Source organism: Rhineura floridana, chromosome 5 (genome assembly GCF_030035675.1).
Source record: "Rhineura floridana isolate rRhiFlo1 chromosome 5, rRhiFlo1.hap2, whole genome shotgun sequence".
NCBI classification, from domain to species: Eukaryota; Metazoa; Chordata; class Lepidosauria; order Squamata; family Rhineuridae; genus Rhineura; species Rhineura floridana.
In genome coordinates, this window is record NC_084484.1 from 102,967,651 (window position 1) to 103,111,829 (window position 144,179).

Consider the following 144,179-nt stretch of genomic DNA (forward strand, 5'->3'; position numbering starts at 1 on the left):
GGGCACAGAGGATACGGATGTGGGACTGCTGCGATCGGTAAGCCCTGTCAGAATTCAGGTAAAGCCATTCCTTCCGCCACCCAATGTTGCCCAGTATCCTTTGTCATTGGAAGCAAGAGAAGGCATATGCCCCATAATTGAAGGTTTTATTGCAAAAGGAGTCATCCGGCCGCAGCGAACCCCCTGCAACACGCCTATTCTACCTATAAAGAAACCCCCAAAGAAACCCGGAGATCCAGTCTGGTGGAGATTTTGTCAGGGCGGTAAACAGGTATGTGATCCCTTTACACACTGTTGTTCCAGACCCAGTGACAATCATCAGTCAGATCCCATGGGACGCGAAGTGGTTTACCGTCATTGATTTAAAAAATGCCTTTTTCAGTATCCCTCTCCACCCAGATTCGCAGCATTTGTTCGGGTTCGAATGGGACCAGCGCTCTTTCGTTTGGACCCGAATTCCTCAGGGATACTGCAATAGTCCCGGGGTGTTTAGCCAGTGTCTACGGGACGACCTCGAGGGGTTCACCCCAAAAGGGGGTTCAGTTCTTGTTTTATACGTTGATGACATCTTGATTGCGAATGGACACCAGGGGGCGCTGCGAGAAGACGGTAAGGCTTTCCTGCTATACTTGCATTCAAGGGGTCACAAGATTGACCCGAAGAAAATTCAGTGGTTATCAGAGAAAGTCAAATACTTGGGGTTCATCCTAACGCCAGAAGGGCGACAAATGGATCCCGGGCGTGTTTCCACTATACAAAATTGTCCGCTTCCAAAGACAAAGAGACAGTTAAGAGGGTTTCTGGGACTGATTGGGTTTTGCAGACCGTGGCTGCCATCCTGTGGAGAATTGAGCAAACCGCTACACGCGCTCACTGCAAGTAAAGCTCCTGATCTGATACAATGGAGCCGGGACAATGAAAAGGCGTTTGAATTACTAAAACAAAGTGTGGCCACGTCTATGTCTCTGAAACCGCCGAATTACGGTAAACCTTTTCATTTGTTTGTCCATGAAAGATCGGGGGTAGCTAGCGGAGTTTTGACACAACTGTATGGTCCCAGTCACTTTCCAGTGGCGTTTTATTCACAGCAGAATGACAATGTGGCTCGCGGGACCCCCACATGCACACGCACGCTGACAGCGGCGGCTTTACTCTTGACCAAGGTAAAGGGACTGACCCTCGGTCATTCCACTACTGTCTGGACTTCGCATGCACTTTCAGCTTTATTGCGAAAAGGTACCACGCGAGTGTTTTCAGCGCAGAGACAGCAACAGCTGGAAGCAGAGCTGTTAGAGGATCCTAATGTGCGGTTTGAACGTTGCGGGCCGTTAAACCCAGCCACCCTCCTGCCTGAGTTGCCTCCGCCTTTCCCGGACCATGACTGCGTACAAGTTTTGCAATCCACCTTGCAGATCAGACCGGATCTGTCTGACGAACCGCTACCGGAATCAGATGTCATTCTCTTTACGGACGGCAGTTCTTATTACCAGGATGGGGTAAGATACACGGGGTTTGCAATAACAACTCAGTGGGAAGTAATAGAGGCAGCAGCGCTCCCAGGACGATGGGGAGCACAAGCAGCAGAGATCTACGCTCTAGCCAGAGCATGCCAGTTGTCGGCAGGTAAAAAGGTGACCATCTTCACAGACAGCAGGTATGCTTTTGGGGTCATACATTGTCATATTCATTTGTGGAAGTACAGGGGGTTTACAACTGCGGGGGGTAAACCGATCCAACATCTGGAGCTTGTACAAAAGTTGTTACAAACTATTCTTGAACCTTTACAGCTAGCAGTGGTGCATTGCAAAGCACACACCAAGGAGCAGGATCCTGTGACACTAGGAAATGCCCTGGAAGACCAAACCGCACGCCAAGCGGCATTGCTTCCTATAAGTATGCCAACTTTGGCGCTGGCAACCACTGCTTTTGTCCCGCCTGTATCTGTTTCAATACCCCCGCAGGAATTGAAGCGATGGACTGAGCTAGGAGCGATCCTGAAGCAGCAGTTATGGACTATGCCTGACGGTCGAGCATGCCTTCCCAGAGCTTTGTACCACACAGCAGCAAAATGGTTCCACGACCATGGGGGCCATTATGGTAAACATCCGCTAGTGGATTCGATAACGCGCTTCTGGTATGCTCCCGGAATTCAACCAGTATGTGGTGCAATAGTGAAAGCATGTCACATTTGCCAAGCAAACGGCCCAGCCTTACCAAATAGGGCCCCGCAAGGGGGTAGACCCGTACCGGCTGCACCATTCTTACACATTCAAATTGACTTTGTTGATCTCCCTAAAGCAGAAGGAAAGAAACACCTTTTAGTCATGGTATGTCCTTTAACAGCATGGATAGAGGCATTCCCTACCACAAATGCCACCGCCACAACGGTGGCCAAATTACTACTGAAAGAGATAATACCACGGTTCGGGGTTCCAGAGCTAATAGACTCAGACCGAGGAACACACTTCACAGGACAGATTTTGGCAAAAGTCGAAGAAGGTCTGGGAATCAAACATCTATTTCACACTGTTTATCATCCACAATCGTCCGGGGCGACGGAGAGACAGAACCGGGAAATTAAGACGGCATTGGCTAAGTATACTCAGGAAACAGGTTTAAGGTGGCCTCAGGTACTCCCTCTCGTTCTTTTCCATTTGCGTACCCGCCCCACCCGAGCCTTAGGGCTCTCGCCGTTTGAATTAATGTATGGCAGGCCTCCAACGAAAGGGGGGAGCTTGCCAAATGCGGATGTTTCACTATTGGGGGGGATCACATAACTGTATCCCAGTATCTTTCTCTGCAGAATAGACTCCGTGAATTGTGGAAAGCTGCCGGATCCACCAAGACGGTGCCCCTTGAGGACCAGGTGCATCCGTACTGTCCTGGGGACTTTGTGTGGGCAAAGAAATTTGTGAGGGGCGATTCACTGTGGCCAAGATACACAGGACCACATCAAGTCCTTTTAACCACACAAGCAGCCATCTTCCTGGAAGGACAGAAGTCGTGGATACATCATTCCCACGTAAAGCCTGCTGTGGTAGCGGCACCTCCACCTCCCCAGGTCCCCAAAATACGTTTGCAGAGGAACGAGGAAACTGGTCAGTGGCAGGCGGCTCAACTCCCTTTCCAGGACGCAGACATCGAGTAAACATCAACGCAGAAATGCCCCGACAAGAATGGAGGATGTCTGCCTATTTGTGGGTCGCGGGTGTTTTGATTCACCATGCCTGGCCCCTATGTTGCCCCCCAAATGTGAAAATATGCAGTGACAATGACTATTATTATCTGAAAGATTTCGGACGAACAATTCCGAAAACACAGGACTGTCCAGATCCCTTCCTGTACGATGTGGACCAGATAAAGGAAGGGATGGTGAAGGCTGACATTGCGGGACGTTTATGTCATAAAGCGGCTGTTGTATTGCAACATAATTACACAGGCAAATGGATAGTACATTGCATCCGTGTGGAAATTGAATGGCCCATCAGGCTGGCGCTTCGGTGTAGACAATATTGCCCTATGCCTAACTACGGTTGCCCCCCAAATATAGATGTAAAGTCCATAAGAGCAGAGTATAATATGCTTACTTTTCAGACACAAGATAATAGAATTACTTTTCAGCACCGGACAACAGAAAAACAGAAGTTTTGTGTGGGTATTGGTATACCATCTTGCTATGCGTGGCTGAATGATAAACTGAGCGCTCAGAAACCCTTACAGAAACAGGTAACACAGGCCACACATAAAATAAAGACATTAGGTGGGTTTAAACAAAGAAATACTAAAATAGGCGATGGGTGGGATGGAAACACGTTTGTTGCCTTAATGGAAGAGACAGCTCCTAAGAAAGGCACTTGTTATGTCTGTGCACACACACCATCGCACGGACAGGCTGGAGTCCCCTTAACTGGGGCCCCTTTGCCATTGAAAGAATATCTTTCTTTTGCTTCACATTCCAGCTCACAGGAACTAGAAGGGGGGCTGGTTCTAAGCAGGCCCATCGCCAGATCAGTCTGTGTAGGCAGCGGAAGCCAGCCAACAGGAGGGATGATGTGTGATGGCTTGATTTTCTCTACAAGCCAGGGCAATTGGACATTCCTAAATGGGACACATAGAGCAGAGGGGTTAACTTGGTTATCCATCTGGCAGCATTTGCTGCGGCTGACTTTTGCAGACCATCACCTAGTGCCTTTCCTTACGGACTTAGTGGATCACCTAACCCCAGCTGGACTCTGGTGGCTTTGTGGACACTCAGCGGTAAGGAAACTATCAGCATCAGGCTCTTGGACCTGTACGTTGGGAAGGGTGGTGCCGGGGCTTCGGGTTTCCCCCACTTTGCCCACCCTGCGTCGTCGTAACAAGAGAGGCACAGGGGAGGCGGTATTGAGAGGTTTTTTTCCAATGTATGGTGCGGCAAAAACATATCAGGAACTCATAGAACTTTCTCAAGCTTTTGAACGTTTCATGAACGATTCGGCTATTTCCTTTTCAGACCTCACAAATGAACAAGGACAAATTAGAACTGTAGTTTTGCAAAACCGGCTCGCCTTGGACTTTTTATTAAGCTCTCACGGGGGGGTCTGTTCGTTGATAGGGAGCGAATGTTGTACCCATATTACGGACAGCAAAGCTGACGTCATCAAACACATTAATGATATTGGTAACATTTATCATGAAGTAGAGCGCATTGGGAATTTTTCTTTGTTCTCTGGGTTTTCCGATTGGTTTTCAGCATGGCCAGATTGGCACAAGATTTTATTTTATATCGTTCTGGTAGTAGCCTTATTGATTTCGGTTTGCTGTTGCTTGCAATGTATTCCAAATTTGATGCAATTGGCCTCAGTCTGTTTAAGCAAGCTCATTCTGTCCTTTTCTCGAAAACCGCAACCAACTTACATGGAAATGGCTTTGAGACCGATTTGGCAACCCAAGCAAGGTAATACAGCTACCTGAGAGACTAGTTAGTCTCTCAGGGCTGAAAGGGGGGACTGTTAGGGTTAAATTGAAACCCCCAGTGCTTGTAAAACTATAGTTCACTTGTCCTATCAAAATCAGCTTGGGCTTATGGGAAATAGAACCAAAGTGGCCTTTATTTGGCTTTTGATATAAAATGTCGGTTTATTTCCTGGTGACCTGACCCTTACCTACATTCCAGTGGCTCGCATAATAAAAGCCGGTTTAAGCTGGAAACTTCCCTACTATGCATTTCTTGTATCACATCTATGCTCATAACCTTCAATTATTGTTGCAAATGTGCCTTGCATAGAAATGTCAAAAGCTGTTCCGATGTCCCACAAACCTTGAATTGTAAAACCCTTTGATATGTAAGCAAAGTAATATCATGTCTGTCTCCAGTTTAAAGGGGCGCCCGGTTGCAGCTGGGCCTCCCCTCAATAGTTGTCTTTGTCTGTTCCTGCATAGTGCTTATCTCAAGGACATGCGAAGTATGCAGACATAGAGTCTGAGAGATAGTCTTGATGTTTCCACTTTTGTCCTTCCCCCTGTACCCCTTTACCTCCTTACATATGCCCCAAAGCTATAACGTTTAGCAATTGCTTCTTTTGTATTTTATGACGTGAGCCCGATATTGTAAACTTCGGGGTAAGCCTATATAAACCCTTGAACACCAATAAACGAGGTTCCCATGCTGACCTGCTTCGGCTTGTAAGTATTGGGTCCCCTTTGCAAAGGTTTTTGTCTCGTGTTACTTGATCTCTGATAGTGGGTTCATTTGCACTCAACTCCGCACTCTTCCCGGGTGTAATAAGCGAGTTGGGGTTGACAGGGCGACTTGCGTGTTGGGTTTGGACCTAACATATGGTAACCCAATGTTTCCACTTTGGAAACCTTAGGCAATCATTAGAAAAATCATAATAAACAATAATAAACACACACCAGCAGGATGGGAGCCTTTACATTACCACTCTGCTCCTAAACCTAAGGAACTGTGGTAGACAGAGACAGTCTGTCTATTATTGAGGATCAGGATTTTCCATGACAAAAGTAGTAAGAAGCTCTCCATAAGTAGCAGAAAGTTAGATGGCATAATAAGACAAGATATCAGTAGCCTAGCCTCCCGGAAATTCCCACTACAAGCCTCTCTGAATGTAGCGGGAAAGGAGCTTCAGATTCTGCATATTTCTGTCAAGAGAAAAAAAATAAATAAAAGTAAACCAAACTTATCATAGAACTACTGAGTATGATGAAATTATTGTATATAAGAATGCCAGAAAATGTCTAGATTTGGTGTTCCGCACCGAGAGTATGAGCCCTCGTTGCACATCCTGCACACCTTATATGACCCCCAATGGCATTAACGGGGGGGGGGCTCTGTGTCAGGAACGAGGAACCTGTGGCTCTCCCGATGTTGTACGACTCCACCACCCATCATTCCTGGCCATTAGCCATGGGCGCTGAGGTCGAACAACATAGGGAAGGCCACATGGTTCACCATCCCTGCCGAGATGGGTCAAGACCTGGGACGACGGCGCCGGCGGCATGTATGGCTATATCTGAAGAAGCAAAGGGACCACTGACTTGGCCTCTGTGGCCTTTTGCTCCACCGGACGGCGAGAACCGCTTTCAGCGCTTTCCTCTGAAGTTTCCAAAGCAATCGAGAGCGAAGCGTCGGCCCCTCTTCCTACCAGGAACAGGAACCCACCTCGCTTGCAGTTTCCTGGGGAGAGAGCCGCGAGACGGACTGTTTCCGGCTGCGACAGGCAGCAACGAGGAAGGCTGGGCTTTCATCCCTCCGTCCCACTCGGCGACTGGTTGTGGTTGGTCATGGGCGCCAAGCGCAAAAGCTCGGCTTCGGCCAAGGGGCAGCAGCCGCCGCAGCCGCCGCTTAAGCGAGCCCGCAGCGGCGAGGTAGCGGAGCTCACCGGTACCCAGTTCAAGTCCATGGTGCGCGACCCCAGCACCGCCATGAAGGGTGAGAGTTGGAGAGAGGCAGCGGCGGGTCTGTTGCTGCTTCCACGTGGTCGCCAGGCTGGATTGCTTGTATCCCACCACTCTTTCCCCGCTTGCCAATCCCCTTCTTCCATCCATGGCCAAGTGCTGTGAACCTTTTTCTGCCTAAGCCGTTCATTGGCAGATCACTGGGCTCCGGAAACGATTTCCCCCCCTTTGTTGCTGGTTTACGTAGCTGAGTATTGCTTCGCTCTCCCATTTATTTATATTGCCGTTTCCCACGAGAATTGGGTGCTCTGAAGTGGACTTAAACCACTCGCGAGCAAGATACAAGTCGAAGAGATTTCCCCCCAACCCCGTCCGTCATTCAGAGCATGCCTGTCAAAGAACAGTGTTGTTATCTACGAAGGGCAGGTGGTATTCCAGATGCAGATTATTCTGCATTTATGCAATGATAGACCGCAATAATTCAAATGATTTCATTGTTGCCTAAGGGATTCCAGGTTAATTAAAAGCAACAAAGAGTTTTGTGGCACAAAGACTACACATTTATTACGGCATTAGTTTTTGTGAACTAGTTTTTGTGATTTAGAGTTTAAATGCATGAAGAATGAAGTGCTGTGACCCTTCACAATAGCACAGATTGGTGATATTAAGGTTAGTGATATTAAGATTGCTGCAGGAATTAACAGCAATAGTGGGACAGCTACCACAAGACTTTTGTTTTTATTTTTCTGCAACAGTCTAATGTTGCTAAACCTCTGCATATTGATAATTGCAGAGCACAAAAGAGGGGGCTGATTGTCTGTGTACTGCCCTAGAATTGCATGGCTGGAGGGGGCCAGAAAGTTATAAAGATCAGTCATGCCCCCAAGTAGGTAGGAAAGACTGTCCACATATTTAATGAATTAATTTTGTTTAGAACATTTAAAATGTTTAATTCTCCCAGATTTACAAAGGTTATAGGGGCTCCACTATTCTGTTGTGCCATTTGTTTGTCAGTCTCTGTTTGTGTTATGGTCACATCCCAGAGGTTGTATCGGTAAGGTACTAATGGCAGCAGTTTGGAGTACCAGAGTAGAGTTGTCTAATCTTTTTGCCCTGGAGGATGCATTCATCCTTTGCCAACTGTCTGGGGGATGCACGTCAGCAGTGAGCGTGGCCACCCCACACTCTCTCACATGAACGCGCATACAGGGCAGTCACACAACCTCCGACTCCTTAGGTAATCTGCGGAGATCAACTGAGGAGGGGGGTTATCACCAATTATCAATCTGATGACTGAGGACAGGGCAATTTGTATTGCAATTTGTATTTGAGGGTGCTAGTTTAGTATTGGCCACACTGCCTGGCAATAGCTCTCCAGGATTTCAGACAGGTGTTGAATCTAGATGCAGGGTCAATTCCCAGCTCAGCCACGGATAAACCAGAGGTGTTAATCAGTAGTTGAGTTTGCCAATCATAATTTGTTAACATGAAAAATGAAATGGACAATACTTTTAGAATGATGAAACAAGTCTTTGTTTTATTCCAGGTTTGGAAACATTCATATCCATAGCAAAATCGTTACCATCAGCAGAAAAGTATGATATTGTAGAGGGATACATAAAAGTTTCTGTTGAATGTGCAGAAATTTTAAAACTTATGGATGGTGAAAGGCGGCCTGAAACTGAGGTCAGTATTTCATTTGTTGAATTATTTTCTACAGTAGCATATGCACTGTCCATTTCTCCACAAAATAAGCCTATGAAGTAGTTCATTCATACTTCATCTTGCAGGACTTGTAGCCCTGTGCACTTGTTATGCACATTGTTGTTCCACTTTCTCTTATCTGTTGTGATCTTTGCCATTAGGGAAATGGCTTCTGAAGTGTTACAGGCACTTCTTGTTTATTTTCTGTGTTTCATTGGTGATTAGCATGCACACCCCTCTGTGCTTGTTCATTTTCTGAACTAGTGGTCCTCATCATCCCTGACTACTGGTGATGCTGGCTGAGGGTAATGGCAGTTGGACTCCAACAATATCTGGAGGACCACAAGTTTCTATCCCTGCACTACATGGTGAGAGGAGATATCATACTATTGGCACTGGATCTGGACTAGTATAGGAATACTATGCTAAGTATAAAGGGTTGAGTCCAGTCCCACTTCCATCTGCTGTGTTTAATGTACATGGCTATCAGGATGAGAGCCACCAGTGTGAGACAGCAGTGGGACACTTTCACATTTTGCTGAACTATCTTGTCTACCTGTCAGCAGTATATTTCTAAATACATGATCTCAAGGCTTACTTGCATCTTGCAACATATGGCTCTCCTTTACCTCTAAGGATGGATAAACCCCACTTTAGGGGCTTGATTCAGTCCCTATGTCAATTTTTCTTCCCCCCCCCCCAAATTCCACCAGTTGTGGTGGCAGTGGCAAAAATATTCTTTTTAAAAAATATAGACATGTTCCTGAGGTGAACAGAGGCTAGCACCCTGAAATACAAATTGCAGTACAAATTGCCCTGTCCTCAGTCATCAGATTGATAACTGGTGATAACCGCCTTCCTCAGTTGATCTCCGCAGATTACCTAAGGAGTCGGAGGTTGTGTGACTGCCCTGTATGCGCGTTCATGTGAGAGTGTGTGGGGTGGCCACGCTCACTGCTGACGTGCATCCCCCAGAGAGTTGGCAAGGATGAATGCATCCTCCAGGGCAAAAAGATTAGACAACTCTACTCTGGTACTCCAAGCTCTAGCCCTGTGGTGAGCTGCATTAGGACTTTATGTGGCTGCAGTTCGAAGTTCCATCCACAGCACAACGTGCTACAGGACTGGAGCTTTGCATTGGAAATTATAACTTAATGTTATAGAAGTCTCCTGGATGAAGATTTATTTATTTATTTATTTTATTTCATTTTTAAACCGCCCATAGCGAATAGCTCTCTGGGCGGTGTACAAAAGATTAAAAGTACAGAAATACAAAATATCACAATAAATAAACTGAAACAAAGAGATTTAAAATCTCAAAAGATCTTCTTTTGGCAAAGGTTGGGCCCATGAATCTTTCTTTCTTTCTTTCTTTCTTTCTTTCTTTCTTTCTTTCTTTCTTTCTTTCTTTCTTTCTTTCTTTCTTTCTTTCTTTCTTTCTTTCTTTCTTTCTTTCTTTCGAGTTTACTATTTTGGGAGGGGGTGGTGGATTTGAGCACTTGCTATATTTTTACATTTGGAAGCTTGTTACATGTAATACATCATTTAGGATGATGACTTCTCAATTCCCTCTAATAATATTTGCTGCTTATTCCATTTTTTCCTTAAAAACAAAGTATTATTGAGTGTTTAAATGTTGCAGATGCTGCTAATCTTTCAAGCTCTAGAAAGCATTTTGCTGCGAACAGCAAGTGACCTGTCCCACTTCTCTGTGGTGGGGATGAACATAGTAAAGAAGTTGATCAATAGCTACATGAGATTAATGTATGCTGCTCTGTATTCTGAAAGTCACAGGTAAGTTCACTGCAAACCAGAGATGCAGCCTACAGCTGTTAATTCAAAAAGAGTTTTGTTTGGAACTTGAATGAAACAAAAGTTTTCATTGATCAAAATCAGGGGTCTTTAATCCTGATAAAGGACCTTGGAACAGTATGAAAAGTGCTCTTTATACTTGATTTAGAATGATACTTTAATTTTCCATGACCTTCTTCTACTTACTTTTGCTTTGAGATTCAGTTAGCTATGTGACATTTATTTATTTTACACTTATACTCAACCAACATAGATTAAAAAATGTGGTGGCATATTTCTGACATGTAAGCTGTGATAGATACACAAAGCCCAGGCACAGATGGCCCAAGACATTTTTGTTTCCTTATTTACAAAATCCAGAGGGTACACTATTTGGATTATTATATTTTATTATGATAAAACTGGACTAACAAACATAGTTACTGAAAACTTGCTTGTCTTAAAATGGTATCCCAGAATCTTCTGCCGAGGAGGGCTGCCTCAGCATTGTATAATAATAATAACAATAATAATAATAATATAATGAAATAGAGGCTACAGCAATAGTTTTAATACAAAAAAAAAGGAAGGAGAGAACGTTTGAATGGGATGCTCGTAGATCAAGAAGAAAAATAAAAGTTCAAGCAATTGTTAAGTTTTCAAGCAAAGACTTCTGATTAGGATGTGCCTCAGCATTTGTAATGGTAGGGCCAGCCTTGGGACCAGAATTTAACAGGGTTTATCCTGGAAAGATTGTTTATAAAGACTTGGCCTGTATAATCTTCAGTCATGCTTTGTTTTAGCAAGTGATAAAACATACAAAAAAGGGGGTTGTATCCAAGAAAGCTATCTTGTTAGCACAAAGACTTCCACCTGTGCCTCCTGTCCACCCCACACCAAGATCCCACAATCTGCTCTGGAGAGTTGGGGAAAACCCCAGAACAGGTTGGGGGCGGGGGAGAGGACAGAAAGTCCCATAGTGCAGGCAGAAATCCTTCCACTAACCTTCCACAATCCTTCCTTTGTAGGATACGGCTCAGGAGTTTTTTTCATATAGTATTGCAAGACAGTTATATCCACGGCATAGGGCAAAAAAGTCCTAATCTGTTGTTAAATTGTTGCAGTTATCATCCCTCTTCCAGAGAGTTGCTTCATCTGTTCATATGGAACTGAACAAAGAGACCTGTTTGACTTTTTCAGCCTCTTGTCCATTTTACAAGCTGCTTTTTAACAAGCTACCTGTGATTTGAGGTTTAGTTTGGGAGAGTCAGGAGAGAGCTCTGTTGCACAGACATCTCTCTGCAAATCTCTGGTTCAGACTCTTGAAAGGCATACAAAAATAAAAGCCTGTACTTGCCTATAAGACAAATACTGTGTCAACCACTGCTGTTTTGCAAGTGTAGCTCCCTTCACACCTTTCTTTACAATATGCCATACTTAAGAACACAAGAAGAGCCTGCTGGATCAGGCCAGTGGCCCATCTAGTCCAGCATCCTGTACTCACAGTGGCCAACTAGATGCCCATGGGAAACCTGCAAGCAGGACCTGTGTGCAAAGAGTATTGTCCCCTCTGGCTTCCAGCAACTGGTTTTCAGAAGCATACTGCTTCGACTTTGGAGGCAGAGCACAGCCATCATGACTAGTAGCCATTGATAGCCTTATCCTCTATGAATTTGTCTAATTTTTTTTTAAAGCCATCCAAGTTGGTGGCCATCACTGCCTCCTGTGGGATTGAATTCCACAGTTTAACTGTGCACCGTGTGAAGAAATGGCTTCTTTTGTCTGTCCTGAATCTTCCAACATTCAGTTTCATTGAATGTCCACGAGTTTTAGTGTTATGAGAGAGGGAGAAAAGCTTTTCTCTGTCCATTTTTCCCATATCGTGCATAACTTTATACACTTAATAATAATAATAATTTAATTTGTGGGTCACCTATCTGGCCAATGGCCACTCTAGGCGACGTACAATTTAACAACAATACATTACATCATAATAAAATACATCATAAAATACAATATAACAATAAAACAATTCCAGTACAGAGTAGTAGGCTATTCGTTGTAAAAATTTAACCCTCCCCGGAAGACCCAAAGGCCTGTCTGAAGAGCCAGGTCTTCAAAGCTTGGCGGAATACATTCAGGGAAGGGGCATGCTGAAGGTCATACGGGAGGGAGTTCCAGAGAGTGGGGGCCGCCACTGAAAATGCCCTCTCTCTAGTCCCCACCAACCTAGCTGTTTTAGTTGGCGGGATTGAGAGAAGGTCCTGTGTGGCTGATCTTGTTGGGCGGCATGGTTGGTGGCGCTGGAGGCGCTCCATCAGGTAAACTGGGCCGAGATCGTATAGGGATTTAAAGGTTAATACCAACACCTTGAATTGGGCCTGGAAAATAACTGGAAGCCAGTGTAGGTCGAACAACACTGGAGTGATGTGTTCCCGGCGGCGACAGTTTGTAAGTAGTCGAGCCGCAGCATTTTGTATAAGTTGTAATTTCCGGACCGTTTTCAAGGGTAACCCCACATAGAGTGCATTACAGTAATCCAACCGAGAGATGACCAGGGCATGTACCACCAGTGGGAGCTGATGAGCAGGAAGGTAGGGCTGCAGTCTATGAATGAGGTGTAATTGATACCAAGCTGCCCGGCTCACTGCCGAAATCTGAGCCTCCATGGACAGCTTGGAATCAAGAACAACCCCAAGGCTGCGGCCCTGGTCCTTCAGGGGCAATTTCACCCCATCGAACACCAGGTCAACATCTCCCAACCTTCCCTTGTCTCCCACGAGTAGCACCTCAGTCTTATCAGGATTCAACTTCAGCCTGTTCCTTCCCATCCATCCACTCATGGATTCCAGGCACTTGGACATGGTCTCCACAGCTGACTCTGGTGAAGATTTAAATGAGAGATAGAGCTGAGTGTCATCCGCATATTGGTGACACTGCAGCCCAAATCTCCTGATGATTGTCCCCAGCGGCTTCATATAGATATTAAATAGCATGGGAGAGAGGATAGAGCCCTGTGGCACACCACAATTGAGAGGCCAAGGGTCTGAAACCTCCTCCCCCAATGCTACCTGTTGATGCCTGTCGGAAAGAAAGGAATGGAACCACCGTAATACAGTGCCTCCTATTCCCGATTCCTCCAGGCGATGTAAAAGGATACTGTGGTCGACAGTATCAAAAGCCGCTGAGAGATCGAGGAGGACAAGAAAGGTGAATTCTCCCCTATCTAATGCCCTCCTCATATCATCAACCAGAGCGACCAATGCTGTTTCAGTTCCATGTCCAGTCCTGAAACCCGATTGGTATGGATCCAAATAATCCGTTTCATCCAAGTGTGTCGACAACTGATTAGCCACCACTCGCTCAATGATCTTGCCCAGGAATGGTAGATTCGAAATTGGGCGAAAGTTATCTATCATGTCGCCTCTGATGCGCCTTTTCTCTAAACTAAAAAGCCACAAATGTTTATCATAGGGGAGTTGCTCTACCCCCTTGATCATTCTGGTCTTCTAATGCAAGTGCTTTTCATCATATGTGCAAACAGTATTTTGCCTGTTGCTCAGTAGTTTTTCCATTGTTTTTATTGCTAGCATATGCTCTCATTTGTCAAAAGTATAATGTTCAGCTTGCTGTGTGTTTTCTTGAAAACTTTCCCTAGTTCTAATTGGCTGAAAGCCTGATTACTTTGCAGAGTTCATGGTCTCTGGATGTGGTGCTTATTTAAGCTTATACTCTAATAGGATGCTTATTAATGATCACATTCTCTTTAGATTTATCATCACATTTTGTTGTTGTTGTTATGTGCCTTCAAGTCAGTTATGACTTATGGCGACCCTATGAATCAGCGACCTCCAATAGCATCTGTCCTGAACCACCCTGTCAAAATTTGGACAGATTCAGTCTCAGTAGCTTGTAGCAACTCTATTAGTATGCCAACTGTTCCTGGTGATTTGTTTCTTCCAAGTATTTTAAGAGCAGCTTTCACCTCACATTCTAAAATTTCTGGTTTTTCATCATGCGGTTCCTCCATGAATGAATCTGTCATCCTTGCATCTCTTTTATAGAGTTCTTCAGTGTATTGCTTCCATCTTCCTTTTATTTCATCTCGGTCAGTCAGTGTGTTCCCCTATTGATTATTCAACATCCCTACCCTTGGTTTAAATTTCCCTTTAATTTCTCTAATATTTTTGAATAGAGCTCTTGTTCTACCCTTTTTATTGTCCTCTTCTATTTCTATACAGTACCTATTGCAATAGTTCTCTTTGTCTCTATGTACTAGTCGCTGTATTGTTGGATTTAAGGTTCTAGCCCTGTTTTGTCTCCTTTCGCTTTTGCTTTCCTTCTCTCTTTAACCATTTTAAGAGTTTCTTCAGTCATCCATTGAGGTTTTTCTCTCTTTTTAAGGTATTGTCTTTTTGCATTCTTCCCTGATAATGTCTCTGACTTCACTCCATAGTTCTTCTGGTTCTCCGTCAACTAAGTTTAAAGACTCAGATCCGTTCCTTATTTGATCTTTGTATTCTTCTGGGGTGTTATTTAAATTGTACTTTGGCATTATGATTGCTTTGTTGTTCTTCTTTAGCTTTACTCTGATTTTCGATATTACCAGTTCATGATCTGTACTGCAGTCTGCTCCTGGTCATGTTTTCACGGGAAGTATGGAACTTCTCCATCTTCTGCTACCAATTATAGAATCAATTGATTCCTATATTGACCATTTGGTGATGTCCACGTGTACAGTCGTCTTTTTGGTTGCTCAAAAAATGGTAATGAGCTCTAAAATACAGAATTACTGTAAGGTGACATGCACCATGGGTGACATGGGTGGTCAGTCTGCACAACACTATGCTGTGCCAGTTCTTAGGTTCACTGTTAGTGAGATTCTCCACTTTGAGAATCTTTGTGCTTGATGAGCAGATCGTCAATAATATATTTTGTTAATTTTTTCAGGAATAAACAAATAGTTAAGTATACAATTCCCCTCCCTCCCTCCTTTCCTCCTTTCACAACTTAAGCATAACTTTCTTTTCAGATCATAAATTTTTTAAATAGAGTAAACTTGGCTCAAATTCTGTACTTATCAAAGGACTTTTGAGCTTCCTTTTTCCCATCTCTGGCTTTACTTAGGTGTGCTTTTTAGAAGCAGTATTGTCCTTTCATTCCTTCTTCATGCAAGCCCTCAATATATGAGATGGATGGAATATGTGCTGCATGGGAAATAAACTTGTTTATATTTAGACTGACTATGAAAGCTGCTGGGCATCTGCTACTCTTAGAGGATGTAGCTGAAAGCTGCGTATTTTTATTTCAAAGATGTCAGTTCTCACTTCTTAATTTTTCATTGGTTTGTTTGCCTATGTATTGTTTAAACACTGTTCCCTCTCCGTTATTTATACAGAATGTCTCGTCTGTGCCTCACCTTGCTATCTGCTATGGTGTCACAGGGGCCAGATGCTGCGAGGGATGTCTACAGCCACTTTGATTTCAATAATAAATTCCTTCCTAGCTTAGTGAAGAGGAGAGATTATAAGGTACGAGGGGGGAAATCTGCAGTGAGTGTAAAGCGATGGCTTAACCATATTTGTTTTTCTGTGCAAAGTTAAGCTGGATGTTTTTTTAAAAAAGTCTCTTCCTGTTTCTGTTTCTTTCTGTATCACATGGAGTGTCTCATAAATGTAGAATATTTTATTGCTTCAAACTGTCAGTGATCCACAGGGGAAACAAAGCACACGTTTCTTCAAGTCTTGATTTGCTTATGCTGATGGGGTTTTTGTCCTCACATGATAACTTTCCTACATCATTTTGTGTGTGGGGCAGCTTTCATATAAAATAGCATCCACATGAAAGTATCACCCAGTTGGGGCTGCCCAGTACATGAAAGTAGTTCCACTCTGACATAGTCTTCAAGATTCCCTCCCCCCACACTGTGAGGGCTATTTTACACAAATGTTCGTCCTATGTTCAGTGCATAAATAATGGCTGGCCCCTTGGGGATTGTGTTGCTTGTATGTTATGTAAACATGTGAGGAAATCACAACAGCAGAAGCCTTTATACGTATGCAGACCACTGTGGGAGCCGCTGCGGAGGCAGTGACATCACACTGGTAAAGACTGGTAAACACTGGTTGTATAAATCTATGGTGCGGCCGCATTTGGAATACTGTGTACAGTTCTGGTCGCCTCATCTCAAAAAGGATATTATAGATATTATAGAGTTGGAAAAGGTTGGAAAAGGTTCAGAAGAGGGCAACCAGAATGATCAAGGGGATGGAGCGACTCCCTTACGAGGAAAGGTTGCAGCATTTGGGGCTTTTTAGTTTAGAGAAAAGGCGGGTCAGAGGAGACATGATAGAAGTGTATAAAATTATGCATGGCATTGAGAAAGTGGATAGAGAAAAGTTCTTCTCCCTCTCTCATAACACTAGAACTCGTGGACATTCAAAGAAGCTGAATGTTGGAAGATTCAGGACAGACAAAAGGAAGTACTTCTTTACTCAGCGCATAGTTAAACTATGGAATTTGCTCCCACAAGATGCAGTAATGGCCACCAGCTTGGATGGCTTTAAAAGAAGATTAGACAAATTCATGGAGGACAGGGCTATCAATGGCTACTAGCCGTGATGGCTGTGCTCTGCCACCCTAGTCAGAGGCAGCATGCTTCTGAAAACCAGTTGCCGGAAGCCTCAGGAGGGGAGAGTGTTCTTGCACTCTGGTCCTGCTTGCGGGCTTCCCCCAGGCACCTGGTTGGCCACTGTGAGAACAGGATGTTGGACTAGATGGGCCACTGGCCTGATCCAGCAGGCTCTTCTTATGTTCTACTTCTCCTTTTCATCTTCTTCAGGTGAGGCTGTTAATGTACTAAACCGCTGCCTGGCCGCGATAATGGACTGGATGAGAGCTAATAAACTGAGACTCAATCCTGACAAGACTGAGATGCTGTTGGTGGAGGGGCCCTCTGCCCAGATGGTTGATGTCCGACCTACCCTGGATGGGGTTACACTCCCCCTAAAGGAGCAGGTCCGTAGTTTGGGGGTCTTATTAGATCCGCTCCTGTCACTGGAGGCGCAAGTAGCCTCGGTGGCACGGAATGCGTTCTACCAGCTTCGGCTGGTAGCCCAACTACGACCCTATCTGGACAGGGAGAACCTCGCCACAGTTATCCATGCTCTGGTAACCTCTAGATTGGACTACTGTAATGCACTCTACGTAGGGTTACCTTTGAAGACGGTTCGGAAACTTCAGCTGGTGCAGAATGCTGCGGCCAGAGTTCTTACCTGGTCTAAAAAATCCGACCATATAACACCTGTCCTGGCCCAGCTGCATTGGCTACCAATATGTTTCCGGGCCAGATTCAAAGTGTTGGTTCTTACCTATAAAGCCCTTAACGGCATCGGACTGCAATACCTGACGGAACGCCTCTCCCGCTATGTACCTACCCGGTCGCTGCGCTCGACATCGAAGGCCCTTCTCCGGATTCCAACGCATAGGGAGGCCCGGAGAGCAATAACTAGAGCTAGGGCCTTCTCAGTGGTGGCCCCCGAATTATGGAACGCCCTCCCTGACGAGATACGCCTGGCGCCTTCCTTGTTATCTTTTAGGCGCCAGGTAAAGACCTACCTCTTTGCCCAGGCATTTTAAATTTTAAATTCTAAATTTTAAATTGAATCTATTTTAATTTTAAATTTTTTCTTAATTTTGCTTTTAAATATGTTTTCATAGTGCATTGTACCCACACCTGTATTTTAATCTGTTTTTATCTTGTTGTACACCGCCCTGAGAGCTTGTCGCTAGAGGGCGGTCTAAAAGTGCAATAAATAATAAATAATAATAATTCTTAAGGTCTGAGTGTCTGATGGGTGATAAAATGGGAAATCCAGCATTCCTTATTAAATGCTGTCCTGGGCTCCTAGTGGGAGAAAGGGCGGGATATAAGACAAACAAATAAATAAATAATGTGATAAATATACAAATCGTTCTGCTAGTTAAGACTGAACTGTTTAAAATTAATGCCTCATGTTACAACTGTTTTCATGAGTTGGCATTTGGATTTAACTAATGCTGAATGTCTCTTGTTTAGGGCAAGCCTGATGTCCGTATGGCATACATCCAGTATGCTCTTTCTTTTTTGATTGCTGGTGACAACACAATCCTTGTCCACATTCTGGAGTTAAAAGGTATCTTACAAGTATTGCTTCTGCAGGGCCTTAATTGCTACCTCTATTTTTGTTTGCCACCCTGGTCTCCTACTGGGAGGAAGGACTAGATATAAATTTAATAAATAATAATAATAATAGTAAAGTGGGATGTTGGTGTCTGGATGTCATGGGTCCCTATGTTCATTAGACAGAAGCTTGAGGAACAAGCTATTCCTTTTCATTTGTTGGTATTTTGTCTTACACAGGGTATTTAGCTGCCAAGATACATAATGGGAGAACTTTGCAAAACCTCTGTTTCTTTTCATGTAATATTCATGGAGGGAGGTCAATTTAACAAATGTTGCTCATATTTTAGAGTGAGTGGCTAAATTGTTTAATGATGAAAGGATTCCATTGCTATTTTATTCTGGGAAGGAAAAGTTAAAGAGCTCTTTGTCAGTGTCTCTGTTTGGAGGAAGTGGAGTGTTTAGTTTGAGGACTATGCTGTGGGGCAGATTTTGCCCATCCGCTAAAATAATTGTCTACGCCTGCTGTAGATGTTTTATTATAAAATGAGTTTGTAGTGCCACATGTTCATTATTTATTCTGAGTCCACAAGTTCACCTTATTTATTTATTAAACTTCTATCCTGCCCTTCCTCCTACAGCAAGCCCAGGGCAGCAAACAAAGAACAAAACACTAAAAACATCTTAAAACACCTTTAAAACATTTTGAAAATAAATGATCTTATAAAGATCTTTTTTTGGAAAAAAAATCTTTTGAAACATCTTAAAAAGCAATTCCAAAACAGACACAGACTGGGATAAGGTCTCTACTTAAAAGGCTTGTTGAAAGAGAAAGATCACAGTAGGCACCAAAAAGATTACAGAGATGGTGCATGTCTAATATTTAAGGGGAGGGGATGCCAAAGTGTTGGTGCCACAACACTAAAGGTCCACTTCCCATGGTGTGCAGAATGGACCTCCTGATAACATGGTGTCTGCAGGAGGCCATCATCTACAGAGTGCAGTGATCGACTAGGTGTGTAAGGGGTAGACCAAAGCATATTCTTAAACAGCAGTGGCAGTGTAAAATTGATTTCGTTTTTAAAATGCTTTTCATTTTCCATTATGTTTTTAACATTTTAAAAATGGTTTATAGATTTCATTCCAGATATTTTTAGGACTGGATTAAAGGAAGATAGGATTTCTACTGTTAGCCTTCTGCTTTCCACATTGGCAACTAAGGTATACCCTTGAAGTGGTTTTATTCTTTATATCTTTTCTGAAAATAACTTTGATGTGGTTTTCCAAAGACTCCAAATACCAATTGCTTAATGTTTGGCTACAGTTTAGATTTTGTCAGCATTTCTGTTAGGGGCTTTTTGTTTGATCGTAAAATGTTCTTTAAGAGTTGTACCCTGTAATTTGCTTATACTGACTTGGTTTTGAAGGAACCAAGAAAATGATGCTGCCAATCAACAGTGAGGAGTTTTAAATCTCTTATACACATAGAAACATCCTGTAGAAATAACTGAATACTTATGGCTTCCTCTTAAAACTTCAATATTGAGGGGTGGGGGAGCTGTATTAGTTTGCTGAAGCATCTTGAAGACTAACATCATCAGGAGTTCATTGACTTGCTCACCTTCCAATTTATTTATTTATTTATTTATTTATTTATTTATTTCATTTTTAAACCGCCCATAGCGAGTGGCTCTCTGGGCGGTGTACAAAAGAGTGATATATACAATGTGATATATACAATCATCAGCCAGAAATGTTCTTCTGCAATCTTCGTAGGACAAACAGGTCCCTCTAAAAGTAAATAAGTGGACACAAATATGACATCAGAAAAGGCAGTATTTAGAAACAAATGCCTTTTAGGACATACTGTTTAATGACCTTAAACTGGCCATTCTTGAACAATGGAATGTCAAATGAAGACTAGCCTGAAACTGGTGAATTATAGATTTATCAAGAAATTGAGTTCTGTGAACTGTGGCCTGAGTTGAAATAACAGTTTTTTATCCCACTGTTAGTATTAATTAGTTTACCAATGTCCGCATATTTGTGTTATCATTAATACGTCTTTGTGAATGGTCAGTATAATCCTTTTCCATATATTTAAGCCTAAACATAATTAGCACAGTCTTCTTATTTTTGCATTTTGTTTTCATCAGACCTCTCTGTTTAATTTATTCTCTCTGTACACCTATATATGTTCCTGCCAACTCAGGATAACACTTCTTGCATTAGATGATATGGACTTTAGTCCTTGAAAGATTATGCTTTAGATTTGTAGTCATTAAAGTGTTGCTAGACAATTCAGTGTAGTCACCTGACTGGTGTGCCAGAGGAACCCCAAATTATGACATTAAAGTGACATTTTGCCAGTGTTAGCAGATACTAGTGTTAGCAGCCATAGCAAATATTTAAGATCAGTATGCTAATGTCACTGCAACACAATGAAAATGACCATTGTTGACACTTAAAGAAGGTGTGTATACTTACGGAAAACATGTCTTGCTATTAAGTTTCAGGGGGCGGGGGAATGGGTACTGAATAGCATGCCTCACTTCCATGATCCCAAAGAGCAGGGCTTGTTGGACCACAGGTAAAGCAGAATGCGTGTGTTTATGTGTTTTTTTCTGCAATTCTGTAGTTTTTAGCTTTTACATGGAACTATCCTTGAACTATCCACAAGTGAAAACACTTTGTTGCTGGACTGACTTAATGTATTTTACTAAAGTTTATTATAAGTATGAAGATATAACTCTTTTATTTTAGAGGACTGAACTAAGCCAACCAAGTATAGTCTGGAAGATGAACCAGTGGGATGATGGTGCCTTCTAATAGGAAGGCAGAGCCTAGTGACTGCAATGATTTTGCCAATCCCTTGAAGCTGTGTCACTTATGTTAGGAATTTTAAAGATTCACCTTTTCTTATAATTTATACAGAGAAGTAGCCTCTTTGGAGCATTAAGTAATTCATCTTATTTTTGTTCATGTTTTTCAGTGCATAAATGTTATGATACATTCAGGGGTCATCTCTTTTGTGATGGTTTGGGTAGCCTTTTGCTACTGTAGCCCCAAAGTATAACTTTTGGCTTTTGAGATGCTCTATTCTGCTTTGTTAGCTAAAAAGGGGGAAAGGATGATTTTTTCTGCTTTACAGTTGAAATTTGAGGATGTGTGTTGCATTGTTTCTAGGTGGTTCACAATAAATATATCAGCAAGACCCAGAAAGTGCGTTTTTTTACGGCAGCAGTGTTGAACCACATTGCTTCACTCTACCGCTGGAATGGAATCACTGATGTCAGCACAGAAGATGTCCTGGTATAGCAATTTCTTTCCATCTTTTTCTATATTCCTCTTTTATTTAACTCCAGTGGAAACAGTTCTGCCTTTATATTACCCCAAGAAAGAAAAGAAGTTTGTGTCTGGCCCATATAGTAAGAGGAAATGCTTTTGCCTAGAATATGGAATAGTTGTAATCAGTGCCGTTTGTGGGGAAGTGGCTGTGGAGTCTGGGGGCTCCAATGTCTGTGGGGTAGTGACTCCTCTCTGGGTTTTAGTTTGAACTTTCAAGGAACTGTCCAATGAGGACAGCTCCTTGAAAGTTCATACTAAAACCCAGAGTATATTCACTGCCCCACTGACATTGGAGCAACCAGCCTCCACTGGAAATGCTGTCGAGTTTTGTCCAGTGTAAACAGGTATCAATTGTAAAGCATGAATAATATACACCAGCTTGCTCAAGATGTTTTTGGGCTCCCAATTCCCATTGTACCTGACCATTGACCATGATGGCTGGGGCTGATGGGAGTTGAAGTCCAACAGATAAATAAATAAATAATAAACATCTTGAGGGCATCAGGTTGGGGTAGGTTGGCATACACAGTTGCAAATCCAAAGGGAAGTGAGGAAGAGAAGCCTCAGCTGAATTTAATAGGGAACATCCTCAGCTTTACCGTGTTTTCATCACTCACTCTTTTCTTGTCTGAGAATGGGCCAGGTGGAGAAAGGTCTTGGGACTCCATATTTCATGTCATACACATCAAGGCCCTCCTCTGACCCCCCTCAAATTTTATTTTCTAATTAGGGGGAATATTTAGCAAAGGCCTCCATATTGATCTGTGTTATCTCCCTTAGGAACATAGGATGCTGCCTTATACTAGGTCAGACTATTAGACCTACTTGCCCAGTATTTTATACTCCAGAGGTGGGGGACTGGATCTGGCCAAGGAGGAGATTCTTACTTCCCATCCATGGGCCAGGTTTGATAGGTGGATGGAGCCACCTACCTATCAATCACTTGACATCACAATGACATCAGGTGACCCAGTCCCACATGAGCAAAGTAACAGTGCTTTGCAAGCGCCATTGATCAGCTGATTGACAGTGCTTGCAAAGGAGAGGGCAGATCAAGCACATATTTGCTTGCCCTGCACTTGATGTCATATATGATGTAGGGCAGGTGGGCATGGCTTGACCAAAACAGCCTGGCAGGCCAAATGGGGAAGCCTGGAGGGCCTAGTTAGCTTGTGGACCAGAGGATTCCTACTGCTGGTCTACTCTGACAGCAACTCTCCAGGTTCTCAGGAGGAGGTCTTTCCCATCATTTGCTGTCTGATCCTGGATATGGCAGCTATTTAACTTGGAACTTCTGCATTGAAAACATGTGCTCTACCACTGAGCTATGGTCCCTCCCATCTGAGTGTATCATATAAACAGACACTAGTAAACCTTAATTTCTGTGTTCTGTCTAGGCTACCCAGGATCCTGGAGAGGCAGGAAAGAATCTAGTGAGGAAATTGGTTCATAATTTTTTACTGGATCTCTGTTGTTCTCTGAAACATGGCATTAACTTTTATGATCCAAGCCTTGGCACATCTGGCAGGTAAAGTATTCAAGGTGCCCCAGTTGTTAAAAAAATAGTCCTTTGAACTCCTCTGTTTAAATCAAAGCAGAGATTCCCATCGTTTTATCAAGTGCACAAAAATTGCTTTGATTTCATGTGTAGGCCACAGGCATTGCCCACTGTGGACGCTGAAGGAATGAAGAAAGATGGAATTGGAAGGGACTGCCAGGAAACTTCCAGGAACCCAAGAATGCTGCCAAGCCCGTCCTATCAAGGGTGGGAGTAGATGTGGGTGTAGGACTATGGCCAGTCCTGAGCCACGATTCTGGATGAGGCAGAAATAGGGAAGTGTTATGTCATCTCCACCCCTTTATATGAAGGCCACAGGGTGGAGCCACAACACTCAATAGCTTCCAGAAGACAAGGCAAAGCTGAACAAAATATGTCAAATTATTTAGCACAAATCTTAAACGGAGCTGGAGAGAAGGTAATCAGATTTCTCTGTGGTAGTGGTAGTTATATGATAGCCATCTTAGGTGAAAGTTCTATGACATGTTTTCCTTTGCTTAATGATTTTTCTATATGTACAAGAAGTAGCTGTCTGGGAGAATGGCTTACTTGTCATAAGCTTCTTACTTCAGTCTTGAAACCCCTATGGCTGCAGAGAGAAGCTTTTATATAAGGGGCTAGTGAGGTAAAAAAGGTGGTGGTTATGTTGTTATATGCCTTCAAGTCAATTACGACTTATGGCGACCCTATGAATCAGCGACCTCTAATAGCATCTGTTATAAACCACCCTCTTCAGATCTTGTAAGTTCATCTGTGGCTTCCTTTATGGAATCAATCCATCTCTTGTTTGGTCTTCCTCTTTTTCTACACCTGTTTTCCCCAGCATTATTGTCTTTTCTAATGAATCATGTCTTCTCATTATGTGTCCAAAGTATGATAACCTCAGTTTCATTATTTTAGCTTCTAGTGATAGTTCTGGTTTAATTTGTTCTATCACCCAATTATTTGGCTTTTTTGTGTCCATGTTATGCACAAAGCTCTCCTCCAACACCACATTTCAAATGAGTTGATTTTTCTCTTATCCAATTTTTTCACTGTCCAACTTTCACATCCATACATAGAGATCGGGAATGCCATGGTCTGAATGATCCTGACTTTAGTGTTCAGTGCTACATCTTTGCATTTGAGGACCTTTTCTAGTTCTCTCATAGCTGCCCTCCCCAGTCCTAGCCTTCTTCTGATTTCTTGACTATTGTCTCCATTTTGGTTTATGACTATGCCAAGGTATTGATAATCCTTGACAAGTTCAATGTCCTTGTCAACTTTAAAGTTACATAAATCTTCTGTTGTCATTACTTTAGTCTTCTTGACATTCAGCTGTAGTCCTGCTTTTGTGCTTTCTTCATCAGCATTCATTTCAAACCATCACTGGTTTCTGCTAGCACTATGGCATCGTCTGCTTATCTTAAATTATTGATATTTCTCTCTCTAATTTTCACACCTCCTTCATTTTGGTAAACAAAATTAATCCTAAATGTATTGTCTTTTGATTGCAAAGTTCATAGAATTTCTTGACTTTTAAGAAATTAAAACTGACTTACTATGCATAACAGGTTCTTGCAATATCTTGGCTATCATCCCCCCCCCCTTCAAATTCTCACGATGCTGTTTCTTGCAAATGAAACTGAAACAATAATGTGTCAATTATTTGTAATCTCAAGTGCCGAAATTAGATTTAAAGTTCTATGATTTCAGTAGCTTACAAAATTGTTTTAGGTCCTCTCTATCAAAAGTAAACTGAGCAGAATTTAGAGCCTTGTTTGTAATGCTGGCCTACATACAAAGAATCACATCACTAATCATAAAGCCAAGGGAGTTTTGGATTTTTGTTTGTCAAACAACAGCTTCCTCTGCTCCACGGCAAACAATTTTGAAACTTAGGAAAATTTGAAAACCAGTTTGTGATTTAGATGGGGGTCTGACTTTAAGAGGGAAAAGTCAAATTCCACTAGGCATGCTCAGTTCCCTTGTACATGCCTATAGTAGCTTTTTGGATCCTGGCCACTGTTAGTTTCAGTTATGAGCTGACATGCTACCATAGTGATTGTTTTTTCAAAATCTGTCTTTATTAGAGGAGGGAATTTGGTGCTTCTCCGTTTTCTTCTGAGTCTAAAGACTGCTATAGAAGATGAGATGGTTGCTGATCTTGTGGTGAACATTTTCAAAGTGTGCCCAGATTTACTGAACAGATACTTTAAGGAGTCCCAGTATTCTTTTGTTCCCAGACTGAAATCAACTTGGCTAGACAATATGAAATTGCTGAGGAAGGTAAGAATGCTATGAAAAGTATACCTTTTGTACATGAAAATAACCCTTACTAACACTTCTGCTGTGTTCGGATTACAGTAAACCTCCTTATTTGCCTCTTATAGTTATATTTGGTGAGGAGTATTAAAGAGGCTTATTTGATTGCAGGCTTGTTCAAACAGTACTTAACTGTGGAGAAATCCCAACCCAGTAAGACTATTGGTTTGTGTTGCTCTACTCCCCACCTTCTCACCATGTGAGTAAATCATCTCTGACCCAGACTTACTACTGAGGGTATCCAGGGGGAAGGGACGTGGCTCAGTGGTAGAGCATCTACCCCAAGTTTAATCCCCAGCATCTCCAGGTACGGCTGAGAGAGACCTCAGTCTGAATCCTGGTAAGCCACTGTCAGTCAGTCAATAGTGACCTAGATGGACCAGTGCTCTGACTTTGTATAAGTCAGCTTCGTGTTCCTGTGGGTTTCCTCTGCCCTCCAGATCCATCCCTGAAAAGAATGCAAGGGGTTTGTTGTAGCATCTGGGAGATATTGTAGTCAAATAGTACAAATGATCAGATATATTTTTTTAACAGGTGCATGGTAGAGAGAGCCTGAGACTCTTACTAGGTTGTGGTTTTGCCTTGGCTAGTAACATCTGAACAGGTCCTATGTTTGAGAATGTTTTTGTGCAGGGATTAATCACATCTGCCCATCAACTGTTTGCCATTTTGTGCCATGTGTATAGAATACAGTAGAGGGAGCTATTGGTATGTAATCTGTACCAATTATGCAAATTCATATCTGCAGATTGTGTCCAACTAAATCCTACTCAGACTAGACCTATTAAAATTAATAGACATGCCTACATTAGCTCTATTCTTTTCAATGGGTCTACTCTTCATTTGATGCAACCCTGAATCAATTATGCACATTAATATTGGGATACATTACTGCATATACTGCAGTAGGAAAGATGTAGTAATTGATCCCAGTATTAATCTGCATAATGTTAATGTTTTGAATAGTTTGTTCTGCTTCGGCTAGTCATGGAAGAGGAAAGAACCTGCACAAGCAAGCTCTGCCTCTAATCACTGGCAACTCTGGCAATACTAGCCCCACCTATCTCACATCTACGACTTTGCCAGTCATTGCCTTCACGCCTTCAAAACTTTTCTAAACCAGAATGGTTAGAAGCTTAGATTCTTAGGATACTGAACTTTGGACCTAGTACCATATTCGGTGCTTCTGCAATCCTTCTCTGGCATGTAAACAGTTCTGACAGTAAACAGGAACCATGATGATAATATGTGGGCTGCTAAGTTTGTTCTTGTACATTTTCTGGGCATAATTGCTGTTATCTGTTCTGAGTCCTTTAGAAAGGGTACATCAAAACAGGTGATTAAATAGCAACCAATATATTATCATCTTTCCCTGTGTTTACTGAATTCTCTACCAGGGTCTCCCTTTATAGGTTGCTAAAAAGACATTGTAGGCCTTCAGGCTAAAGATCATTTAGCTAGTATAAGTTGATTTAGCTCTAGGTATTGCTAGTTATTTGTAGGTACTGTGGTGGGTCTTTCAAACTTCTTGCTCTAAAGTGCATTAGAGTGTGATTAATTTCTAGTACATCACCTTTCAAAATGTAAACAATTTTTTTTTAAAGCAGTATGACATAAAATATTGTATTAACTAAGAGAATGATATCAACTTTGGAGAAATTAGATGGCAATAGTTTAATTATGATTTGATTATAAAGCTTATGAATAGCTTTTCTGTTAATTAAAATACTCTGTGATATCCTGTTCAATTGTCCTACAGAAAGTATTAACATGCTGTGAAAGCCAACTAAATGTTTGCGAGTAGGGTGTGTGTGTGTGTGTGTGTGTGTGTGTGTGTGTGTGAGAGAGAGAGAGAGAGAGAGAGAGAGAGAGAGAGAGAGAGAGAATGAATCCTGTGTTCATTTTTACTTTGTATGTGTGACTATGTGGAGGTGTAAAGTGAACAACAAGACAATTTGCCAAAAATATCTCTCTATCTGAAAAGGTAGTATAAATAATAAGCTGATTTCAAACAAATAAGATTCTCCACTCACCCATCTCTTCAAAATAATTAATTTGTGGTAGTCACAAAAGAGCATTTGTTTTCCCCATCTGTTTTTCCTTGGTTTAAAACATTTCAGCAATCTATACACTATATTCAGAAGAGGAGTTGTATGAATAATAGGCAGACACACTGTTTGTACCAAGGTGTTTGTTTATGCAAATTTACATGCTGCTATTCTTGCCCAAAACAGCCACCAAACTGGCTTGTCAACAACACAGTCCCACAGCTTGGGACCACAACACCTGATGGAACATCTCTCCCAACACGAACCTACCCGTACACTACACTCAACATCACAGGTCCTCCTCCGGGTGCCTACCCCGAGGGAAGCTTAGAGGATGGCAACAAGGGAGAGGGCTTTCTCAGTGGTGGCCCCCAAATTATGGAATGATCTTGTTATCTTTTTGGCACCAGGTCAAGACTTTCCTCTTCTCCCAGGCATTTTAACAGCATTTGAATAACGTGTTTTTAACTTGCTTATCGGTTTTAATGGTTTAAATTTGAATACTTGTTTTTAATGTTTTTAATTGTTGTAAACCGCCCAGAGAGCTTCAGCTATGGGGCAATATATAAATGCAATAAATACATAAAATAAATAAATAAAATTTAAAAAATCACAAAATATCAACATGCCAAATAGCAAAAACATCAGAGAGCTAATGTCAGCAGTGTGTGCTGGTAGTAATTTTTTCCTGAAGTTTCACATTGCAATGGAAATAGAACTTATGGGTGCTCTGCAGAATATGCTACTATCTGGGCAGCCTAGTCCTGGTTGTTGTTTTTTTTAATAATCAGGCAGACGTTAGGACCACATCAGTTATACTCTCCCCTAAGGAACCAGGGCAGATATGTTACTGTATGCGTACTGGCACTAGGAAGGTGCAGTATGGCTTTTCCTTGCTCCTCCAATGTTTTCTCTGCCATTCTTGTGCCACGTGGAGATGCTTTTCCCAGGGCAAGAATGCCAATGGCTGCTGTTCTGGCACACAGGCCTGAGTTGGTTTCCAGTGCCAGGTCAAGGGAAAAGAAGGTCCCCTAGGGACCAAGCGTTTGACATTGTAGACGACTGTTTTTTCAGCACCATAATTGGTTTTAGGGTCATATTGGTGCCTTCCTCATTACAATAAAATTGGCAAATTTCCTATTTTAATGCCATCCACTGTCAGTCTTTAACTTCCAAGGACTGTATCCTGTGGTTCCTTCACTATGAGAAGGCTCTTTGATCCAGTAGAGCCCTCCATTGATGGAACACGGATCAAGGCAGTCTTTGATGACAACTGCTCTCTTCCGGCAGCCTATCTCAAAATCTGCTCTGGAGGATTGAAGGATCCTTTGGAATATAAGAATATAAAGTCCATCTAGTCCAGTATCCTGTTCTCGCAGAGGTCAACTAGATGCCTGTGGGATGCCCACAAGCAGGACATGAGTGCAACATCACTCTCCCCGCTCCTGATTCCCAGAAACTGGTATTCAGAGGCATACTGCCTCATGTTACTGGAGATGGTACACAGCCATCATGATTTGTTTAATCGTCTTTTAAAGTGTGGGAGGGGGCTGCAGGTTCACCTCAATCTCTGTTCTGCTGATGGATAGCTCTGCTGGATCAAAGGAACAGCAGATGGACACCAATTGGGTACAACTCTGAATATTCTTCTCTTAATGTGGAACTGGGCATTTAGAACCAGGGCTGTGGAGTCGGAGTCATGGAGTCGGAGTCAGGAGCAATTTTGGGTGGAGTTGGAGTTGGAGTCAGTAGAAATGTTCCGACTCCTTCATAAATGGCAAATGTATATTAACTAGTAATAACAAATTTACTGTAGTAAAATGGTAGCACAAGGCATTTCATCACTACCATGTGAATCCAGAGCTTGGAAAAGTTACTTTTTTAAACTACAACTCCCATCAGCCCCAGGGATTGGGCTCGTGGGAGATGTAGTTCAAAAAAGTAACTTTTCCAAGCTCTGGATTCACATGGTGGTGATTAAATGCCTTGTGCTACCATTTTACTACAGTAAATTTGTTATTACTAGTTAATATACATTTGCCATTTATGAAAGAAGTCGGAGTCGGACAGTAGAAAAGTAGAGGAGTCGGAGTTGAAGGTCTGGCATACCGACTCCACAGCCCTGTTTAGAACTGTTTTGTCAGATAACAACCTTTGTATGGGTTCAGTTGGATTGGCTTTACAGGCCATGGTCTTATTAATACCGGCTTAACAATATGTGTTTTTTCAAAAATTTCAGATCTATGAGGCTCAGCCAGAGATTTCTACTGCTTTTAAAACCACAGAATTTATTCCTTTTCCAAGATTGCTTTCAATGGTCATGGTGACAACCATTCCAGCAGTGTGTAATAAAGCCATGTTCACCCAAGGATTAAATGTAAGAAATTGTCTTCATCATCTGAGAGGGGAGGCTTTTGGTTCCACTAAGCAACTTTGCTGGCATTGTACTTTTTAAAGCTTATCTTCCACTGAAGGTTCTGATAGTTACAGGAATTCATTACCTGCATTTCGTGTTATGGAAATGAGGTTGTGCAAACCTCGGGCTTGTGTCCTTCCCCCCCCCCCTCTGGTGGGGCTGTGAGGATGATATTGTTAGATTTTGCCTTGGTTTTTCACTTACTACAGCTTTGCATTGCATCTGAACTCAGACAAACTATAGTTAGTCTTGCCATGTTTTGGTAAACCATAGTTAACTTCAGTCTGTGGTTTATGAAGCTGAGTTGTTATAAGCAAGTGATAGTTAAGACTAACTACAGTTTAGAGTTCAGACCTAATGCTAAACTCTGGTTATTCAAAAATGAAATCGGAAACTTCTGATCTCCTACTGGTCATTCAAGATTAGGGAGGAGCATGTAAACCTGATGCTTGTACAGATTCATTCTCATAATACTAAACCTTGGCTTGCCTGTAAACTCAGCCATACCGTAAATAAAAATGTTATTTCACGCAGGAAAATAGCATTTCCTTGTTTGTTTAAGAACAAGCGGTTTCATTTAGCAGTATGATCAACTGCCGAAGACATGGATTTTGTTTCTACCTCTCCCTTTGAGTAGCTGTCTGCTGTTGAGGTAATGGCTGGGTTCCTTGCAGGGCTGCTCTTAAGTTCTAACTGTGGAGAGGAACTGAATATTTGCCAGACCTTGGTCCAAACACTAGCCCATCTGTTTCAGTACTTATTTAGCTTCTGCACATAAGAGCTTCTTTCCAGTAGCACGAGTAATTGGGACAAAGCCCATTGTACTGCAGAGGACAGTTGTGGTAGTGTGGCTAGAGTTGGATTTAGACTGATGCATCCCAATGTCAGATTCCTATTTAGTCACCAAGCTCAGTCAGTGGCATAGTTAAGTAACTTTAGATGCTAGACTTAATGGTCACTTTCCTGGGCTGCCTCTGGCTGTAATTCTGTGCACACTTACTTGTGTGTAAATCCCACTGAATGCAGTGGGACTTCTAAGCAAACATGCATAAAGTTGTGCTCTGTTGGGCTCTTTCTCCCTCTCCTCAAGAGTAGTAAGCCTGACTTAACAGAAACTCTGTAATGATCAGTCTGGAGCTGTGTGGATTAAACCAATGGTAGAAAAATGTGTCTTCTTGCTGCTGGCAGTGGAGGGGACTATTTGCCTCAGACTCCACTCATGAGAAAGTCAGTTCAGGCATCTCCCGTGATGCCACTAGTGGGAGGTCAGTGCTGTGGCACACAGTTCCTGGGAAGATGAGGTAGAAGCACAATAACAGTTTATTTCTCTTTTCTTCTAGATAGCCAATAAAACTGTAAAACATACAATCTTTTCACTTATGTCAACTATTTTGAAAAGAGCACTGAAAAACATTGAGTATTGTCTAAATGAGAAAATATGGGAGAAGTCAGAAATCTATACACCATCTATGATACAGGAATTCATCCAGCAATACAGGGAAGCACTTAGCAAGGTAAAAAGTAATAATACTGAGTGGTGTAGAATTGCAGTTTTGTGTAGCAAAAAAATGCTTCAACACAATGAAGATTTCTTCCTTTTCTGTAGCCTGACAGCTAAGGAAATAAATATCCAGATATATTTACATTAATAGCTTAAAAACTGTGTTACAAATGTTTTAAATTTATTAAATGTTTTTGTTGAAATCATTTCCGTGTTGGGTACTAGTTATTATTTTTAAGTTGCGGTTCTCACAATACCAGGGTATGTTCAACTAATAAAGCCTATTAGCAGAGAAGCAAAAATAGACTTTCCATAAATGCAAAGTTCAGAATGTGGAAGCCTGATTGGGAAGGATACAAGGTTAGGGGAATGGCATTTTCCTGATATTTCAATAGGTATTGAATATAAGATCAGCCACACAGGACCTTCTCTCAATCCCGCCAACTAAAACAGCTAGGTTGGCGGGGACAAGAGAGAGGGCATTTTCAGTGGCGGCCCCCACTCTCTGGAACTCCCTCCCATATGACCTTCGACATGCCCCTTCCCTGAATGTATTCCGCCAAGCTTTGAAGACCTGGCTCTTCAGACAGGCCTTTGGGTCTTCCGGGGAGGGTTAAATTTTTACGACGAATAGCCTACTACTCTGTACTGGAATTGTTTTATTGTTTTATTGTTATATTGTATTTTATGATGTATTTTATTATGATGTAATGTATTGTTGTTAAATTGTACGTCGCCTAGAGTGGCCATTGGCCAGATAGGCGACCCACAAATTAAATTATTATTATTATTATTATTATAAGGGGCAACAGTTATAGACCAAAAGCCATATTGTACAGATAGAGGTAAGGTAATAGTTTTCTATTTGTTAGAACTGGAGCCTTTCATAGATTGTATTCAGACATAATGCTAAACTGAGAACAAGTTGAGCCTCCTACTGGGCTTGCATGCTTTCCTTTAGTCTTCTGATGCAGATTAACTGCAGTTTAGTATGTTATCTGCACCCTAAATTGTCACTAACCTTTACTGTTGCTTGGCTTGTTTACACTAACCACAGTTAAAATTAATCACAGTTGTTCTGGGTTTGGAGACAATACAAACTGTGGTTAATCAAAACCAGAAGCAAATACTTCCAAATTCCTTCTTGTGATCATGCCAGAGTGTGGGAGAAAATGTAGAACCCCAAGGGGAGGCTAGGGTCATTGTTGTGATGGTTTCAGTTGTAGTTCAGAGTTAAGTCTGAACCATCCCATAGCGCAGGGGTACCCAACATGGTGCCCTCTGAATGTTGTTGGACCACAACTCCCATCAGCCCTAGCCAGCATGGCCAATGGTGTTGATGATGGGAGTTGTCCTCTAGACATTATTGAATTACACCACATAGGCAACCCCCACCATAAAATTTAGTCTGTGAAAGCAGACTCAGAAAAAAATATATTTTGGGGAACCTTTGAACTAAGCAAACTCTCTCTGCTTTGAAAAGAATTCATATACATCCTAAGAATTATATGTATGTACTGGGAACTGTTGTGTAATTAGTATTAAAAACTGTAAGCCAATATATTTAAACCTAGTTCTGACCAGCTAAGGTGAATGTTCATATATGGGATTAATTAGAGTAGCACAAAGGTTAATTTAATGGCTGGTAACCTTTTATATGAATTTGTATAGGATGTTCTGCCTTTCCTCTTATACTCCTGCTTTGTAAGCAAATCTTCATACATATGTTCTAGTCCTAGACAATTGTATAACAGTATTTAGTAGCTGATTCTAGCCTTCTTTTTAAAAAAATCTAGCTCTTACCAGATATGACTAGTATAGTAGCAGTCTGGCAGTCACTTCTAAAGCAAGAGAAGGAAGAAGATGGAGAGAAAAGGAGTGGTCCAGATGCTGCTTCTATTGTGGATGAAATAACAGAGGGGAAAGAAACAAATGGAGAGCATGGTAGGAAAGCCTTAGTCATTTTACCAATGTGCATGTGAACAGCCACTAATAATGATTCATATCTGATGAGTCACAGTGGCTCTGTTCCTTTTTTTGACATACTCTGTTAATGACCTAGGAGTGACACTTTTAGTGACATCTAATGAAATTCTAGAAACTGAGCTCCTGTTTTCAAGAAATGTCTTGAGTTACCCTATGATAATCAAAGTCCAGCCTATGCATATTCTGCAAGTAGTGTGCAAGTACCAAATTTGATTGGATGAAGAATTCAGCGTTGTCATTTCTCCTGAAAGGATTTTCAAAGCTCAGTTACAGTCCTATCCTAAGCTTCAGCTCTTGCTGCACAAAGGCTTGCAACAGGCAAGTGGGATTGCCTAGCAGTGCCCCATTTTCGCCACCACCACTACCACTCTCCATTCTGTCCCTTTTTCCTGTCACAGAAGGGGTAAGAATACTTTGAAGACTCTTAAGATAGGCGAAGAAACAGCCCTGCCACCTTCATTTCCCTTCTCATCTGCCCTACCCACACATTCCATGCATTAGTACCTCACTGTGTAGGGTTTTTGTCCCCTTTACTAACACAGCGATGCTCATGGGGGTTGCTGTCCCTGTACAAGGAACCGAGTCAGTTCCAAGCCCCAAAACAAGGGGGCCAGGATTAAGCTGCTGAATCTATAAACTGAATGCCATGATTTTGGTTTAACTTGGTTACTTTTTGAATTACCCTTGGTCCTGACTGCAATTTCAGACTGTATTATGTCTTCAATAAGAATAATAATATTCTAAAATCTGTTATATATTTTACTCTCCAGGCTCAGATGATGCAGAGACCACTCTTCTGAAAGCTGTCTTACTTCACGTGATATGCCTTTATCAGCAAGCCGTTCCTCACTTAGTAACACAGAGCAACTTTGACTTTAGCAAATTAATAAAAGGTAACTTAAGTGTCCTTAAAATTATGAGATAAGGTACACATTAAAACTCATTCGTGTTGAAGAGGGGTTGTTCCGGCATATCGAAAGTCCCAGGTTCAGTTAGTGCAATCTCCATCTAGAAGGATTAGCAGGATGTGAAAGACTTTATGCCTGAAACCTTGGAGAGCCCCTGCCAGTCAGTGTAGACGACCGTACTGCGCAAGATGGACAAATCTGGTCCAAAGGGTACTCCAATCCACTAGAGCACATCTTGAGCCTGCCCGGAGAGCTACAGGGGAGCAGAGAAGAGAGGGATGTTCCATTATACAAGCAGAATGACAACACTGGATACAATCCCCTGCCTTTGGAATGTTCTCCCCAGAAAGGCTCACCTGATAACATTTTGGTGTTAGACCTTTGTATTTTCCCAGGGTTGTAATTCCTTATTTCGTGTTGCAGTGCTTAAACCTCTTTTAAACTCCTTGATGTTCCTGAGTTTGTTTTATGCTCTGTATTTTATTGATTTGTTTGAATTTATGGAACGTGCCCTGGAAATATAATGCATATGGAATAAAATAACAGAGCAATCCAAGTCATGGGAAGCTGGCGGGAGGGGGGCTGGCAGAGGAGGAACTGGCGGAAAGCTCTGTGTGTGCCACCAGGCCGGCTGAACACTGCTTCAGTCAGGAACAGCAAGCACAAATGGAAAAACAAAAGCCAGCTCCGACGAATACCCCAATCAGTAAGAAAGCACTGTCTGTTAAACACCATTGTAATTATTTTCCTATACTTACCTTTTCGTTGGCGGAAATATTGCCCGGATAGGGACCCACAGGAGTGCCCCAAATGCAATTAAGATGTTGCGTAAGCCCCCCCCAGCCCCTCCTCCTCCCTGCTCACAGAACACCCATTTTTGGGGGCATCCACTGGCTCTCTGCCGGGCTGGCCATACCCAGCAGATCCCTGGCTGTGCTGGTAGGGTCCTGGTGGTGCTGCAGCTCTGCCGGGACAAGGGGTCTCTGCCGGTGGAGCCCAGTAATGCCAGGAGCCTGCTGGCTCAGCCAGGGGTCCACCACATCCGACTACCCCCCAACCTGGCACAAATACATGTTGGATTGCATCATATAATAATCAAAGTAATTTTCCAACCACAGGTATTATTACTGAAAAAGGACTGTGCCAGGAGATCCCTCCTGTTCTACAATATCACATACTCAAGGTGGCTCTGGAGTTGCCTGCAAATAAGTTTTCCTGGTTCAAAATACAGGTGGGAGTATGAGGGTTGTTTTTGTCTTACATTTTAAGACTAGCTATGTGCTTTCCTCTTTTGTTTCCTAATCCTTGCCTTATCTTTAAGGCAGTTCCACATGCTATTTTGGCTGGAGACTTGTGTGTTGTGAGCAGTTATATTCACATCACATCAAAATAGTGGATGTTGGTCCCAGAGACAGGAGTAAAACTCTGTGCATGCCATAGAGGCAGGAATGGGGAACTTGTGGCTCTCCCGATATTGTTGGATTACAACTCCTGACATGCCTGACCACTGACCATGCTGGTGGGAGTAATGGGAGTTGGAGTCCAGCAACATATGGAGGGCACAGATTCCCTGTCCCTGCTGTAGGGGACAGCAAGGCTAAACTAATTCAAATGCCATGAGCTGTCCCTGGCAGGGGCGGCCAGGTTGGGCCCTGGCCGGGCCCTGGCCGAGAGTCCTTAGGGTGGGTGGGTAGCACTCCCATGATCCATGGCAGTGTTGGCTGCCGCCCCTGCCACAGATTGCGGAGAGGGAGCTCCCAGACACCCCCCCTACTGCTGCGCAGGCCCCACCAACCTCTCCCTTGACGTAAATGCTGGTTGGCGGTGGAAGTTTCCCTAAGGGGCCGATTCCCCTTCTGCCATCTTGGTTGATGGCAGGGATGCGTGTGTGATGCATGTGTGCCATCAACCAAGATGATGGCAGAAGCATCAGTCCCTTAGGGAAACTTCGGCTGCCATCTTCGTTGATGGCAGGCTTGCGCTTGCAGCGCAACCAGCATTTATGTCAAGAGAGAGGTAGGTGGGGCCTGCGTGGCAGAAGGGGGGGTGTCTGAGAGCTCCCTCTCCGTGATCTGTGCTAGAGGCAGGAGCCAACACTGCTGCAGATCGTGGAAGGTAGGTAGGTAGGTGTGGTGTGCATGCGGGTGCTGGGGCCCAGGGCAGACTGGGGCCCAAGGGCCCCGGCATGCCTGACACCAGCTCTGGTCCCTGGCTCTTCAAACAGAAGCTTATACAATTTTCATCCTCTGGCACCATTCTGTTTTGTGTACAGATATTTTCTGAAGGGCTTCTTCCTGATTTTACTGCAGAAGAGGTGGTGGTCTTATCTTCTGAACATTGGCATTTAGAAGTAGTGACTTTGTGGATTTGCAAATGATAGGAAAAATTTATTTGCTAGATTTATATCCCGCCCTTCCTCCCAGGAGGAGCCCAATTGTCCCCATGTATGTGCCCACAGCCTCTCTTTCCATTTTAACAGGGAGTATGCTCATTTTTCCTCTTAGGTACCCATGTAAAGTGCACATGCGCTAAATGAAAGAGTATATTGTGAAATGTATTGGGACATTGATACCACTTTGCCCTTCAGTAGGTATGCCAAACCAACTTGGTTTGGAGGCTGAAAAATTTAGTGAGTGGACTGTTCTCTTAACTGCATGAGGTTCTGAATGAAGACAGGAGCATTGACAGCAGGCCAGGTGACTATTCAAAGTGAAATTACAAAATTCATGTTTGGTTATTAGCACCAGCCAAAATGTCACAAAGTGGCAAGCAAGCTTTTCGGTTTTCAAGAACTCTTCATCAGGCTGGTTGTTGAACAAAGAAGAAAGAGAAAGCTGGCTTTAAGCTGAAGACACAAAAATCTTGTTTAACCATATAATGTAAGTAAAGATTGCAGACTTAGTAGCATGAGGTTCTTGTAGGTGCTATACTGCTTTCAAAACTATTATATTTTCAAAAATGGGGGCTTAGCCATTACTTGCATCCTTATCCCGGCAATCCTAGGTACAACTTGAAACCTGCATAACACCTAGGAGAGCAGTCTCCACCTACTTCTTAAGACAACTGCCATGTTTGCACATAACAATAAGGCAGACTTTCTGGCTTATTGTGGTTTATCAGGAAAGAGAAACTTGCGGGTACACAGTGCCTGATCACTCCAACTTTGCTGCTCCCTGGTGCAAGCTGGATAAACAAACCATGAAACCTTGGCTTCTCTTTACATCCAAACCAGGGATTGTGGTCTGTTGCTGCCTAACAAGTCACAAGCAACTGCCATGGCTTCAGCTGAGCTAGTTAGGGCACAGCAAACTTTCCTGGTTTAGACGTACTGAGAAGTCAGGACTTTCTTGCATCAGGGAAGAAGTGTAGCAATTGGGCAGTGTGCACTTGTTCCTGATTGACCACAATCAGCCAGAAAGTCTGGCTTATCATCACATGTGAACGTGACTAAACTTCTTTAAAAAATAAATTAATTTGTTTATTCAGTAGAGCTTCCAGGGTACACAAAAACAAATGCAGAATATGTGACTTTAATATCAAGACAGCTTTCTCCCTCCCCACTTAACATCAGGTTTAAACATCCAGCCTGATGGAAGAGTTCTGAAGAACGTGAAAACTTGGTCCCTATTTCGTGACATTTTTGTTGTTTCTATAAAAATATTGCTTAACTGCAAATTTTGGAATTTTTCTTATGGACCTACAAGATTTTCTTTGCTTTTATGTTTGGACTAAGTAGGGGTGTGAAAATGTTGAATTGTCATACACTTCCAAATTAGTTTTTTATCTTGTGCCTCAAGCTCTGTGTAGATTATCAGTTACAGGGCTTTCAGCATCAATATCTGTGGCGGGACTCAAAACAGTTTCATGAAATGTAACCAGAAAAATGTGTTTTTCTAGGATGAAGCTGAGAAGGTTTGTGGTGAAAGATCAGTATTTTATTTACTGATGAAAATGTTTGTAACAAGCAACCATTCGCAGCTCAAATCCTCAACAAAGAAATTGATTATTAAGGTGAGCTTTTTCATCTAGTTTTCAAAATATTTTTATCCCACGGAAAAGTTGTTAATGTTGAAGACGCTTTAGAAAGTTGGATTTAGGAGTTAGTAATATGAATGAACGCTGTATTTATATCCTGTTCTGTTCCAAACAATGTACCACTTGCAGTCTGCTTGCCATATTCCCAAGAATGGGTTCAGTTGTTTAGTGTTTTCTTGATGCTTTCTTCAGATTCTGTATTATCATGGTACTGGATTTGGTTATAGGTTGTGAATACTGATGTGCTGTTCTTAGAAGACACAATATACACTGCATATGGAAATCAGGTTTTGCTTCAATTGTTTTTGAGTGGACTGATACTCAATGAAATCTACTATACGGGTAGAGGTTCAGAATTTATGTGGGTGACTGCAAGGCCAATTCTACTTCCTTAACACTTTTGAATTACTCAGGAACAATAAGAGAAAACACACTTGCTTGTTATGCAGCTCCTCCATGTGGTTCCCCTAGTTTGCTTCCCATCCTACTTTTTATTGCAACAGAGGGATGATGGTGATTACTATAAAGCCTAATGCAGAAGATGGGTGGAAATTAAAATAGGTAAGGCAACCCAAGGTTTATCATCTGTTTCACAATTGAAGGTAGAGGGCAGGACTAAATTCAACCCCTCGCTCCACCTTCTGAACAGCTGATTGATGGGCTCCTACTGGGAGAAAGAGCGGGATATAAATCTAATAAAATAAATAAATAAATAATGTGATTGCAGCTTATTTAGGGCTACACTTGCATAGTCCCGGCTACTGAACGAGCTGCAACAAAGAAAGTAGAGAAACTGTTTGCAAATGCGATTCCCCATAAAACTAGGGATTTGTGTGTGAGAGAAGTATGTTTTGTATGCGTGTGGTCTCTAACTGAGTTGGGGCGTGTAACATTGCTTCCGTATCTATTTTCCCCACAATTCATTTGTTGTTTATAATAGTATCAGTGGATGGCATTGGAATGGAAGCCTCTTTCAAGATGGGCCTTAAAGGAAAATGGCAAGCAGGGAGCAACACAGTAGGCTTATGTTCTTTTGAGTAACTTGCATTTCCGTTAAATGTAATATGTGGTAAAAACTACCCTGCTATCTGCTGCTGTTCTTACTTTAAACCAAACTGCCAAAATGAGAGCTGGCATACAAAAATAGCAGCTGAAAGCTTGGTATAATAATGTTTTTTTAAACAGGTTCTACATGACAGTGGAGTATTTGAGTACACCTGGAAGGAACTTGAACTGTGGCTTGAACATTTGGATAACACAGCAGAAGTCAAAAAGGAAGCAGTGATTCAGTTTTTGGAAAGGGTAATCAATGTGCAAATTAGCCAGATTAATAATGCTAAGAATAGCATAAGTGGAGACTTGTTACCTTTTGTTGTTTTAAAGAGCAAAACATTTCAAAAAATCATGAATGAATTCTGAGAACTCATATCTGCTCAACACGGAAGGGGGAACAAAGGAAATGAGTTATAGAAAAAGGCTTTTGTTAGAGATCTCCACTACAGTGGGTGGTGTTGACAAAAGATTGTTTTTCACCATGAGCTTTATGGAAGCAGTCAGTAAGCTTAGCATACGGGAAAAACATGGCCTGGTCTTAGAAAGATTACTTTATAGGCACCTCAATGCTTAAAAAAATAAGCATCATAATATTTATTTCTAGGAAGACATTAGTCTTTTCTGTACAGAATCGGAATGAATATCAATGATCCAAAGATAACATTGCCATCTTCAATGACACCCCAAAATATTTAAGAATACACTATTTTAGGAGGAGTGGGAATAAAAAATATGTGTTCAGTTGTTTTCATTCATGTTTTGTGTATGTTTTAATGAGATCTGTTACCAAAATACATGGGTTTGTTTATTTTCCTAATGAAAAAAGTATCTTTTTTTGAGCCATTGCAACAGAAAATGAAACATTTTAAAGTAAATTGTGGACATTAGGCTGTAGGGCACTCCATTGTCTCTTTGGCTGACACCTGTGACATTTTTTGTGGAAGTGTGTCTTGGCATATAAAATGCATATTAACTGCAGGATTGCTCAAATGTATTTTTCAGGGATATATTTGAATTTATGCAAGGTTCTGCACCAAATCCCATAGGCTGCCATGGAATATTGCAGTGGGAGGAATACTTGAATGACAGGGAGTCCATATATGATGTATTTTATATTTTTTGCTATGACAGCTCCTGGATCCTCAAGGGATCCAGTGGTAGCTTCTTGACCAACTGGAGGATTGTACCCTTATGTTCATTCTCTGAACTGAAAGAGTTATTTGGCTGGTTTGGTCATAACATTCAACCAAAGTTTAGCATTACGAAAATGAACTGCAATAAGCCTTGGCTTGTATGCTCCTGTTCCACCCCCACCGCCAGCATGGCTTTGAGGAGTTCAGAAACTTTTGCTTCTATTTTGGATTTGTTGTAACTTGCTGTATCATCTAAACACATACAAACCGTGGGTAATTTATGTTCAGTTTAAGCAAGCCAACTTCAAGCCATTAAACTATGGTTTGTTTCAACTAACTGGTTTGTTTCCACTAAGCATAGTTAAGATTAACCACAGTGCAATATTCAAACACACTAAACTGCAGTTAATGTAAAACAGAGGTGGGAACTTTCACTCTCTTAGTGCTCATGGATAGTGGGAGAGCAAAGGACTGGGGGAGGAGAGGCTTGTTCTCCTGATGTTTGGCAGCCTATGTCAATTTAAAATTATTTTCTGTGTTCAGCATGGAAAACTAACATGCTGTTTGGTAGCTCTTAGCTTAATGTTATAAAAAAGCTCTGTGATCAATACCTGCAGTGGGATGGTTAAGAAACAGAACTTGCATGAATAGAACTTACTAGACTTGTGTACTTCACACATCATTTGTATATTTTCTCTCAAGTACAGATGTTTGCAGACTGTACTCACTTACTTAAGGAAATTACTCCACCACAAAAGGCATGGGTTTAATTAATGTACCTTTTTATGAGATTATCAATGCGCTTGGCACATGAAATATAGTGCCTTGCAGAAATATTCAGACCCCTGACCAATGCTCTCATATTACTGAATTACAAATGGTACATTGTAATTTCATTCTGTATGATATTTTATTTTGAAACACTGAAACTCAAAATCAATTATTGTAAGGTGACATTGGTTTTATGTTGGGAAATGTTTGTAAGAAACATACAAAATTGAAACATGTTGCTTGCATAAGTATTCAACCCTTGTGCTTGGAAGCTCCCAGTTTACACAGATGACACAGTTACCTTACCATTGGCCTCCACCTGTGAACCATTAAAGTTGCTGCCACATTCTCAGGATAAAAACCCCATTGTTGAAGGATCACTGGTGAGGCTGTGGATCGGAAGGAAAATGCAGACCAAAGAGCATTCTACAGAAGTGAGAGATCATGTAATACAAATGCATAGATTAGGAAAAGGGTACAAAATAATATCCAAGTGTTTGGATATCCCAGTGAACACAGTTGGATCAATAATTAGGAAGTGGAAGCTGCATCACACCACTCAGGCATTGCCAAGAAAAGGCCATCCCTCAAAACTCAGCCCTCAAACAAGAAGGAGACTTGTGAAAGAAGCCACCAACAATCACTTTGAAGGAGCTACAGAGTTCACTGGCTGGGAGTGGAGTAATGGTGCACCAGTCAACCATATCAAGAGCTCTGCATAACACTGGCCTGTATGGGAGGGTGGCATGAAAGAAGGCGCTACTCAAAAAGTACCATCTGAAAGCACATCTGGAGTTTGCTAGAAAGCATGAGAGTGCCACATCTGCAGTGTGGGAAAAGGCTTTGTGATCAGATGAGACCAAGACAGAGCTTTTTGGCCAAAACTCAAAACGCTATGTATGGCTCAAACCTAACCAAAGCGCTATGTATGGCTCAAACCTAACTCTGCCCATGCCTCAAGACACACCATCCCTACAGTGAAGTATGGTGGTGGGAGCATCATGCTGTGGGGATACTTCTCTTCAGCAGGGACTGGGCATCTTGTTAGAATCGAAGGAAGAATGGATGGAGCAAACTACAGGGAAATACTGCAAGAGAATCTGATTCAGTCCACTAAAAAACTGAAGCTTGGGAGGAAGTTTACTTTTCAGCAGGACAATGATCCCAAGCACAAGGCCAAAGCAACACTGGAGTGGCTCAAGAACAAAAAGGTGAGTGTTCTACAGTGGCCCAGTCAAAGTGCTGATCTCAATCCCATTGAGAATCTGTGGCATTCTTTGAAAATCATGGTCCACAAGCGACATCCAACCAACCGAAATGACCTGGAGCAAATCTGCCAGGAAGAATGGGCCAAAATTCCTCCAACACTGTGTGCACACCTGGTACATACCTACCCCAAAAGACTTAAAGCTGTTATTGCAGTGAAAGGTGGCTCTACCAATGTGTGGGGGTTGAATACTTATGCAAGCAACATGTTTCCATTTTTTATGTTTCTTACAAACAGTTCCCAACATAAAACCAATGTCACCTTACAATAATTGATTTTGAGCTTCAGTGTTTCAAAATAAAATATACAGAACGAAATTACAATGTACCATTTGTAATTCAGTAATATGAGAGCATTGGTCAGGGGTCTGACTGCAGTAAACCCTTGCACTCACTCCCAATATTTATTTATATGTTAGGACACATTTCCACACATTGGAAATTAGTTTCAGTCATGTACCTTATCAGGTGAATCGAGGATCGGGGACCTGTGGCCTTCCAGTTGCCATTGGATTCTCAGATCCCATCAGCCCTAGCCAGCATGGCCAATTGTCAGGAATGATGGGAATTGCAATCAAGTACCTAGAGAGCTACAGATACTCCATCCCTGGCATGAACAGAAGGGAGTATGGTGGGACAATTTGAGGGTGAGCCCCATGACAAATATGTGAGATCGATGTTTTATATGCTAATATACATTTCTACACAAAATAATGTGTAGGTATGCTGCAAGGTAATATCAAATATATTTTTGGGGTGTTCTACTGCCTAAATGCCCACAAGATGCTTCATAAGACTCTTGTTTTTGTATAGATAAATGAGTGGCTGTCTGTTGCAATGATGGAAAAATAGAAGCCTTTTCAGGTAGGCAATACCATTAAAGATTTTTGAACTATATATTGTTACAAAAATCGCTATGGATAAAGAAAAGAAAGGTCTTGCTATTTCCCCCCTCTCTTCATGAATTTCCACAATTTTTAAATTATCATGTGTGCTGCAGTCCTGTGTAGTTACATATGCCCAAATCAATGGGATTTGCAGATATGGATTTTGTCTCTTGACTATAGAAGGGGGAAAGAAAGAAAGAAAAGAAATAGGTAGAAGGTGGGGAATAACCCATGCACATGCTGAGCTTTAGCCTTCTCATGCCAAAGAGGCATGTGATGCTGTTCTGTTTTAAAACTGCCATGTGTTTTTAGTAATAAAGATTGCTATGAGAGAAAAACAATGAAACAAAACTGGTTGCATGTGCTGCTATTTTGTTCTGCTGTTGTTGTTATGTGCCTTCAGGTTGATTATGACTTATGATGACCCTATGAATCAGCAACCTGCAATAGCATCTGTTATAAACCACCCTGTTCAGATCTTGTAAGTTCAGGTCTTTGGCTTCCTTTGTGGAATCAACCCATCTCTTGTTTGGCCTTCCTCTTTTTTTCCTGTTCTCTTCTGTTTTTTCCAGTATGATTGTCTTTTCTAGTGAATCATGTCTTCTCATGATGTGTCCAAAGTATGATAACCTCAGTTTCATCATTTTAGCTTCTAGTGATAGTTCTGGTTTAATTTGTTCTAACACCCACTTAGGGTCGCCATAAGTTGAAATCGACTTGAAGGCACATAACAACAACAACATGCAATTATTTGTCTTTTGTTCTGCTACATGGACATATTATGCAGCTCTTATGCCAGGGCTGGGGAACCTTTGGCCTTCTAGAGGTTGCTGTGCTGGCTAGGGATGGTGGGAACTGGAGTCTAACAACATCTGGAGGGCCATGGGTTCCCCAGCCCTGCCTTATGTTGCTCTGGGCTCCTGGGATGAAGGGCAGGATATAAAATAAATAAATAAATAAATGCCTACAGTTAATTGCACTGCTCTCTTATCTTTATGTTTTAAGCATTTCTGACGAAAGCTCATTTTCCTTTGCAGATCTTGGTAAAACTAGTGACCAACCCTTATCCGTACACAGATAAGGCAGCAGACCTTGTCCAGGAAGCCAGCATCCTTCAGGTTAACTTGTTTAAACAAGATGTTGATAATGTCAGCATACCCATCTCTCACATTGACGGTATGGTCACTTTGGGAGTCGTTACGCAAATCTCCACCATTGTTCTTAAGAATTTCCTGGAACCAGCATTTCAGAAAATAGGCAGAAATTATTAACTCCATGAAGTTTAAACCATTAAAAATGCAATCCTGTCCATGCATTGTTAGAAGTAAGATTCATTGCATTTAATGGGAGTTACTCCCAAGTGAGTGGATATAGTATTGCAGCCTTAGTCGCCTTCTCAAGCTGTACAGCATTTGCTGAAACAGATCTGCAGTGTTTCTAAGTGGAAAAGGAGTTTTGTGTCACAGCTTGCCTTTGGTATCCTAGGCTAGTCCAGGGAGTTTATTGGATTTGAGTTTGCTTCCAAAGAACAGGGCTGGGATTGGGTTTCCGTATTCCAGTTGATTAAGAAGCACAGAGGCCCCTCCCTTCCTCTGTTACTGTTCATGCCCAGTCAAGAGCCAGGATGCTGCTGCTTGTACTTTCAGACCAATTAATGGTTCTATTGAAGTTAGCCTTTAAGGCTTATGTATATATTTCAATGAGGCCAGACACTGGTACTCTTTATTTAATTATTGATTAAATTTTTATCCCACCCTTTCTTCCAAAGGCGCCCAGGGCAGCAAACAAGGAACTCAAAAGTATTGTCAGCCACATTGGCTATAGTTTGGCAGAAGGTTTGGCCGTTGTTGCTACCATTTGCCATTTCAGGCATTCCACCAAATCATAGTGTGCTTTTTTTTAATGTATAGTTTATTAGGGTTTTCAGATTATTACTATAAAACAGTATGATCCTTTATTCCCTCCTCACTCACTCCCAGGTCCCTACCTCCCTTTGCTCTCATGCCCCTTTTTTTGGGTAGGTGGGGTTTACAACATTTTCATTTCTGATGCTCAGTTGTTTGCCGTGTTATGCAGTGTTCAGGTTCATATGGTCAGAGTGTCAATGTTCTGCTGGGGTTCCAGTTCCACTGTGGTTTTAGATATTGGTTTGCTGACTGATCACAATCCATGGTCCACACCAAGTTTGGGTACTTAACCATGATGTAGGCATGATGCCCAAATGAAGCCACTGAGTCTTCCCATCACTTGCTAACTCCATTCATTTATAAATAATGGACCACCTTCACATAATTCCTGCAAGAAACATGAAATTTTAATAGACCCCAAATTTGGCTTTCTTGAGTTTCTAGGCCTATGTGCACGCGTGCGTACACAGACACCTGACATGGCAGATTTATCAGGATGAACCAAAAAGCTCAAGGGTTATACACACCATATTATTATAAAATCTTGCAAGTAGAATTTATTGTTTTATGTTAAGATCTTTGCATGATTGTCTTGAATGTGCATGTATGTTAAGGATGATATGTACAGATTTAACTATTTCTAGTGAATCTTTTATATAATGTTAATACTTTAGATCCTTCTGCTTCTCTTGACTGCTGGCTCATTGGTTTGAATTCTAGAAACAACTATCTTCCTAAACGAAGCTTTCCCCCCCTTTTCAAACTAGATGTTCTGGATATGATTGATGTCCTTGTGGAAGGCAATGAAGACTTAAATGAAGAAATTGGATCTACTTTAAATGAAGACATGGTTGCCAGCACTTTTCCATTCAGTGCTGTCATCCCAGCTTCTTTAGAAGCCAGGAATAAGTTGCTACTCGAGGATAATGAAAACACAAGAGGTATTTCCTTCCTATATTTCTTTTATGTGTTTTAATTTTAATAATAACTGCAAAGCTTCCATCCAAGTTCCACTTGGAAATACTAATTTTAGCTGCCATGGGAAAGGTTGTTAGGCAACAAGTTTAGTGAAGGGTAAGGCTGTCAGTGGCTACTAGTCATGATGGCTATGCTCTCCCTCCACAGTTGGAGGCAGTATGCTTCTGAATACCAGTTGCTGGAAACTGCAGGAGGGGAAAGTGCATGCATCCTCCTCAAAAAGTATGTGCTTTTTAAAATGTACATATCAAGTTTATAAATATTTCAGTGTGTTAACCAATAGATGTTTTAAAGTGTTTCTAGCGTTTCTGTTTGCTGCTCTGGGCTCCTGCTGGGAGGAAGGGCGGGATATAAATCAAATAATAAATAAAATAAATAAATAGGTTACATATTATAGGACTGAAGTTTCCTGTTGGTAGAGGTCATTTCCACCTCAAAGCCCCTGGATATACAGCTTGCAGAACAAGTGAAAGAGACAGTTTAAGGGTAATTCACCTGACAGGGGGCAAGTTGACAATTCACACAGGCTAATTCTCAAAAATGGAATGCAATTCATTAATTTTGGGGAATTTAGTCTTATAGACTAATTGGACCATGCTGGATCTAAATATTGCTGTTCCCAAGCTGCTTTCTCAACCAGAAGCCCAGAATTCAAGATGGTGCCTAACCTGGTGCCTTGACCGACTGCTTCTTGTTGCTATGGCTGTATAGACCATTGGTCCACCTAGCTCAGTGTTGGAACAACCACCTTGCATGAGGCATGGGGGGGGAGCTCCCCATCCAGTCACCCCCCACCTCCCCTGCCCCAGTACCACCATTAAGATTCAGCTACTTTTTGAAGCCTAAATGCAGTGCTTCGGGGGTGCCCCCATTGTAATTAGGTTTGGAATAAGCCTCCTGTTGGTTCCAGTAGGAAGCTTTTTGCAGACTGTGTGCTGCACGTGCGTGTACTGCATGAGCAAGGGTGGGGAGGCTTTGCCCTTCAGAAATGCAGCACTTGGGCCAAAAAAGACTCCCCACCACAGGATTACAAAATGGCAGTAACTTGTCAGGGTTTCAGATAGGAGCCCTACCTGGAGATATCAGGGATTGAACTGGGACCTTTTGCAAAACTTGTGCACTACCATTGACCTGTGGACCTTCTTCGTCTTTCATCGGTTCAGCTTTCCTGTTCATTAGCTCAGCCATTTTCTGTCTGCCCATAAAGTGTTGCTTGTTGATTTCACCCTACTATTAGAGTCTAAAAATTAAGATACAATCATTCTTCAGGCAAAGTTAGTGAGCGGATGTCTTTACATTTGGAGTGAAGTATTTCAGTTTTGCTTAGTTTAATTATCTCTGTTTCTCAAGGGCTCCCAATGCATTAAATTAGGTTGAAATTAATGGTATGTCAGCCCAGTTCTATCTAGACCCAACTCTTTGGGAAAAGAAGGAACCAGGAAAGAAAATTGGAAATGGGCTCAGTTTTCGAATTTGCCCAGTACAACAGATGGTTTCTATAGGTGATGAATTGCCAGGTTCTCAGGACTTGCACCTCTTGACATTGTAAGTGGTATCAAGATGTACATAAACCAACTCTTAAGTCTTCACAAGATCCAAACATTTTGCTTTTTATCTAGCAGAGTGGTAAGTGGCGGTAACGCAGCCGAAAGCTCTGCTCACGGCTGGAGTTCGATTCCAGCAGAAGGAGGAAGTTGAATCTCCGGTAAAAGGGGTTGAGGTCCACTCAGCCTTCCATCCATCCGTGGTCGGTAAAATGAGTACCTGGCATATGCTGGGGGGTAAAGAAAGGCCGGGGAAGGAACTGGCAATCCCACCCCATATATACAGTCTGCCTAGTAAATGTCGCAAGACGTCACCCTAAGAGTCGGAAACGACTCGCACTGTCAGTGCGGGGACACCTTTACCTTTTTTAGCTTGTGTGTTGCAAATAATGCTATAATGCTTGAAGCAATGTGGAGTATAGCTCTTCTGCTGGATGAGTTTTGGATGGCTTCCAGTCACTTATCTCACCTTTTCAAGATAATATATAGTTTCCATTAGTTCTTGAATTGCTCAGAAATCTGGGTGGTCAGAGCCGCAGAAGCTGTTTTGACATTTGACAGAGGTTGTCTGCTCAGTTCAGTTAAATATGCCTGATTGGCTGTTCCTTTTGTGTCCAAGTCACACAACAGCACATTTAGGATTATTAGGAAGTCTGTACTCCTTTCACCAGTGAAGAGATTTGATACAGCTGTGAATATTGGCCTTGAATATTTCAAGTTAAGAAGCCATAAGATCCAGTCTGTTTTTTCTTTTGTGTTTGTTTTTACAGGTGAAATCATAGTGGAGTATCTCATCACTGTTTTCACTGACGTCTTGCATTCTCAAAGAGACCCCCTAGCCCTTTCTTTGCTGTTTCAGCTCTATGATAAAGAACTCCACACTGTTTCTCCTCAGCTTTGTCAGTTCAACTGCTATTACAGTCTTTGGATTCCAGAGCAAGCTAAGGAAGCTTTGGTAAGCAAGCCAAAAAGTGGTATAATTTGAGGCAAAAGCGGACAGATTAAACTCTTACCTTTGTACAATAAGGGTATATTCCAGCTGCATTTTACAGCTCCTGTAAATGAGGCTCCGTAAATGTAGACTCATTTCTAGTTTTCAAAAGCATATTTATACCCTGTTTTCCTATTAAAAGATTACTCAAAATGGCTTACAATTTTAAAAAGCCACAGCAATACAACATAAGAGCACCAACACTACATATTCAGTATGATGATATCAAGAATAGAAATGATTATGCAACAAAAGGCAGCAAGATAAAATAACGCCACAAACCTCAATAGTACAATATGTCATGCCTTTAAAAAAATAAAAGCTTAAAAATAAATGTTTTTGCTTTCTGACAAAAAAGAGAAAGATTGGGGGCTTGGTGGATCTCCAGTGGGAGAGAATTCCATAATTGTGATATCATCACTGAGAAGCCCCTGAGTTGCCTGGGTGAGTCCAAACAAAAGCGCATGGAGGGTGGGGGTCAATAGAAGCCAGGATTGGATGCTGATAGAATGATTTCATCCATGGTACCTGTTGGTCCTCATTAGTTGCACCACTCAGGCAAAGTCTAAATCACAGTTTGTAATGGTGTTTCTCTCTTCTCCCCCCCTCCCCCACATTTTCCTATTCCATGAAATATATTTTAAACAGTTCCAGCAAGGCAGAAGTATCTGTGTAGATGAGTGCCTGCTACCGGATTCCTCATTTTCTTCTTTGCTGAAGAATGCATATCAGAAAGGTGTTGCCGTTCTGTTGGAAGAGAGTTTTAAAGAGAAGCTCAGTGAGGCTATTTCCCAGCTCCAGCCTCAGCAGCTCCTGTTAGCTTCAAAGCACATCCTGCTGTACCTAAGAACAACAGTAGAGAATTTCAGCAGTGTAAGACATTTTGTTCTCTGTCCTTCATCCTGTTCTAAGCAGCCTTTATTAGTTATAATCCCTTTCTCTAGTATTTTATTCCCATTTCACACATTACATGGCAGGAAATGTGTACTTGGCCACCACAGGGACATGTAGCTGAGAAGTATATCAAGTCCTGGCTCTTAATATACACTGCCAGAAACAAACCTTTTGCTGTACAGAAATGTCACAGTTTTAAGAGCATATGCAAAATATTTTGCTTGTATGACAAATGAATCTTGCTTGTCTTTGTTTTTTTTAAACAAGCATTTAATGTTGCCCCACGAGGCCACATCAAGATGTAGTTTCTTTGCTCAGTCCTTTCCCCCAAGTTTTTCTTATCCTGAAATGTGTCTGATTTTCCAGCAGTTTGGCACAAATTTGTCTCTCTCCCTTCTCACCCTCTTTGTGGACCTGCTGAAGAGCTTGCTGCACAAAGGTGATGCCCTGGAATTGTGTAGTCAGCAGGAACAGAAAAATGCCCAAAGTGAATCTGATCTTTTTGTGGATGCAGAGTCTCTGATGGCAGCAGAGACTGGAAACGACAAGGTAATAACTTCCGTGTGGTGCTGTTCATAAATGTCATCCTAGTTAATTGGCCTATTGAAGGGGAAGATCTTTCAGCAGTTACACGTAACTGTTTACAGGCACAGGCAATCGTTATGGGACACATTTTTCTGGTTAAATTACATCAACTAAATGAAAAGCCATGCAAGGACAAAAATGACTTGATTCTCATGGTGCTTAGGTATATCTTAAAAGATAAAATCCTTTAGGATAGTAAGGCAGTTTTCTTAATTGTGCACCCTCACTTCCATCCAGTGACCTTTTCTTCAGGGTGTGGTTCAGTCCATTCCATGTCATAACTTCCTTGACCCTTAAAGTAACAATAGCAGCTCTCTTAGGAAACAATCCAAATTCCCCTCCTCACCCAGCCTAATGGGGCTTTATGGAGCGGCAGAGCAACCATTGAATTGGCAACCCTGCTGCTTCCAGCAGCTGGAGCAGAAAATGAGAGGACAGACAGATCGCTTTGCCGGCCTTGAGCTGACGCAGCTATCTAGCCTGGATTGGGCCTACTGATATTGCACCAGTGAGGCCAGCTCAGAATCCCGCAGGTTCTGGGCTGGCTCAGCCCTGCTCCTTCCCTTCCCCCAGAAAGGCACATTTTAGTGCTTTCTGCTGGCTACTGCCACCAGGTATCCCTTGGGCCAATCCATCATCACCCAGCTCAGTGCAAAGGGGTTTTTGATTGCTCTGTTAAACAACAAATCCCAGACTGTAACTGATTAAAGAGAAGGTAAGTGTCATGGCCCCGTCAGAGGACTCCTCAGATGAGGACGACTCGGGAGTAACAGCAGCAGACCCAGGAGCAGCAGGAGACACGGAGGAGCCTCCTGAGAATCCAGCTCCTTCTCCCCCTCAGCTGCAGAGCACCCCAGATACAGCAGAGGCCCTGCAGCCAGACACAGACAGTGAACAGGATACTCCCCCCTCACCTGCAGAACGTAGACAGCAGAAGGTCAGGCAGAAGAGAGGCAGGCCTGTCTCCTTAAGGCCCAAACGCTGATGGCTCACACCTGCTGTCAAACCTGCTCCTTATAAGGCACCCCTTGCCTTCAGCTTGTTGCTGACTGCAACATCAGGCGTGGCTCGTGTATACCTAGTTTCCCTGCAGCATCTCTTGGACTGACTCCTTGGCAATTGATCCCGGACCTCTACTGACCTCGCTTCTGGACTTCGGACTTGGAAAGTAAGCTTCAGACAGGCCTGGCCCTTATCAGGTTCCCTCCTTGTTTGCCTGGCAGATTTACAACCAGACTGCCGGCTGAGGACTTTCCTCCCCTGCTAATGACCCAGGCATTTCCAGCCCCACCGGCACTGCTGTCTCAGTGCAGAGCTAACAGTAAGCTAGACTGATTGGCAAAAGCTTCAGGAGAGGGGGAAAAGGAAGTATTTCTTCACACAGTGCACAACTAATTTATGGAATCTGGAACTGATTACCACAGTGTGTGGTGATGGCCATTAGCGTAGATGGTCATTAGCATAGACAAATCTTTGGAGGAAAAGTCTCAATGACTACTAGCTGACATAGCTATACGCAGCCTACAGATGCAGTATGCCTCTAAACACCATTTTCTGAGAAGTACAATGGGGGAGGGCCGTTGTCTTCATGCCCTGCTTTGAGGGCTTCCCAAGGGCATTTAGTTCGCTACTGTGGGTCTAATCCTGAAAGACTCTTCTTATGTCAGCTGAGTGATGTCTTTACTTGTAACTAATTCCATTGCAGATACTGGAAGAATTGCTTTCTTTGGTCTTCAAACACCCGACATTGGAGAATTGGTTCCTGGCTGTAGAACAATGTTCTCTCCCCACTCACAATTTAAGCCCAGTTAAAGTGAAGATACTCTCTGCTCACCTAAATCATGGCATTCTTCAGTTGTTGAAGATGGGCTGCCCACTGTTGCAACTCAGGAGCCAACTAGATATGCTCTCTAGATATTTTGAAGCGGTCACTAAAACTGTCTTGGAAGAACTGCGTGCTGGGAGGAAAGAAGGCTACAGGATAAATCTCAAAAGGTCGCAGCAGGTGGAGGCGTTGCAAGAACTGCATACGTACATGGATACACAACAACTAAAAGAAGTCACTTTGGCTATGCTGCAGCTTCCCAAGATAAAGCTGGCCACCGAGGCATCTGAAAGTGTTTCTGAAAAAAAAACATGCTTGAGCACTTATGGAGAGACTTTGATGCTGCTTCTCACAGACAGCTACCAAAGACGATCCCTGAAGGAAGACCTCTTCCTTTCAAGAGAGCACATTCAAGGGATAGGAACTCTTTTGTCCACAGCAGTCACAAAAGAGTTGGAAAAGGTCTTTGTGCATGCCTTACAGAAAGAGCCTGTCTTTGCCCAGGCAGTTGGAGTCGATGTGCAGCTTTCCTGCCTTAAGCATTCAACAGAAACATCCCTTGCCATTGTAGCTTTGTTAATTCAGTATAGTCGGACTCACTTGCTGCAGTTTGAGCTATGGTGTCTGAAGTGTGGTACTGGCAAGTTTCTGAAAAAGAACGTTGGACTTTTTCTGCCACTCATCAATGTGTACTTGGACTGTCGAGAGCAGCACAGTTTTACCCGCCTGTCAAAAGGTAACGAAGGCCAACTTAATAGGTTGCATGTAACACCCTTGATTGGTTTTTTTTATTTATTTGTTTGTTTATTTGTTTATTTATTTATTTAGGTATTGTAACTATTTTGGGCCATCAGATAAAGAGTATATGCTGTTCATTTCACAAAGTAAACTTGCAAATTCCAGTGGTCCAAGCCCTAAATAATGTTTAACAAGTGGACCAGCTAATTCAGCTACTTCAGATGTTAACTTTCCCCAACTTTATTACCAAATAACTTATTTTTTCCCCCGTCTTGGCTTGTTTCCATGCCCCTCTATTATAAAATTATGTAATGCAGGTTATGCAAGAAACTTTTAATCTGGACCTGGTTTTGGAGGAATCTTGTGTGAATCTTTGTATGATTACCTTTTCCCAAGAGATTATACAGCCACGAGAGTGCCTGTATACTATAGCCAGCGTGGATTTTTCACATTCCGCAATGTTACATTGAAAATACCCCCATGCCATTCTGATGCTTCTCATAAGCTCATTTCAAAACAAAACTTACAAAACTTATAGTCCTGAACTCAGAAACGCTTGCTTAACAACTCTCTAAATTTTCATGGCAATACACAAAACAGTCAGAGAGAATAGAGAGTTGAAAGTGTAAAAAGAGAGAAAAAAACCACAGAGCCCTTTTGGACTTTTTTCTCTGAGAATTCTCAATCTGTTGAAATTCATTAAAAATCAGCCATGTTCACAGAGTACCTGTAATCCTAATACCAACCTTGCCCCATACTCTGACCTTCATCTTCTCCATTTAAAAGTTTAAAAAATGCCTGGGTGATTTTTAATTAATTTAATAAAGTTTGGCTGGGACCCTATGATAACATCAGGCACGCTCAGTAAGAACAAACTGTCAGAGTTCTAAAAGCCAGACTCACAGCTGCTGGGCTTGCCTAATCAGGGGGCCACACCCACACCAGACTTTGATTTCACTTGAGACAGTCATGGTATCCCTCAGAGAATCCTGGGAAGTGTAGTTTGTGAAGGGTGTTGAGAGGAGACTCCTGTTCCACTGAGAGAGCTTCAGTGGCCAGACTGGTTTAACAGTCAGCCACTCTGATTGAAGTCTGCGAGGGGAACAGGGCGTCTCCTAGCAACTCTCAGCGCCCTTCACTAACTACACTTCCCAGGATTCTTTGAGAGAAGCCATGACTGTCCAAAATGAAATAAAGGCCTGGTGTGGATGTGGCCAGGGGCAGCTTTGGTTTAAATTTGGGTGGGAGGCTACATGTGCCTGCTGTAGAATAAAAAGGTGGGGGAAAGGCTGAAAAACAGTGATACTGTTCGCAATGTTTTCCTTTTGGAAAGGAAAGAGGCTTCCCCTCTGCCCACCCAATCTCTTCCGCTCCCCTCCCTGCCCCCCCGCCCCCCCCAGTCAGTATTCGACTACGATCTGGGAGATCAGGATCCGAATCCCCACACAGCCATGAAGCACACTTGGGCCAGTCACTGCCTCTCAGCCTCAGAGGAAGGCAATGGTAAAACATAAGTCAACATAAGTCAGGATTGACTTGAAGGCAGTCCATTTCCATTTTCAAACATGATTGCACAGAAATAAATTCCATTGAACTCAAAAAGTATGCAAATGATCAAACTCACCCTGCCTTCTCCTCCATCCTATCCCTCTTGCCCCTTCCCTCCCCCTTTCTTTGCCCCTCCCTACCCATTCCCTTCCAATCACCTCCTCCCCCTCCCCTTCCTCATCACCATGGTCAGTTTTACCTATCTTAAGCATAATTGCACGGATGTAAATGCCATTGGACTCTATAAGCATACAAATGATCAAACCTGCCCCCCTTCCTTTGTCCCCCTCCAATATGCTCCTTCCCCCTCCTCTTCCCCCATGGTAACTTTTTCCTATCGTAACCATGATTGAGTAGGAATAAATCCCATTGAACTCAATAAGCATGCAAATGATCAGACCTGCTTTTCCCCTCCTTCCCCTCTCTCCCTTCCTTCTCCCCTCCCCTCTTCCTTCTTTCTCCTCCCCTGCCCACTCCAACCCTCCCTCCCTCCACCCCCCCGGTCATTTTTACCTATCCTAAGCATGATTGCATGGGAGTAAATCACACTGAATTCAATAAACATGCAAATGATCAAACCTGTCCTTCTCCTCCCCTCCCTATCCTGCCTGCTCCCACCCCAGTCCTCCCCTCTGCCTTTCCTCCCTTCCCTCCTCCTCTTCCTCCTCTCCCCATCACCTGTGGTCAGTTTCACCTATCCTAAGCATGACTGCAGTGGAGTAAATCCCACTGAACTCATTAAGCATGCGAATGATCAATCCATTCTCAGTAAACTTGGACAGGATCCCATTTCTTACCTCCCGGATTAAAAAGCAGGGAAATTCACTAATAGGCAAAAAACCTTGTAGTTTAAGAATGTACCTATAGCCCACAGATATTTCGGCCAAACTTTAAAAAGCAGGGAAATTGGGCAGCTATAGTGAATGCACCAGGGGAGCAGGAGACCTGACCTTCTTTCTGAGATATTGGACTGCCCTACCAGTTTGTCAAAATGCAAACACAATTTGGGTTGGTCTTTCACAGTCCAATCTACTTGCTGTGTAGCTTGGAAGAATTTGGCAACATGTGCCTCTGAGCATATGGTGAGTGGTGGCAACACCTGCAACCTGCCCAAATAATAGAAAGAAGACATGTGCTGTGCTGATCTTGTTTTAGCCGGGAGGAAGCAACATTATTAAGACAGCTGATATGGTCACGTTAAATATGTCTGATTCCCTTTGCAATTTTAGTGAAGTTTCCTATAGGAAATCATTTTCTTTTGTTTCTGTGAATATGTGAAGTACAGCAACACTTTGAAAAATTTACACTAAAAAAACTCCAAACGTAATTGTGGAATAATGGCACTGACTTCTGCAGAATAGTCTCCAGTGGACCCCAGGAGTGTCTCAGTTTGCACAAGATAAGACAGTGGGAGGTGAAATATATTCTAGCAAAATTCTAGGTGTGCTCTATGTTTTTAATTGACTGTGCCCACCTTGCCTTAAATAAAGTGGTTTAAACATAGCAGGCTGAAAACATGCATCCTCTTTTTTCCAACAGCTAGAGTCATTGCAGAAGTAGCAACATATTGTAATCAGTCTGATTTTACATCAAACTGCAGTTGCAGATTCAACTTTTAATGTACCCAAAATAGAAATAGAACATAACCTCCAATTTGAAACACAAAAGGTTGTCTCACCATCATATGACATTGACCAATAAAAAGGCTTTGAAATTAATAAAAATAAATTTGACACGGATTTCTAGGATGAATAATAAGGGAAATAAAATTTTCTCGTTTAGATTCCCTTTAGAAACATTAGTAACACAGGAAAGAAGCAAAGTAAGAAGAACACCAACAAACATACAAAAATATAATTCTCTATCTTTGGAGGTGGCAGGTGTTGCCACCACTCACCATATGCTCAGAGGCACATGTTACCAAATTCTTCCAAGCTACACAGTAAGTGGATTGGACTGTGAAAGACCAACCCAAATTGTGTTTGCATTTTGACAAATTTGTAGGGCAGTCAGAGAGGAGGTCAGGTCTCTGCTCTCCTGGTGCATTCACTATAGCTGTGCAATTTCCCTGCTTTTTAAAGTTTGATAGAAATATCTGTGACCTATAGGTACGTTCTTAAACCACAAGGTTTTTTGCCTATTAATGTGTAGTTAACCAGAGGCTGTGATGTCTCTCATGACTGCTCTGAGTAGATATTTTGTATGTCATCCCACGGACTTTAGGCTTTTGCAGTAACCTCTAGTACACTCTTTAGAAATGTTGCTATGGCCATCCCTGTGACTTGTGTTGTTCTTTCCTACAGTCTCTTCAGCTGTTATGTCTGTCTTGAGGGAAGCTTTGTGGCCAGAACTGCTGAATGTTCTTTTGAATACTGGTTCATCACAGCCATTAACTGAGGAGTGTCAAGTTCTTTCCAAGTTACTGCAGCCTTCAGAAACTGAGATATTCATTAATTTAACAGAAACATTACTGGTAACTCTTAAGACAGCAGGAAATCATGAACAGTAAGCCTACTTAATTTCTACTTAGTTCTGCATTTTGACCAATAGAATTACCCACTGAACAGTGGTAGTTACAATAAACACAATCAAGGATATGATCTCCATTCCCAGGTGCATGCTGTCAATGCGGGGTAGTATTTTAATACTTCTGATCTATAGAAATCATTTACAGTATATCATCTTTTGCTGAGCAGCATCAAGGGAGTTAAATAACAGTTTGACTAACAATGTTGAGGATATGTTGAGCAACTTTGTATACCCTTCAGGTTCTTGTTTGGATTACCAGAGATGAGATGCAGACGTGAGGTTTGCTTACAAAGAGTTAAAATTTATTGAGTTCACTTACAAAGCATACAGCCAAGTATCCCCAATAAAAGTGGATCAGCCACACAGCTCTGCAGTAGCTGGTGTCAGACTGAACACTCATACTGGGCACAAGAGACACTTTTATAGCATAAAAGTTGCATACAAACAGATATGATTACATACATGAGTGATGACTTTAAGGCATCAAAACATTACATCATGGCACCTGCTACATATAATTGGCTATTCTGACCTTTAACAGGACACCTTCAAAAGCAGACTAATTGCTAGAAAGCTATATTATCTTAAGATAGATAGCTAAAATATTCTGTCATCCTTCCTTGGCAAACTATGTGCCTGCCTTATCTTTATCTCTATCTTTGCTAACAAGCAACTGATAACACACCTATACTATTTCACCATTGACCGTCCCTTGACCCATCCACCTGCTTAGGAATATGACATATTCCTAAGCAAGTTACATCATACAACATAACAACAACTGATAGGCACAACCTCTAATTGCCTAACGGGGCTTTAACTACTCCTACATCTATATCATCTTGGTTAACAAGGTACCTTCCCAGCATCACTCTTGGCAGGATATCACACCAAACGCTCATTAGGAACCCCAGATTAGACTCCAGGTGGCTCTGAGCTAATTCTCTAAGATGCTTAAGAATGCTGGGGCCTTAAAGGGGATACAAACCTTTAGGCTAACAACAAATTTACTGGCTATATTGGCTTAAAGCTATACTTTATATATTTTGCTGACACAGGGTATACAAACTTAATACTCAGAATGTTAACAAAAATGTGGTCAGTTTCAGCACTGGAACTTGGCTAGATCAGAATGCTTGTTGCTATCCTCTCAAAGTCTGTTCTGTGTTGGTTATCAGAGTGAAAGGGTTGATTCAAGTATGATGCCATCCCCCGGCATGCTCCCCAAGTTGCCAGTTCCATCCATCATGACTTCTTTAGCAGTAAACCGTAGTTTACCATAAGATCTGAAGTGTGCATATCATCCAAGTCATGGTTTCAACTCAGTTTGCAATCCTGATGTGTAGACAAAATATGGGTTTGTGCAAACTGTCATTTGCCTGATTCAGATGTAGTGAGTGGCAAACTATTATTTGCTGCTGAATCTGAACCGAAGGAGGAAACCAGAACCAGACAGCACAAAGCTTCTCTGTGTACCATCAAACTAGGTTTGGCATTTTGTGTGAACTGGGCCAAAGTTGCCTGGGCCAAAGAAATGAAGCTTTGTTTGTATCAGACTAGTGACTGAAATTATATCACAAGGAGATAAACCAACAAAACCATGTGTGGTGGTCACGACTCACTTCTCAATTGCTCTTCTGATCTGCAGATCATTCCAACCCATTGTGCCCAGTGCTAATAACCTAGTGAAACATCCATAAGACTTATGCAACCCTCTTTGGTGTCTAACAAATAAGACTGCACACTAGACCAAATAGTGCCCATGTATTTTCAATAGGGGGAGTATCCTTGTGGCTCTTGGAGAGTGTAAGACACTGCTTAGTTCCTCTCCTGAATTGGCTGACATTCCACCTCTCGAAAAAAACTAATAAATGTTTCCTTTCCTTGAAGTTCAAAGTTAAGGTTGGGGGGAATTGGTTGAAATGAACACAAAAGCTACAACTTTATTGCTCTTTTCAAACCTGTCCAGGTGGGCCATTGCTGATGCTATATCAAGAGTCCTGGAGAACTCTGCAGAGAAGCTGCATTCATGGAGGAAACGTCTGCTAGCTGTCTGCATAAAATGGTTAATCCTTACATACAGCACTAGCAAAGAACAAGAAACTCACTCAGAAATTGAAAGTGCCATGCTGTCAAGGCTAGAGAAATTATTGGTGAGAATGAGGGTGTTCCTTCTGTTTGTTTTACATTATTCTAAACAGAGTGGTACCAAGCACAACAGCTGAGGAACAATAAGTCCACCAGAGGGTGCATGTGTACAAGTAGTTGCACATGAATATGCAAACATCTTTAGAAAATTACTGTCTGCTTTACCTTCCTTCTCAGTTTCCAGCTTCAGCTGATTCACCATATATGACCCTTCCTGATAAAATCAAGACCTTGCCACAATCATTCATTCCCTAGAGATCTCCAGATTAGATTACCACAATGTGCTGTACGTGGGGCTGCTATTGAACTGTGTTCAGAAGATGCATGTAGCACTGTAAATGGCACATCATGTCTCTATGAGAGTTAGCTTGCCAAGCCAGTTGTGCATTTGTGCAATACATTTTACTTTACAGATTTTTTTTTCTTTTACTCTATATAACTTGCCGTCATATATCATAGCTGCAAAATTCCAGATAGGGAAGCGGGGATACTGAGATTCTCAAAGTTTTATTCTGCCACCGCTGTCCCTACATCCCTGTATGCATATGGTTAAGTATTGATTTGCTGTTTCCTACCTACCTAGAACTCAGTAACTGAAGTGGTTCCAGAAGACTGGCACAGTTTTGTGAAGATGGGGCTCAAGTAAGCATGTTTATGCATTTGGTGCTGTTACAAAGAATTGCGTGTTAGGGCACAGCCCTGCAAAGTAAATGACCCCTACTTGTGCAGAAGTAGCTTGCATTGTTACACATTTTCCCGGCTTTCTAAGTAGTTTGGTATGCATTTGGAATCACTTTTGCAACGGTTACCTGTGCGAGGGTGAGGACCCGTATGAATACGGATGGCTAAGCTATTACCCTGAGCATTGAAATGCTCAGGTAGTTATTGCTGTAGAACATGGGTTCTCAACAAGGGGGGAATTCCCCCCCGGGGGGGAATTTTAGGGTTCCGGGGGGGGAATTGGGACCACTATTCAGCAAAGTGTGATGTCCTGTAGATTATGTACAATCTGTAAAATTGTAGTTTGTTTTTAATTTAATCTGCGACATTCAATAAAGAATATCACAGATTAAAATCGATTCTTGAACATGCAGCATTATTTTCATTTGCAAAATTAAATTATTATTTAAAGACCAGAAAGTGCTCCAAGAAATTCTGTTATAATATAAACTCAGAATTTTTTCTCTCACAAGAAACACCACCGTCACTCGCGAAACGTCAACACGCTATGAGGAACTATCTTGGGAAGGGGGGAATTATATTCTGAACAATGGTGAAAGGGGGGAATGGAGCAAAAAAGGTTGAGAACCACTGCTGTAGAATTTATAGATTGAGAACCACAGTTGAAATGGAACAATATGAACAAAATAGACTATTAAAATGCCTCCCCCGTCCATTCATGGGAGCATATAATTTGTGACATAGTGCAGAACCTTTCAGCTTTATATTTTGTGTAGCCTTTATGGCATGGGTGGGAAATCTCAAGCCTGGGGATCGAATGCGCCCCCCCCCCGATCTCTCTACCCGGCTCTTAGGACTCTCTTCAGGCCATACCCTGTTTTCTTAAGGCCACACCCATCAGTGACCCTGCTCCACACCCTCCTCAAGTGCTTTTGCCTGGATAGAGGGGGGTGTAGAATGGCTAAAATGTAGCCTATTGTACAAAAGTAATTGTTGCATCCCTTGCTCCACCCACTTTTTGCCTCTGATCCTGCCTGCCACTGCCACGTGCCCCCCCCCCGAGATCTTCAGTACCCTGCACAGCTCCTTAGAGATAGGCAAGAGAAGACTGTAATTTCAATTACACATACTTTGGCTTAGTTACTATAAGGTAATGGCTTATCCCTCTTCTGTGGCTTAGATATTAGCACTCCCCAATATGCATGCTGTTCCTGACCTTCTTTTGGGTGGTTTTTGCCAAATAAGATCCCTGAATTTTGCAAGCCTAGGTGTTAGAAAGAAGGTGAATTATGTCAAGTAAGTAAATTTTGGTAAATTTTACTGCTTAATGTGATAGCATGATTTGGATTTCCTGGTGCAGGATCCACCCCATCCTAGTCATTCTTAAGTATTTTGCAGATAATGGCTGTGTTTTAGATGTCATACTAAACCAGCAGGGAATCTCCAGCCCAGAGGTTTCATTAGTCCTGGCACAGGCCTCAGTTTCACCTGCAATGCCATTCCCTGCTAACCACACCCACCTGACCCACACCTGATATCATATGTCAGATACAAAGGACAAACTGGAAGCTTAAAGTGAGCTTCCAATTGTTGCTTTGCAAGTGGGGCTCAGCTGCACTAAGAAGTTCCCTGTCCTCAACTCCTTAGTGCAGCCCAAGGCGGCTTGCTTTCTCCTAAATCACTTGCTTCAAATGGAGCATTTTCCCCTCTGCAGACATAGGTAGAAGGAAAAATGTTTCATTTGGAGCAAGTGGTTTGAATCCAAGCAGGACTTCAAAGGGCATCCCTGTAACCACCAATCAGCAGATCAACAATTACAACAAGGCTCTTTGAAGGCATGTTCCCAGTTCCAATCAGCTGATTGGCACTGATAGCCAATTTAAGTTAGTCTTAAGTTAATATCTGTTTTACCAAGTGTTATCATCTAAAGTACTCCTCAAACAGTACAACTAGATAGTTCACAGACCAAACCAATATCTGGGATATAATTCTTTCTTTCATTAACTTTGCAAGATGAGTGCATGATTTTTATCTTAACATTGTTTTAAATCTCTGTCATGTAGGTACCGTTATAAAGACCAGAATTTTCTGAAGACTCTGAATACAACTATATATTTGCTGTACCAGAGGGAAACCTCTGTTAGCCAGAGATTATTTAAGCTGCCAGTGCTGTATATGATGATCACGCAGCACTCTTTATTTTTGTCAACAATGCTGAGGTCACAAGAAGACAATGACATGAATGTTCATGCAAGAGGTATCTCTCTTTTGTTTCCTTTTTTACCTGTATATAACCAAGTGACTTTCAAATGTTGCTTTTCATCCATCCAGTTCCTAGCCCACCTAGACGTTTTCAGAGCTGCTATATCTAGGACATTCTTTTTTTAGTATTTAAACTTCCAAAATTTACCAACTCTTCTCCATTACCATTACATTCCATATTGGGAGAAATAACTTTTTCAGCTCAACTACAGTCCCTTAGTACAGATTTGTGTTTGCATTGCACTTATTATAAATGAACTGGGATGTGTTCGTTAAGAAATACTATTTGGTTCTATATTTCTGCTTTGTAATTCAGCAAACCTGCAAATAACCCACTTGTTTTGAATGACCTGTTCTTAAGGGGGTAAGAAGAATGCTAGTTAAAATCCTCAGAATTTCAGCTTTCTCCTTTCTTGTTAGGAAGTGACTAGCTGTTACAATAGAATTTATTCCAGATGCAGAGTAATGCAAATTGGAAGGAACTGGGCTATGTGGTATAGTTTGAGAACCTGTAAAAAGGGACCCTGTAAAAGCATACCAAAGAGTTGTTTAATTACCCCCAAGAATCTTTAGTTAGCACAAGGCCAGAGCTTCCCATGTTAGACTGGATGAGGGAGTAGAGGTGAAAGGAAGGACAGTCCAGTCAATTTCTGCCCAAAACTTAAACAGAAAGTGTGGTAAGTATGAGCAGTCAGGGCTGTGTGAGGTGGTGCTGCAGAACTGCCCCCCCCAACACCAACATCGCTGTTGCTTAACTGGACTGTGGAGGGGCAAAGCAGTGAAAAGGTCATGACTGTGCGGATGCACCATTGGAGATGATCTGGCACTCCTGCTGGTGCACCCATGCTGCCATGTCCCTGCCCTGCACCGTCTAGGTAAGCAGCAGGGACACTGGTGTTAGGAGGAAACCACTTCCACACTACACTAGCCGCTCCTGGTAATAAGAGGATATGTATCAAGGCCCTTTTCCATATTAGAACACAAGTTTTCTGAATTGAAAATAGCCTTCTTTAGAAAGAACTCTGTGAAAGAGAGGTTATGAAATGAAAGGTTAATCATAATGTGTTTTCCATTTTGTGGCCCCCAGTCACTGTCCACTGGGAAGTTCTTTTGCATAGCTGAAATGACTGGGAGTTGCGTGAAAACAGAGGAGCACTCTCATGATGCTCCATGCATCTTAGCAGGTCTTGCCCTGGAGAACTTCCTAGTGGTGTGCACCTAGCATCACTGTTGCAAGGAAGTCCTGGAGCAACCATAGTATTGTCAAATTGCTTGGCAATATGTTGCTTGGATGAGGGAGAAAAATGTTTTTCCTTTTTTGCTTCAGAGGCATTAGTGGACATCCTGTTGACTCTAGTGAAATGCTGCCCTGAGGTTTGTGAGAGTAACCATTTTGCTGTGTTGCTTGGAGCTTATGGTGCAACACTGAGTGTTTCTGGTAAGTACATTGGCTCTTGAAAGAGATGTACATCCCATAAAGTTTTGTTTTTAATGGGACAATTTTAAAATGCAGCGATCAAACTATTATGTGTGTCATATGTATGTCAGACAATTTAGCTGCAGTTTCTGGATGGAAGAAGCTGTATTTTAGGACACAGGGGTAATGTCAAGAATTAGCAGGAGTGGTAGTTGAAAAGGAACTATGTTTGGAGGCCCAAAGACTTGTAGGTGTAGGGGTTGTGGCTGGATTAGATAAAGGAAGAACAGAACAGTAGCCTGGGGAACGCTGGGTAGGGTGCTGTGTGTCTTGTACAAAGACTTCAATATGTGGCTGTGGACTGCCATCACTGGAAAGTATTGTGTTCAGAGTGATGTAAGGTGATATTAAAAAAACCTCTAAGTTGCAAATGCTCACTCAGTGTTGCAGAGATCACCCAAAGGCTTAGGAATTTTGGTCCCACCATATTTTTAATGTATAGAGAGTCATATTTCTCTCTCTCTCTTTTACTTTTTAGACCAGAAGATACTGCTGCTGCTTAAACTGTATGAAAAGAATGGTCTAAGCCTTGTAAACTTCAGGTTAGTTGATTGCCAACTTGATCAGTGTGTCGGTTAGAGAGCATGTACAGGGTGTGTCAGTCTTGCCCCACTGTGGATTATCTGCCTTGGGTATTTGTGCCCTGCATCCAGTAAGCTTTTACACAAGGGGCACTTTGAGTAGAATTTAATAAGCCTTTGAAGAGGAATAGGCATTCCTTAAAACTAAGTGGTTGGGATGGAAATGGAATCTGACAAACTGAGATTCTGAAGTTGCCTCACCTGAACCCTTTCAGAATATGCACGTTGACGGATTCCTTCGACTCACTCTGAATCATTTATAGGATACTCCAAAGGTCTGCCTCTTTGTTCACATCATGCTATGCATAATTGTTAAAAGGTACTTTTCAGCTCAGTTGAGTGGCTAGCTAGCAGACAGTGCTTCTGCTGCTACACACATTAAGGGTAGCAATCAATGCCCCTTGGGAGCAATGGTACTTGATGACATGCCGCTGCTCTCAGGAAAATTTGTCTGGAAAAAAGGCTAAAAAATGTCTTTAAAATTATGTACAGTGTGAACACAGAGGAAGCCCTCAAACCACCTCTTAAGTAATACATACAATTAAAAAGCCCCGCCTCCCCTCGTCCATTCCATTCCATTTTTCTGTGCAGATTTTTCATTTTTAAAAACCTCCACTGGAATGGGATGAACTTTACTTCGTCTCCATGCAGAATCAGGATAGAACAGACGGGATGATGTATGAGTCCCCAACTAATGGAGACTCATTGCAAAGAGCAGCGTTTTGATCCTTCCCCGTTGCCTCCCATATATCCCTGCAGTAATCCAATACAAGGCAAAACTTGCTCATGTATCCTATAAGAATCCTACATTGCATTACAGCCAAGACACATCAGTAATTTACTCTTGCATTAGAAAGATGCAAGCTATGAACCTACCCGAACCCTTAGATCTTCTTCTTAAGCCCTTCCCCGGTTCTCCCCTCTGTGGCAGGCTTTGGAGAGTGGTGACAAGGGAGAGGGCCTTCTCAGTTGTGGTTCCCCACCTATGGAATGCGCTCCCCAAAGAGGTCCGCCTGGCGCCTTTGTTGACATCATTTTAGTGCCAAGTAAAGGCTTCCCTTCCCCCCCCCAAGCTTTTGATAGATAAGGATGATAGTGTTTGTTGTTAGTGTGCTGCCAAAGCTTCTATGGCTGTACAGGGGGGATTATTGCTGTTTTATCGTATGATACATTTATTTGTGTTTTTAACAGTATTGTAAGTCTCTTGGAGACGTTTGGGTAACTAGCAATTAACAAATCTAATAAATACTAAATAATAACAATAACGGTATTACATCTGTACCCTAGGAGTATGGGAGACAGAGTAAAGACTGAGTCCTTAGTTCCTCTGAATATGCCCCTGCTGCTCTTACTGTGCTTATGGCCACCGGCTAAAAGCAAACTGAATTCCCTGGTGCAAATAGCAGTGCAGGTTCTCTGGGCTGCCATCTCCCAGCAGCTTGGGCAATCAATGGTGATTGGGACCTCCACTTGTCTCCCATGCAGCTGCAAGGATAGATTCGCTGGTATGATTGCTTGTTTTGGCTCCTGGGAAATGGCAGCTTGCTGCTTTCTCCCAGCTGTGAATACAAGCAGTATTTCCCCCCAGTATTTTCTTCCCTCTGGGAGCAGGCAAAGTCAGGAAAGTGGTCCACCTCCCTGAGATTTGTTCCAGCTGCTTCAGTGATGGAGCACTCCTCTCCCAATGGGAGGAAGGGCTAGAGCCAATGCTTCTCATCTCTCCTGGTCACAAGGCAGCTAAGAATGTTAGTGTTCCCCTTGAATATCTAGGTTACCTTGCAGCGAGGGCAGGTAGCAGCAACGGCTGGGATGAATTGCTGGGACATACTCCCGCTCTCAGCAAAACAGTGCAAGAAGCCCTCTCTTCCTCAGGATGAGTGACCAGGCAGAAACTTGTTTTCCCTTGCCTCTCCATCCTTCAGATAAGCAACTTCATCAATATAAATGAGTTCTAAGAAATATCTTTTTTTAAAAAGAATTTGCATTTGTTGAATGGTGTGGTTGTGGTGGTTACTGAAAACAGCTGTGTTGTTCGTACACCTCATCAGAATTTTGTGTTGGAGGTCTTTCTCTAAGTTAAAGCTGGATAAAAAAGGAACATGGCAGAGTGACTGTTGCTTCATAGTTTAATTTTCTTTCAAAGTGCTTTGGAAGAAAAAACAAGGTTGCCAAGGAAACACATCCTAGCTTTGATTTCTCTGGTAATAAATAAAGAAGTGAAGGGAAAAGGGAAACATTGTTCTTCCATTTATAAGTCAAATTGGTTTCTGTAATTTCTGCCTATTCTTCATATATGAAATTGGCAAACACACAACTTCCTCTTGATATGCTTCCAGAATACTGCTTTGGGGTCCAGCTGCTGTGGAGCATCACAAGACATGCACAAGTTTGGGAAGGTCACTGTGGCAGCAGCCAAGCATGGAAGAAATTCTGTGTCTGCTAGACCGAGAAATGATGATGAGGACCATTCTCCATTTCCCACAGCATCAGCATCTTCTGCCCCCAGAGGTGCCTTGGCCTGACTATCAGATACCTGCCCTTTTTGATATACAATGAACTCCTTTTAGTCTTAAGTCATTCGTCTTAAAAGTGGCATTGTCTTCACTATGACAGTAATGGTATCTGGCTGATTATATCAGAGAAGCTTCTTCTGTATTTTTTTTATGTAATGGCTTCATATTCTGCTTAAAATTGCAAAACAGCAACCCTCTCAATTCAGAGAGGCTTCAAGTGAGTTATCAAATTATCATTTGGTATCCAGGAATTAACCACCAAATCCTTGTGCCAAGATGACTGCCTGATTGTACTGCCTATTGAGGAAGCATTTAAACATTTTCCTTACAAAAAAAGAAAGGGACCATCAGGCTGCAGTTGTATACACCCCTGCCTGGAACTGAAGTCAGTGGGGCTCACTTCTGAGTATGCACAGCAGTCATTCAGGCCAGGGAAAGCTGTAAACAACAACACAGTAGCAGCAGTAACATACCCGTTACAGCCATCACCCAACTTTATAATGCTTTACAGTGCTTATATCATGAATGTTGTGAGAAGGCTATCACAGCAACTAAAATTCGACATGTTATTTAAAATTCGATCATACTTTATGTTCTGTGTTTTTTAGGAAGGACAGATGCTCCTAAGCACAGACCAAAGTGAAGTGGCTCTTCAAGATCTCTATGACCCCCGTTTTCTCCTTCAGCTCTTCAGTGAATTGTTGAGACCAGGTATATGAAAGAGTTTGTGTTGTATTTTTGGAAGCATTCAGTATGAATCTGTAGACGTAGACCTGAAAAGACCTGCTTGAAATGTCTGGAGCAGGGAAGTTACACTAAACCTGTATCAAAGTGTTGCATTCAACATTCTTTAAACTGGATCTTTTTAAAACAGATTTATTTGGATTTTTCCTTATATGTTTGCTTCTGACCTGTCTAATACCAGGGGCAAGTAGTATGTCTGCCCAAATCCCTATTTTGATCCTGCGTATTGGGGTTGTTACAGGCCTCTCTAAGTTGAGTTGACAGTTTTAGTTGTTATTTCTTACTTTTTCCTCCACATTTATCATGTGTGGGATCACTGTGTTTTGGGACTGAAATCAGCAGTTATTTCTGACAGAATTATGTTCTCCATGAACTGCAAGCATTGCAGATAAAATGTGAAGAGCCCATCTTCTCCGGGGCTGTGTTGTACCACTGAGTAACTTGTTAGAATATTCTTATTATTTACTAAATGTATATCCTGTTCTTCCCAGTAGGAGCCCAGGGCAGCAAGAATAAAAGACACAACCCAAGTTTTTACTTTTCTGTATTAGATTTTAGAAAAAAAAAAGTTCCAAAATTCAAAGTTGGGTAATACCTTTTACTAGCAAACCAAAATGTCACAAAACTGTGAGCAAACCTCTTGAGTTCTCCAGAACTTTTAATCAGGTTAGGTGTTATGTAAAGCAAACTAGGAGGGGAGGGGAGGAGGGAACACAACAATGTTGTAGCCATAAGATCTGCTCCTAGACTCAGTACCAAGATGAAGCAACAGCAGACTTGATTAGATTAGTCTCTGCTTGATGCTCTGCAGGTTTGAGGTTCCTAGGATTGTGGGACAAAAAAAGCAATGGGTGATCTCTATTTTTGAGAATGTAAAGTAAGCTATTAATATTTGCCTGCAGTTTTAAGCAAAACACTCAAGTTTCTTGTTTAGAAGAGAGCACAAATAAAGAGAGCTGACAGGGTTATAATAGCAAAGCTTATATATAACATCAAACCAATTTTATTAGTTATTTTGTTTGTTTCTCTTCCTCATCCTGTTCCTGCTTTATGTAACATCCAGACCGATTAAGAGGGACTTCAAAGTGTGCTCAGTATTCTGTGACACTTTGGTTGGTCCTGACAAAGGTAATTCCCAATCGTGGATTTTCGGATATTTCTTGTGGACCAATACTGCTTCCTTTGCTTTTTATTTGTGTTCTTGGTTTAGACTGAGGCCTGTATAATTGGATGCAATTTCTTTATGCTCATTGGTTGAACTACACAAAGGATATTATATCTGTCTTGTCTGTGTATAAAATGCTTGAAAATGTTTTATCATGAGCAAGTTTTTCAGCTACCCTTTCCTGTTGTTCTCTGGGTAGACACTACATCATGGCATCTGGTTTGTATTTGCCACAGTAGCAGTGACATCTTCTAAAACAGATGGCTAGTTGATCATGTAATTGCTTTGAAAGCAAAGTAGTGTAATGAGCAGAGATCAATCATAAAATTGACCAAAAAAGTTGCTCTTTTATATTTTGAATTATATATGTATTTTTAAAAAACTAACACCACCACTACCATGGAATTGTATGGCGCAACCATAGAAAACCACTTACCAAGGGGAATAAGTTGATTATGAGCAGGGAGCATGAGGGTGGCAGAAGGATTTCTGAGATGGGTGAAGAACATCATCTGAAGCTGCACTCACATGTGAAGGGTGTGTGTGTGTTTTTCCCCTGGCCAGTATCTCCTGCCCTAGTACTATAATCCATTAGTCTGTTTTGCAGGAATTTTAGATAGCTAGACTTGTTAATCTTAAGAGTAATATTAGTTGCCACTGGATTGATTATGTAAAAGCAGCGAGAGAGGGCATAGAGGGAAATGGGAGTGACTGGGAAGGTACATGTAGATATGTCACATGAGCTGTATTTTGAGAAAGATACACAGGAGGCAGGATGGCCAAATCCAAATTTGAAAGAAAAGAGATTGCGTAGTCACTACAGCATTGTAGGGTGTCCGGTAGAAGGAGAAAGTAGCTTTTTAAAATAAGGTGAAGCAGATCTTGGTTTTAGTCTTGGGTGGGGAAAGACAATCTTTCATGTTTGGAATGCCAACCTCTTCCCCTTCCTCCAACCACCACCCCTGTCCACCTCCTCTTATTTTCCTTTCCTTGTGGCAGGCGGTCGGGTAGCGGTGTCATTGCCATCGTCTCTCTTAGCTTGGAGGCTTTGTGTTACCAAAAATAAGCTCTTGTCTGATCAGTAGCACCAGGGCATTCTGTGGGTGTGAAAGTATTAACTTAGGACATGGGAACTTTCAACTGAAGACTGTCCATCCTACAGTGGGCAAAACCAGCTATTTTCCATATCATTCTTGTCTTTCTCAGTAACACCATCCGAACTAGAGATCTTGCTTTGGTTCCAATTTGTTTCTTTTGCTGACTGTCCATCCATGTCAGTTCTTCAAGACTTTCTCCCACTTACTGCATGCCACAATCCTTTTTGTCCTTCAAAGAATCTTTTAAGAACCTGGTGCCTCCATGGAATCTTTTGACTGCAGTTCACTCTGAACATGCTCTGTAGAACAATCAGAAACACGCTGGGCTATTTCAGCAGGTGGTCTGAAGGGCCTTTGTTACATTTTTGCTTCCTTCATGCATTTCTAACAGCACCCTGTGAATAAATGTTCCATAATTACTTCTCACTGGGCGTAAAACCCCAAATGAAACACAGAAAGGAAAACTGTAACACTGGCAATATCTAGAACTGATAATTATCTCAGCAGCTATTTCCCCCAGATCTTTCCAAGGTTTTGTAAACAAACTGTATGTCCAACATAAATTAAGCATACTGTTTTGCATGCCAACTGTAGATTTCATTTTGCAAGGTCAGGTCCTGTGTAAATAATTTCCTTCCGTGACCTATACTCAGATCTCCAAATTAAACTCCCCCCCCCCCGTAAATTTAGGCCTTACACATAAAATGCAGAACAATATTGCTTATCCTTTTTTATTAAGGGGAGGGGGTTGTTAATGGAGGGGGGATTAAGTTGCAGCTGCTCTGCCTTCTGACATGACACTCAAAATCAGTAGCTTGGAGGAGAACCACTGCTCCACAAATATGCATGAACTGATGGAACAGGAATACAAATCCTTTTTAACAAACTATTCAATATCACATGGTGCAAACAGAAGTGTGGTTAACAGTAATTAATCTATTTTAACTGACCTTGAATGTGCACCTTGGCATAGCTGAACAGAGAGGGAGGGAAGGGTACAAATGGATGTTGCGTGGGTGGTGCCAGAATGGAAATCAGAGTGCAAGCTAGTTGGTGTCTTTCTGTTTGGAGAAGTTACCTGCTTAAGCAGAGGCAATTCCATGAGAGTCTGTCTTGAATTATTCTTTATCACAGAATAAAAGAGGACAATTTTCTGATCAGGCATTCATTCTGTTAGAGATTGCTCTTTTAACATGCGTACTTATAATTTATTCTTCCTAAAATTGTCTTTTTAAAGGTTTTTTGAGAGTTTTCTTTTACAAACATCTTAAAACTGTCCCCACTCCTTTTTCTGTAGAATGTGTTGTAGCATGTCGTAAGTTGGTTGAAGTCAATGCCTTGGGCCTGGCAGTGGCTGCCCTTAGCAGCTATGACAGTAACATGCGAGCAGCAGCATATTATGTCCTGAGCTCTTTTCGGTCTCATCTGGAAGGGGCTCGATTTAGAGAACAGAAGCAGGTAAGAATGAGTTAACTTTAGCAGTCCTTGAAAACGTGTCTGGCTAAGACTAAACTTGCTCTGTAAGCATCTCATAGGATAAATGTCTTGCTAATTTTTCACCATTAAAGATGTCAGTGTGCTTCTAATTTTCAAGGTACTGTGTAATTCCCCCCCCCAACTTTCCAGTTTATTTATTTATTTATTTATTTATTGTATTTATATACCACCCCATAGCCGAAGCTCTCTCGGCGGTTTGCAGTTTATATATAGGATTCAACACATGAGTGAAGTACAGAACTTAATATTTCTTATATGATTTTTATAGTATTTGTACTAGTAATAATTTCTTATGTCATTCTACCGCATCCATTCTGTATTATTAGGGTATGAATATTATTAGGGTATGAATTCTAGTTTGAATTCATGGGTTTGAATTACAATTTCTAGAATATGATTTGCATATATTTGTCTGCAATTCCTATGAAGAAAATGCTGTTGTGTGTTCATGTACAGATGAATGTTGTGGGTGCCATTGAGCTGATGCTGAGGGGGTAATACAACATGTTTCCTAATTGTTTCTCTCCTTTTCTCTTGTGTTTCAGTTGCTTTACCTTATGGATGTTGTGCAAAATGGAATCAGACAACCAAATCTCAGATTTACTTTCCCTTTGGCACTCTATATCTCTAGAGTAGCCCACCAAATGCTGAAGCCAGGTATTCTAGAAAAAGCTGTTTCTTCATAAGATAACAAATTATATTTCTGTTAAATGTTTTGGTTGAATTGGTTTTGGGCCGAACAAGGGTGGCTTTGAAACAAATGGTTATTTCTAGTCTAGATATTCCTGTGATCATCTGCTTACATGCTTGCGCGTGTGAGAGAGTGAGAGAGTCTTTATTATTTTAATGAAAATTAGATTTAATCGAGAGAGTAAAATGAGAGTTGATCCCTGCAGTGTCAGATTTACCATGCAGTAACATAGCCTGTTTTATAAAATTAGAGTATAAAATAAATGTATTTCTTGACTGTTTTTAATTATGGGAATTATGAAGCTTTTCCATGCTACATTAGCCATTCTGTTTATTTTACAGAGGAGCACATGTACACAAAGCTGAACAAGTTCCTTCTATCTCACCAATATTTGGATTTGAAGAAAGTGCCAGGATTTTTTCAGCTTTTCTATAGTTTTGATTTAGAGGTAATGGAAATCTGTGTTGTATAAACTGTTATTTCTAAATAGCACAGTTGTTTGTCTAGGATTCTGTGTATACAAAATATAGAATCTGATACCTGTCGAGTGAGTCTGAGGATCTCAACTTTCTTTTTTTGTTCTAACCAAAGCCCTGAGTTTAATTCTCAGTTGAATGCAGGACTTTTAAGTTGAATGCAGGACCCAGGATCTTCACTTCTAAACACTGAGCATAGCAAAAGATTCCAGGCCCATTGTTCAGACATGGAGATTTATGTCCACATGGCTGTCACCTCTTTCTATTGTGCTGTCCCATTCAGGCTGGCCACTCACTTTTTTTCCCCTGCCATTCACTACACCTGTTGCTTTCAAAAGAAATTCCAAGTTTGCATCATTTTTCTGCATTCAGTATGTGACTTGTTGTGAATCACATGTTGAATGAAGAAAAATGGTGCAAATTGTCTAATTCATTTAAAATAAGAAATGTGCATAATATTGAGTCACCAAGTACCAGCATATTGGGGGGGGGTGTATCAGTTTGACAGCTGGTATAGCATAGTGGGGAGAAGAGCCTGGCTGGGAGACCAGAGTCTGTGAGTTCAAATCCCCACTCATGACTCCAGGGTATAAGTTATTTAGTTAGTTATTCTTTATTTATATCCCACCATCCTTCCAATACTGGAACTCGCAGTGGCTTCCAGATAAAAGCACATATAATTAAAACATACAGAATCTACATTAAAATGAAATTAAACTACATCCAATATTAAAACCAATCATATTGCTAGATAAAAAGGAATCAAAACCAATTTAAAAATAGTAAAATTTGGCATTAGTAGTGCAGTTCCCAGCATAAAGGGCCAGCTAAAGATCACCCCCACAGTGAGTGGCTCAGGTTACGTGCCCTGCCACTTGTGCAGCCATGGGCAAGCTGCATAGTCCCAAGGAGCCCAGTTGCCCCCCAGCTGGCAGTTGCGGACAAGGAAGGGGCTGGCTTCTGCAGCTGTGGCAAGCTGAGCAAGCCCTAGCCAGCTGGGCAGGACTAGCCTCAGAGGGAGGCAATGGTAAACCCCATTTGAATACCACTTACCATGAAAACCCTATTCATAGGGTAGCCATAAGTCGGGATCTACTTGAAGGCAGTCCATTTCCATGTCTCAGTTTACAGGATCAGTTTTTTTTTCCTTTTTCTGAAACAGTTCGGTTGGAGACATCTCATTTGTACAACCATCTAACATCTACATGAAACTGCTGGGAGCGGTTGTCTGGGGGTTTGGGGTTCGGTGCCATCAATTTGCTGATGACACCCAACTCTATTTCTCCTTCCCACCTACTTCCAAGGAAGCTGTCTCGGTTTTAAACCAGTGCCTGGCATCAGTGGTGGACTGGATGGGGGCGAACAAATTGAAGCTTAATCCAGATAAGACAGAGGTGCTCCTGGTCAGTCGTAGGGCAAATCAGGGAATAGGGATACAGCCGGTGCTGGATGGGGTTACACTCCTCCTGAAGACACAGGTTCGCAGTTTGGGTGTGCTCCTGGACTCAGCTTTAAACCTGTACTCCCTGGTTTCTGTGGTGGCCAGGAGCGCTTTTGCACAGTTGAGACTGGTGCGCCAACTGCTCCCGTTCCTTGAACCGTCAGACTTGGCCATGGTGACACATGCCTTAGTTACATCCCGCTTATATTACTGTAACGCACTCTACGTGGGGCTGTCTCTGAAGACTGTTCGGAAACTCCAGCTGGTTCAACGTGCTGCTGCCAGATTGTTAACTGGGGCGGGTTACAGGGACCATACTACCCCCCTGTTAAAAAAGCTCCACTGGCTGCCAGTCTGTTTCCGAACACAATTCAAAGTGCTGGTGATGACCTATAAAGCCCTATACGGCTTAGGTCCAGGCTATTTATCAGACCGTATCTCCCTGTATGAACCTGCCCGGGCCCTGAGATCTTCAGGAGAGGCCCTTCTCTCAGTACCCACCTCCTCTCAAGTACAATTGGTGGGGATGCGGGATAGGGCCTTCTCGGTGGCGGCTCCTAGGCTGTGGAATGCTCTTCCTAGGGATATAAGAATGACCCCCTCCCTGCAGTCCTTCCAGCATCAAGCAAAGACTTTCCTATTCCAACAAGCTTTTGGTAGTGATGGTTGCTAAAGTTGGGACTGCTGGGAACTGCACTACTAATGCCGAATTTTACTATTTTTAAATTGGTTTTGATTCCTTTTTATCTAGCAGTATGATTGGTTTTAATATTGGATGTAGTTTAATTTCATTTTAATGTAGATTCTGTATGTTTTAATTATATGTGCTTTTATCTGGAAGCCGCCGCAAGTTCCAGTATTGGAAGGATGGCGGGATATAAATAAAGAACAACTAACTAACTAACCATGGCGAAGAAATACAGTGGAATATAAGTTGTAATATAATTTGTGCTCCTTGTTTTCCAGCACAAAATGGAGCGTCAGTGGATTCTAACAATTATTGGGGAAGGACTGAGAGATAAACATTGCTATGAATTATATGATTATCAGAGAATTTTCCATGTCATCCTCTCTTTCTTCCATAGTCCACTGTGTGATGAAGCCTCCAAGGTAAAATATAACTGAAATAGATAAGATACTCCAAAAAGCTTTTTGCTGAAAGCAGGATATATGATGACTTTTTTTCATAACTACTCTTATTCAGTCCTGTATTAAAATGAAACAATCTAATTAAGTATTTAATGTGACAGCTATTGTAATGTCTGTGGCTATCATGAAAGTTTGTATAGTGTACACTGGTACAGTAGGGCCCCACTCATACAGCAGGTTACGTTCCAGACCCTTGCCGAAAAGCAAAAACCACTGGAAAGTGGAGCCCTACTATATTCCAGCCGCTGATTGCTGCCAGTTAGAACGCGGTGGCTGGAGCTCCTCACGCTACAGCTGATCGCCCTGCTGACACTGCTGTATTAGTGGAATGCCGAAAAGCAGGGCCCTACTGTATTTACCTTTCCTTACCACTAGTTGTAAAATCTGACAGGAGGATATTTGGACATGATCCATGGTAATATTATAAAGATGCAGTCCCTGTTCACTTACTTGAGAATAGGCTTCATTGGACACAATAGAACTTCTGAGTGAACTTGCATATGAAAGATATGTTGACTAAATATAATTCATCCAGTGTTTCTTTTCATTATTTGCTAGTTGGATTTTATCAAAGTTGGTAGTTTCCTAGGAATGGAAAACTTGGGGCTTCAAACAAAAACTGAAAATAAATACTATGTCCTAGTGCTAAGCAGTGTGTTTTTAAAAAAGAAAATAAAAAAGGTTTGTTAAATTGTTAAAAACACTGGAATCTAGGATACTAGGATACTCTTACATAAACAAGTGAAAGTATGCCTAGAATTTTGGTCTGCATTATGATACAGGGTTGCTATACATATTGCATAAAGTTGAAGGAAAGCTTTTGAAGGCAATGTTCTGATAGTATTTTAATTTGCAGTAATTAAAAATAATGTATAGAACAGGATCAGAGCAATGGTGGAGAGGTTGTAAATCAAAAGGTACCTTTTTCACATGTATTAGGAAAGTCTGGTTGTCCAACAGTTTGTGGCTGAGATCTGAAGGATAATTGATAGGTTTTAAGATATAGAATGTAATGTAATCTGTCAGATTTGTTTCTTCAGGGGATAATCCAAGGAAGAACTGCAAAACAGATTTAGTCCCGAATGTAATAATAACCACCTAAATGACAATAACACACTATCTGAAAATCTGTATTAGTGGAAAATTTGCTGTACAAAATCTGGAACATTCTAATTATGGCAACAAACCCTCCATTATGTAGCTTTAAGAAATGAATGTAAGAAAGAAAATTTCTTTATGATGAATTAGACTGTTCCTTTCTTTCCAGAGTGAACTACTTAACTCTAATTATGATGCCAACCTGATATTATCATTATAAATAGGAAATTTATACTTACTGCAACCAATTGTAAAATGTTAAGTAAAAAAGTAAAAAATGTTAAGTAAAAAAGCTTGCCACATATTGTAACTTGTGTAGCCTACATGAAAATGTGAAGAATACATGCTGGCATACCTTATTGAAGGGGCAGGGTTTTGCTAGAAATAGGAGACAGGATTTAACTCCTGCAAAATCTGTGCAGAATGCATGGCAGGGAAGCTCCAGGTATATATCAAAACATACCACTAACCAATAGGAGCAGGTGGACACGTTTTGTCCCCATCCGACCTCCAGGTGTAGCGCATGCTCAGCTGTGTATGGTCCAGCATGCAAAGACCTGGGTGTCAAGAAATACAAACCATTGCATACAGGTTGGTTAGGGTCCAGGTGGATCAGACCCTGCTAATTGCCCTACCCAGGAGGCCACTGTTTGGACTATCACCTGGCTTCTGTCTGTTTCCTCATCTGGTACTCAGTCTGATGAATGTTAAACTAGAGACTGAGACACCATCTTTTCCCCTCTATAGGCTGTGATGTCAGAGGCACATGTGCCAACTTCATTTCTCAGAGCAGGCACATAGGGCTGGATTCTGCCCACACTTCTGAGATTATTAGAAGATACTGTAAATTTCAAAGTGGTAGCCACGTTAGGTGTTTTCACTGCCAAAGACTGTTCATTTTTTAAGCGCCATAAAACTTGTATCATGTATGCAGATAATTAGATGTAATTGTTTTTCTATTGCTTCATTTCCAAAGGCTTAAAATTGCAGTTGTGAAGAGTATTAAGGACATCTTATGTAATGGTATGTTTCGTTTTGTCTTTCAGCATCAGATTCTGGAAATACTTCAAAATGCTGCATATATCACCAAAGCTGCCTATCAGCTAATAAGAGATCATAGCCTTTTAACTTGGGTATTATCTGTACTAGAGAAAAGGTACATAGAAGAGTACTTATGACTCACTGCTAAATAAATTCTGTTTTACACATACAAAATGAGGATATATGTGAGAGAGCAAGAGGTTAGCATAAGTATCTTTGCTCATAGATGTCACAGTTTGCAATTAAGGCTGCAATTCTAAACACAATTCCAGGCGAGTCAACTCCACTTACTTCTTGGTCTAGACTCCTGACGGCATTGCTCTCAGCTTCTTTGACACTCTCAGACCTCCTCACCACGTTAAGGTGTGCATCCTAGAGGAGGACTTAAACCATAAGGCTCCTTATTAAACTGGTATAGATTAAATGAAGTAGGATCCAATTGTTGGCTTGCTGTGGCCTACTCTAAAAAGCTATTGAACAAAGCTTCTGATTCCACACTATTTGCCAATACGTCAAAAAATTATGATTTGGTTTGATATGGGAAATGTAAATTCCCTAAATGCATGGTTAAAGTCTACCCAAGGTTTCAATCCAACAGTGACTCTTACACTGTAGGTTACCTACAAATAAATACATCAGTAGGAACTTACACTGCAGATTCAGAGTGATGGGTTTCTCTCTTCTATTCTAACTTCTTCCTCAAAAGATACAGATGAAAGACAGTTTTAAGGAAAATGTTTTGTGTGGGCAGGCTTATAAGACTGGCAGGGAATGAATGAGACAGATTATTTTTTTTAATATTGTATTGGAGCACTGTTGTAACTTTCTTTGCTGTAAAATAAATGTTTAAATGAGTTTGTCCCACTTTTTATTTATTTTATATTCTAGGTTTCTAGAAACCAAGATGCTAAATCATGTGATCTCCTTAGTCCATACTCTTTGGGTAACCAATTTAGGAGATAAGCAAAAGTCACCTGGAACATCTGATAAGAAGCTGCTAGAGAATCAAAAATTCCTTCCTCTCCAGCTTGTCAGTGAATTTCTCCACATTTTGTTAATGCTTCTTAAACATGTTCAGTAGGTATTTTCTTCTATGTTTTCAAAAGCATCCCGTAATTGTATTACTATTTGGAATTAAGTTTCATTAAGTGTCTTCATGGTACCACTTTGCTACCATCCACAATGAAAAATAATCATTTTTGAAATTAGTTTATCTTATCTACAGAGTTCTGAAATGCATTGGTTGGCACAAAGTCAGTTAGTAATGTCTTAGCGGCCCACTGATAATTCTGCCCAGTGGGAGCCTGCCTTCAATATACAGTGCATTCACTTCTTTATTTATTTGAATTTCGATTCCACTTTTATAAAAACATAATCAAGTCTGTGAGCAGTGGCCACGGAGAAGCACTGCTAAAGTCTGTTTAGCATTTACTGGTCTATGCCTTCTTGAAATAATTGAGTATGGTATGTATCATCTACTGCAGTTCTTCAGAACCTTAGTTCTCAGTGAATGTTGGCAGTTATTAATCCTTGGAGTCATTCTCAGCCTTAGCAAGATGTTATGTTGTCTTTTCACTGGCCACGTTTCTATTTAGCCTGACTCTGCCATTGTGTACTGTTTATTATCTGAGTTGTCTCAGTTGTCTATATAACCTAATCACCAATAAAACAAATGTAGCTTTTTTTGTTTTCTGCATCCCAGCATGTCTAGGAAAGTCATACACTGAAAACCGTGTACATCAAGCACTTGGGTATCCCTGAATGAAAAATGTACCTGTACTGCAGGAGAAAACAGTAAATTCAAAAGCCATTAAACTGAGCTGGCTATTTGCACACAACTAGCCCATGAATCGTTCTCTTAGAGAGTGTAAATCCTACAGTTTCCTGGTTTGCATACAACTTTAAGGCATCGTTTATTATTTAACGCACACAAGCCTGTTGCTCCTCCACCATGCCTAACTGTATCACATAGAAGAAGAAACAAATCAGAGTCTGGCTTCTGGGGTGTGTGAACCTGGGCTCATAGTTTGTTTCCTCCAAACACCCCCCAAATGATAAGCACAGAACAAACCTTGGCTTCAACTGGTGTGTTCAAAGAGAAACAAATTAAGGGCCGTTTATGCACATCATGACAAGCCAGACTCTGGCTTGTATCTTTTCCTAAGCGGCACAGCTCAGAATGGAGAAGCAAAGTACTTGTGCACATTAAGTCGTAGTTTACTTTAAACTACAGTTCAATGTTGCATGTAAATCACACCAAAGTATGCAGTTTGATAACAAATGTAGCCTTCATATTTCACTGCAAGTCTTTTTGTTGCAATTTATGTCCCTTTGTTTCTTCTTTTGTTTTAGACATAAATTAATCATCACTTCCTTCCAAACAAAAGTTGTTTGCTTTTAAACTCACAGTTTGCTTTAAGTTTAGTCATTATTTGGGTTGAGCAATGTTAGATCATATAAATGTTTTATTTTAACTTTCCATCTCCTGCCAAATAGGACCAACTCAGATTCTGCTAAATTGATACAGTTTTTCAGCACATTAAGTTCAGTATTGGAATACCGTTTTGTGGTTATTGAGGCCTTCAGAGAAATGGACAGATTCACTGTGAATGAACATGTCCTTTCAAACAAAGATGTTCTGCTGCTCTTGCACAAGTGGAGCATACTTAGCAAAGATGTGGAACTTCAAAATGATCTTCAGATATTCGCTCAACACTACCAAGCTAAAGAATTGCTCAGTAAGTTCTAAATGCACTGTTCATTTAAAGAAGGTCAGCTGCTTTCAACAAAATTCTGAAAATACATTTAAGAGTATAACTACTAGTAGTATTTCAGTTTGTTGGTCACCTTATAGAGGGCTGACTTTAGGCGCTTTACAGCCAGTGTAAAGCATAACAACCCCAAATAATTAAACATCATAACACTATCATAACAATGTATCATAACAATACAAAAACTAGTCTCAAAAAACAATTCAAAGGTTTCACCAGCAGCTGAAAAACACCACCACGTGAGCCAACTTAGATACAGCAACCAGTTTATAATATTCCATCAAATGCAGGGAAGAAGAGGAAGCCCTTTCCTGATGCTGAAAAGTCACTAATATTGGCACCATGCAGGACTCTTTTTAGGAGCAAAATTCCTAAAGAATCAAAATTGAAAGGGAAATAAAAATAGTTAAAATATATCTGTACTTCAGTTACAAAATCGGGCATGATCCAGGAAACAGGATTTTGCATGTCGCTGGTAGAGATTTTCCTACTGAAATAAATGGAAGTGCTTAAATGACACGCCCATTATCACTTCCATGCTAACATTGCCACCACCTTCCATCGGAGCTAGATTAAGGCACTTGCAAGCTTGGACACATTTAGTTCCCATATTGTTTGAATGTTCAGAATTCATCGAGGTAGAAAAAAAATATTTAAAGTTCAAAATTGGCATCCTGCCTTTATAAATAACCACCATATCAATATTCCATCTACCTGTTGAGGCACCTTGGAATGTTGAATCCAGTAGCATAACTGGGGAAATGGTCAGCCTCCAGTTCCTCTCTAACTGCAGTTTCAGAATTTGAAAAACTCCTTTGCACTGTGTTTTTTATCCCAGTGGTAAATGGAGTCTTTAACTAACCACCTTCCCCCTGCCTGAACTTTGGGATGGGTGAGAGAGATGGATGATTGAGGATGAACTGTGGGGGAGCAGACACAATTTTAGAGTTTGTGTGATTCTACTTATAAATCAGCACTGAATTAGGTAGATCAAAGAGAGTTCTCATTTCTAATAAGTGTAGGAAATTGCTTTTGTTAATGTAGATGTAAAAGGAAGGTAGGGTGTATAATATTTGATTTGAGTAAATATGTTTGGCTACACTTCATGTAAAATCTATGAAGTCACAACGATTTCAAGATATGCTTGTTCATGTCTGGATTTTCACTGACTGAGTTATTTATCCTGTTGGGATTTGGTTGAATGTTAAACCTATTAACTTTTATAATTTACTAAGGGCTTTGCCCCTGCACTCTTTGAGTACCAACCCACCATCATCACCATCACTCTCAGCGCCCCAACACCATTCTGTTTGTCAATCTCCCATTCCCCTGGCACCCCACTCCCCTTGCAATGCCCCCAGTGCCTCCAGGCATTGGCGTGCCTTGGCTGCCATGGGTCTACTTGTGCTCCTCGGCCACTTCCCTCTCCTGTTCCACTGCTGCCACTGCCCCACACTATTGCTCCATTGCTGGACAAATGTCGCCATCACACAGTGCACCTAGGTCACTTACTGCCCGCCCACCCACCCAGGCTGCCGCTGCCCACTTAAACTGCTTACCAGCCACCTGCCTTCTTGTTTGCCCAGTCACCCAGGCTGCTGCTGCCTTGTCTGCTTGCCAAGGCGGGCAGTGGTGGGTGGAGCTAGCAGCGTGTAGACGGGGGTGGGGGAGAAAAGTGTTCACACTGTATGATGCATGAGGTATGATGCTTACATTTCTTACATTTTAATTATGTGTATAGATAGGCACAACTTACCAGGAGGTTCTATCTATCCTTCCCTGTCTTACTGCCAGCTTTTTAATAATTATAGAATTGATTCCTTCATTACCGTTCTCCCTTGATAAGAAGGGTGGAAGTGGAATGGTACAGAATGTCTTCACAATGGGAGAGGTTCAGACAGGTGCAAAGCATTGATTATGCAGAGATGCGAAAAGATCAAACTGCACCTACCCAAACCTCACAGGTACTGTTGTGAAGGCATCTTCTACTAGCTTCCACTCCTACCACCTGGAGACATCTGAACACCCTTTTTAATGGTAAGACCAATGGTTCCTTCTCAAAAAGAACAATTTCCCGTTTCCTTGTTTGAATTATTAATTCCTTTGTTTGCTTTCTTCTACTACAGAAAAAATTAAAGACAAAAACAAACCACAGGTACCTTTTCGAACATCATCCCGACTTGTTCAGAAAAAAAATGAGATTGAAACAGAGGCAGAAACGGCCTCTGAGTGGGGGAAAAAATATTTAGAAGAATGCAGATCTGTTCTGAGATCTGTACTAGTCTACTGGGAGCCTGTATTTTTAGATATGCCAGCAAAGCATCCAAAAGAGCACAGTGGAGATGGCAATCCTGGCCTTACATGTAAGATCGCTTACTTTGTATTCAGATGGCTAGTGAAGTCCCTTGTTGACAGCAGCTTCAACATACAAAGTGTACTTTTGACTTTCAAATGGTGTAAAAAGAGTGTTTTGCAAAACAGTGCTGTGGTAGACGAGATTCTTAAAAATGGAACACTGAAAAGCAGTATATTTCAGCTTTACAGCGGTGTCTATAATGCCTATGAAGAGAATGCCATAGAACTGAGTGATCTCTCTTTGCTTAATGAAATCATGCTTCTCCTACTGGATTCCCAGAACTTGACAAAAAACCCTTTTCATGAGATTGTGAAAAGGTTCTGCCTGTCTGCAGTAACAGAGGAAGACACAATGAAGAAAGGTAATTCCTTTATTTTCAGTAAGGAACTTGAGGGAAAACTATGCATACATTTTTGTTTCTCCCCCACAAAACTTATTGAAATTTGCCCTTTGCTATATAATACCGTATTTAGACTTACAGAAGATTTTAAGAGATTAACTACTAATGTAGAATATGATCTTTTAATGACATTAAAAATTGATTTGAGAAATTAAACAATCCTGAGTCTGCTCAATATAGTTAGGGACAAAACAATGCTTAACAATTACTAATGCATGAGCTTCTGGTACAGCTATTTTTCTGTTTTAATTTAAGTCAATACATTGTAACTATCCTGGGCATCTAACAAAGCTGTTTTCTTTGACTTGAAGGAGGAACATGGGTTCCCTTAATAAATATCAGAAGTTCAGTTTCAAAAAAAGGTATTAGAAACTCTGCTATGTAAATATGCAGAATGAAGGAAGGATATATATCAACTTTTAAAAACAGAACTTGTTTGATCCTATTATTTTCTTATTTCCTAGCAGGCATATTCCTCACTTCTGTTTATATTGGAGACATCTGGCTGGGAGCAAAGCAACCAGACACATTTATAACTCATGTTAAACTGATATATGGGACCACAAATAGTAAACAAAATGGTGATGAACGACAAACATGGGAACTTAAAGAAGGTATAGCTTCTCTCTGCAAAGACATTTACTCATTCTTAGTTTTTCACCCTGCCTTTCAATCCTAAATGCCAAGTATGTGTTGAATTTTTTTTTGGGGGGGGGAACTATTCCATTCAAAACTGTAGAGACCATTGTTTTAGTACTTGTAACTTGTTTGTGCATATGTAACATGAAAGTTATGGTGTAATTTTTTTAAAAAAAAGGCTGGATTTCAAATAAATATATTTTTCCAGCAGTTATCAAAGTTGGTTTTTAAGGCTATTTTTTATGTATTATGTTTTAAAGGGTCTAGCAATGAAAAAGCAAAAAAATGGTTTGAAGCTAGTACAGTTGGCTTGAAGTTAAATCATTTTGCACTAAAACAAAGAGAATACATGGAGTAATTGAGTTATACAATACGTCTTGTTCTCCAGATTAAGAGTGGAGGTGTTTTAACTTCCTTGAAGTCAGTGAAATGTTATCATTAATGTTCACAAAGTTTCTTAGTATGGCTTTAAAGCCACAACAAACCTCTGCTCAGGCATTGTGGAGGTGAAAGGGGCTGAGCTATTTGGCAGCACTTGCTCATTTTGATGGAGTTTAGACAGAAGCTTCTAGTGGAAGCAGAAGGGCTGTGGCTCGGTAGAACATACGTTTTGTAAACAGAAGGTCCCAGGTTCAATCCGTGGTGTCTCCAGGTAGGGCTGGGACAGACTCCTGCCTAAAATCCTGGAGAGCTGCTGCCAGTCAGCGTAGGTAATACTAAGCTAGATGGACCAACAGTCTGACTCTCTATAAGGCAGTTTCCTATGTTCCTAGGGATGCTGTTACAGACTGCTCTAGGAAAACGTTATGTCTGAGACATAGTTGAGTGCAAGCACAAAAAACAATATACAAATAGAATAATACCTTCACTTATGTTAAATCTTGTTTTGATTAATAGCTTTAAGAATGTAACATCGATCTCACATGGATTTCTATTATATAATTCTAATAAAATATATATGAATAATATAAACTAGCCAATGTCTAAAACAGTTTTTCTTGAATGATACAGCTGCATTTAGAGTTTTACGGGTAGAGTACTACAACTGTACTTTGAACATTTTGTTTATTGTCAGATTGCTAGTCCGTTTCAGAGGACTAACAATCTAAGAGCTGTATTGTTGGAAAAATATTAAAACAGTGTACGGAAAAACCAATATTATATATGAGTGAGGCTCTTAGCATCAGCTTCTGCATAAAGTAAGTGGAGTCATGAATTGCCTCGGATGGGTGTGAGCATTCAGCTGTTGAAGCAGAACATTATTTTAATATAAGGAATTGTGTTTTGAAAATAAATTCAGGCACACAACACCATGAACTGTTACTGGTCTGATCTGCCACATTCTTACATTATGCAAAAAACTACAGTAAACCATCTCTTGTTAAGTTTTTTCACTACTTACAAAACTGCTCACCTATAATGGATTAAAGAAGCCTGATTGCACACACATTTTTAACTTTATGTTTCTGATTTAATCCTGACATTAATACCAACTTTTGCTAGATATTACAGCTGAGATAATTGATTGTGTTAATAACCTGCTTAATTTTATCAAATGTTCTAAAGTGGTTACTTGTTCTTGAGGAGGTTACATCTAGACCTATCTCATGGTTATATATTTCTCTGTATGACTTCATCTTCAGATGGGCTGCATATTTCAATTGAAATTAAAGTTGCAACAGTCTTGTTTAGATCAGAACACTGTTTGAATCGTCCCCTCTAATTTCTTCTACTTGGTTATCTACAGCCGTTGGTCTAGCATGATTAGTTATATGTTTTTGATGAATAATAGTTTTTGAATAATTCCATGAAAACGTTTTCTGTGGTCCTCCATTCCTGTGAATAAAGTTGCCAAATTATACAGTATCAGTATTGTCTTCCCAGAAAACACTACTTATCAGTTATGAAAGTAGAAGATCAATAAGAACACAAGAAGAGCCTGCTGGATCAGGCCAATGGCCTATCTAGTCCAACATCTTCTTCTCACAGTGGCCAACCAGATTCCTATGGGAAGCCTGAAAGCAGAACCTGAGCACAGCAGTACTTTCCCCACTTGTTATTCCCAGCACCTGGTTTTCAGAGGTATTCTGCTTCCTGCAGTGGAGGCAGAACGTAGCCACCGTGGCTAGAAGCCACTGATAGCCTTATCCTCAATGGTTTTTTCTAATCTTTTCAAGCCTTCCAAGTTGGTGACCATCATTACCTCTTGTGGGAGTGAATTTCATAGTTTAACTATGCACTATGTCAATTACTTTCTTTTGCCTGTCCTGAATCTTCCAGCATTCAGTTTCATGGATGTCCATGAGTTCTAGTGTTATGAGTGAGGAAGAAAAACTTTTCTCTGCACACTTTCTCCATGCCATATATAATTTTATACACTTCTATTATGTCACCTCTGACTCACATTTTCTCTAAACTAAAAAGCTCCAAATGCTGCAACTTTTCCTCATAGGGGAGTTGCTCCATCTCCTTGATCATTCTGGTTGCCCTTTTCTGAACCTTTCCAACTACACAATAACCTTTTTGAGATGAGGTGACCAGAACTGTACACAGTATTCCAAATGCAGCCACACCGTAGATTTATACAACAGCATTGTGATATTGGCAGTTTTATTTTTGATACCTTTCCTAATGATCCCTACCATGGAATTTGCCTTTTGCAGAGCTGTCACACACTAGGTTCCCATACTTCACTCTATGTGCGGTGAGGGACCTAGAGATCAAGTTCCATCAGGAAAGTTTGAAGGAAGTGGGTCTGGAGATGAGATGAGAGGCACCTTCAGATATTTGAAGGGCTGTCACATAGATGAACTAGTGGGTTCAAGTTCATAACAACAAAAGAAGAACCTGCTGGTTCTGGCCAGTGGCCCATCTGGTCTACCATCCTGTTCTCACAGTGGCCAACCAGATGTCCATGGGAAGTGCACAAGCAGGACCTGAGTGCAAGAGCACTCTCCCCTCCTGCAGTTTCTAGCAACTGGTATTCGGAAGCATATGGTCTGACAATGGAGGCAGAGTATAACCATCATGCCTAGTAGCCATTGATAGCCTTCATGGTTCTCTCTAAACCTGTTTTAAAGCCATCCATGTTGGTGGCCATCACTGCCTCTTGGGGAAGCAAATTCCCTAGTTTAACTATGCAATATGTGAAGAAGTACTTTCTTTTTGTCTGTCCTGAATCCTCCAACATTTAGCTTCATTGGATGTCCACAGGTTCCAGTGTTATGAGATAGGGAGAAAAACTTTCTCCACGCGATGCATAATTTTATACATCTCTATCATGTTTCCTCTTACTCACCTTTTATTTATACTAAAAAGTCCCCAATGTTACAACCTTTTCTATAATTACTCCATCCTCTTGTTAATGCTGGTTGCCCTTTTCTGAACCTTTTCCAGCTCTATAATATCCTTTTTATGGTGAGGTGACCAGAAATGTACACAGTATTCCAAGTGTGGTTGCACCATAGATTTGTATAGTTTTATGATACTGGCAATTTTATTCTCAGTTCCTTTCCTAATTATCCCTCCCACAGATTGTGCCTTTTTCACAGTGGCTGTATGCTGGCTTGACATATTCACTGAACTATCCACTATGACCCCAAAAGGTTGTGGGGTTGGATCCAGAGTTGTGTGGAGAGGAATTCTGTAAACTAGATACTCCCTTGGGCAGAAGGGGGATAGTTTTTATCCAATTATGCTCCTCCATCTGCTCTGAAGAGTTAGGAGCCCTCTGGAACAGTGTGGGAAGTCATGCTGGGGCTGCAAGGCGGAGTAGGAATCTGAAAATTGTTTCCCCTCACCTTCTTCCCATGGGAGTGCAGTTTGCAGAGGAGTCGTCTCCATTGGAACCAGCTCATAAGAACATAATTAGAGCCTGCTGGATCAGGCCAGTGTCCCATTTAGTCCAGCATCCTCACAGTGTCCAGCCAGATGCCTGTGGGAAGGGGGCAAGCAGTACCAGAGTGCAAGATCACTCACCCCAGAGAATGGGGAAGAGAATGGAAGAGCCCTTCCATTTGTGGAACAGCAGGTCTGGATCTAACAGTTTGTTTTTTTCAGTACAGATCCTTCCCTATAATATTCACCAGCAAAAAACTGTTCTGCATTTTTGGGTGGGGTGGCAACCCAGATCAACTTCTCAGAAACATTCCTCACAAGACAAATTGTTATAGAAAGTGTTCTTATTACTAGGAATTTTGAGAAATGCTGGTCTAAACTTTGATGTAAAAAGCACTACACTTTTACATTTTGAATAATGTAATCCTTAACAAAAGTTTACTATGTACCTGGGCTTTGTTCAATATCTCAAAATAGTATCTCAATCTGCTCATGGTTATTGTCTCATAGAAAACTTTGTATATATGTTCTAATTATCCTCTCATGCTGCAGCATTCAGGAGGGTTCAGTATACTCTGCCTCCCTTGCTTATAATCTAAAGGCTGACCCTTGAAAAATTAGATCACTCAAAAACAAACTGAATAGGTGGAAGAGAAAATAGATCCAAGCCATCACCCTACGTGTTTTTTTGCACATATATTTCCCTTCTTTAAAAGCAGAGGGCCAATGGAAAAGATATTAATCTAGGATGCTTACTTGACATCCAAATTCAATCTTTAATAGGGGCATATAACCTTACACTTTCTTTCATCTGCAGAAGAAAAAACATCTTACTTACTTCATGGGTGTAGAACCAGACCGAGATATGTAGAACAAAATAAGGAAGAGAAATGCCACAAAAGAAGCAAGTCCAATCCAAAAGGCTATGACAATTGAATCTGTGGAAAGAAATACAAAGAAATAATAATACCTGGCAGATCCTAAAATCATTTAATATATCTTTTCTTAATATGAAATGTTACATCCACTCAGGGAAAGCTCCCGTTTTCAGTGATTGGGAATACAGAGCCGTAGTAAGGGCACCCTCTTGAAACTCCTAACATTAAAGATGAATACCAAAATATTATTTTAATTAGTATAACATTTACAATACATAGCTCAGATTAAGTTTAACAGTAAGAGAGATAGCTGTCGTTTAGTAAAATGTTTAAAACATATTAATGTATTCCAGTAGATAGTGATTTTGTAACAAAACCAGAAACAATAAAAAATATGACTTTTTGAAGACAGTAAAATATATTTTGCATCCAATCATAATGCATGTATAATTGATAAAAGAGTTGTACTGAACTAGGTGGGACTTCTGAGTAGACAACCTGCATAGGACTGGTACTGAATTTGGTGCTGTCAACAAATTATTGTGATGAAATAGCCAGAAACCCCAATCTAAAGGCACAATTTGCATGCTGAAAAAAATGTCCACATGTGGATATTTATTTATTCATTGAACTTATATCCCGCCCTTCCCCAAAAAGGAGCCCAGAGTGGCAAACACAAACGAGACAATTTAACAAAAAGAAAAACATACTCAAAGCAGTTTAAAACATTTTTAAAAATGATTTTTAAACAAAATCTAAACCACATTAAAATATAGTAAAACATTTTAAAACATTCTGAAACACAGCTTAAATACACAGATGGTAGTACTACAAAAACATTTGACTTTTGAAAGGATTACAGTTTTACATTTGTTGGCTTTTCTTCAGTCCTTCACATATAAAGAGAACAGCAATACTTACATCTGTTTGCCTTCAGGTTTTTTGCATCAACTGGAAGTGGATCTATATAATCCAGGTAATATTCCCAACCCCAAGTATAATCAGATGAATGTGTCTTGTTAGCCATTTCAGTAGTACTTCCTGGGCAGCTCTAACTCCAGCCCACAATTATAAACTGTACTTGAATGTCCTATAAAGACATTGTGTAATTTATGCTTAGATACCAGAACTATTCAGCAGAAATGAAGGTCAGTGTATGATGACAGTTGCTAAGTGCCAGAATGAAGTCCATTTCCATTTTTCATTCTCTTCACTGAATGTTTCAATCCCAGAGCGGGGAATAATATACCTATACAAAATTTATAGAATTCATAAAAATACATAAAAAAATTAATGAACAACTCTTTGGAAAACAAACTAAACTAAACTGGAGTGAGGACAACCATTAGAATTTCCTATTTAAGCAAACACCTGGGTAAAGAAAACAGGACATCCAACCAACTAAACAAACCAATGTTGAGTTTACCAATACTTACTACTCCATCTCTTGCCTGGGACAGTCCACTCACTTCCCTTCAACAGACTCATTCTGCAGGCTGCAGCTTTATAAGCAACTTAACACCTTTCGCCCTCACTCTCCAGCCCACCCAGGCTCTCACCCTGAATGGCATTAATCACTGCCGACAAGCATCTACAACAAAAACGTCCCAACCCCTATTCCACAATATCAACAGAATAAAAACACCAAAGAGAAAGAGGGTGGCACCCTTGCGCTTGGAGACACCAAAGTAGCAATAGCAAATGTGTTTTAACAACACTGGAACCAGTACATTTTAGGAGACTTTCCAGTGGAATGATGCCATTGTTGTACGTGATGTGCTTAGTACTATCAGCTCTGTTCAAGCAGATGTTTGAAGCAAAACAGTTTGATAAGAGAGGGAGGTGTGTAAATTGGCACTATAATGAATAACTTCGGCTCTCAAGGATGGTGGTGGTTATGGAGCTACTGATTGCCAAAGAAATTGTGAGATATTTTCCCCCCATAAAATCTTTCATACCCTCTTCTCTGTTAGATATTAGGAAAGAATATATATATTGTGCATTTGTATTTATTTGCCAACATTCTTTCCTAAAAAGCAAAAGGCAGCTGTGTTGGTCCATAAGAAAAAAAAACCCTCCAAAATCCAGTTGGGCGATGTGCTTCTTAGGACCAACAAGAATGTAACAAAATAGAGGCAAGATTTTGCGTTCTTTTAAAAGCTTTGCATCTAGCCTCATATTTGTACTTTGTTGCTTTTCATTTTTCCTCACTCCCAGCTCCTGCTTTATGTAACGGCTTTCCTGATGAAAACTTCTAAAGAACTCAAAAGCTTGCCACTATTTTATGACATTTTGGTTGGTATGAGGGCATTTTTTAAGTAATTGTTACTGGGTATCCATTTTTTTCATTCATACGGCTTCCCTCTCCAAGTACAAGCCTTGACATTTGGACTGAGGCAAAAGTAATTTAAGCTTAACAACAGGGAGTGAATACAGCCTTGCAAATGCTAAAGAAACTAGGCTAGCAAAATTCTTACCAGCCTGCCCACCCCACCAGAAAATACATGAACTGAAAACCAAAATCATTACCATCTCTCTAAAACTCTAATTTCAAAACTTAGAAAAATTAGTTACAAATACAACTGTTCTGGTATTACAAAAATATATTTGGGGGTTATTTTTGTTTTGCAGTAATGTAAAGAAGGTATTTAAAAACTGCATAGTGTACAATAACTAAAAAAACTGAATCCTCACATGCTAGAACTTTAAGATCACAGAAGAATTGTTCTGGCATTAGACAAGACTTGAAAATAAAATAATTGATATTTCATTTTTTATGTGTCCACTGGTGTCCAATGGCTAGGACTGGGTGTCCATTTGGATGCACAACTATTACTTTGAAAATGCCTTGCTTGATCCTTACAAAGGTATTGCCCAACTGTGGATTTTGGAGTTTTTAATCTTTCATAAATTTACCTTGTAGTTCTTTCAGAACTCGCTAGCATGTAACCTGATTCTAAGCAGGTTCAGTCAGAAGCAAATCCCATTGCACTAGACAGAAAGCGGCCATGGGGCAAAAAGCCTCATAGACAGGGTTACAAAATTGCCCAGTGAGCCTGGTTTTACTGAGATTCTAGCCATGCTAACCAGTGCCTGCTTAGCCCATTAGGTGGCCTGGATTCCCAGCTTTCATTTTAAAAAAGCAAGTATCTAGCCCTTGTAGATCCAGAGATACACAGCAAAATGCCCATTTTGTGAGAAACCTGCCTATTCTCGCCTTCCATTGTTCTTAGCCAATGAGGGTCACCACAGCTGTCCTGGGAAAATCAAGAATTTTAGTCTGCCTGCCTGCTACATATGCAGAATCTAACAGTTTAGAAAACTGCACATGCACACTTGATCAACACATGCAGCTCCATCCCTTATCCATAGAGTTTCTGGTTGAGTCAGGAAGGAGAAGCAGCCTTCATCTCAGTTGCCTCTGTCTCAGGGTATGTGTCTTAAATGGTGAATGCAATGGGTGAATGCCTGCCATCATGGAAGATGGAATAAAGGTGTATGAATCCACCAAATGCTCCCTCCCCTGAATAAATACAAGATATAAAAGCGCAAACGTCTATGTAGAAAAGGCTGCAGGTATTAGTATTTGCATTTTTCCGCCCTGCCCCACCCTGTTAAATGGTGCTTATATATATTCAATGTAATGGGGTGTGTAACCTTTCCCTGCTTAAGAAAAATAGGAATGGCTTCCCCCCCCCCATACCAATAGGAATGGAACAGCTGGCTTAATACTAGCACAGCTTGCCAGGTCTCTGCAATTCACTACATTTTTTTATTTTATTTTTTTAAAAAGGTTCCAGCACTCAAACCTCCATCAAGTTCCAGCCTTTATCATAGAAGGCTGTGTTTTCCCTCTCTGGTAGTTGAGAATCAGTATACTAAAGACACTTCTCACATGTTCAGACACTATTCTCTTTAGATAAGATGATTGACTGAATTGATAATATTGAAATCTTTATTTGCATAACAAGTTGTCGTGGTGTGCTCATTTCACATTTCCTAACCGTTGGTACCAGGCCACCTCTGGGTCACAATATTGCTTTTAACTGATGCTTTGCTGGCTTTTTGTTTTATGCAGGATTTCTGTACTGCTGCATTGATTTCTTTTGTGTTTGTTTCTATTGTGTGTTTTATTATGTTTTATATTGTCTATTTTTATTGCTTTTATTATGTTTATAAGCTGCCCTGAGCTCTGTTTTTAACAGTGCAAGGACAGGATATAAATCTTCTTAATAAATAAATATTCCACAGTGATGGAAATTAGAGTCTAGGCTTTTAAGGCTGAAAATGTTGTGGGGTTTTTTAAGTGCTCACATCCTCCTCCACGTTTTGGTGGTAATTGCTAGACACAAAAACAAAACAACTGGACAATGCAATCATTACTATACTTAATTAACAAATTAGTCTGCCCTGATTTGTGGAAGTGGAATGTGGCAAAACTACTCATAGAAGATCCAGAGCTCAGCTGTTTCCCAAGCGTTGCTGTGGTGAACCTGCCTGACCCATGCTCTTCGGAATCACTGAGAGCTACAGCGCACGCGCACAGAATCTCTTGCGCGCCGCGGTCACCTCTACCCCTTCCCCTTGCAAAGGAGAAAGAGAGACTCTGTTTGTGTGCTAGAGCGTCACAGAGTCGCATTTATTATTTCCGGTATGGGCGCGGAGGGAAGGGGCGCGGCGCGGGCGGCTTGAAAAAGAATGGCGGCGCTCCCCGTAGAAGACAGCTCATTGTCCGGGGTGGTGTCTCCTGGCAGTCCGGGGCTCGGAGACCAGGAAAACCTGGCGTCGGAGGAGCTGCCCATGGTGTTTTTGTGTGCTGGGTGTAAACGTCCTGTAGGAGACACGCTCAGCTGGGAGACCAACGACGAAGACACCAACTGCATCCTGCTAAAGAGTGAGCGAAAAGGCGCCCGCCCGTAACTACCTTGAAACACTGTGCTCGCCCTCTCCACGCTTCTTTTTCTGGCGCGCTCTGTTGTGCTTCCTTCCTCTGTGTGTGTGCCCGTGTGTGTGTAAATATTGTGAGTTTCCAGTCGCTCGTTCTTCTGTCGCCCCGTAGTAACTAGCACTAAGTGCATTGTATTTTTTTTTTGGTATTGCACTTCTTGTGCTATACGGGACTTTGTTTATAAATTCATAGGCAACCCTATGACTGAAGTTACCTGGGCGACTTACTGCGAATTAAAATCAATAAAGTTGCAATAAAATACAGTGCAGTCCTGTACATGTCTATGTAGAAAGAAAACCCATTATTGTCAGCGGTGCTTACTCCCAGGTAAACGTGTATAAGATTGCAGCCTAAGGTAGTTCAAGGTCCTCACTACTAGTGGTTATGATGTATACAATGCTTTTAATTTGAAAAGCAGCTTGCAATCTGTTGAAAATGTCATCTTGGAGGAGGTCACTCTTATATCTTTAAGGCATCATGTCTAGATTACATAGGCATACTGTGAGTATTTCTGGCCAGAAGTCTGTGCCAAGCCACTACAATGCCTTCCAATTCTGTGTTGGCACTTAATAGCATAATGGGGCTTGGAGTATTTATGGTTTTTACCTATTTTGTGGCATTAAATTTGCCACCTTGCTAATGATGATAACTTTTCTACTTTCCTTATATCTTTTCAATTTCAGGTGTTACACTCAATGTTTCAGTGGACAAGGAGCAAAAACTTTCAAGCCGAGCAGGTGAATATGGCTGGTAAGTATTGTTATTATTATTATCTTTATTTATACCCCGCCCTTTTTCCAAACAGGAACTCAAGGCGGCTTCCAGATAAAAAGTACACATAATTAAGAACATACAAAAATCTGCCTTAAAATATAATTAAAGTATTGAAATATTAAAACCATTTAACAGCATTTAAAATACTGCAGACTCAGTTTAAATAGGCATGCAGATAAAACAATGACAGTGCAGTAGTGAAAATCCCAAAGTGAAAGCTAGATCCATCTCAGAGAAGAGCTTCATGTTGGGGGGGGGGGGTTGAAAGTTGAAACAAAGGTTTGATTTAAAAATAACCACATGGGCTAATGGGAACCATGTTTGGACTCCTGTTTAGTAGCCAGGGGAGTAGGACGCCACTGTAGAGCATTAAAAAAAGTTTTTTTAAAAGAAGTCTGTTTTAAATCTACTACTGAGTCTTTGGAAAAGGCTGGGATATATATCTTAATGTCTGGGTATTTTCATTATTTTAGTTACAATTCTGAGGAAGTGTGTGTGCATACATAATAAAAACTCATAGTTTTTTATTATGTTAAATAGTCTTTAGTGCTTTCAAAAACTTTGTAAAGAAATATACACTATTGTGTTGTCATATCTTAAAACATTTACAAGTGTTCCAAGAAAATTAATTTCCATGTAGAAATTTGAATCTGTTTGAATACAACATTTAAACTACATTGTTTGTGCTTATTGGTATTTTCAAATACTTTGGGTTATGGGGGGAATAGTTTATGACATTTATACAGCTGCAAAATTAATGTAGGATAGATATCACGTAAACTTATTAAATCAGATGCTGGTATAGGGTAGCTAATCTTTTTAGGCTGAGGGCCCTTTGATTCATGGGCAGCCCTCTGGGGACTGCATGTCTGTGGGTATGGACAAAGTGAGAACTGCAGTTCTCAAGGCTGACTTCCAAATTACAAGCCAATATACCTGTTTATCTCAGTATCCCACTGATGGGAGCAGTTTATATATATATATATATATATATATATATATATATATATATATATATATATATATATATATATATATATATATATATATATATATTATATATATATATATACACCCTAAATGGACAAATCTTGAGGGGGTCACAAGAAACCTTTTGGTATCATGGCATCACATCAGGAGGCCCATGGGAGCAGTCAATAATTTTTTAGAAAATCTTTAACATTTTCATTAAAAAAATACAAATGGGGGCATGCTCTTACAGGCCACAGAAAACCTTTGCAGGGACAGATAACGGCCATAGGTTACCTTATGTAGGGCACTGGTGTTTTTTTTTTTCAAAAAACCACCTTCTATATACACATGAGTCATGCATGGGAGGGCTCTGGATTACCAGGAATAGCTGGGCATGTTGTAGTGAATCTGATAAGGTTAGAGTGGAGGGAAATAAATGAGAAGCAACTCTGTTCTCCATTTGTAATAAGAGGTGATTTGTATCTGCAGTCACTAAGAATAAAATTTGGTTCAAATTTGCTGCCCATCACTCTGAAAATCCCCCTTGTTTCAGTGTGGTTACATGAATGTGGTACATGGAAATTTGCAACCTTTTGCCGTGTCATTGTTGTCATGTGCCTTCAAGTTAATTACGACTTACGGCAACCCTATGAATCAGCAACCTCCAACAGCATCTGTCATGAACCACCCTGTTCAGATCTTGTAAGTTGAGGTCTGTGGCTTCCTTTATGGAATCAATCCATCTCTTGTTTAGCCTTCCTTTTATTCTACTTCCTTCCATTTTTCTAGTGAATCATGTTTTCTCATTATGTGTCCAAAGTATGATAATGCCAGTTTCATCACTTTAGCTTCTAGTGATAGTTCTGGTTTAATTTGTTCTAACACCCAATTATTTGTCTTTTTCGTGTCCATCATATGCACATAGCTCTCCTCTAACACCCCATTTCAAATGAGTTGATTTTTCTCTTAATCTGCTTTTTCACTATCCATCTTTCACATCCATACATAGAGATCGGGAATACCATGGTCTTAATGATCCTGACTTTGGTGTTCAGTGATAAATCTTTGCATTTGAGCACCTTTTTTAGTTCTCTCATAGCTGCCCTCCCTAGTCGTCTTCTGATTTCTTGACTATTGTCTCCCTTTTGGTTAATGACTGTGCCAAGGTATTGATAATCCTTGACAAGTTCAATGTCCTCGTTGTCAACTTTAAAGTTTTTTTTTTAAGTGCCCATACCTATAGTACTGGGGAAACACAATTGTTGGCTGCATATTGCATGCAGACACAGAACTGCATACAGCACACCTACAACACTTATTTTATAAATAAATAATTTACTGGTTCAGCAGGCCTTTGAATTGGGTCATGTAAGTCTTTGGGAAGGACTGTTTTTTAAAACTGACAGCCAGGCTAGTGCCATAATTAGAGTACCTATCAAGGACTGGGGAGACCTAATTAAAATTCCCACTCAGCCATAAATATCACTGAGTGATTTTGCAGCTAACTGACAGAGCAACCTGCCTCAGGATTGTAGTGAAGATAAATAGGGTGGGGAGGAAATCCTGGTATGCTGCCAGAAGCTCCTTGGAAGGAAGACAGGATAAATAAATTCTGTATAAAATGTATAGAAACAATATCTTTTTCTCCCCTTAATTACTTGATGCCATTTGTTTAATTTGTACTGGAAGTGGTGGTGTGTTCCAAACTACAACATGAACATGTTAGAGTAGCGTTGCATGTTTTCTAAGTAAGTTTTTTAATATTTTGCTTTATAGCATGCTTGAAACCTTGTTTTGCTCTGGATGCAACATGACCCTTGGAAGTATTTACAGATGCACCCCGAGACATCTTGATTACAAACGAGATTTGTTTTGCTTAAATGTTGACTCTCTTGAAAGGTAAGCGACGCAATAAGTCTGATTATATTTGGTCATACTCCTAAAACTGAACAATTCCCTCAATACTCCAGGGTACTTCTCTTGTCCAAGTTAAAGGTGTGTTTTTGTTTGGGGGGGGAGCATTATCTATACTTTCTTCCTTTCTTTATGTTTATGGAACATTATTCTGTTAGGAGAAGCAACACTATTACTTTTCCTCCATGGAGGAGAAAATGCTGTATCAAAACTGGGCCCTCATTCTTGCTTGCATTTAGCAAGGAAGCAATGAGGAGAACATCTCTCTCTTCACCCCCTCTCCAATCTTTTATCTATTGTTCTGTGCAAGAACACACCCATTGAAATAGCCCTCATCTCCAGAGAAGAGAATTTAAAGATCTATCCATTGACACTAACTAGTAAGTAACATTTTCTAATGGACAAATAATAGTGTGTGAAATAAATCCATTGCAGCCATTTAGAATTCCTTAAATGTGTGCTAGGTAACTAATCTGGTTGAAGCTGAAGTTCTTCATGCTAGTAAACAGATGGAGGATTTGATCTAGCTGTAACTCATAATCTGCATTGTTCAAAATTCAAGGATTATACAAATTAATATAAGCATGTTAAGGGAAGGGAGCACAGTCATAAGTATTGCATTGCATCATTAAGTTTTATTAGTGTTTTCAAGAACTGTCACAATTTTGTTCAATTGGTACTAACTTTAGGTATAGCGCTTGCAAAATTTTAAAGTTCTAATTGCTGTCGATTTTGCTTTATTTAATGCATTGTTATCTTTTAGGATAAAACCTTCCCAAAGCAGCTAAGAAAAATCAATAAAATACATATATCAAAGTATTAAAACCAGGAGCAGTAAATTAACAAAACATGAATCCAGCATAAAACTATCAAATACCAAGCAGAACAAAAATGTTTTAAAATCTTTTTTAAAACAATCTATGAAGGGTCCATACATGTTTCCTGGGGGAGGGAGTTCCAAAGATAGAGAGCTGCCACTAAAAATAACTGGTCCCTGATTAAGGATGGGGAAGAATTTTGCCCAAATCGCACTTGGGACAGGATTTTTTGAAAATCCCCCCCCCCCCCCCGCTTTGCGAACTGATTCCGAATGCTTTGTAGTTTCCGAGTTTTTTTTCCTGAAACCAATTTTTTTAAAAAAATTCTTTTTGTCAAATATCATTGTATTCCCTATTTACAGTTAATACTACAGAGAAGCCTCTCTAGTATTAACCTCCTAAATGCTATACTTTCTAATTCCCCATCTCATCCTCAACAGTTTTATGTTAGCAAAGCCCTCCCCACCCCCCACATGGTGTCGGAGAAAGCAAGAGATCACTGTATCTCTTCTCTGTAACATCAGAGCACATTCCGACAAATTCTTGGTGAGCCCTTGCGGCCTCATATAAAATTCTGCTTTAGTAACGTGCCTCAGGCATCAAATGTGACCTTGGAAATCTGTTCAACAGTCCTATTTACATTTTCTGGCCAAGTACACCCTTCTAATTTTTGCTGTTCCTTCTAACTGCTAGAGGAGCTCAGTTGTCTCTTCACAGGCTCCGGCAGTGACATAGGGACACGCTGACAGCCTCTACTCATTGCTGTAGCAATGAGGCATGGCTCAGACCCTTTATGCAGCTGCAGTATCTCTGTTATACTTAGGCACCCAAAGAGATGTGCAATAAACAGATCTATACAACACAAACTTTGAGTTCCTATTAGAGCCCCTTGTATATCGGGCAAGAGAAGAATGAAGGTTTAGCGAATTCAGTGCTGCTCTAGTTTCTCTTTTTATTCCAAGTGATGCTATCCAACTGGTAGAAGTTAAAGCAACCTTTCAACTGGTCGTTTCATGTTAGCAAAGTAAATTAATTAATTTAATTGCTGATTGTGGCCTTGATTTGTATATTGTATTTTATATTGTTGTACGTCGCCTAGAGTGTCCGTTAGTTCGGACAGATAGGCGACTAACAAATAAAATTTTATTTTATTATTATTATTAAATGCAGACTCTCACTTCTTGTTATTTCTGTTCCCCCATCCCTTAATGTTGGTGAATCTAGGCTTCTCTGTTAATTTCTGTTATGTTAACCCCTTAAATGTTCTTCCGCCTTGTTCATACACACTTAAAGCAGAAGAAAGCAGTAGTTAGTGGAAATAAACAAAGATGGGATGGAACTAAATTGTAGTACAAGGGCATGTGAGTGAATCGGGACCAGCAAGCGGACTTCAGCTCTATCCCTGATATCCACCAATCTGGTGGTTCTCAAAAGTGGACCAGAGAGCAATGCCACTGATCTCAGGGGTTGGGCAGGTCCATAGAGCTGCAGGCTTCAGAAGATTAAGAAAGATGCCCTTTCTCTTTCTCCCCCTCCTGCAATCTGTTCCTTGTGCATCCTGCAAGGCTTCTGTTCTGAGCTGGTGAGGCTAAAGAGGAGCACTTCTGTTTGGGTTTGGGGATATACCAGAACATTTTGTTGCAGCTCTTGGTTGTCATATATCTTATTTGGAATTCATCACCTGCCTTCTATACATAGCCCTATAATCTGAGGTGGAGATTCACCCAGGTAACCTGGCAGACTCTACTTATAGTGCATACTCTCAAGACCTACAACAAAATAGCGGGATAGGACCAGCCAACCAGTAAACAATAAGTGCATTTTAGTTATTGTGTATTACACATATGATCACTGTTACTGGTAAATGATTCTTCAGTTAATAAATGTTCAAATGTCTGTTGACTGTAATGCTACTTCTAATTGTCCAATGTCCAAGTTATACCCTAGGGTCCTCAGAACAAAAGGCTGAAACTGATGAGGAGCCTCTCACCCTTGAAAGTCGAGCTAGTTTGGAAGAGTCCCTAGGAAGGGTAAGATTTTGTGTTTCACGTTTTGCTTTTTTCAGATGAGAAGGATTGTGTGGTGATAGCTCCTTCTTAAAACTGCTCTTATTTGTCAAGAAGTAAGGTAATCATGTCAATGAAACTGGTTAGAAAAGAGAAGCATGTCTCTTTGATACTCTACAGTATATACTCTTACATGAGAAGATAATGTCCAAGTCCAAAAATATTTATTGTACTAGCCAAAGGCCATGACAAATACCTTAAAATACATTAGAATGTAAAAACGTGAAATATAAAACATACAGAGATATATAAAATATACAAAGTACAAGTTGTTATGACCTATATTATAAAAATTTCAGACTTAGCGTTGGCTAGCACAATTTAAAGATCAGAATCTCCCCAGCAGTTTATTGCTATTTTATCTAGTTCTTTCTTTCTAATCTTTTTTGCAGCAAGAGCAAAAAGAGCCACTTTGTGAGTCACATAGCTGTTAGTATCACTCAGGAGATATTGTACTAATTCTACTAAGGTATTCCTGCTTTCCTGAGACAACAGAGGTTTCAGGAATCTCTCTCTTGGGTGTCCATAAAGTGGGGCACATTAGCATGTAATGAACAATGTCCTCCATCTGAGCTTGGTCACAGATACACAGTCTATTTTCGAATGGCACCTTTTGGTAGTGTCTGTCCAATGCTGCAGTTGGCATAACTTAGAAACGTAGTTCCATAAAAACATTTCTTAGGGGAGACTGGCATTAATTTTGTCAAGTAACTGGCTCTAGTGTTCTGTTTTCACAGAAGTGAACCATGGAGAGAATCTGGAGGTCTTAGTTAATTGCATTAATGACCATTTATATAACACAACAGGAGCTTCAGATAGTGTCTGCATGCAATTGCTAAGCAATCCATACAGCACTGGCTGGAGGTCATTGTGTAAATACAGCTCCAAACAGGCAGTTAATGCTGTGTTCCTCTGACAATGTCAGTTATCTCTAACACTTGGGTGGGAAGAGACATCCATTTCTCTCTTCTCTGATCCTACTGATGACATCTTTAGCAAGCAGGACAAGCAACAGGTATATTGGCTTGTAATTTATTTGTAGGCCCATGAATTTGGAACACATTTCTTATAAACAAACAGCTAATGTAAGTTTTTTTCTACTTAACAGGCAGAAACAATTTTGAAAGCATTGGAGCAACGGTTATCTGTAGTCGAATCAAGTTTTGCATCTCTTCACAGCATTGACTGAAAAATACATTTATGAAGAATATTATTTAAGCTTGGTATTAGTCTTGGAAGTTTGTTGAATCACTGCAAGAATTGTCTGGTTAAAAACAAACATTTCCCACTCTCCTGAAAGTTGAAAATACAGACTTCTGAGGAAGGAAAATACTTATGGGTGGCTAGAGATTCTTTGGAAATTCTTTTCACAAAACACTCTTTTTTACAATTAATCTTTTTTAACTCAAACTTTCTTAATGACTGAAATGCAAATCTTGTAATCAGTATTCTTACCTTTTTTGGTTTTATGTTTTGATTTATATTCCTTGTATGATTTTTGAGATTGCTTTGGCAGCTTAGAGACAAGTATAGCTGACCTACTTCTTTTGGAGAAGATGTCATCAGTAGTGTGTTGGCTGTTTGATAGATCCATAGAATAGTGCTTGAACCTTCCAATTAGAGTAGCAGCTATTTAGACTTCTGTCAGGTGGAGATACTGATATAATGTGCAAAGTATTGGCTAAGCCTACATCTGTGGAGTTTGTTAGCTTGGGTTGAACTTGTTTAAAGGATTTTATTGTGAATTCTATATCCTTTTCTCTACTATCAAAATTCAAGAATAAGGTTTAAATCTGTCAAGAAATGCTAGCAGTAGCCTGATGAGAAATTCTGAACTTAAAAAAGTAATACTTGGACTACATTAAGTCTTTTTGTAAATAAAATAATAAGAAAATGTTATAGAACTTGACCTCGGTTTTGGAACTGCATTGTGTACAAATTATTTAGAAAGGATTGTTTCCTGGTATCTTAAGTGTTAAGTAGTGATGTACGTGTTCAATAAAAAAGTATTCTACAGCTGAACTTGAATTTCAGTTGGTTTCAGAAAAGTGTTGTATTGCAAGTCTTTGTACTTATTCTTAATCACCTCATCCTCCAAAATGAAGCTTCATGCCATTTGCCAAACTTGAATGTCTTTCATATTCCAAATAACCTAGGTGGCATTAGTCATCACAGATCTTTCATTATGCTGTAGCACATTCTGTTCACATCTAATTGGGGCACATCATGCTGTTTCATTCTTATTTTCCTTTTCTTTAAAAAAAAAATTAAACAGCCACCATTCATTAAGAAAAGGCTTTTACAAAATAGATACTTATATATAGTAATTCTAGCTGTAATGAAGCTGGAAGCTCAAGCAAATACTACATTTTCTTCCCACATTATTTTGGTAGGATATCTTTCTTGGCAGCTTGAATAAAACTGAAGATAACCAACCCAATTAAGTTAAGTATGCAGAAGGAAGGTTTCCTGTCCTTTCTCTCACCTTTTAGAATAGATAAAGGTATATATGAATACGATTTTAAAATATAGACGAATTGGATAAAAATCCATATTTTTCAAATGCGTCACTCATAGACACAAAGCGCAGTATATTTTTCTGTATATCCCTGTTGAAGCAAATGCATGAAATGGAAACCCACACTTTAAAAATGTTCTCTTGGCAATCACAAGGGCTTGCAAAATCCACTTTTGTTACTTAAACTTCATACTTGGAAGGGTAAACACCCACTGTCCATTACGCAATGGTCTGAGGACCTTATTGCCCTTGCTACATTTGAACATATTTTTTAGAAAAGCCAGTCTAGTGTGGATACCTATTTGGGCATCTGGAGGGCTTATATTGAATTATATACTTAATTCTAGATGGAATAACTGATGGCTGTTATATTGTCAATATGAACTGACAGTGATTATTGTTGGGGTTTCTACATTTTTTTTTCTTGGTTAAATTTACACCTATTGAAAAATATAAAAATGATTGCAATTAGATTCTTCTGTGACTGCTAAAACATGTGATACTGTTTGATTTTGTTGTTTATTTCCCCAAAGTGGAATGGCTGGAATTTTAAATTGTAAGCCATATGGAGTACTGTTATAGGATGGCCCATAAAGAAATGAAGTAGCACACAAGTGTGTTAAATAACAAATTCCCCATGGATAGTACCTTCATGTCTCCAGTAGTGGTGCATTATCTAACACTCTCAAGTAATATTAGCTCCCTTCATGTTCAATTGGGCTGTGCTTTTGCTCCACTCCTGCTGCTGCAGGCCCTGTTCCTGATATCCGGGCATTAGGCATGAAGATCTGCAAGAGAGAGGCTATGTACATTGATATTGGGGGGGTGTCTATTGATACTTTTTAAATTGTACCTTCCATACATTAACGCCACAAATACCAATTATGAGAAATCTGATAAACCAGCAATAGATTGTGATAAGGAGAGTGGGATGAAAGGAGGACTGACTGGGCTTAGAAAGGACCTACCACCTAAAACCTTTGACACTCCACAAAAGGTAGCATTTGTGTTCTTAAAAGCAGCATTCTGATTTATGAGGTTACTTCTCATTTTCCTGACACGGTTCCTATGATTGGTTCCTATGATCCTACCATGAAGCTGTGAAACTGCCAAGGAAGGCCCTTTTCACTTTCATGCTGAGAGGAGCCACATCCCATTAAATTTGTGCCTGCCAGTTGAAGGCGCAGGAGCAATCTTGCTTAGACCCTTGCAGCAGCTATTTAACTTTAACTGCAATTAACATAACATATAGCTTGTCGCTTAACGTGGGCATTGTAATTGAATACCCTTCTCAGTAAAATACATATACTTAAACATTTTTTGTGTTTCAAGTGCTGATGTATATGGTGATTTAGAATCATTGAGATTGTAGAGTAACAATGTTTAAACTGCATCCCAGCCATCACTTCTAAACAGAAATCTCAGGAAAGTTTAACTTAAGTGAAAAGTTTTTTTTTTAAAGTGCTCCATCTGGGACTCTTTTTTGAAAAAGCATCTGTTGTGTTTGTGTTCATGTAATATGCTCCAAGCAGCATCCCTGTTTGAGAGAGAGTGTGAAGTAACCTGTCTTCATCTACCCATCTGCCTGCCCCGATATTTTAAAAAAATCTTTGGAGCCAAGATTGGTATTTCTAGATGAGACATTTAAATTATAGACGAGACTTGTATTTTGATTGGCCCATTTTCCATCTAAATCGCTCTCAAAAGCTAAATTGAATAGTTCTAAAAGGTTTTTTTTTGCATTTAATTGTTTTTGTTTTATGTTTTAATTAAAATGGCTTTTTACAAGTGATTATAAAAAGCAAATGTCATATTATGGGATGCAATCACATTGGCAGGTTATGGAATGAGGTACTGTTTTACACATTCTAAAATGAGTTCACACTAACTGCAGTTTTTCAACAGTGTCACACATCTGCTTGTTAGAGCATTGAGAAAGAATGTAGAATAATTTGTAAGCAAGTACAAAGTTCCAATTGTCTCAACTGAGTAGGGCACAAATTGATTAGGGCACTGTCTCTTTGAGAAGAGATGAATAAGATGGTCCACTGCTCCTTTAATCATGTGAATTCATTTAAATGTTTGTGAATTTAAAATTCCCTTTTTTTTTACAATAATTTTTATTCAAATTTTCATAAAACATACAAAACAAAATCATAAAACATTCAAAGACAAAAAACAAAACAAAACAACAAAAATGATTAAACAAAAAAATAAAATGTTGACTTCCCATTTGTCACAGATCAAATCAGTTATAGGTCTACAATATATAACAATCCTGTCTCTTAAATTATATTATTAGAAAATCACTTTCCTCCAGTAGTTATCTTAATTAATCATCAAATCTCATAAACATTACTTTATTCTTTCCACAAAAAGTCAAAGAGAGGTTTCAATTCTTTAAGAAATATATCTATCAATTTTTCTCCAAATAAACATGTCGATTAATCCATCTTGTTAATAATAATAATAATCTTATTGTCATAACCATAGTCCAAATAAACATATAGATTAATCCATCTCATCAAAATCTGTTAGGTCCAATAATTTCAATAGCCATTATTCCATTATCCATATTAATTCCATCTTCCATCTTCAATAGTCCCGTTAAGTCCAGTAATTTCAGTGTCCAATCTTCCATTATCAGTATTCCATAATAATCTTGCTGTCATAGCCATAGTCATATAATAAGAGTCTGATGGGAATTTCCTCTATCCCAAATATTTTCTTGCCATCAATTCTGAATAAGTTGCTGAAATATTGTTGTAAAGTCATATCTGTGTTCTTCTTTTTTACAGAATGCACTGGCTCATCTCTTGAGAGTTTTTCCATTGTCACATGGCTGCAGTTAATTCCATAGATTTTCTCTATATCAAGCTCCATCACATCATTCCAGTCCAGAAGATTATCCAAGCCATTGATAACTTTATCTCTAATATCTTCATTAATTTCTTCAGAGATAACGTTAAATTCCAAACAGTAGATTTTATTTCTAATATCCATAAACTCCAGATCTTTTTCCAATTCCACATTTGTTCCAATCTCCAGGGCTTGTATCTTCCCTTTATTTTTTCTTTTCTCATCTCTGATCTCATTCTCCTCTCTCACAGGATCCCCTATTTCTTTAAGCTCCTGCGTCATTTTGCTCAGTTCAATTTTCAGCTCCTTACTGCCCTGTCGCAGGGTTTGTTTCGTTATCTCAATCTCATCCATTATTTTCTGAAACATAATTACTTCCAGATTCTCAGCCACTTTCTTGATTGCCATTTTTAAAACCACGAAAACAAAACAAAACAAAAATAAAGAAGAACCACTTCTTATTTCAGCAACAATTGGGTTAATATTCCAGGCTTGATGACATCACAGTATAAACAGAGCAGCCTGCCTTATCTCTCTATGTTCAAGAATATAAAACAAATTTAGTTCCCAGCATCAAAACAGTTAGTGGCGTCGTGAAGAAGCAGATTCGTCAAAATAAAATAGACCAAAAAGAGAATAGTCCCAGACAATATAATGTTCCTCGGAATAGAAATCCCTCTTCTGTTTATATCTTTAGAATGCACTTCCAGGACAGCTTTTTGCAATAGAAACAGAGATAAGCTGTTAATTTCGTGAATAACAGAGAAGAGTTATAGCTCACCCAGAAGTTCTTTAAAGCTGATTCATTTGACAAATCTCTTTTTGCTGCAACAATTTAAACCAAGTAAAAAAAATAATAGAAAGAAGGGTGCTTGCCTGTTAGTCCGTTTTCTCTTTGAAGAAAAGATAAACGTATCGGATTAATCAGATAGAGCTTGTTCGGAAGTCCGTCCGGCATTGCTGGCTGGACCTTTTCTCATAGATTAATGAAATCCAGTCCTCCCAACAAAAACAGGCTTTTGAGGTTGATCTCTACGTTTCTCCCTGCCCGGGAGAAATTTCATCAGTCAAAAAAAATATGTTCTGACTGATTTATATCTGAATAAGCTTCTTCTGCGGCAGGAGCCCGTCTCAAAAGCAGGCACAAGCGAAGTCACCCTTCCCGGAAGTGTGAATTTAAAATTCCCTTTTGACTAATAATCATGGCTGAACTAAAATGCGTACTAGTCCCAGAAGCAAAGAATTAATAAATTCCACCCTGCCATTACCACCTACTCCAGATTCAAAAATCATGATGAGCTGGTTTAAAACAAGCCAAATTAACACTACACAATACTAGAGTGAAAAACTTTCCATTCATGTGTAGGGAAGGAACCTTCAGAAATGGTGCTATATGTCAAGAGTGGCTGTATACTATAGTGAATGGATTTTTTGCATTCTCCAATATTAAATTGAAAATACCCCCCATGCCATTCTGATGCTTCCTGTAAGCTTATTTCAAAACAAAATCTTACAAAACGTATAGTCCTGAACTCAGAAACACTTGCTTAACAACCCTCTCAATTTTCATGGCAATACAAAAAACAGTCAGAGAGTTCAAAGTGTAAAAAGAGAGGGGGGGAAACCAGACTCCTTTTGGACTTTTTTCTGTCAAAGTTCTCATAAACTATTGAAATTTATTAAAAATCAGCCATGTTCACAGAGTACCTGTAATCCTATTACTGACCTTGTCCCGTACTCTGACCTTCATCTTCTGCAGTTTAAAAGTTTAAAAAAATGCCTGACTGATTTTTAATTAATTTAAGAAATTTTGCATTGAACTCAATGATAATGTCAGGCATGCTCAGTAAGAACTGGCTAATCAGGGGGCCACACCGACGCCAGATATTTATTCTACTTTGGACAGTCATGGCTTCCCCCAGAGAATCCTGGGAAGTGTAGTTTGTGAAGGGTGCTGAGAGAAGACTCCTATTCCCCTGATAGCTCCAGTGGCCAGAGTGGTTTAACAGTCAGCCGCTCTGATTGAAGCTCTGTGAGTGGAACAGGGCATCTCCTAGCAACTCTCATCACCCTTCACTAACTACACTTCCCAGGATTCTTTGGGAGAAGCTATGACTACCTAAAGTGAAATAAAGGTCTTGTGAGGTGAGGGACAGCTTTGGTTTAAATTTGGGTGGGATGCTACAAGTACCTGCTGTAGAAAAGGTGGGGGAAACCCTGAGGAAGAATGATATTGTTCACAATGTTTTCCTTTTGGAAAGGAAAGGAGCTTCCCCTCTGCTCAATGCCCACCCATCCAATCCCCTCCCTTTCCTGCCCCTCCCCCATCACATATCCTAAGCATGATTGCACAGGAGTAAATCCCACTGAACTCTAAAAGTATGCAAATGTTCAAACCTGCCCTCCCCTCCTCCTCCCTCCTATCCCCTTCCTCTTGCCCTTTCTTTCCACTTCCAATTCCCTCCTGCTCCCCCTCCCCCCCACCCTCCCCTATGGTCAGTTTTACCTATCTTGAGCATGATTGCACAGCAGTAAATCCCACTGAACTTAATAGGCATGCAAATTATCAAACTTGCCCTCCCCTCCTCCTCCCTCCCATCACTTCCCTTTTGCCCCTTCCCTCCCCCTTTCAATCCCCTCCCAATGCCCTCCTTCCCCCTCCTTCTGCTCCCCTCTCCCCCCTTCCTCCTTCCCTCTACTCTCCCCTCCCTCTCCCCCATGGTCAGTTTTACCTATCCTAGCCATAACTGCCGATGAGTAAATCCCACTGAACTCAGTAAGCATGCAAATGATCAGACCTGCCTTTCTCCTCTCCCTTCCTCCTCCCCTGTCCACTCCAGGCCTCCCTCCCCACGGTCAGTTTTACCTATCCTGAGCATGATTGCACGGGAGTAAATCCCACTGAACTCAATAAACATGCAAATGATCAAACCTGACCTCGTCCTTCCTCTCCTGCCTGCTCCTCTCCCCATCCCCTGTGGTCAGTTTCACCTATCCTAAGCATGATTGCAGGGGAATAAATCCCACTGAGCTCAATAAGCATGCAAATGATCAATCCATTCTCAGCAAACTTGCACATGATCCCATTTCTTACCTCCTGGATTAAAAAGCAGAGAAATTCACTGATAGGCAAAAAAAAACCCTTGTGGTTTAAGAACGTACCTATAGCCAACAGATATTTCTATCAAACTTTCAGTTTCAGTCTCAGTTTGCACAAGATAAAACAGTGGGAGGTGAAAACAGGAGGTAAAACAGTGGGAGGCAAAATTCTAGGTGAGCTCTATGTTTTTAATTGACCATGCCCACCTTTCCTTAAGTGGAGTAGTTTAAGCATGGCAGGCTGAAAACATGCATCTTGGGCATGCCAAGTTTGGTTTTTTCCAACAGCTAGAGTAATTGCTTAAGTAGCAACATACTGTCATCAGTCTGCAGTTTCAGATTCAACTGTTAATACACCCAAAATAAAAATAGAACAAACCCTCCAGTTTGAAACAAAAAAGGCTGTCTTCACTATCATATGACATTGACCAATACAAAGGCTTTGAAATTAATACAAATACATTTGAGACAGATTTCTAGGATGAATAATGAGAGAAATATAATTTTCTAGGTTAGATTCTCTGTAGAAACAGCAGTAACACAGAAAAGAAGCAAAGCAAGAAGAACAACAAACATACAAAAATGTAATTCTCCATCTTTGGAGATGGCAGGTGTTGCCACCACTCACCATATGCTCAGAGGCACATGTTGCGAAATTCTTCCAAGCTACACACAAGTGGATTGGACTGTGAAAGACCAATCCAAATTGTGTTTGCATTTTGACAAATTTGTAGGGCAGTACAATATCTCAGAGAGGATGTCAGGTCTCTGCTCCCCTGCTGCGTTTGCTATAGCTGCCCAATTTCCCTGCTTTTTAAAGTCTGATAAAAATATCTATGGGCTACAAGTACATTCTTAAACCGCAAGGTTTTTGCCTATTAGTAAATATAACCTTCTTGGTAGTGGCAACCATGCTTTGGAATGCTCTGAGGTGTGGTTGGCACTGACATTGTTTAGCTTTCAGGTCCAGCTGAAAACCCATTTCTTCCTCTGGGCTTTTCATAGAGATGAGGTTTGATATATTGGGCTGTGTGGCATTGTCACAGGAAGTGGATTAACTGATTTAAATTTGAATTATTTTATTGACTGATCTTATTGTATTCTTTTTTTTTAGTGTGACCTGCCCTGGGATCATTGTGATGAAAGTCAGGATATAAATTGTATAAAAAAGACATAAAAGTGGTTTGGTGAGCCCGTTTACATATTCAAAGAACGTATGAGGAGATTGTGCCCTCACCTCTCATGCATGAGAAGTGGTCTCCACACAGTGCTTGGAAAGTTCATTTTTAAAATGAACTAGTTATAGTTCAGGTTCATCCTTTCCGAAAAGGAATTTATGCCAGTTCAAGTTAATGCTTTTACAAAACAAACTACTTCAGTTCAGGTTTGTCCAAATGAACATATTAGTTCATTAAAAGTTCATCCTCAGCAAAAAATAAATAAAAAATTCAGTATTGGGAATGTTACAATCTGATGAGCTGAAATATAGTTTCCAAAAGTAAATCAGGGACCACACACAAGTAATAAGATGTCTGACAGACAAAATGTTGACAGGTGAAGCTTTTCCCATAATTGTATTGTAATTATAACTAGAAAATGTTTACACGTTTTAAATTGTACCTGCCACACAGCTGTTAAAGGCACAAGGCATCATTTGCTTTGTTCCTGTACCTGTACTGTTTGCTGCAAGGTACTCCTGTTGGAAGAGAGTGAATCTCTTCAGCATGGAAGATACAGGAAGTACCTCACATTTCTTTCTTCAGATGACTTAGCAATAGTAAGTGATTAAGCATCCTTAGCAACAGCAGTGCCTCTGGGTCTGCCCAGAAAAGTTAGAATATTATCTCCACATCTTGTTTTCTAACTTTGTTTAACGAAGTCTGATTAACTTGCTTTTTAAAAAAAATGAAAACTAGGAGTCCAGGCTTTCTGCTGCAGTCACAGCAGGGGTGAACATGAAGATGAATTAAAAATCGTTCAAAGTTCTATCCCAAAATGAACTTCATTCACTTTTAATTCGCGTGACTATTATGGGAATTACTTTCGGGTGTAGTTCAGAGATTCAACTACTTCATTTCAAGCACATACTGACATATGTTCCGTAATGCAAGGGGAGAGCCAAAGGGCATTTGTGTGGAAGAGCATTGTGTGCATGCCTTAATATGTATGCTGAGCCTCTTCTCATATATACCAAACACTGCTTGTTGAATGTGTGGCTAGCAAGAATGTCAGTAGCAGGCATTTTGGCAATCAGACACAATCCTGAATGCATGAAGGATCAACACCCCTATTAGCAGAGCAAACCCACAAGTCCAACAAACCAAGAGTTGAAAGGCATTTTTGTCAGCTTGTTCCATCGGCCATTGTTCCTTCTTCAGCCCAAACATTTTTTCTGCACTTTTTCCTGTTAACCTTCCAGTCAAGCAGGTGTGGTTGGTAGAGACTCCCTATGATAACTATTCAAAACATGAGTTTTTCTCTTTAATCGGGAAGCTTTAAACTATTTTAAGCTTTAAACTAAGCCATGACTATTTAAAGTGGAATAATACAGCTTTAAATGTATAGTGTTGGTGCGTCGTTATATCCACACCATACATTTAAAGCACATCCAGTGCACATTTAAAGCACATGACTTCCAAGAATCGTGGGAACTGTAGTTTGTTGAGGGAGCTGGGAAGTTGTAGCCAGGAGTCTAGACATCCTGGGTCTTGGGGGTCTTAGACCCCTTACATTTTTGGGAGCCAGGTCCCAGCAGGGTCCCTATGACTTGAGCTTCCTATAAGCCAATTAGCATGAAAGGAGAGTGTGTTAGCCACTGAGAAGAGTCTTCTAACTTGCTTCCTTGTCCTTTCCTGCTGATTGGAGCCAATCAGAATGAAAGGAGGTGAGCCAGCCATTGAGAAGACTCTAGCAGCAGGTAGATAAACATGTAGACACTGAATCCAGTAATTCAAGCCATCTCTCTGACAGCAAGACAGAACTGTCAAATGGTGACAGTGTTAGAGAAGCAGAAAACAGTATTCAAAGCTGGCCAGATTGTTCTATAATCTTAGAAGGTTGTATAGAAGAGAGTGGGGCTGAGAGGGGGCATGGCTGTGGGATGTGTGTCTATGATAATTGTAAAGGGACCCTGCACTTCTGAATTTGCCACTACACTTACTGGTTGTAGCTCTTTGTTCCCAGAATTCTTTGTGGGAAGTCATGTGCTTTACATGTGTTTTGGATGTTCTTTAAATGTATGGTGTGGATAATGCAGCATGAGATTATTTTTGTTATCCCCTTGTGGCAATAAACACACTGAAGGTGGTAGTATAAATAAATCTATCATCATGAACCTGGAGATGCACTTTTTGAGACTTACTAGGAACATGAAGGTGGAGACCACTTAGAGTTCAAATCCATTCACAATAATACTATGGAATCGCTTTGGGAACAAGAAGGAAAGAAGTAAGTATGCTTATTCTGATGAATTTGGGAGCAGATCAAATTAGCTTTTACTGTACTTCAGTGTGTACCATAAAATGCCTTTTTATGCCTTATTCTTTTTTGAAACATAAATTTCATAACATGGACTAGTTAAAAAACCCTTTTGCTTGGATTATATTCAGGGTTTGGAAACAATGGGTTAATGTTCCTTCCCTCCCTCTTTCACCTTTGATTCCAATACAGCATATCATTTCTCCTTTGTGGGAAGAACTGAATCTGCTGAGGTGGCTGTATGGCAATCTAAAGAGTTATACCAGCTTGATTTCTATAAAAATAGAAGGTTGATATCACAGGAGGAAATGAGGGACAGGCTGAACCTTTGTGGGCCCAGCTTGTTACTTTCTGTCCTAGCAGGCAATTCAGGTTGTGGCCAATAGAGAATTTACTGCATTTGAGTGAGAGACACGGGATTATAGCTGGGTAGCAAGAGGACAGGTTTCAAATATATAGAGATGGCTGTTAAGAGCAAGGTCACCCGCAAGTGATTTTCTTAAAAAATTGTGGGAATGTGAGTCGGGAATCTCCACTAATACTTGGGTTGCCAGGTCAGAAGCATCCCAAATCCTAATATTTCAGGGGTGGGTCCTAGTGATGCCTTTCACTTTTCTATCTGCCCTGTGGGCTGCTATAAACTCACTTTGACAGTCAATCCAATTCTAGTTAGTAATAATTGAAAGAGAGAAAACACCCATGGTTTGGTCTACCTTCACAGGCAGCAGCTTGGGAACAGCAATTGCAGCCACACTTCCAAATATGTGAATTCTCTGTAACCACTATTGGGCAAGAAACAAACCGTCATGCAACCAACAAGATACATCATCAGTGGGTTTAAGGGGGTTGAGCTGAGAGCATGGAACCACTGTTGTCGCTTCTATGGATGTAACGGAGTGAGGTTAAAGGTAAATGAAATGCAAACAGAAAAAGGAAAACAAAGGACAGAGATTATTTCCTAAATGCAATACCATACCAACCACAACAAGTTTCCTATGAGTAAGGCAGAAAACACAGCATGCCACAACCAGTCAGGGTTCCTGACCAAAACCAAAACCAAATCTTGGCCAAGTCACAGAAATCCCCATGCAGCACAACCTGATGGGGGGCTGCAGTTAGTGCCAAATTCTGTTGCATGATTGCTGACATTAGTGAGACCCTGTCAGCACATAATACCTCTGCTCTGAAATCTGCACTGGTCACCAATTTATTACTAGGCCAGGTTCAAGGTGTGCTTTCCAATTTTAAGGGCACTACATAGTACTTGTTATGCTCTTGTAAGAAATCAATCCTTTAGTGTGTCAGCACCTATGGTTTGGAACTCCCTGCCTATTGACATCAGGCAGGCACCTTCATTGTACTCTTTTTGGCACCTGCTAAAAATATTTTTGTTTAGGCAATTCTACCCAGGCATGTAGAAGCTATTATGCTTTTTATCTGTTTTTAACACATTGTTGGTTTTATTATTTTGAATTTTTTTAAATACCTGTCTTTAACTATTTTTGCCAATAATCTTGTTGTTTTAATGCCTTCTGTAAACCACTTTGAGATTTTTTACAATAAAGCGGTATATAAATGTTGTAAATAAAATACATAAATAAATTCTGGAGTCACTGTAGCCTCTGGGTCTCTTTCCACTTTTAGGAACAAAGGAATTTGCCTTATACTGACTCAGGCAATTTGGTATCATCTAGCTTAGTACTGACGACATGGACTAGTTTTGACTGTCCAGGATTCCAGGAAATAATCTTTTCCAGAAATTGAAATTGAATTTTGGACCTTTGCATGTAAAGCATATGCCCTACCGCTGAGCTACAACCGTTCCCATTTAAAAAAAGGATATTTTTTAATGGTTCTCAATTCACTAATGAATGCACAGCATACCTAGGGCAGATCCACACCATTCATTTAAAGCACATTCAACACACATTTGAAGCACATGGATCACACCACAGAATCATGGGAACTGTAATTTGTTAAGGGTGATGGGAACTATAACTGAGGGGGAAACTACACTTCCCAGGATTCTTTAGGGGAAGTCATGACTTTAAATGCAAGTTGGATGTGCCTTAAATGTATTGTGTGGATCTACTTCATAAATTTTGCCTGCGTGTAAATAATTTTAATTAATTTTTTAAAATGGAAATGAGCTATAAAGTTTAGTGGGTGAAGATTAGTCAACCTAATCTTCCCCTCAGAGTGAAAACAACAAAGGGGAACCATGACCATCCCAAGGAAGAAAGGGCACACTTAAAATGTAGAGGAAATTATAATGTGCAACCATAGTGTGAAATCAGATACTTATCGGGACGTAGTATGAAGAAATATTTATATAAGCATGACTGTCAAATATGTTTATTATTTATGCAACCTGTACAAATATGTATAGTACAATCCTATGTTTGTTTACCCAGAAGCATATCCCAATGTATTCAATGGACTTACTCAAACAGGGAAGTGTGCACAGAACTGCAACCTCAAGTGATAAGGAATTTCACTCACCCAGCCCACCATGCAGAATCATGCCACTGTAAGCTGTTTTGCAACTGTTTTATACCTGTTTTTATGGTTATTGGATTTTACAGGGATTTATTTCTTGTTGTGAGCTGCCTTGGTTTCCAGTCACCAGTCCTACATAAAGGACTAACTAAGGAATTGGAAACTAATTGTGGAAAGTGATTGGAATTTTTCAATCTAGTTGCTGGGTTGATTTTTCTGTGTTCTGTACCCAGCCTGCAATAAAAAAAGCATGTTGGCTTGCCTGCAGTAAGAAGTGTTTGTTTATTCTGCAGTTATTATAATGAGTTGAACAGGATTGGGTGTTTATTGCTAAATGGTGAAATACAGAGATAACTTAAAGTGATCTGAACAAATGGCTACCCTAAGTTACTCTTTGAAAGTACTCTCTGTTTTTTTTTTCTTGAGTACAGGCATACCCCACTTTAACATTTGCAATGGGACCGGAGAGTATACTTTAAGCGAAAATAAACGTTAAGGGAAGCAATTGTCTTCACTTGTACTGCACACAATCACCACTAGATGGCAGCGGCGTCATGCCAATAAAGTGTACGTTATTGTGAAGCCCTCGAACGTTAAGCAGGGTATGGGGACGTATGGAGCATGTACGTTATAGCGAGGCGACGTTAAGTGAAGCAACGTGATTGTAAAGGATAAAAACATCCCTACTGGAATAGAAATATTGTTGCATGCACTATAGTTAACCAGCTGGCTGGCTGGCCGGCCACCTAGGCTGTAACTCAGGTCTAATTTCTGATTTTCCCAATATGTGCAGCTCAGTGTGAGGCCTTTTCAGGTTTCTGCACAGAAAAATCAACCCAGCAACTAGATTGAAAAATTCCAATCACTTTCCACAATTAGTTTCCAATTGCTTAGTTAGTCCTTTATGTAGCAGCCACTTAAAATATTTTCCCTTGATTGTCCAACAGGAAGGAAAATTTAGAGGTCAGGGACAAGACAAGAAGGAGGGACTCTGAAGGAGGAGTTAACAAACACACCCTAAAGTATTTGCTTTCTGTTTGCCATTCAGAGATTCACTGTCATTACCAAAAAAGTTCAGTTCATTAGGAATCAGAACACACGGACAGACCACAGGTGAAAGAGGCAAAGCCAAGCTTTTGAGTCTGGTATTCCTGGGGGACTCTCAAAAAAGGGTGAGACAATTCAACAGATTAAACTTCTTTCATGTAAGTTAACACACACTCTGGATGGAGGAGGAGTGAGGGGAGCGATCACTGCCTTTCCCTTTCCCTGGTCTGGCCTTCATATCCTTTCCACCAGTTGGGAGAAAGATTGGCTGGCACTATGCACCTCTCCCCCTCGAATGCCCCACCTAGAAACATGGCTGCCCCATCTAGAAATGTGGCTGCCCCATCTAACAAGAAAGGCTGGCTACAGTGCTGTTGCTCCTGTGTAAAGACATATTGGGTTCAAGTATTCCAAGAGGTAAACTCTATCACAGGGCAGCAAGTTCTGCCTTCCCTACAACTGGTGCTCCTCAGTTGATCTATCAGTCTGGATCTGGACTTACATCACAAGGAATTTTTATGTCATTTATTTGCAGCAGCAAGAATGGTTATTGCCCACAATTGGAAAGAATTTTTGATCAGTGATTCTGGAATATTGGTATCAAAGAGTGTGGTAGGTAGCCCTTTTAGAAAAATTAACACAGATGCTGAAAGAATCACAGGGAAGGAAGAAAAAGGACACTTTTGCAATGATATGGAGGGTTTTATTGATTTTGTTAATAATGCTCCATGTGGCCGATCTTCACCCCAGCAAATGCACTCCTCTGGTCCCAGTGAAAAACAATAATATTGTGCTTGTAATAGACGCTGACTTTGCTGAAATGTGTGGAATGAAAAATTATATGGTCATATGGGTGTACAAATATGTTACTTACCTTACAGAATAGTTAAAATTAAGTTATTCTTACCTTTGAAAGAGTGATCTGAAGATAGTTGAAGCAATATGGAAAATTAAATATTTTTTGCTTAGTGGATTGCAGTTGTCAAGGGGAAGAGGGGGGAATGTGATAATGTAATTATGTTCTGGATATTATCTAATGCAATAGTTTATTTTTCCCAGCTGTTGGATATATGGTGAAAAATCAATACAAAATAATTAAAATAAAAATGAATTTCATATTTGAGCATGTTTGTATATTCTCTGTTCTACCACACGGTGGTGCATTCTGCCCTCTAACCTTTCTCTTTTGCTTTCATACTATACTCTTCATTGCTTTAGGTGACATACTTTGCCCTCTTTCTCCGTTATGCCAATTGGTTCCACAAAGTTACGGGAAATGCAAACAGAGAACAAACAGTGAGCAGGGGGAAGGGGTCTTGTTTGTTTGTTTTTGTTACAACTTGTCCCAACTCAGCTTGAAATGTTTTATGAAAATTTTCCTCTCAGTTTAGTGAAATTAACTGGTGATTTGTTTTTCTTCAGCAGATAATTCATTTTTTTTCATGATGGCTTCATTCTTCTTTAATGATGGCATGCTGTCTTATTTGTGGATTCCCAAATACATTGCTCTGTTACTAGGCTAAATGAGGTCTAGACTCTAATAATGCTGTTATTGTGGCCTAGTTGTCACAGTCAGCAGATGAAGAGGTAGACCTGTGTTTTTGACTGCACTCGGAAACCAGGTTCCAAGTAGGGCTCACATGGCTGAATATTTCTGCAGACCAAAGAACAGGTTCAGTGGAGCAGAACATACAGAAAGCAACATTTAAAATATCCCAGTATGCAGAAACAGAGATACCAGAGGAAGGATTCTTACTGCTATGCCAGTTATTGCTGTTCTGAGATACGTGAGCTGGAGTCCTCAGTCGTGTGTGTTCCTGTTTCCCCCATCTGCATCATGAAGTGGTACAGTCCCCTTTCATTTACTATCTCATCTGTTTTTTTCTGAAAACTATGCCTGATGCACAGAAGAGAAATCTCTGGGAAATTTAGGCTGTTCTACTAGAGGGCATGCAGTTGCTCTTTTAAAGATTGCTCTTTAAATCATGCTAGTGGGGCTGATGAGAATTAGAATCCAGCAACGTCTGGAGGTCCACAGGTTCACTGCCCCTGACATACAGCCTTACCTCTCCAATTAAATGAGTCCACTTGGGCAAGAATTCTGTGTGCCCTGGACAGCACACCAAGCTCCAGATTAGGGGCTTTAATTATTATTATTATTATTATTTATTTATTTATTTATTAGCCATTTATCACCTGCTGCTACAAAGTGCTCCAAAATTTTAAACAGGACCTTTTTGAAAGCCCTGTTATTATAAATAACTGAGTTTGCACAACTTGATTAACTATTCCATTCACCTGAATCAAATTTATCTAATATTACAGAAGCAATACATATTAATTTTATGTTGGTGTTTGAGTAAAATATATTTTCAGCTGAAAGTCAGGACACTGATGAATGCAGATTTTTAATATTTTTTTATTTTGCAGAATGCTTACTAAGAATTCTTACTAAGTATTCTTACTAAGCTTACTTACCTCGTCCGGGTGCCTACTCCGAGGGAAGCTCGGAGAATGGCAACAAGGGAGAGGGCCTTCTCAGTGGTGGCCCCCAAATTATGGAATGATTTTTATGATGAGGTGCGCCTGGCGCCAACACTGTTATCTTTTCGGCGCCAGGTCAAGTCTTTCCTCTTCTCCCAGGCATTTTAGCATGTGTTCTATATTGTTTTAAATTTTTAAATTGTGTTTTAAATTGTGTTTTAAAAAATGTATTTTAAATTGTATTTGTTTTTAGTTATTGTAAACCGCCCAGAGAGCTTCGGCTACGGGGCGGTATACAAGTTTAATAAATAAATAAATAAATAAATAAAGTAAGTAAGTATTTTAAAATTCCTTATTTATTTATTTAGTTGATCTATATCCTGCCCTTTCTCCCAGTAGGAGCCCAGGGCAAATTTAGATGAAGGTGGGTCATTTACTGTTGTCACTGCTATTAGGATTGTTCCTGCCCCTAGTTTCTCTAAATAGCATCTGATATTTTCACATGAGTTATAGCTTGATGCCACCACTATGAAATGCCACCATGGTATGCCATCATAATGTAATGGCTGTGTAGTTTATATTTCAGAAGAGTGGATGTAGGGCAGAGCCAGCCCAAGATATTTTGTGGCCCTAGGCAAAGGACAACATAACACCCACCCTGGACAACCAGATCGGCAAGTGAATCTTACATCAACACTGGCAACAGGATACCATCTCCACTGCAGCAGGGTGCGGGGCAGCCCATGTGGGACACACAGGTCTGACCTCCAACACCTCATGGCAGTCCCCATCCCCCAGCATCTGCTGCTAGAAACAGCCACTTCACTTTCCACCTAATAGTAGGGCTGGTCCTGACAGACAGCCAAAATAAAATAGAATATCAAGCTACTTCAGTAAGTGGCAAAAAAGGCTAAGCTGCCACAATTAGGTTACGTGCACACTGATTCCTTAAAAAGCGGCGAGACCATTTTGTCTGGGTGTCGTTTGAAACGAATCTGCACCCAGCTGTACACATCTTTATTGCTTGATCAGCCTCACTGCTGATGTCAGACCTTTCAGGACTGCCCACACCATAGCATTTCCATTGGGCACACCTCAGAGTCTCAGCGGGTTGATCGACAAACACTTTTGAAGTCGGTGTAAAGCTGACTTGAAGAGAAAATGCATCTGATCTCAAAAATCCCAGATTTTGAATAAAAATGGGTGATGATGTGTGACTGATGATGTGTGTCCCCAGATTCACAAGACAAAGGTGGAGACACATTGAAACCAGTGTAACTGCAAGTGTGCCCACAGCATAAGGTACTGTGCATCACAGCAAAGAAGGCTTTGAATATTAGCTAAGAGAGCCAATTCTGCCATTTCAAAACTGGAGCCCAAGATGTAACAGTACTGTATTATGATCCTTTCAAACTGAGTCATTCCCAATTGTTCCTGGATGGCTTACTTAGGGTAGAAACACATTTACTGTTCTACTGGTTCTAGTGCATCTCCACCTCTCTCTTCTGAAAACGGGGGCATGAGACACTAGTCAAACCCCACGCCTTTTTTACTGTAAAACCTGGTGGGAGCCGCTTGAGTGCATGTTTTTATTTAAATCAGCTTCCAAGAGATTTCACAACTGATCTGCAGATCAACCCGTTCCCCCTCCAGGTGTGGTTAATAGAAACTCTTTGATCTGGCAACTAGTGTGTGTAAAGCCTTCAATAATGTTCTGAACGTCTTACTGCAGGAAGGCTTTTCAGCTAAAGAGCAGGTTAAAAATGTTTCCAGTAAATAAATAAATAACGAAAGTATCTGAAGTTTTCCTGTCCTCACTAGCATTCAATATTTGTAGCAGGCACCCTCTGCTGCTGCTCCTGTTGTGTTTTGTTGTTATAAAATATGCACAGCATCAGTATGTATTTATTTGTAGGATTTTTTACCTATCCTTTACCATAAGGCGCCAGGGCAGGTAGGTTACAACAAAACAAAGATACAATTTAAAATCAAAGAGGCCAATTCTTAATATAACACCAAAAATACAATTTCAAGCAGAGAATAAGTCCAAAACATATCTCAGCTGCCAAATGCCAGGGGAAAGAGATGTGTCTTCAGGGCTGCCACCTTTTTCTCCTGATAAAGGGCCTGTGTCCTTTGTATCCAGAGCAGGGTGACAAAGATGGTGAAGGACCTGGAGATCAAGTCCCATGAGAAAAGTTTGAAGGAGATGAGTACATTTAGTCTGGAGATGAGACGACATAATAGACATCTTCAGATATTGGAAGGGTTGTCACGTGGATGAACCAGTGGGCTCAAATTCATAAGAACAAAAGAAGATCCTGCTGGATCAGGCCAGTGTCCCAACTAGTCCAGCATCCTGTTCTTACAGTGGACAACCAGATGTCCGTGGGAAGTATGCAAGCAGCACCTGAGTGCAAGAGCACCCTCTCCTCTTGTGGTTTCCATCAACTGGTATTCGGAAGCATAGTGTCTCCAACAATGGAGGCAGAGCATAGCCATCATGCCTAGTAGCCATTGATAGCCTTATATTCCATGAATTTGTCTAATCCTCTTTTAAAGCCATCCACGTTGGTGGCCATCACTGCCTCTTGTGGAATTGAATTCCATAGTTTAATTATGCACTACGGGGTCATCTACACAGGGGTTTAGTGTGTGTCTGGTGCTACTCACATCCCCTTTTAATTTGCATGGTTCATATGACATTACTGGCAAACAGAAGCTATCACACAGTTTCCCCCTGTAAATCCGTACTAAGCCAATACTCTGATAATCTAAAAATGGAACGAAAAGACATCTTCACTCTGTATCTCTAGGGCTGGCAGATGCTTTGGTCTGATGCTTTTAGGTGGGTGTGTCAACCATTCCCCTCTCCACACCTCCTCCCTCCTCCTCCCTTCTTTCATTTCATTTCCTGTGGGCAGAAGAGAAACTTCTGCTGCTCTCTCCCGTTCTGCAAGCCTTTTTTATGTTGCTCCAAACGGTGCCTAATTTTCTTTTCCCCCTAACTTGTGCACAAAAGCATAACACTGCTCAAACAAAGACTTGTATTTCATCTGTATTGTACCAGTGAAAATACTAATAATCGCACGTCTGGGTGTTTTTTTTTTAATGAAACATACTGGTAGAACAAACTGAGCATGCTCGGTTGTCAGGTAACTAGAAGGAGTGGAAATGTTAAATTAGAGGACGTGGTCTTTAGGAAACTGCGTGATTGATGCTTCCCCTCAAGTGCGACTAGAAAACACCGTGTTTGCAACTGCCATTGAGCCTTTAACTGTGGATTGTGCAAACAGAAAACAGAGGTAAAAACGTCTTTAGCACAAAGTTATGCTCCCATGTGGATAAGCCCTATGTCAAGAAGTACTTTATTTTGCCTGTTCTGAATCGTCCAACATTTAGCTTCATTAGATGTCCACAAGTTCTAGTGTTATGAGACAGGGGAAAAAACTTTTCTATGCCCACTTTCTCCATGCCATGCACTTAATTATATACACTTCTATCATGTCACTTCTTACTCACCTTTTGTCTAAACTAAAAAGCCCCAAATGCTGTAGCCTTTCCTCATAGAGGAGTCACTCCAACCCCTTGATCATTTCAGTTGCCCTTTTCTGAGCCTTTTCCAACTCTACAATATATTTTTTGAGATGAGGTGACCAGAACTGCACACAGTATTCCAAATACAGCCGCACCATAGATTTGTATAGTGGCATTATGATATCGGTGGTTTTATTTTCAATACCTTTCCTAATGATATTTCCTAATGATATGGAATTTCCCTTTTTCACAGCTGCTGCAAACTGGGTCAACATGTTCATCAAGTTATCCACTACAATCCCAAGGTCGTGTTCCTGGTCAGTCACCACCAGTTCAGAACCCATGAGCATATATGTGAAAATTACAATTTTTTGCTCCAATATGCATAATTTTACACTTGTTTACATTGAATTGCATTTACCATTTTACCTCCCATTCATTCAGTTTGGAAAGATCCTTTTGGAGCTCTTTACAATCCCTTTTTGTTTAAAAAAAACTTGAACAACTTAGTATCATCAGCTAACTTGGCCACCTCATTGCTCACCCCAACTCTAGATCATTTATAAACAAGTTAAAAGCACAGGCCCCAGTACTGTTCCTTAGGGGGCTCCACATTTTACATCCCTCCATTGGGAGAACTGTCCATTTATTCCTGTTCTCTGCTTTCTCTTTCCACTTTCTCCATACCATGCATAATTTTATACACTTTTGTCATGTCACCTCTTACACATCTGCTCTGTGCTTTCTGTTCCTGATCAGCTCTCCTTCCAAGAAAAATGATTTAGGCTAAACATTAGGAAGAACTTCCTTTATGGTATCAGGTGTTCTACAGTGAAACAGATCGCTTGAGAGTGTGGTGGGCTGTTGTTTGTTTGCCTTCCACACAATTGTTTAAATTCAACAGATGCCACCTTTCTGATCTCTCATCTCCATTCTTGGAAAAGCAACACTTGTTGAATTCCTGCCTGTGAGCTATATCCAACAAAGTGTTTGCCCTAATGGAAAGTTCTTCCATTCCCACCTGATTTTCAGTTATTCTCCCTACCTTTTGCAGTCCTCTATATCATCTCTCTCACTGTTCTGCAGTATCCCTCATGACCAGCTTTTCGGCAGGCACAGGAGACTGTAAGGGAGAGAGGATATCAGAGGAAAGTAGGTGTCCTGCCTTGGAATCAGAGGAAGTGTTTTTGGCTAGTTACAGTTCCATATGTATAATACACACACACACACACACACACAGAGGAATTCAGATGCTGCTTTTATCTTTGCAGTATATGACACACACTTACATGCATTTGCATTTTTCATATGATCTTTGTCTTAAAATTATACAGGGTACTCTTTGTAGCTATGAACAGTAGACTTGTCTTTCAGTGCTGCAGAGTCAAGTTTATGCTACCAAATTAACTGCTCCCTAAAATGCCTTTTAAAATTTCTTTCTGTAAATGACATATGAGCACTATACTATCCTTCTACCCTGTTGTAAAGCAGCATAACCAAGGAAAATAAGATTTTTAAAAGTTAAGTTCAAACCAAGAGTAAATCTTGAATTCGTCAGCATTCTAAGGCTCATATATTTCCAGAATTCATCCTTTTAAAGGTGGTGTAAGACCCTGAATATATACAATTTTGTTCCTCTGTCTAAATAAATCCTTTTTTATATGAAGCTGCTAAATTCCAGGGACTAGAAGTACCTTTTTGTCTCCTGCAGAATGCTGATTTCTCCTACTGTTCAAATAGCATCCATTTTTAAAGTAAGAGCCTTCAATCAACATTCCAGACGAATCAGTTATGTTGCTTCACTTCAAAGTTACTGCAGCTCCTAGGAATACCAAAATTCTTTCAAAAGGCTTAGATCAGCCTCAAAGGACCAATGCTGAGTGATTCTGTGGAGAACAGGCCACATTTCTTTCAGGGTCATCAGCCACTCTTACTGGAATAAATTTAGCCACTATTTTTAACTCAGAGCTTGGAAAAGTTACTTTTTTGAACTACAACTCCCATCAACCCAATCCAGTGGCCATGCTAGCTGGGGCTGATGGAAGTTGTACTTTAAAAAAGTAACTTTTCCAAGCTCTGTTTTAACTAGTAAATGTATATTTCTTTCACTTTTGAGTTCTGCTAATCTGCTTTCCTACAAGCTTTATAGTGATTTCAGCTGACTGCATCAGATTTCTGATTTTAAAAATCTAATGAAAGATCATCTATGTCAATTTCTTTCTAGCTTGTTACTATAAATTGTATCTACCTAATGTTCCTTGGCTCAATAGAAAGGTTCCAGGGAACTGGCTGGGATCTTAATATGGTTGAGTTTGAACCTTAGCTCAAATTGGCCTAATCTAAACTTTCCCTAGGCATTGTTTCCAGTATAAATTGGCATGGAAGAATGGCCTCCTAGGACAGTAAATGCAAATAGTAATTACTGCAAAACAGTAAATAACAATCATATACACAATGAGAAATGTTGATGTCACACCCTGTTAAACATGCTCAGTTTTTGACATAATAGCTCAGGAAAGATCTTGGCAAACTGGAAAAGGCTCACCAGATAGCTACAAAAATGCTCAAGGTTCTCTAAGGTTCTAAAAGGCAAATCCTAGGAGGAAGAGCCAAAGGAATGGATTATATTTAGGGCCATGCTACCCAAGGTGTAAGAGATCTGTCATTGGCTCTCCTGACATTTCTCTCACTGTGTGTGCAGGGCTCACCGTAACTTCCGTAAATAACTGCTGCACATGGTACTGTAGAAACTGCTTCAGTTCAGGTGTTTCCTTCATGAGCAAGGGCTGTGCCCACTAGCCATACCCCAATGACTCATCAACTCTGCCCTTGAAATTCGCATACCGAGCAGGAAGGTCTGGAGGAATCGTCATTTGTTTGGCTGAACATGTTTAGAATTCTCCATACAAGCAGGGACCCAGTGCAATTGAGATTCCTGTTCATGTGGTGAATTCTATGGACATTCAACCAAACACATGAAGATTCTCCTTTCAGATCTCCCTGCTCAATGAGTGAAGCTCAAGGGTAGAGATGACAGGTACAGGGGGCAGGACCAGCATGTGTGGCCCTGCTCTCCCCCCTTGCATTCAGAGAACTCATAAACAGGGGTTTTATTAGGCAGACATAAGAACATAAGAAGAGCCTGCTGGATCAGGCCAGTGGCCCATCTAGTCCAGCATCCTGTTCTCACAGTGGCCAACCAGGTGCCTGGGGGAAGCCTGCAAGCAGGACCCGAGTGCAAGAACACTCTCCCCAACGGAGGCTTCCAGCAACTGGTTTTCAGAAGCATGCTGCCCCTGACTAGGGTGGCAGAGCACAGCCATCATGGCTAGTAGCCATTGATAGCCCTGTCCTCCATGAATTTGTCTAATCTTCTTTTAAAGCCATCCAAGCTGGTGGCCATTACTGCATCTTGTGGGAGCAAATTCCATAGTTTAACTATGCGCTGAGTAAAGAAGTACTTCCTTTTGTCTGTCCTGAATCTTCCAACATTCAGCTTCTTTGAATGTCCCCGAGTTCTAGTATTATGAGAGAGGGAGAAGAACTTTTCTCTATCCACTTTCTCAATGCCATGCATAATTTTATACACTTCTATCATGTCTCCTCTGACCCGCCTTTTCTCTAAACTAAAAAGCCCCAAATGCTGCAACCTTTCCTCGTAAGGGAGTCGCTCCATCCCCTTGATCATTCTGGTTGCCCTCTTCTGAACCTTTTCCAACTCTATAATATCCTTTTTGAGATGAGGCGACCAGAACTGTACACAGTATTCCAAATGCGGCCGCACCATAGATTTATACAACGGCATTATGATATCGGCTGTTTTATTTTCAATAACTTTCCTAATTATCGCTAGCATGGAATTAGCCTTTTTCACAGCTGCCGCACACTGGGTCGACATTTTCATCATGCTGTCCACTACAACCCCGAGGTCTCTCTCCTGGTCAGTTACCGCCAGTTCAGACCCCATGAGCGTATATGTGAAATTAAGATTTTTTGCTCCAATATGCATAATTTTACACTTGTTTATATTGCCATTTTTCTGCCCATTCACTCAGTTTGGAGAGGTCTTTTTGGAGCTCTTCGCAATCCCTTTTTGTTTTAACAACCCTGAACAATTTAGTGTCGTCAGCAAACTTGGCCACTTCACTGCTCACTCCTAATTCTAGGTCATTAATGAACAAGTTGAAAAGTACAGGTCCCAATACCGATCCTTGAGGGACTCCACTTTCTACAGCCCTCCATTGGGAGAACTGTCCGTTTATTCCTACTCTCTGCTTTCTGCTTCTTAACCAATTCCTTATCCACAAGAAGACCTCTCCTCTTATTCCATGACTGCTAAGCTTCCTCAGAAGCCTTTGGTGAGGTATCTTGTCAAACGCTTTTTGAAAGTCTAAGTACACTATGTCCACTGGATCACCTCTATCTATATGCTTGCTGCCACTCTCAAAGAATTCTAATAGGTTACTGAGACAGGACTTTCCCTTGCAGAAGCCATGCTGGCTCTGCTTCAGCAAGGCTTGTTCTTCTATGTGCTTAGTTAATCTAGCTTTAATAATACTTTCTACCAGTTTTCCAGGGACAGAAGTTAAGCTAACTGGCCTGTAATTTCCGGGATCCCCTCTGGATCCCTTTTTGAATATTGGCGTTACATCTGCCACTTTCCAGTCCTCAGGCACGGAGGAGGACCCAAGGGACAAGTTACATATTTTAGTTAGCAGATCAGCAATTTCACCTTTGAGTTCTTTGAGAACTCTCGGGTGGATGCCATCCGGGCCCGGTGATTTGTCAGTTTTTATATTGTCCATTAAGCCTAGAACTGCTGGCCAGCTTGCTTTCTTCTGAACTAAGTTGGATACTACAGACGTCCTCTAGAGGCGTGACATGGAACCTACACCAAACTCACCACTGATTGCAGCCTCACCACTGGGAAGAAGAGGGCTTGACTTTTTCCTCACACAATTTTCCTCCTCTCCCCAACCAAACCTGCCATTTGTCTTGCTAATGGCAGAAACAGAAATGTTGGGATACCCAATTATGGATCTCCCACATGTCTCGTGTAGTTTGGCCCTTATTCTAGTATAGAGGTGGTTAGTCTGCACTCCATGGGCCAGATCTGGCCCTTCATAAATTTCTTTGTGATACCCCAATACCTTGATAATTTGGCAATTTTGTGTTTGTATATATCTCTTTACAAACTGTTTTGCTATGATGACCTCCATTGTGATGTTGTGGTGTTCTGCACCATGTTTTCTGGGGGGAGGGTCACACTTTTGGGTGGTTGTTTACAGCGGAAGCAGTGGTACCAAATAATATGCAGAAGTACCCAGTCTCTTCTGCTTCTACCTTTCTGAGCACTCCAGTAATACCTGAGCACTGTCAATCATCTCCAGATGCTCTGGAAGTGGCAGTTCCCAACTGAAAGTGGAAGGAAGTTGGCAACTAGGGAAGCCAGACAAGGAACACCAACCACCAGAAGCTGCCACCAAACAGAATAGAAGGCTGTGAGAGACCATGGGGGATCACCAGGCTGAACCAGCCCTCCCAGTCAGAAGAAATTGTATTAGATTGGTGGCAAGAGGTGGCTTCCCGACAATGACAGGAGTGCCCAGGTAAGAGGAATAATAAGCCATAGCTGTGGCTATTGAGGGAGGTCATAACTGGTCAGGAGGAAGCCGTGGTAGCTCTTGGAAAAGACAGACAGGGGACTTCCGGGAAGGGTGACTTCGCTTGTGCCTGCTTTTGGGACGGGCTCCCGCCTCAAAAGAAGCTTATTCAGATATAAATCAGTCAGAACATTTTTTTTTTTGACTGATGAAATTTCTCCCGGGCAGGGAGAAACGTAGAGATCAACCTCAAAAGCCTGTTTTTGTGGGGAGGACTGGATTTCATTAATTTATGAGATAAGGTCCAGCCAACAATGCCGGACGGACTTCCTAACAAGCTCTATCTGTATAAGCGATACGTTTATCTTTTCTTTAAAGAGAGAACGGACTAACAGGCAAGCACCCTTCTTTCTATTATTTTTTTACTTGGTTTAAATTGTTGCAGCAAAAGGAGATTTGTCAGATTGATCGGCTTTGGACAACTTCTGGGTGAGATATAGCTCTTCTCTGTTATTCACGAAATTAACAGCTTATCTCTGTTTCTGTCGCAAAAAGCTGTCCTGGAAGTGCATTCTAAAGATAATAAACAGAAGAGGGATTTCTATTCCTGATTTCTATTCCGAGGAATATTATATTGTCTGGGACTATTCTCTTTTTGGTCTATTTTATTTTGACGAATCTGCTTCTTCACGACGCCACTAACTGTTTTGATGCTGGGAACTAAATTTGTTTTGAATTCTTGAACATAGAGAGATAAGGCAGGTTGCTCTGTTTATATTGTGATGTCATCAAGCCTGGAATATTAACCCAATTGTTGCTGAAATAAGAAGTGGTTCTTCTTTATTTTTGTTTTGCTTTGTTTTCGTGGTTTTAAAAATGGCAATCAAGAAAGTGGCTGAGAATCTGGAAGTAACTATGTTTCAGAAAATAATGGATGAGATTGAGATAACGAAACAAACCCTGCGACAGGGTAGTAAGGAGCTGAAAATTGAACTGAGCAAAATGACGCAGGAGCTTAAAGAAATAGGGGATCCTGTGAGAGAGGAGAATGAGATCAGAGATGAGAAAAGAAAAAATAAAGGGAAGATACAAGCCCTGGAGATTGGAACAAATGTGGAATTGGAAAAAGATCTGGAGTTTATGGATTTTAGAAATAAAATCTACTGTTTGGAATTTAACGTTATCTCTGAAGAAATTAATGAAGATATTAGAGATAAAGTTATCAATGGCTTGGATAATCTTCTGGACTGGAATGATGTGATGGAGCTTGATATAGAGAAAATCTATGGAATTAACTGCAGCCATGTGACAATGGAAAAACTCTTAAGAGATGAGCCAGTGCATTTTGTAAAAAAGAAGAACACAGATATGACTTTACAACAGTATTTCAGCAACTTATTCAGAATGGATGGCAAGAAAATATTTGGGATAGAGGAAATTCCCATCAGACTCTTATTATATGACTATGGCTACAACAGCAAGATTATTATGGAATACTGATAATGGAAGATTGGACACTGAAATTACTGGACTTAACAGGACTATTGAAGATGGAAGATGGAACTAATAGGGATAATGGAATAATGGCTATTGAAATTATTGGACCTAACAGATTCTGATGAGATGGATTAATCGAAATGTTTATTTGGACTATGGTTATGACAATAAGATTATTATAATTATTAACGAGATGGATTAATTGACATGTTTATTTGGAGAAAAATTGATAGATATATTTCTTAAAGAATTGAAACCTCTCTTTGACTTTTTGTGGAAAGAATAAAGTAATGTTTATGAGATTTGATGATTAATTAAGATAACTACTGGAGGAAAGCGATTTTATAATATGATTTAAGAGACAGGATTGTTATATATTGTAGATCTATAACTGATTTGATATGTGACAAATGGGAAGTCAACATTTTATTTTTTTTGTTTAATCATTTTTGTTTTGTTTTGTTTTTTGTCTTTGAATGTTTTATGATTTTGTTTTCTATGTTTTATGAAAATCTGAATAAAAATTATTGTAAAAAAAAAAAGGAAAAGACAGACAGGGGAGGAGAGAGACAGGAGCATGGGGGTGAGCTACCAAGACAGCAGGCAACAGGGTATGGAGGACACAAGTTGAAAAATGAAAAAGTCCCAGGCTATGGTCTGAAGGCACATAAGGCCAGCTCCCTACTAAAGCTAAGCAGGGTCAGGTCTGGTCAGTGCCCGGATGGGAGACTGCCTGGGAACCATATGTAAGTCACCTTGGGTTTCTATTATGAAAAGAAAGATGGGGTATAAATGTAATAAATAAATAAATCCGCCTAGAGGGATTAGGGATGGGGGGCACTGTTCTATGGTGGTTCCATTCCTATCTCTCAGGCAGGTACCAACGGGTAGCATTGGGGGATGAGGTTTCAGACCCTTGGCCTCTCACTTGTGGAGTGCCACAGGGTTCTATCCTCTCCCCCATGCTATTTAACATCTATGTGAAGCCGCTGGGGGCCATCATCAGGAATTTTGGGCTGCAGTGTCACCAATATGTGGATGACACTCAGCTCTATCTCTCATTTAAGTCCTCACCAGAGGTGGCTGTGGAGACCATGTCCAAGTGCCTGGAGTCCGTTAGTGGATGGATGGGCGAGAACAGGCTGAAGCTAAATCCTGATAAGACCGAGGTGTTACTCGTGGGTGATAAGAGAAGGTTGGGAGACATCGACTTGGTGTTTAACGGGGTAAGATTGCCCCTGAAGGATCAGGTCCGCAGCCTCGGGGTCATTCTTGACTCCCAGCTGTCCATGGAAGCTCAAGTTTCGGCAGTGAGCCGGGCAGCTTTGTATCAATTACATCTGATACAGAGGCTGTGACCCTACCTTCCTGTACAGCTTCTCCCGCAAGTGATACATGCCCTGGTCTCCTCTCGCTTAGACTATTGTAATGCGCTCTACGTGGGGTTACCCTTGAAGACGGTCCAGAAACTCCAGCTGGTGCAGAATGCGGCGGCACGCTTGATTACGCATAGCCGTTGCCGGGAACACATCACTCCGGTGTTGATAGATCTTCACTGGCTACCAGTGGTTTACTGGACCCAATTCAAGGTGTTGGTATTGACCTTTAAAACCCTATACGGTTTCGGCCCGGTTTATCTAAAGGACCGCCTCCAGTATCACCAATTGAGCCGCCTTACAAGATCAGCCACGCAGGATCTCCTCTCGGTCCCACCGGCCAAAACAGCTCGGCTGGTGCGGACCAGAGAGAGGGCGTTCTCAGTAGTGGCTCCCACCCTCTGGAATTCCCTCCCCTACGATCTTCGACATGCCTCCTCCCTGATGAGTTTTCGACGAGCGTTAAAGACCTGGCTCTTCAGGCCGGCCTACAGGAACTTTGAGCTAGATTAGTTTGTAATGTTTTAACTGATGTTTTGATGTTAGTTTTAATTGATGAATATGGTTGTATTTATTGTATTGTACATTGTAGTTGCTGCTGCTGTAAGTCGCCTAGAGTGTCCAAAAATTGGACAGATAGGCGACTAACAAATTAAAGTTTATTATTATTATTATTATTATAAATAATAAAAGCTGAGAAGGCAGAATGGAGCAGCCTGTCTATCACTCTGTCTACTTGTTGTCTGTTCCAGGAGGAGGCAGGGGAATAGTTGCAAGTCTGCATTACTATGCAATATTAATTGGAATTCATTGTTGATATTTGGGGAAATCATTCGAGGCCAACTTAATTCATTTCAGTGTTTAAAAGTGGGGGGAAGTAATCATCATTACAGATTGTTGTTGTTGTTGTTATTTCCCACCCTTCATCAAAGGTCCAAGGATGGGTTGCAGAAATTTAAAATACAGTATTAAAAATAGTATTGTAGCTAAGCAGTATTAATTCATTTGAATTCACACTCAAACTCTTATTCACTATCATTTATAGACAACCTTTCTGGGCAAAATAGCCCTCTCAAGATGGTACACAAAATTCTAAAAACATAATATATACAAAATAATTGCTTTATTTATTTATTTATTGCATTTGTATAACGCCCCTTAGCCGAAGCTCTCTGGGTGGTTTACAACAATTAAAAACATTAAAAACAAATATACAAATTTAAAAACACATTTTTAAAAAGCAATTTAAAAACATTATTGGCACTTAATTTCTATTTAAAAATTAATTTTCTGTTTAAAAATTAATTTGAGCTAATCAAATGCATTAGCTCTACTTTGGCTTTGATGATACCCACTTTTACACTTTTTACACTTCAACATCCACATTGATTTACAGCCCCTAGAGGGTTTGCAACAGTGGAATTGGTAACTGAACTGAAAAATGTTAGGCATCCCTGGTCTAAGAAAAGGAGATTAAAGATGGTGAGCAGATTGTCTGGCTGGATAACAGTTTTTATATATTTTAAAGGCTATCAGAAAAAAGAGATCAATAGTCCTTCATCTTATCAGGGTAGATCCAGAAGCAGGATAGGAGAGTTAAAATACAGGAAGGCACATTTGGATTGAACATGAAGGGATGTTACCCAGTATAAGAGTGAATCACCAATGAAACCAGTTACTTCAGAAGGCTGTGGAATCTGGTTCCTTGAGGCTTTCAAGAAGAGACAGACAGCTATCAAAAATGCTAGCTTTAGATATGAGGTCAATCTTTGGTCAGAGGACTAGATTACCTGATCTACTGGATCCTTTCTAGTTCTTTGATTCTAATTAGTTGGGATTGGTGGAAAACTACTTTATTCTTAGACAGTAGTTTTAATTTATATTGTGATGTGAAAAGTGTTGATTTCACAAAGCAGGCCCTGTTATTGAGAAGTGGTGGTAATAACAAGCTCACACCACAATGCTTAGTTCTAGATCATGTGGAGAATGTATTTTCCTATAGATTAGAGTCTTATCTTTGCAGCTTTTTATTAAGTAAGGAAAGTATGGCACTGGGGCATCTCTAATTTTAGATGTTCCTACTGAGAGGAAATATACATCCTTTTGAAATAATAACATGGGGCATAACCCACTTGGAACTTTCACTGCTGTTTCAAGTGTGGCTGAATTACAGCCATAATGATTCAAGTAAGGGCTCAATCATTAAGGGGGAGGGGAAGAATCCAACCAAAAGGTCCTTGACTAGCGATGGAAAGATCTGTCAATTTTGGTTCTCTCAGTTTCTCCTGTTAAATTCAATGTTCAGTTCTCTACATTTCTGCAGCAATCTGCGATATTTTTTAAAAATCCTCATGAAAACTCTCCACCATTTTAGTGCAAATTCACTAATAGGCAAAAAACCTTGCAGTTTAAGAACATACCTATAGCCAACAGATATTTCTATCAAACTTTAAAAAGCAGGGAAATTGGGCAGCTATAGTGAATGCACCAGGGGAGCAGGAGACCTGACCTCCTCTCTGAGATATTGGACTGTCCTACAAATTTGTCAAAATGCAAACAATTTGGGTTGGTCTTTCGCTGTGTGTGCAACAACAGAACAGCTGAGAAAGGTAGGTTAAGCAAGGGAATGGTGGGGTGTGCGATCCACGGCAGTGATCCTGCCACGAATCATGGAAGGGGAGCACCAGGGCCTAGGGCAGGCTTGTGCCCAAGGGCCCCAGCATGTCTGGGGCCAGCCCTGGGTGTGTCCAATAGAAACACTTTCTGTAGTCTCAGGCAGAGACAGTGACTGGCCCAGTGCTTTGCTGTAGATGGCCCTAAAAGGTCTGACATCAGCAGTGGGGAAGGTAGATGTGTCCAGCTGTGGTCAAATGTTTCAAACCACAGCCATACAAAACAGTCCCACTGCTTTTGAAACAACCAGTGTGCCCATAGTCTAAATATATTTTTGCTGAACAATAGCACTCAATGCTGCCAGAGCCACTACTTGAACTTCCCCAAGTTTAAACAGCAGCTTTATAGTGCTTGGGGAAGAGAGGCTGTTAGGCAAGAATACTGTTATGAGCATGGGGGTTGGGATGGATGAGTCCTGTGGGTCACCTTTCCAGCCTCTGATCTGGAATCCTGTGCCTTGGAATGAGGAACTCTCTGCTGGTCAAAGGAGTCTTTTGTTAACCAAATAGATTGGCCAGGTAAGATAATGGGCTGATCAGTTGCCTAGCAATGGTGAATGGGTGGGGGAGATCCTTTTGTCATTGAAACTCTTCAGGAGAGGCTCCCCCCACTCCTGGCAGCTAGCAGAAGTGTGCTGGTAGTTTTTAGTTCTGTGTCTAGAGAATTGCTGGGAACTGGAAGGCAGGCAGAGAGACTGGCTCTCTGGACCATGGCCTTTGGGGTGCCTCCTGCAACCCAGATGGAAAAGCTGGATATTAGACTGCTGATGCCTTGAACCCCTCCATCCTTGAGCTCAGGTTGGAATGTGTGTAAATAAACAAACCATATTTCATAAAGACACCGCAGTCTCCACTGACCGTCTTCCCCAAAGGAAACCAAACCCTGGATGAGCGCAGGGACCCCCAAAATCTCACTGCTCGGAGATTGGGGGAGGCGCGCAACAATACATACAATTCACACAGGACTTTGGAAACTCATTAAAAAGTATACTAGATCAGGAGAATTATGTTAAAATTATTAAATTGTGAACAGAGGACAAGCCTCCACAACCCATTAGGACACTTGAACTGAAATTAAATCTCATTGCAAATTAACATTTATTTATTTAAAAGACATAACATAGTCCTTGAGCCTTTATAACCCTCTAATGTGTGTGTTTCTTTCTTTCTTGCTAAATGGGGAGGTTCATCTGTGACATGGAGGAATATAAGCTTCTCTTAACACAAATGTCTTCTTGTATATGGAAAAGGAAAGATGTGTGTATGCCTCAAGAGAATGCAGATGCTTCTTTGTTTTCCCAGGGGTGACCACATGTGTTCCTTTCAGTGAGGCCCTTAAAGCTATTGCCGCATTCATTGCTTTATTTGGGTGCCTCCAGGGTAGAATGGTAATTGCCATTGGCTTTTCTTTTGTGTTTAATTTCCCTGTGGCTTGGCTTGTTTCTTTCAAAGCAGTCCTCTTCTCTAGTGCATCCATAGTCTCCTTGAGGCACTTTGTGATCTCCAAGTTGATTTGTGATGGTCTGGTGGATAGATGCTCTAAATGGGTTTCCAAACCTGTAATCACTTTTTGGAACTCTGTGCATATGTCATGTGCCCACAGGCTCAATATTGCCCCTCCTTGTCCCTGGAAATGACTGTTCTTTCTATGCATGTCTCCAAAACCGATGGATGGGATAAACTTTTCATTTTTATGTATGTATGCTGATATTCTCAAGGAGTTAAATTACTGGTTTGGCATGAACAACCTTAAGTATAATGTATTGTTTCATTCTTTCAGCAAATCTGTTTTTTTGCATCCCACATACTATCCTTCCCCTTACCTCTATAGCAGGCAAGAAAGAAAAGGACAGAATTCCCAGTTTAAAAATAAAGTATCCCATAGAAACCCCTTTCAAGTGGAGCTCACTTTCATTTCCTCTTCAGATGCCCATTTCTGAGCCTGCATAATCCCAGTGTAATGCAGGTTAGCCCTTTTTACAAAGAGTGTTTTATGTCTTCTGCAAAGAGGAGAGAAACCACCCCACCCCCATCTGTAAAGGTTCATATCTATAAGCTGAAGCAGCTGGTTTAGTCAGTAAGCTAAATAAATAGCACTCATATGGAAAGAGTTAGAGATCCTCATCGTCAAGTAGATGTGGGTGAAGAGGGATATGTATTTGGTGATACTATGTGAACTAAAGGGTCTTGTAGAGGGGCCTAGGAGGAGTTTGCTGACCTCATTTGTCCATTAGGGTTGAATAGAAGCTCCTGTTGTTTGTCTTATTTCATATCAACCCCAGCTGCTTGAAATAAAACAACCTTTCATCTGTCTGTATTTCATGCCAGTGCAGATGCCTCTTCACATATACACACTTCTATCCATAACCTGCAAACTTTCAACAGACATTTGCTAGCTTCTCTTAATCTAGACTGAAAGCAAAAGAGAACTAATTTTCAAGTTACTTTTTTGTTACTGCAGTCATTTAAAGATGCAGCTATACTCTATATTTTCATTTTAGTACTGATTCAGTTTCTCAGTATGTATACTGAAATGAAGGCATATAATGGTGTGTCAGGTTCCATGTCACAATGCAAACATGTATATAAGTATGGATAGCTGTGTACAAAAATGGAATATGTGATGATGGACCAAATTTATTTTCCATTGCTTCAGAGGATAGGATCAAACCATTGGGTCCAAATTACAAGGAAAAGGATTTAGGCTGAGAAATAATTTTCTAATAGTACAAGCTGTTCCACAGCAGGACTGACTGCCTCAGAAGGTGTTGGACTTTCCTTTCGTTACAGGTTTTTCTGCATAGACCTAATGTCTACCTATCAGGGATGCTGTAGGTTTCCTGTATTAGCAGGAGGTTGGACTAGATGACCTTTGAGGTTCCTTCCAATTCTATATAATAGGCAGTATTCAACTAAACAGTTACACGAACAGAATAACTTTTAGCTGCACCATGTGTCTTCCCTGTCCTCTCCTCTCCCTGTGCAGCTGCTAAATCTGCTCTGGGGGTTTCCTCAACCCTTCAGAGCAGATTTAAGGGCATGCATGAAGTGTGCATGGGGAGACTAGAGGGTAGGGAAGTTACACTGTGCAGCTAGAAACCATTGCACAACTGTTTAGTTGAATATTGCCCCATGTTGGCAACAATCTGTAGCTCTTCCATCCTGAAAAAGTATTTAAAAAATAAAACAAAGAATAAACTTGTCACTAGAACTACAAAGCACAAGTGTTAGGTGAATCTAGAATACAAGAAAACTAGGAGAGAGAAAAAACATTTACTGATCCTCCATTGATAACACAAATGTTTAGCTAGCTCTAGTGAGCAAACTCTTAGGAAGTAATGCCCTGAAGCAAACATTAGTAATTTAGAAAGGTTGCAAAGGGCCATAAAATAGAACTGAATGGCCAACTTTCCTCTTTATACACTGTGAAAGTACAGCCTCACTGACTTTGATGGCAATTTAAAATTAAGTTCTATATGGAGTAAATGAACATTAGAATAGACTGTGGATATAACAGTGGAATACACTGTGGATATATAAGTTAACTGACGTAGCTGTCTCGGTTTATGAGTAAAGCATGAACATGTAGTGCTGATTATCAGTGCAGTCTTGTGTCTTTTATTTATGACCAAGTCCTATGAAAATTAAGCAAGGTACCAAAATGTCATAAGATCTATTTATTGTGAAATAAAATAAGTAGATAGATTAAAAATATGAAAAGGGGGTGAGGGGAGTCCATTAGAATTCAGTGACTGAACATAATCTGTGATTAATATACAGACTAATTTAATTAAAATGCTATTTTCCTTTCAAACTATAAACTTTTGCTAAAGAAAATGCCCTTAGCATACAATTAAGGTGCTAATTCTGTGACACTTTCCTGAATGTAGATTGTAGAATCGAGTGGGTTCTTGAGGGTTCTCTGAGATGCCCTCCCCAACCAGACCAAAAGGATTTTGATTGTTGTTCATTTTAAAGTTTTTCTATTTAGAGTCTCTGTTAAGAATAATATGCTGTAAAACCCCTCCTTACAAGCATAATATTTGAAGACCACACTTACCATCTTCTCACATCAGTGCCTCATTTGTAGTTTTTTCAACATAGTGTGTGTATATATATATAATACATTTTCTGTGTAGTTATTTTGCGATGGCTTACACAGTCCTCAGTCCCTACCCCTCTCTGGCTTTATTCCCTCTCCTATCATGTCACATCAGCATCAGCTGGCAAATAAAATGGTCTTTTTTAAACCAGCTGCTGATAAATTCTCCTGAAAGTCATAAGATATCTGAATAACTATGGCATTGTACTAAGGCCATGAAATAAAGAAACAGGCACGTTCATTCAGTTGACTGAATCAGAGCGCAGTGTGACTTTGTTCAGGATTGCATTGGCTCCTCACTGCATCATTTCATGGGAAGTAGGACAGGCCTTGTTTACTTGCAGAAAGGTTGGTCCTTTTGTGTTTTTCTGCTCAGCCAAGGCATGCTATTAAATGAAGGCTTCACACAAAGGGTCACCAGTCAGTAGGGCAGTAGGGGTGAGGCAGCAGATAATCCAGAGCAATTCAGCTGGAAAAACAATTACTGTGACCTTTCCCAGGCTAAGAATCTCACTTGGGCCCTGCCCTGTCTTCTCCTTCATAGAAAGAACAAGGGGGGGGGGGAGGGAAGGAAATAAGTATTTTGAATTTCCAGTGCTGCCCCCCCATTGGAAATTGAGACAATATACATGATTTTTTGGATGGTGTTTTCATTCTAAAAATATCAAGATTTAAGATTGCCCACTGCTTCCTTAAAATGTTTGTGTTAAGGAACCAATTCTGCTCTTGGATTTTCTGTCACATAGTACATGATACCTTCTGACTGATATGCACAGCCAAAGAGCCACTGCAGTTTTTGAATGAAAGGACAACCCTGCCTTTCTTAGGAACTCAAGTAATTTCTTCACTATTCATGGACAGACCTCTGTCCAAGCAGAACTACCATGCCCCAAAAGCTGTGACTCTCAGTAGACAGCTGTGCCCTAGTATTTTAGCTATTCAGCTCCCCACATTCTAAGTCAGTGCCGGGGTTTACTACAAATATTATGCATAACTGACAATACAGTTTGCTCTTATTAATAGTGCAGCATTAAATTCTTCCATCCAACTGCTGTTAGAGAGAATGAAGGTACAGTAGTTGCTTAAACATGAAACGCTAGCACTATACAATAGCGCTGCATATTTTCTCATTCTTTAAACTATACATTCCTTGAAAAAGAAGTCTAGGGATGGAAAAGTGTGAGCGGGACATGTGACATCATGGGCTATATTCAACAGAGTCAACTCATTAGCACAAAGACCTCTGTCTGTGCGATGGGACTTCCTCTCCTTCTCTTTTCCTTGCTGACATATGGAACTGGACGGGCCTTGTGAAACTTGGGTGTGGTATCCTCCTGTAACGCTATTTTACCTTTGATGTGCCTTAGTGTGCTGATGCCAGCTTGGAGCACAGGTGCAGCAGCATCCAACACCTTTTTCAGCCTACTTTCAGTCGACTCCAACATGGGGAATGTGGTGTGCAGACTGTTGATGGCACTCCAATCCAGCTGTAGCTTCCTCAGGCAGTCATGACCCCAGAGCGCTGGTCTATCTGTTTTCAGAACATATAAGTCCAATATCTTTTGTTGGTTATTGTATCTCACAGTTACAGGTGTCATTCCAATGGGAATTATCTTTTCTCCAGTATATGTTTGCAAGTGTTGTTCTGAAGCCTTTAGTTTAGCATGTCTGAAATGCTGCTCAAATTCATGCTGTGATATACCTGATACAGCCGAACCAGTGTCAGTTGCATTGATGTTGTTTTGCCATTCACTTCTGGTTTAAGCCATATTGCTTGTCTTATTCCACCCTTTATTTTATAGATTTCCAGGCGAGCTAGCCCTGTTTCACCTCCGTATCAGGTTCTTCCTCTACAGCATGCACTTCTGCACCTTCTTTAAAGTGGTGGCTCGATCAATTATCTTTGTCTCTGTCATTAGCAAATGGTTGCCTTTTACCTGAGCGACAGACTCTCTGAATATATCCAATTTCATTGCATTTTCTGCACATTTCATTTCTAAATATGCATTGAGCTGGTGTACCCTTACCACAACGATAGCACAGTTCATTTGAACCTGCTGTCCTCTGTTTACATGTTATTGCAAGCTTGTCCATGTTTGCTTTCACTCCTGACTGTAATTCTATTGCATCTTTGGCACCAGTTTCCATAGACATAGCAGTTTCAATTGCTCTCTTAAATGTCAAATCTGCCTGTTAAGAGTCTTTTCTGAAAGCTTTCTCTCAGAATTCCACAGACCAGCCAGTCTCTCAATGCATCATTTAGCCCCTCACCAAATTGGCAACGCTCAGATAATATTTTAAGTTCACTATATATGTTGCAATGGACTCTCCCTCTTTCTGATTTATGGAATCTGAAATGCTCTGCAATCAATAATGATTTTGGTGCCAAATGCTCCTGCATTATTTTCACTAATTCTGCAAAGCTGCATAGTGAAGGTTTTTGTGGAGCAGTCAAATTTCTCAGTAAACGGTATGCTTTGCCTCCCAAAAAGCTCAGTAAAGCTGGCACTCTTTATTCAGCAGCAATCTCATTTGCTTCAAAATACTGTTTAATCCTCTCTGTATATAGTGTCCAATGATCTGTTGCACAATCAAAGATATCAATCTTTCTAATACAGCTAGCTATCCTGTTGTAGCCTTAGGTTATTTTTCTTTACTCATTCTGACCAAGTCTCGTTCTCTCTTTCCCCAGATATGAAGTTAGGCCTACAGCTTTAATGTTTTTATCTTAATTGTCACTGTGGAGTCCTCCTGCTGCCTTTTACCCAAAAAGACGCAGGAGTCAGAGGAGAGTTTTCTGCGGCCGGCTTTTTCTTTACTGAATATTCCAGAACAAGAAGAAAGAACAGGAAGAAAAACCCTCAGGGGGCATGCCTGAATGCATTTTCCAGGCAGCCCTAAATAATCACTGGCAGAACAATAGATTAAAGACATACTCAAACAATTATAGTCATAATAACACTGACCCAATACACTACACTGACTGTGATTGTGGAAGAAGAAAGGGTTAAGCAGCCTCTTCCCCTCAGTAGTTAGTTAATTACAGTAGGGCCCCACTTTCCGGCGTTCCGCTTTCCAGCGTTCCGCTGATGTAGAGGCTTTCAATTAGGGGAAATTCCCTGTTTTAAAGCCAATTTTGAGGTTTTTCAGCATTTTTCGGCATTTTCGCGTGACACAACCCATTATAGTCAATAGGTTCTGCTTTATGGCAATTTCCACTTTACGGCAGGGGCCTGGTCCCTAACCCGCCGTATAAGTGGGGCCCTACTGTAGTACTTTCAGGAAATTTATAAGCTGCTCTTCAACATAAATTTCCAGAGCGGTATTCACTTACAAGAATGAAATGAAAGAATTTGCAAAAATAGACCATAAAATAACATAAAACACAGGAACAGCAGCATTCATTAATAAAACCAGGCTAAACAATAAAATGAGAGCCGGTGTGGTGTAGTGGTTAGTGTTGGACTACAACCTGGGAGGCCACAGTTTGAATCCCCACACAGTCATGAAGATCACTGATTGATTAATTGATTGATTGATTGATTTTAATATTTCTACCCTGCCTTCCGGCCAAAAGGCCCTCAAGGTGGCTTACAAAAAATATAAAAATACACCAATAAAACATCAATTATATATAAAAAAACATCAATAATACATCAATAAAACAATAAACAATAACAACAATACAATTTGTAATACAATTCAAAGTTAACACAAACTACCTTCACCCTCACTTTGGGAAAATAGGTGTTATAGACATTGGGTTACTTTGCAAGGTTAGCCACACTCTCTCAGTCATAGTCCTATCCCCATAGTTCTGGGTGTGGCGTGGCCCTCTCAGTCCATGGAAGCCAGGTCTCCGGCTTATGATGGTGGTGGGATGGCGGTTCTGGCCCTGGAGCCGCCAGTTCGCCTTGCGACGGTCCGAAAGGTGGAGCCTGATGGGGGGAGGGAGGGAGAGCGAGAAGCCGCCAGAGGCCTTTCCTCGCAGCGGCCTTCATGTGTATTGGGCCGCAGCATCATTCCCGGACAAGAAGCAAGCAGCCCCCGAGAGGAGACAGGCGCCGGAATAGCTGTGTTGAACACTGGGTGATCTTGGGCCAGTCACTGCCTCTCAGCCTCAGAGGAAGGCACCACCTCTAAACCACCTCTGAATATCGCTTACCATGAAAACTCTGTTCATAGGGTCGAAGTCAGGATCGACTTGAAGGCAGTCCATTTTCCAAACAATAAAACATGTCGCTTTTGGTAATATATGCATTTTTACACATTTACACTTTACCCTGGTATATGCATTTTTGTACACATTACTTGGCTGGAGAACTGCACTGAAAAGTTCGGAGAATGGTGAATTTCAAAGAAAGTGCAAATTGAATTTCTCCCCATCTCCACCTGGAAGTACGCCCCATTGAATCCAATGGGACTTAATTCTGAGTAAACCTGCAAAAGATGGTGCTGTTTGGTTCTGATATTGTGTTTAAGCTGCATCGAATGGTGATTTCTGAGTTAAGTGAGTTCATTTTAAGAAGCCACAAATACAAAGAGTTATGGATTAATATTAAAAGACATTAATGGCCTGAACTAGCTGACCTGACTCTTGAGCAGACCACAAAGAATTGTATTTGAAGCAGTTAATGTATGGCCAGTTCAACACTTCTCTCCTGGCAGTAAGGTACTTACACAGTACGTATCCAAATCTCAAAGCTGAAATAATTTGATGCTAGGCTTGTAGTTTCATTTTGAGTAATCTCTCTAAAGTAAGAGGCTTTCAGAAACAGAATACGTTATTATAGAGAGAGTAGCAGTCACAAATATTTATGTGTAAATATATATTCAAGTAAACATTAGATCTCTTCACACTGCTATACATCCGCATGACGTGGTGAGGAACTCCACATTTCATTATGGTAAATCATTTGTTGTTTGTAAGAATGAGGGGCCTACAGTCAGGTGATATAAATCAAATGAATTTTATGTCAGCTGCTGAAAGTACGTCACTTCCTTGTATCGATAATCATTTGGATGACAGGGTATAGGCGTAAAGCACAGGAGACCACCACCCTGCTGCAGCTAAGCAGGCCTGAGTCTTGTCAGTGATGGGAAACCACCTGTATGCCACTTTGATTTCCATGATGGATAAGAAGGAGGGATATAAATGTAACAAATAAATTAAAAACCAACAAAATCCCAAAATCAATGAAAATAGCATAAAACCACAGCAGAAAAGGGGGAACTCTCTTAGAAAACAATCCTGTGGTCTCTGGATGGGTGTTGTAGGGGAGACAGAGGAGAGAGGGAGGTCTACAGGCAAAGAGGTATGCCATTGCAAAACTCCCCATTGCCAATGCAGAAACCTCTTCCCTCATTGTTCCACTGTTGGTGCTCCAAAGGACCATGAGGCCACCACATCTGCAGGTCTGCATCTGGTTACTGTCTGGATGGGACAGCTACCTGAGAAGGGTCCCATGATGGAAGAAAGGTGGGTTATGAATATAAGAGAAAATATAACAGTTGGGTGTGCTGGAGCAGATTGGAGCAAGTTTTGGATCTACTACATCAAAAATCTCCCATTCTCCCCAAACCCCTCCAGAATAGAGAAAAATGCATGCCAGCTCTGGAGCTGGGGGTATTGATTTTCCTTCCTGTGTGTGTGTGGGGGGGGAACTATATAAATATTGCCAGAGTGAGGCTCTCAGAGCTTTAGATTTTGTGGCTTCTCCACCTCAGATTCTCCCCCACTCCAACTTGGTAGCATTGCTTTGCCCAGATACTCATAACAAGAAGATTAAAGTTTTTCAGCTGAAGGTTTGCTAAATAATTCTGTTTAGGCCAAACATCTAAAACCATAAAGTGTTGTGGCTTGGCAAATCTGTCAGTGGGCATTCCTCAGGGTAGTGTCAGCTCTTCACTGGGGGGTGCAGGCAGGGCTGGAGATTCCTTGGTAATTGCCAGGCCGTAAGTCCTCAGCCGACAGCTTGGCTATAAATCTGCCAGGCTAGCAAGGAGGAAGCAAGATAAGGGCAGAGGCCGTTCAAAGCTTACGTGTCAAGCCAGAAATCCAGAAGAGACGTCAGTGAAGGTCCGGGTCTAGTTTGCCGTGAGATCAGTCCAAGTCAAGTTTCAGGGGATAGGAAGACACACAGTGCTCACGCCTGACGTTGTAGTCAGCAACAAGCTGAAACCAAGGTTTGACTTTTAAGGAGCAGGTTTGTCAGCAGGTGTGAGCCATCAGCATTTTGGCCTTAAGTGGATAGGCCTGCCCCTCTTCTGCCTGACCTTCTGTTGTCTACGTTCTGCAGGTCAGGGGGGAGTATCCTGTTCACTGGCTGTGTCTGGCTGAAGGGCTTCAGCTGTGTCTGGGGTGCTCTGCAACTGAGGGGGAGAAGGAGCTGGGTTCTCAGGAGTTTCCTCCATTTCTCCTTCTGGGTCTGCTGCTTCTGGGTCTGCTGCTGTTACTCCCGAGTCATCCTCGTCTGATGAGTCCTCTGACGGGGCCATGACAGGTAGACCACAGACTTTGAACAGCCTTTATTTACTTGTTTCACAAGACATATCACTTAATCAACAACCCCCCAATCTAAAATATTAATTAAAATACCAATAAAAATCAAATGTTAAAAACAAATACAAATATCAATGCAAATCAAGGCCCATAATTAAGGAGGGCTTTTCCCCCTTGAGATGATTTTAGCTCTTTTGGCTTTTGAGTGATCTGTCACAACTCAGATTATCTTCTCAGGGTACCTGTCTATGTAAATAAGTTCCAAACCTGACCCATAAGTACATTAATTTGAATATTTCTTAAGATGTAGACAATTAAACAATCATTTTTACCTCCTCACTGACTTCAGAGCCTCTTGGATTCAATTGCTTGTTGTTATACAGTGACATGTCAATTAGAGATGAACAAATCTGTCAGTTTGGTTTCTCCCAGTTTCTAATTACCAGTCAAATTCTATTATCCTCATTTCTGCATCAGTTTGATAAATTGTTTTAAGTCTTTACTAGAATTCATCTGCATTTTAGTGCACATTTCTTCAAATACAACCATTTTTCCAGAGCTTGGAAAAGTTACTTTTTTTGAACTACAACTCCCATCAGCCCCAGCCAGCATGGCCACTGGATTGGGCTGATGGGAGTTGTAGTTCAAAAAAGTAACTTTTCCAAGCTCTGCATTTTTCTGTGCAATTTTGTCTAATATGCACATTTTTGCAAGCAACCTTCCCTAATGTCTTATGTTATGTGTGTTATTTTCATAAATATATGTTATTATGTATATATGCATTTGAAGAACTATACCGCAAAATTCAGAGAAATTCAGAGTTTGAAGGATAGCTACATTTTAATTTAAGCATGGTTTGGGGAAGTGCAAATTAGATACATTTTCATTAGCATATGAACTTAGCCAAATTTCTCCCTCATCCCTAAATATTATGCATTGCATTGTTGCTGATCATAGTATCACCTCCAGCACTTTTTGAAACTGAAGAGCTTCCTCTGAGATATGGCCAGATTCTCAAGGCTGTGGCATCTCCCTTTCAGAGTCAATAATAGGGTTATCCATTTTCTGTACATTGTTCTTCTGCACCACTTTGAAAACTGAACATTTAAGGACAATGTCATATTAATTACATTAAATGAGACATACAATGATTATGATTTGATTATA

General features: G+C 40.8%; 3 protein-coding genes across 8 annotated transcripts; 2 read left to right on the forward strand and 1 right to left on the reverse strand.

Annotated features, from left to right (window-relative positions):
* The first annotated feature begins 6,661 nt into the window (after window positions 1-6,661).
* On the forward strand, window positions 6,662-85,376 carry URB1 (URB1 ribosome biogenesis homolog). Of its 4 annotated transcripts, none has more exons than XM_061627820.1 (39): window positions 6,662-6,931; window positions 8,444-8,583; window positions 10,244-10,395; window positions 15,791-15,923; window positions 18,470-18,566; window positions 19,689-19,774; window positions 21,740-21,865; window positions 23,299-23,429; window positions 25,532-25,727; window positions 30,051-30,188; window positions 31,568-31,741; window positions 33,525-33,672; window positions 34,485-34,607; window positions 35,741-35,853; window positions 38,520-38,633; window positions 39,843-39,959; window positions 44,805-44,943; window positions 46,442-46,615; window positions 48,967-49,151; window positions 49,836-50,060; window positions 50,448-50,630; window positions 52,372-53,227; window positions 57,081-57,282; window positions 59,276-59,459; window positions 60,038-60,096; window positions 62,199-62,392; window positions 63,725-63,835; window positions 64,353-64,416; window positions 66,792-66,963; window positions 67,577-67,679; window positions 71,272-71,432; window positions 72,017-72,128; window positions 72,504-72,610; window positions 75,046-75,189; window positions 77,373-77,482; window positions 78,256-78,444; window positions 79,864-80,105; window positions 82,265-82,855; window positions 83,362-85,376. In XM_061627820.1, exons 1-39 carry the CDS (start codon window positions 6,784-6,786, stop codon window positions 83,571-83,573), a joined length of 6,855 nt encoding a protein of 2,284 aa, XP_061483804.1. In that variant the 5' UTR covers window positions 6,662-6,783; the 3' UTR covers window positions 83,574-85,376. The 4 variants fall into 4 exon arrangements, with proteins under 4 accessions (XP_061483804.1, XP_061483802.1, XP_061483803.1 ...); XM_061627818.1 differs by having other exon boundaries at window positions 6,663-6,931; window positions 83,359-85,376; XM_061627819.1 differs by having other exon boundaries at window positions 6,663-6,931; window positions 50,451-50,630; window positions 83,359-85,376.
* MRAP (melanocortin 2 receptor accessory protein) lies at window positions 70,310-89,332 on the reverse strand. Of its 3 annotated transcripts, XM_061627824.1 has the most exons (4): window positions 89,170-89,332; window positions 88,209-88,308; window positions 76,150-76,202; window positions 70,310-70,369 (listed from the first exon to the last, which is right to left on the reverse strand). In XM_061627824.1, the coding sequence occupies exons 1-4, from the start codon at window positions 89,273-89,275 to the stop codon at window positions 70,359-70,361; spliced, it is 270 nt and encodes an 89-aa protein (XP_061483808.1). In that variant the 5' UTR covers window positions 89,276-89,332; the 3' UTR covers window positions 70,310-70,358. The 3 variants fall into 3 exon arrangements, with proteins under 3 accessions (XP_061483808.1, XP_061483809.1, XP_061483807.1); XM_061627825.1 differs by lacking the exons at window positions 70,310-70,369; window positions 76,150-76,202 and adding an exon at window positions 80,273-80,509; XM_061627823.1 differs by lacking the exons at window positions 70,310-70,369; window positions 76,150-76,202 and adding an exon at window positions 83,033-85,369.
* Window positions 89,333-92,828: 3,496 nt separating this feature from the next.
* On the forward strand, window positions 92,829-101,788 carry MIS18A (MIS18 kinetochore protein A). Its single transcript, XM_061627826.1, has 5 exons — window positions 92,829-93,142; window positions 93,880-93,946; window positions 96,719-96,841; window positions 99,611-99,704; window positions 100,849-101,788. The coding sequence occupies exons 1-5, from the start codon at window positions 92,947-92,949 to the stop codon at window positions 100,927-100,929; spliced, it is 561 nt and encodes a 186-aa protein (XP_061483810.1). The 5' UTR covers window positions 92,829-92,946; the 3' UTR covers window positions 100,930-101,788.
* The last annotated feature ends 42,391 nt before the right edge of the window (window positions 101,789-144,179 follow it).

Bases quoted from the DNA above. Each gene is read 5' to 3' on its own strand.
- URB1 (XM_061627818.1), top strand. From the start codon at position 6,784: ATGGGCGCCAAGCGCAAAAGCTCGGCTTCGGCCAAGGGGCAGCAGCCG. The intron at 62,393-63,724 runs GTATCTCTCTTT...TTTTTGCTTCAG, and splicing joins CATGAATGTTCATGCAAGAG to AGGCATTAGTGGACATCCTG. The intron at 80,106-82,264 runs GTAAGTTCTAAA...CTTCTACTACAG, and splicing joins CCAAGCTAAAGAATTGCTCA to AAAAAATTAAAGACAAAAAC.
- MRAP (XM_061627823.1), bottom strand. From the start codon at position 89,275: ATGGCTAACAAGACACATTCATCTGATTATACTTGGGGTTGGGAATAT. The intron at 88,309-89,169 runs GTAAGTATTGCT...TTCTTTCCACAG, and splicing joins AAACCTGAAGGCAAACAGAT to ATTCAATTGTCATAGCCTTT. The intron at 85,370-88,208 runs GTAAGTAAGATG...CTTTATTCACAG, and splicing joins TCTGGTTCTACACCCATGAA to GAATGGAGGACCACAGAAAA.
- MIS18A (XM_061627826.1), top strand. From the start codon at position 92,947: ATGGCGGCGCTCCCCGTAGAAGACAGCTCATTGTCCGGGGTGGTGTCT. The intron at 93,947-96,718 runs GTAAGTATTGTT...TTTGCTTTATAG, and splicing joins CGAGCAGGTGAATATGGCTG to CATGCTTGAAACCTTGTTTT. The intron at 99,705-100,848 runs GTAAGATTTTGT...TCTACTTAACAG, and splicing joins TGGAAGAGTCCCTAGGAAGG to GCAGAAACAATTTTGAAAGC.